Here is a 127,649-nt window from a genome sequence, read left to right as displayed (position 1 = left end):
CACCACTAGATGGTAAACCCCACAGCGGGGTTTGCCATTTGTGTGTCTTCTTTGCAGAAATGTCTGTTCATGACTTTTGGTCATTAACATGTACTTAGGACCTCACACATAATAAGCAACCTATCTTAGTTGAATAAATGAACGCATGAGTAGAATTTAAAACTTAACTCATCATCTCTTTTTATACATTTTTTTTTAATTTTGGAATTAATTTTAAATTTACAGAAAAGTTGCAAAACTAGTACAGAACTCTACCAATTTCCCCATTGTTAACATTAAGATATCAGGGTATTTTTATCACTTGATGTAATGAGCACGGGGTGTTATACACAACTGATAAATCACTAAACTCTACTAGAAGTTAACTAATTCGCTTTTTAAAAAATCTTATTTTAAAAGCATTGTCGTATTTTTTAAACATTTTTTATTTAAATTCAATCAATTAACATAACATATTATTGCTTTCAGACATACAGGCCTGTGATTCATCAGTCTTACATAATACCCAGTGCTCATTACATCACATGCCCTCCTTAATGTCCGTCACTCAGTTACTCCATCCCTAACCCTCCTCCCCTCCAGCAACCCTCTTACGGTTTCTTAGGTTTCTTATGGTTAAGAGTCTCTCTTATGGTTTGTCTTCCTCTCTGGTTTCGTCTTGTTTCATTGTTTCCTCTCTTCCCCTATGATCCTCTACCTTGTTTCTCAAATTCCACATATCGGTGAGATCATGTGATAATTGTCTTTCTCTGATTGACTTATTTCGCTTAGCACAATACCCAAGATTTCTTTTTTTGATGGCTGAGTAGTATTCTAATATATATATATATATATATGTTAGATTATATATATATATGTTAGATTATATATATATATATGTTAGACTATATATATATATATATCACATCTTCTTTGTCCATTCATCTGTCGATGGACATCTGGGCTCTTTCCATAGTTTGGCTATTGTGGACATTGCTGCTATAAACATTGGGGTGCAGGTGCCCCTTCAGATCACTACATTTGTATCTTTGGGGTAAATACCCAGTAATGCAATTGCTGAGTCATAGGGTATCTCTATTTTCAATTTTTGAGGAACCTCCATACTGTTTTCCAGAGTGGCTGCACCAGTTTGCATTCCCACCAACAGTGTAGGAGGGTTCCCCTTTTTTCTCATCCTCAACAACATCTCTCGTTAGCAATTCTGACTGGTGTGAGGTGGTATCTCATTGTGGTTTTGATTTGTATTTCCCTTATGCCAAGTGAAGTTGAGCACTTTGCCATTTGCGTGTCTTCTTTGCAGAAATGTCTGTTCATGTCTTCTGCCCACTTCTTGATCGGATTATTTGTTCTTTGGGTGTTGAGTTTGATAAGTTCTTTATAGATTTTGGATACCTTTATCTGATATGTCATTTGCAAATATCTTCCTCCCATTCTGTCGGTTGTCTTTTGGTTTTGTCAACTGGTTCCTTTGCTGTGCAAAGCTTTTTATCTTGATTAAGTCCCAATAGTTCATTTTTGCCCCTGTTTCCCTTGCCTTTGGCGATGTGTCCAGGAAGAAGTTGCTGTGGCTGAGGTTGAAGAGGTTGCTGCCTGTGTTCTCCTCTGGGATTTGATGGATTCCTGTCTCACATTTAGGTCTTTTATCCATTTTGAGTCTATTTTTTTGTATGGTGTAAGGAAATGGTCCAGTTTCATTCTTCTGCATGTGGCTGTCCAATTTTCCCAGCACCATTTGTTGAAGAGACTGTCTTTTTTCCATTGGATATTCTTTCCTGCTTTGTCAAAGATTTTTCTCTTGAGTTCTCCCCTCATGATCCAGTAGTTGTTTCTCTCTCTTTTTCTCAGCTTTCTATTCTCCATCATTTTGTCTTCTATATCACATTCTCTTTTCTGCCTCATTTATCCCAGCAGTTAGAGCCTTCATTTTTTACCGCATCTCATTAATAGCCTTTTTGATATTGGCTTGGTTAGATTTTAGTTCTTTTTTCTCCAGAAAGCGATTCTCTAGTGTCTTCTATGCTTTTTTCAAGCCCAGCTAGTATCTTTATAATTGTTATTCTGAACTCTAGTCCCGACATCTTACGTATGTCTATACTGATTAGGTCCCTGGCAGTCAGTACTGCCTCTTGTTCTCGTTTTTGAGGTGAGTTTTTCTGTCTTGTCATTCTTGCAGAAGTCACTTTTCTAATCGTACACACTTGCTGCTATCCTTTTCTTAGATCTCTGGTTGAGTTCTCAGGTGTTCGGAATGATTTGATAGCTATCTCGCTGAGTTCTTGGGACCAGACAAAATTAAGTTCTCTTACTCCTTCACCATCTTGGACTCTTCAGCCTTAACTAATTAATTTTAAATTTTAAAAAAAGATCAGGGTATTTTTATAAAAACTAAGAAATTGGCATTGGCACCTTACTATTAACTCAGCTCCAGACTTTACCTGATTGTTTAATATGCTTTTGTTAAGTTTTTGTTTAAATTCCAGTTAGTTAACATAGTATAATATTACTTTCAGATGTACAATATAGTAATTCATCACTTCCATATATCACCCAGTGCTCATCACAGCAGGTGTCCTTCTTAATCCCCATCAGAGTCTGTTTCTTAACTGTCTCTCTTTTTTTCCCCCTTCGCTTGTTTGTTTTGTTTCTTAAATTCCACATATGAGGGAAATTATATGGTATTTGCCTTTCTCTGACTTACTTACTTTGCTTAACATAATACACACTAGCTCCATCCATATCATCGCAAATGGCAAGATTCCATTCTTTTTCGTGGCTGAGTAATATTCCATTGTGTATATCTACCACATCTTTATCCAGTCATCAGTCAATGGACACTTGAGCTGTTTCCATGATTTGGCTATTGCAGATAATGCTACTATAAACATCAGGGTGCATGTATCCCTTTGAATTAGTATTTTTGTATTCTTTGGGTAAATACCTAGTAGTACAACTGCTGATCATAGGGTAGTTCTGTTTTTAATGTCTTGAGGAAACTCCACACTTTTTTCCAGAGTGGCTGCACCAGTTTGCATTCCCAACAGTGTAGGAGGGTTCCTCTTTCTCCACATCCTCGCCAGCACCTGTTGTTTAGCATTTTTCACAGAGATAGAACAAACAATCCTAACATTTGTGTGGAACCACAAACACTCCAAACAGCCAAAGCAATCTTGAAAAGGAAAAGCAAAGCTGGAAGCATCACAATTCCAGATTCCAACCTATATTATGAAGCCGTAGTAATCAAAACAGTATGGTACTGGCACAAAAATAGACACACAGATCAACAGAACAGAACAGAAAACCCAGAAATAAACCCATAACTATATAGTCAGTTAATCTTCAACAAAACAGAAAAAAATATCCAATGGGAAAAGACAGTCTCTTCAACAGATGGTGTTGGGAAAACTGGACAGAAACATGTAGAAGAATGAAACTGGACCACTTTCTTACATCGTACACAAAGATAAATTCAAAATGGATGAAAGGCCTAAATGTAAGACAGGAAACTGCCAAAATCCTAGAGGAGAACACAGGCAGCAACCTCTTTGACACCAGCCATAGCAACTTCTTTCTAGATATGTCTCCTGAGGCAAGGGAAACAAAAGCAAAAATAAACTATTGAGACTACATCAAAATAAAAAAATTCTGTGCAGTGAAGGAAACAATCAACAAAACTAAAAGGCAACCTACAGAATGGGAGAAGATATTTGCAAGAGAGTTATCTGATAAAAGGTTAGTAGCCAAAATATCTAAAGAACTTATCAAACTCAACACCCCCAAAACAAATAATCCAATTAAAAATGGGCAGAAGACATGAATAGACATTTTTCCAAAGAAGACATCCAGATGTCCAACAGACACATGAAAAGATGCTCAACATCACTCATCATCAGGGAAATACAAATCAGAACTACAATAAGATACCACCTCACACCTGTCAGAATGGCTAAAGTTGATATGCTTTTTAAATTGCATACCTTCTTCCTATTCTGACAAGCTCTTCCTTCTCTCATCTAGAACAGCCTCTTCATTATATGCAAGCACATTTTCAGGCTCCTTGAGGTAGAGGATTTGTCCAATGACCCAGAGCAAAAGAAAAATTTGAACTCACTTCTCCTGAAGCTAATCCCACAGTGGGATGAGAGATGCCCATGTGGCTATACTCCTTGGTGGCTGTGTGGGTGGTAGATAGGGGAACTGGAAGCCAGTGCTAGTCTGCCCTGGAACCTCATTGGGAAATAGGAAGGGGGCTGCACTGACTCCCTTGCAGCATCATTCTTTCTCCATCTTTGCACCTGCCAAGGCCCTTCAACCCCTTTACCCACTTCCTCCCCACTCCAGTCTCTGAACCTCAGGCACACTCCTTCACACAAGCCCTATTGATCTTGGACATCAAAGGTTAATGCTCCCAGCCATCTTGGAGGATCTCTCAGTGAGCTGGCACATTCCTTGTGGATGAGAGTATTTGACCTCCATCTGAAGGGCTTTGGAGGAGATGCTGGAAAGCCACAGACACAGTGACTGGAAACAAAGACCATAACCAAGGTGGCAGGTGAAACTACAAGGACACTATCTTGTTCAGAGCACTTGCTCCACAGCAGGTGGACCCAGGCCTTTGTCCAGTGAGAGCCTAGGAAGGGGCCTTATCCTCTCTGGCCTTAGCTTCCTCATTTGGAAAACAAAACAAAGATTAAAATAATAATGATAATAATAATAAACAACTACTGTCAGTGCTAAACTATTTACTCATTCAACAAATACTTACAGATTTAAACTATAGAAAGATTTCAGCTATATAAAGGTCCTGCCCCCACTGTTATAATCCCACCCCCACCCCCAACGAAGTCCATTCCAGAAAGGCAGTCGGCAAGTAAGGACATAAACAAGATACTATCTAAGAGTAATTATACCGGAAGACAACAAATACCAAGTATGGCAGGCTGGACTTCTTGAGTCAGGTAGGAATTCTCTGCGGGGACAGTCTTTGATCATCCTTGGGAGAATTGAAAAACATCTGGGGTAAAAGCCAGTGGGAAACGTAAACATGGTCAAGACCATCAGGCAGGCTGTGCTTCCCAGCGGGGGCTGCACACCACCATCATCGAGGGAGCTTTTAAAAATCCCTACCCCCACGCCCACACTCCAGACCAGTTACATCTAAATATCTGGCCTCGGTACATTGTTTAATTCCAGACAATGCAAATATGTAGCCAAGAGTGACATCCGGTGATGAGAAGCACCTGGCCAATGAGAGTTGTACACATACATAAAAATGGCAATTATTAAAACAACGCTCCTGTCCTTAAAGAAATCACATCCTAGGAGTGACGGGTTGGAAAAGTGGAAATTGTTATCGCTCTAACGTTCTTGGTCATGGGCTTCCTAGAGGAGTGACTGGACCTGAGCCCTGGAATAACATGGCCCAGCATGACCTGCCAGCCGTGCCCCTGTGCAGTGAGTCAGTGTTGCTGGAGGCCCTGCATGTGCAGAGGCTGGAATGGTGAGTGCCCACAGTGCAATGAGGAGTGCTTACCACTTTAAATGCATATGAAGCAGGCACTGAGTCAGATCAGAAGTCACCAGACAGGCAACACCAGCCTCAAACTCACAATTTGTTTGTATGGTGTTTCTTAGAAATGTACGTAGTTGCCAATGTATAATAAAAACCAGTGATTCCTCCTTAAATTGTGGATTTCCAACTTTTTCTGAAAAAATCAGAGAATCTGGACACACCAGCCTGTGCTCCCATGGGCAGCAGTGCATTGAAACTGAGCTGTCTGTCATCGCCCCCTTCTGGGGGATCTGAGCTCCACAGTCTCCACAGCCCCGGTGGGTAGGTGGTTCTCAACTCTCATTTCTGCCCAGGTGCAGTCTGGACATCTGGTTTTAAATGTGGCTATGCTTGTTAGTAAAGGGTCATTGTCAAAAAGAAGGTAAAATCGTAGCTCTCATACAGATAGAAAATGAGCACACGTGAGAGATTTTATTTAACTTCTTCAGTGAGGGATACGGATGCTGCAACCCGTGCAAAGGAAAGTCTAAAGAATAAACCCATTTGTAGATCAGGAATATTGAGGTAAATGTGCAAATGGAGGCAAAGCTTCCTCTTCCACGGTAGATGAGAGAAGTCGATTTAACCTCCGCAGGACAAGCATTTACATGTCCCTAAGCAAGAGGATTTTCCAGTGTCATGCGTTATCTCCAACTTCAGAGGCAATGAAAGGGACAGGCCGCCACCCATAGATTCACAAGCACATATTGGAAGGGGATGCTCTAGGCAATGAACAGTTTCGCATTGAAGCCAAAAATTTTTCTCTAAATGGTAAGTGGTATTTCTGACTTTAGGCAATGCCTTCTAGTCTCCCGGGTCAGAGCCACACCGCTGGGCGGGATTGCGGAGCTCAGAGGAGCACCACCTCCTTCTCACCCCACCCGTCTGAAACCTGAACACCTGGTAGCCTGACAATGACCTGGGGGGCAGGGGTTGGCCTGGTCTGGCTGCTAGGGGAAGGTGCCTCTGAGCACCAGCCAGGCCGACCTGACCTCCCCCACCAGCCTGAGTCTGAGGGTCCAGGGTGGGAGGCCCCTGTACAAATTTGCATGGCTCTGACTCCGAAAGATTCTCATCGCCTTAGAGCCTTTGCCTAGAGCTGTGGTCTCAGTACTGGCACACACTGAGATCACCCGAGGAGCTTTAACAAATTACCTGAGAGCCCATGCCCAGGCTGCCCCCGAGGGTGGGACCCAGACACCAGCATTTAAAAAAAATTGATTGATTGATTGATTGATTTTGTGGGGGAGAGGCAGAGGGAGAAGGAGAGAATCTCAAGCAGACTCTCCACTGAGGGTGGAGCCCAATGGAGGGCTCAATCTCACGACCCTGAGATCATGACCTGAGCCGAAATCAAGAGTTGAATGCCTAACCAACTGAGCCACCCAGGCATCCCAGACATCAGCATTTTTAAAAGTCCCCCGAGGGGATTCTAAGGTGAAGCCAACACTGAGAACCACTGGTTTAAAGCTGCTTTTACCTAACGGTAAAATGCACGCAAAACACCTGGGATCTCGTTAAAATGGAGATTATGATTCCCCAGGTCTGAGGTGGAGCCCAAGAATGTGCATTTCTAACAAACTCCCCTTGAAGCCAACGCTGCTGGTCTGAGGACCACAATGAGAGTAGCAAGGGTCCAGACTGACTGACTTTCCTCCACCATTGAGTGGCAGAGATAGGATACAGAGTCACTGCTTCCTTCCAAGGAAGGCGTCGGGTGACTCCTCCTGGTTTACTGAGACAGAGCAGGAAAGACACAGCCTGGCGTTCCTGGGTTCTCTTCTCTGCACATTACGCTACTGCATGTTGAGGCGAGATGGCTTTCATGACGTCTGAGGGTCAGTCCAGAAGCAGCGTCCAGCTCCAGTGAGTTGGGTGAATCCAAGCAGGCTGACCAGAAGCCTGTTCTTTAAAAAGCTCTGCTCTACCTTTCCTACCCTTCGTCCCTCCTGCTGCTTTCTCTGCTCCCTGCACTTGTCTCCGAGGTAGCTCTGAAAGATTGAGTCTAACAGACCTTGGCTGTTTCTGTCAGTAATTTTCCAACCAAGGACAATCCCCCTGACTTCTCAGGAGGTCCAGGCAATGTCTTTAAAAGAACCTTAATTGTCTGGTAACTCCCAACAGGGTTGGGGGTTGTGGGTGGGAGTATAAGAATCTTGCCGCTTCTTAGTGATGTAGTTTTGGAATACAGGTGAGGTTGGTGGGGTCCAGACCCGAAGACCAAGAAAAAATTCTTGAGACTTCTTTGGTGCAAAAAGGTGGTTTTATTAAAGCACAGGGACAGGACCCACGGGCAGAAAGAGCGGCTGCCGCCCCAGGATTGTAAAGAGCAACGGATGATAAACTTTGGGGCTGAGGGAAATAAAGATAAGGGAAGTTCCAAAAGGATTTTCATATGCTAAAAGAAGATGCTGGAAACCTGAAGCCTTGTTATAGTCAAACCAAGGTTTTTTTCCCTCTAGCAAGGCTTTAAGACTGCTGGGAGCTTCCTGGAAGAAGGTTATACTCTGCCTGCCTCAAGTATTTGTCCATGCGCTGCAGGTTATAAGGACATTTAATTTTATCTACATTTCCTTCTGCCTTTGTTTCCCACATCATTAGAACCTGGGACCTGGACTCTGGGGCAGGGGCTAGCAAAGCCCTGGCTGGCACCAGACTTCTGCTAGCCAGGACCATCGTCCCAACCTCTACACGAGTCCTTTACAGTTTTCAAAGCATTCCATTAGCTGTCTCGCTCATTCATTCAACAAGTATTTACCGGGTAGAGCAATGAAAGGGTCTCGTGCCTGGCGAAGCAAAACTGAATGGGCCCGCGCTCTAAGTACTCACCGCCAGCGCTCCAGAGCTCCTCACACGGTCTTGCTGCTTGCAGGGCTGGGCGGAAACCTGGGTGAGCCTGTAGGCGGCCACCTGTAGTACATCCATCCAGCCGGCAGGGGGCGGCCGTTACCCAATTCGAGCTTTTGTTGGCCGACGAGCCAGCCCAGTGTGGACAGATCTGATTTTTCAAGGGAAGCTGGAAAGACAAAACTTTATGTGAATTCTTCAAATCGTTAAGTGTGGGCAGCTAATTCAGATCGTTATAAAATACCGCGTGAGCTAAAAATAAGTCTGCCAGACAGATGTACCCTAAAGAACCTCCGTGGACAAACTGAACTTTAACCCCAGAGTGTGGGATCCCGACTTCATTCAAAAATGCCAGGGTTTTATATCATTATTCCAATGCCCGCATTTTATCTGAGTGAAGACTGAGTTCAGAGAAAAGAGGGACTTGTCCAGGTTTGTTAGGGCAGAGCCAAGAGTAGGACTCAGGAATCCCGACGTGTAGGATCTCTCTTGCAGCAGGAAGAACACCCATCAGAACCCCAGGGTCCCCAGCGGAGCACGATTCTATAGCTCAGAGGGCGTGCTCCGGAGAGCTCGTCCTGCCCAGGGGAACCCTGACGGGGCTGGGGAGGTCGCCAGAGCCCAAGGGCAGGAGGGGGAGCAGGAGTTTATTTTTAGCTGCCTAGAATGTGCCTGTAAGCCTTATTTAGACATCAGGCGACAGAGTGAGCTGGAGGCAGCAGGGGCGGGGGAGGAGATAGCCCCCTCCCCCTCCTCGGGCTCCTTTTACAACTGCTTTCCCCTGCCTGCCCCCTTATCATCCTTTCTGGGGGCTCTGGGGCTGCTCTAAATAGCAGCCTTGCTGGCGTGGGCGCTGTCCTGCTCGGCTGGTTGCTTCTGTCCTCCACCTCCACCCTTTGTCCCCCATTCCCCACAGTCCTGCAAAGAAATAAAGCTCTTGGGGGTCTTAGAATGTTTTCTCTTGGCCTTCTGGGTCACATATTTCTTTGAGAAGCTGGAGTGATTCTTCACAGTGGTTTAGAGCTCAGGTTGGGAAGTCTGGCTGACAACTGTCTGATCCGGCATATGACCCTAAGCAACTCCTTAACACTCCTCGAACCTGGGTTTTCACTTTCATACAGTGGGTGGCTCTGATGATTACATGTGATAAAGGATGTAGACTTCAGCGTATCGTCATAAATCATCAATAAATGATAGTAATGGTGACTAAAGCGATTGACCGTATCCAGGAAAAAATGGGACCATTCATACATACACAATTGTGAATGAAATTTCAAGAGGTTCGCGTAACCTCTGAAGCCCATGGATCCCGATCCAACTTCAGACCCAATCCAATCAATTAATCCATTCATCATGTGTTCAACAAATCTTTGCTTGAGTTCACTCCATGCCAGGCACTCGGTCAAACATGGGGCAGGGATGTGAGGCCAGAGAAGTGAATGCATGTGAATTAATCCAGGGTCAAAATGCAAATCAGTAGCAAGCCAAGGATCAGAATGAAAGTCTCTTTAAAAAAAAAAAAAGAAAAAAACACAACTTTCTTGGGATGCCTGGGTGGCTCAGTCGGTTAAGCATCTGTCTTCAGCTCAGGTCATGATCCCAGGGTCCTGGGATTGAGTCCTCATTGGGCTCCTTGTTGCGGGGGGGGGGGGGGGGAGGGCTGGCTTCTCCCTCTGACTGATGTTTGTGCTCTCTCTCTAATAAATAAATAAAATCTTTAAATAAAATAAATAAAAACAACTTTCTTGAGGTATAATCCATGCAGAAAGAACTGCACATTTTTAATGTGTACAATTCCATGAGTTTGGGCATATGCACATACCCCTGAAACCATCACCACAGTCAAGGTGAGAAACATATCCATCACTTCCCTAAGTCTCCTTGTGCTCGTTTATTTTTCCTTTTGTTTTTGTGGTGAGAACACTTAGCGTAAGAGCCCCGCTGTTAACAAACGTTGACGTGCACCACTGAGAGTTGCTAACTCTAGGCACGGTGTTGCACCCCAGATCTCGAGAACCACCTCGCTACTCTCTGCTTCTGCGTTTGCCTAGCTGAGGCTCCACAGAGAAGCAGAATCCTGCAGGACCTGTCCCTCTGTGACTGGTTTATTTCACTCAGCGCGATGTCCTTCAGGGCCATCCGTGTTGGCACAAGCGGCAGAATGTCCTTCTTTCTCCAGGCTCGTAGTCCACTGTATGCACGTACCACATTTTCTTTACCTATTCTGTCGGTGGACATTTGGGTTGTTTCCATATCTTAACTATTGTGAATAATGTTGCAATAAACATGGGTGTGCAGACATCAGACACCTGATTTCAGTTCTTTTGGATATATATCCAGAAGTGAGATTACTGGATCATATTACCGTATTTTTAATTTTGAAAGGAAACTCCACACTGTTTTCCATAGTGATTGCACCATTTTACGTTCCCACCAACAGTGCACCAGAATGAAAGTGTCTTGAATCCCAGTATCGACTCGTTTGAGGAATAAGTTCTGTCTCTGAAAAGGGACCACAACAAAGATCTCTTCCCGTGATAATGAGAATGGATCGGAGCATCCCTTGTTTCAGGATCTCTACCCCAGCAGATCCTTGCATGCCTTCTCTAACATGCCCTACCAATGGGCGCTTCTGTTTGCATACCTCTTGCCATGGGGCACTCACTTCCTGTCAAACTAGACCCCTGAGGGGTGCCTGGGTGGCTCAGTTGTTAAGCGTCTGCCTTCGGCTCAGGGCGTGATCCTGGCATTATGGGATCGAGCCCCACATCAGGCTCCTCCACTGGGAGCCTGCGTCTTCCTCTCCCACTCCCCCTGCTTGTGTTCCCTCTCTATCTGGCCGTGTCTCTCTCTCTCTCTGTCAAATAAATAAATAAAATCTTAAAAAACAAAAACAAAAAAAAACTAGACCCCTGAATCTTGGACCAGTGGGAAGGTCTTTCCACCCAAAGAGATGGACTTTACATTCCTGGATGCCTCCACCCACTGCCTCTGGTTTTTCAAGACAGCTTGGGAGACCGATCATCTTCAAATGCCTTGTGGATGCAAAAGTGCCTTGAGGAAGGAAGAGGGGGAATGGGGTGAGCTGGAGATATGATCTGCTTCCAGGCTTGCCCCAGCTTCCAAGTCCTGCCTGGACTCAGGCTCTTCCAGAAATCCAGGCTCCTGAGGCTACCACCTCTGTGGCTGCTTCTTTAAGGAGTGCCAAGGGGCTGGTCCTTGCTACTGTCCTTGGATCCTGTCCAGGGCCCTGATTTAAAAGGTATTGCAACGTTTTTTTAAAAAAACAAACATGTGTTGTAACCCAAGGCCCTGGTAACCACAACACTGCTGGCTGCTGGCTGCTGGTTGCCACCTCCCAGGCTAAGAGGGGAGGAAACTGCTCTCCGCCTACCCGGGGCGCCCCATACTCTGCAGCGCCTGCCCACCGTAGTTACCATATTATATCAGGCTGGGAGCTCAGAGAGGGCAGGGCCTGAGCTGGACCTGGGGGCTGCTGTCCTCTTGGACTGAAGTGCCTGTTGGGTCAGCACCAGTTCTCTCCTGAACCATTCCGGTAGATATTTGACGGCTCTAGGCCAGAGCGCTCTGTCTACCCTCCTCCAGAGCCCCCAGTGACCATTTATAACACCAGTCTCATCATGCCGCTCCCACTGCCCACAGGGCAAGGTAAAAGCTGGGCCTTCAAGGTCTCTCCTACCTATCTGCACCTCCCTCGCTCCCCGCATTCGCCAGCCCTCCAGCCACACTGAGCCACTGAGCCCCCCTGAAAACCCACATAGCACGAGGCCTGAAAGCTCTTCCCTACTCTCTTTCTTTCTTTTTTTTAATTTTAATTTTATACATGTATATATCGCAAAATTACCACCACAGTAAGGTTAGCTACATCCATCACTTTCTTGACAAGAAGAACCCCTACTTAATCTGCCCAGCCCCCCTCAAACATCACACCCTTGGGGAAGCCAGTCCTGCGCTGCTCTCTCCCAGACAGAATTTGTTACTCCTCCTGCTTCATGGTATTTTTTCATACCCCTTGTTACATTACTTGTATACCGGGGGCAGGGTAACCTTTTTATTTTTTTTTAAGATTTTATTTATTTTATTTGAAAGAGAGAGAGAGAGCACAAGTGGGTGAGGAACAGAGAGAGAAGCAGGCTCTCTGCTGAGCAGGGAGCCTGACGCAGGGCTCGATCCCGGGACCCTGGGATCATGACCTGAGCCACCAGGCACCCCTGTAACGTAACCTTCTGCAAGTATTTTGTTTAGTTTGCATGATGGTTTGAGGGGGCAGATTTTACATTAAAAACCAAAATAAAACAAAGACAGATTTCTAGTTTCTCTGGAACAATTGGAAAGCCAGGCCAGCCTGGGCCTTCACAGCCTTCTAACCCCCATCCACGGCAGCACACCCACCAGTGCTCCTTTTAGATGGCTATCCCCAGTTTGCACCCCACCCCCATCTCCTGCTGGCCCCCTCCTCATTCATGTACCTATCCCGCCCTGTAGACATTTAGGTTTTAAGCCTTGGCCCTGCATCATTTCTCACATGTGTTCTGGGCCCCTCCCATTTACCAATATTTGATTTCCTTGTCCCTGTAAACTGTTTAGGTATCCCAGAAATTCCAATATATTGCTAAAGAGTAAATGAATGAATAGAATCCAGTCAATAAAAAATATATAAATGTCACAAATTCATTTGTCAAATCACGTGTTCCAGTTTTGGTCTTGGGAAGCCGAGTGTCGTCTTCACCATCTTCTGACTCTCATTCCAGTTACTTTCCCACAGGTAAGATGCTCTCGTTGGGATGGAGCAAGGAGGGTGGCATCAGGGCTAGGAGGACTGGGAGGCGGGGATGGGGCAGTCATCTGTTGCGAAAGGGTGGCTTAAGTTGTGAATACATAGCGACTGACGTAGGTGGACAAGTGCTCATTTTCCAAACTGAAGAATGAGGTGGGCTGTGAGAAACTGTGATCCCACCAACAAGGATATACAGTAAATATGTCTGAAATGGAATGGAATCAAGAACATGATATCGGGTAGAAACCTGCAGAAGGTACGAGCCATCCTCTGATAAGGGGGACAACGGGGCACGTGGGAGGGAATGTCCATTTCAGACTTAGGCGCGCCAGACATGTGAATATCCATCTCTGATCCGGAAAGCCCCCAGCTAGGGCTGCAGTCCTGCTCGTTTCAGTTACATTTAAATCAGCAAACTGGTCATCAGAGGACTCCCTCCAGAAGGACTCACTCTTAGTTCTAGAGGTGAAATGACTCAGGGCCTGGCTCAGAACCCACAGCACAGTCCCCTGAGTTTCACATGGAGGTTATAGGAAGGGGAGACCTAGACACCAGCCCAGCCAAGGATGTCCCAAACATGGAAAATGGGGCTCACACATAGACTCACTGAGCCCTGGACCTCCCTCTCTACCTCATCCCTCTACCCATTTTTTAAAAAATCACCATCAGTCATGAAGAGGACATAAAGGTCAAAGCTACTCAAACATAAGCCCACAGCCAACTGACCTGAAGGACTTGTACAACACAGATGCCTGCGCGCCGCACCCAGCGTTTCTGATTCAGCTGGTTGGGGGTGGGGACAAGAATTTCTAACAATTTCCCAGGAGATGGGGGTGCCGCCAATCCCTGAACCACATTTAAGAACCACTGATGTGAAGACATGTCCACTCCTGTTCATTACTAGTAGTTTGCAGACCCTAGAACCCACTTAAAGTGCTGGGCAGTTTTCCTTGGAGAAAATCCCTGCGGGATGTTACGCCTCTGCTAGTCTGTGTTACATCTAAGATCCTTGAGAACTTCCATCTGAACTTCATCCGACAGAGAGAGCACTAACCAGATTACTGATATGCATCAACTCTTGATAAAGAAATGGTAAAGTGACTCTTACCTGCCTGCTCTCCCAAGACAGCCCCAAATCCCAAGCCACAGAGCTCCTGGGAAAATGGGCAGAGGTGGCTTCTCGCTAATTAGCATTACTCAGGCTCCGTTCTCCTTTCCAAAAACTTCCCCATTAATTCAGTTCAACACAATCCAATATAATTAAGGTAGCAACTCGACTCCCTGGTGAGATGATGACCCACCACAACCACTGGAGCCATAAGGCTCAAACTTTAGTATGAAAATTCCTTAGACTCGATTCGCCAGTTCCTGATACATAAAAAGAGGGAGGAAAAGAGGGAGGACTCCAGAGGATTCCAAAGTGCATGAGCGTGCCCATGCCTTGAGAAATACTTCAGTAGAAGCGCAAAGACTCAGGGTGCCTGGTCGGCTCAGTCAGTAGAACATGCTACGCAGGACCCCAGAGTCATGAGTTCAAGCCCACCTTGGGGTAGAGCTTACTTAACAACAACAAAAAGCCTAAAGGCTCAAAAATTTATGTTTTCTCTCATTTTTTTTCTCTTATATATAATTTTAAGAGGAAGCTATCAAAACCAATATTTCCATCAAAGTTCTGGCAAACCTTCCTCAGCAGAGTCTCACTTCCTACCTTCAGAACTGAAGTTGGGGTCTCCAAAAGGAAAATATTCTAATTAAGTTCCATATAATAAACCTTAATTAGTGACCTATGAATTGGTTAGAAATTGCCTTCTGCTGCTAGTGACAGAATCTCAGTGGCAGTGGCTTAAACAAATTTGTTTTTTATTCTATTGTGCGAAAAAATTAGGAAGTAACTGATCAAGGCTGCTATGCGGGCTCGATAAATTCGTCAGAGATCCAGGCTCCTATCTTTTTGCTCTGGGTAATAACATGGCTGCTGGAAGTCAGCCATCATGTCTGTATTCCAGGCAGGAAAAAGGGGTGGGGTCAAGGAAAAGGGGGAGCCCTCTTCCCAGCTGAGTCATTTCCTTATTAGAAATTTTCCTGGAGGGGCGCCTGGGTGGCTCAGTGGGTTGAGCCTCTAACTCTTGATTTCAGCTCTGGTTGTGATCTTGGGATCCTGGGATCCGCCCCGTGTCGGGCTCTGTGCTGGGCATGGAGCCTGCTTGGGATTCTCTGTCTACCTCTACCTCTCCTTCTGCCTCTCCTCTCTCTCTCTCACTTAAAAAAAATAAGTTTTCCTGGAAGCCCCCGCCAGTAATTTCCCTTTACATATCACCAGCCACCCTAGACCCTAGATGCAAGGGAAGCTGGGCAAGTACCCCCGTTAGTCCACACATTGCTGCCCGGAGAATAGGATGGTTCTATAACTAAGGAAGAGGGAAGAATGGAAGTCTCTGCCACAATCTACTAAGTACCCGGGTGGGTAAGGAGGGAGGAGCTGTGTCACCCTTAGTCTACGAGGGAGGACACACAGAGTCCGCAAACAAGTATAACTTGGAGGAAAACCATGCGTGTGCCAAGAGACCTGTGGAACAGGTGCCACAGGCTTTCGGGAGGAGAGGGCATTTGAGCTGCTGCTTGGTGTTAAGTGGAACTATAACCACAGAGAAGGGTGGCACAGATCCCGCCCCATCCCCGACTTTTGTCCCCTTACACACAACCTAGCCACCAGCTCTAATTCCTCATCCCCCAGCTCCCCAGCCTCCACCCTCTACCCTGACTGGACTCATGCTCTTCCTTCCCCTTGTAATTGCTCCTTTCTGCTTCTCCTCTTCCCCTAGATATGGGAAGATGGGTAGTGATCTCCCCATTTCTGGTAAGACAAAAACATAGACTGCACAAACACCTAGAAGGGAAATTATTATAGAAATTTGTCTTAGTTACAAGCAACAGAAGCCAACCTGTGATTGTAGGATTCCTTTCAGCATGAACATCCTTTGGCACTGGTATTCCTCCAGGAAGTCCTCCTTCCCTAACCCTATCCACCATGGTTTCTTTTCTTCTTTTAATACTAATACTTACCATAACTTAACATTAGCTTTATAATCTGTTTTGTATTATTCCCCCTCTTTTTCTATGTATAGGTCTAATGTGGGGGGGGGGAGCAGATTATAACTAATTCAAGGGCAAGAACTGAGTCTCTTTCCCTTGTACTTTCACCATGCCTTGCCCAAAGGGTGACCAATCATCCCAGTGGACCCAGGACTGAGGAGACATGGGACTTTCAGAGCTAAAAGTGCAGAAATCCTGAGCAAACCAGGATGAGTCAGTCACCCTCCCTGCCCAAGAGATGGGCGCATTGTACCTGCTTGTTGATGGCTCACTATGGTAGACATTGCTGCTGTTCACCAGTGTTTCTCGTTCTCCTCTCCTTCTGGGTACACATTGTCCTTTCCCATCCCCCTTAAGTTGAGCATGACCATGTGACTTGCTTTGGCCAATAAATGTGAGTGGACTTAATGTGTGTCACCTCTGAGTGGACGCATTTTAGACCCTTTGCATCATTCTCTGTACACGCTCTTCTGGTGCCCTGGCAAAACTTGAAGGCCTAGTGCTGAGATGCGTGCTTCACAGGCTGGTGTAGAATGCCTGTGTGCAGCAGAGTCCCCTGCCTCCCCATGCTGGACATGTAGTGGGAGCAAAACTTAGCTTCACTCATGATAAGTCACTGCATATTTGATGTTACGTTACCTCAGCAAAACCTAACCTAACCTGACTGGTACATCAACCACTGAACATGTCATTAGCCACTTACTCAAACTCAAGTTACTTTTAAAAAAAAAACAAAAAACAAAAAAAAACCCCACCTCTTTAGAGTTTTTTCTTAGACAGGAGCTTTAAAGCATATCACCAAAAAGCCAGTTGTTGTATGAAAGTGGGAAATCTGAGCCCGGGTCTCCCAGGAAGCTCAAAGAAGCTGGAGGCAGGAGCTCTTGAGAACAGAGGCTCCAGGAATAGAATTTGCCTTCCTAGTTCCTACCCACCAGCCCAAGCCACCGATTTCAATTGTTGGCACTAAAATTTCAGATCCATTTTGGAAAGTGCAACTCTTCAGTGTTCAGATGGGAAACTCTCCAAAAGGGGAGGCAACTGGTTGAGGATCAAACAGGGCACTCGTGGTTATGATCTCCCCACACATTTTTGGCTGTTTTGCCCTTTATTTATTTTTTTTCTTTTCTACCTAGTTAATTTTACAACGTCCGTTGTCCCTTTCTTTGGGATTTCATATATTAACCAATGTAGTCACTTGGTGGTGAAAAACTAGTCTCAGTCTTATGAATGGATTTAGAGACATTTTTTTTAAACTTTTCTTCTCACAATAGTGATCTTACAACAATAGTCGTAAGTATATACTCATTTTTTAAAATATCTAAAATCTCACCTCTACAGAGGTAATCACTATTAATACTTTTTAAAAATAAGAGTGGATTTGTTATTTCTTTTAATTAAAAGAAAATTCATCCTCATCAGTATTTTTACTGGTTACATGACTTTGTGTTTTTATAGATATGCCCTAATTTATTTAAACAAGCTCCTTTTTCTTGGATATTTTGATTTTTTTGGGTTTTGCCTGTTAGTTCATTTAATTTGTTTTTAAATCCTGAGCACTGTTTCAATAAACATTGTAAATTGAAGGGGATACTCTTTCCTCATTATCTGTTTAGCACATTCTACGCAGTGGTTTTCAAACTTTAGCAGGGGTCAGAATCACCCGCCAGGCTTGTGAAACTAGATTCCTTAGCTCCATCCCGAGTCTGGGATCTGTAGATTTGGGTGGGGCCTGATAATCTGTATTTCGAACAGAGCTGTCCCCGTAGTGCAGATGCTGTTGATTTGGGGACCACACTTTGTAGCCTATATTTGTAGCCACACTTTGTCCTATATTATTCTTCCTTCCAAGGACCTCATATCATCTGTGTCCTTGGTTTCCTTCCTTAGAAAGTGCTACAATTGGTCTTACACTCTGTGGAGGAGGAAGTTCCCTTGTAGTCTCATACTCTTTCCTTATTCATGACTGTAAGTCCCTCTCGAATTTGCATACCTTCCCAAATGTCTCTGGCCTGGTATCATTTGCTAATAGACACACAGATACACATGCACACTGATTTTCAAAGATAGGTGTGTTTTTGCTGCATTGCCACTCTCAGAAACCTCAGCTAGTAAGAGAGTGAGGGTAAATAAAAGTTCTCTTCCCCAGGCAGTGACATGTCCCTTATTCCCAGGGCATCTGTTGTCTGCTTGGCAAGGTGTTGTAATGGGTAACAACTATCCAAGGTGGACAGAGTGTTACAGATGCTTGTGAGCTGGAAAGAACTACTCACCCAGAAGTGAAGAGGCATTACAATTAAACTAAGTATCATTATGTATTTGTAGGGAAGTGGTTCAAAGCTTCGTTTCTGGAGTGAGAATTGGAATTTATTTGGGCACTGGTTCTCACTAGCAATGCGAACTTAGGCAAATCATGTCTCTGAGCCTCATCTTCCTGACTTGTAATGTGGAAGGAATAATACCTTTGTTGCAAAGAGATGGAAAAAGATAAAGTAATATGTACAATGTAGCCGGCACAGAAACAGCTCTAAAGAAATGGTAGCTGTTGTGTTTTCCAAGTAACTGTTTTAATTTTTTTCCTGGCCTTTTCTCTGCCAAGGGCCTGGAAAAGCAGCCGTTGTTTCTAGGGATCTCTTCTGCCCCGGCCCAAGGTTGTTATCTTTTACAGAGATTCTGGTCACCTGCCTCGGGCGGCGGCACCGCGAACCCCGCGGGCTTCGCGGAGGCCCTGCTCTTCGGGTATTTACGGCGCGCGGCCGCCCCAGCTCCGGCTCAAGTCTGCGCTTCCAGGTTCAGTTTCAGGGTCTCGCCGGCAGCCCCGGCCGGCGGGCGGGCAGCGTTCAGCGGGGCCGCGACGGCTGGGTCCTCCGGGGGCGTCCCCGGAGTTGGGAGGCGGCGTCCGGGAGTCCCCGGAGGAGGATGGGCTGCAGACACAGCCGGCTGAGCTGCTGCAAAGCCCCCAAAAAGGTAAAGGGCTCGGGCGGCGAAGTTTGCCTCGGGAGGGGAGGAGGGTGCGGAACCGCTCCGCCGCAGGGACTCTGGGCGCCGCGGGCCCCCTCCGGTCGTCCCGGGGTGCCGCGCGGAGGACGGCGAGAGGCCGGCGCGGAGGGAGGCGGGGAAAGCTCGGCCGGGCGGCGCTCTTAGCCCCGGCCCCGGGCTGAGCGGTGCGGGGCAGCCGAGTTTACCGACACGGCCCCGGGGCCGGGGGAGCGCAGCTCATTCCGGCTGCCCGAATGGGGAAATGTCTAGTGCTATGGCAGGTGCCCTTTTCCTTCCGTCTGGGGCTGCTCGCTGTGTGGCCACGGATGAGTGACTTGACCTCTCTGGGCCTTCCGCTTTTCCCACCGCTCTGAGGCACACAATCTCTGAGGCGGCTGCTCGCAGAATGGTCCACGGATTTACGGCAGCGGCACCACCCGGGACCTGTTTGCAATGCAGAATCTCAGGCTCTGCCCCGGACATGCTAAAATAAAACCTGCCTTTTAACGAGATGTCCAGGTGATTACAACAGGCTCTAAAGTTTGCGACGCGCGGGTCTCGAGCCTCTTCAGGCCCCAGAGCCGGTGCCTGTGGGCTGTCCTGGGGGTAGCTGGGAGGGGCCAAAGAGGGAGGAGATCTACCGCCTGCTGCTGCCCTTCCTTTCCTTCCTGCCCCTCCCCCGAGGGGCCTCGGAGCTGGGTTAGGGCCCAGGGGACTCTACTCGGGTTTCTGACAGTGGGACCAGGTGCCCCTTGGGTTCTGACCAGCACAGAAGGTCAGATCCTGGAGCCAGAGGACAGCTTCCTCGGGGGACACCCGAGGCGCAGAGAGGGAAGGGAGGACCCTCCACTTCTAACCCTTCTTCCTACTACTCCCTGCTTTTCAGCCAGGTGGGAGTAGGTGGTCCCATAAACTTGATGAGCAGTCCTCTAGAGACCCCGAGAGGTGCCACACTGCAACCAAATGTAGTTATTTTTCATAAAACTTGAATCTCTCTCTCTCTCTCTCTCTCTCTCTCTCTCTCTCTCTCTCCCTCCCTCCCTCTCCCTCTCCTTCTCCCTCTCCCTCTCCCTCTCCTTCTCCCTCTCCCTCTCCCTCTCCCTTTCTCTCTCTTGCTTTACTGGGGCCAAGGCAAGCTTTCCCCGCCCTGTGCCAGTTCAGGGAGCGTTTTCACCCCAAGTACAATGCCTCTTGCTCCTCCTTTATTCCTAGTTCCAAAAACCTCACCAAGCTCTGACCAGGAAACCCTCCTGTCTTCCCTTACTCCAACAGGGAAACTGAGCCTTGCCTGCAGCAGTGGGAGCAGGGGGCTGGCTGACAGGGATGGTGAGCAGAGAAAGCTGAGCCTGGCTTGAGACCCAGAATGGAGCCAGTGATGATTTCTAAGGGTCTGAGAGTCTGTGTTCTCTGTCCCTGTGTCAACGTCTCTTTCTGCAAAGTGGGCCAAGAGTGAATTCCAGGCCTGACCGTTCCACAGTGAGCATGGGTTCCCCTGCCTCCTTGCCCTTCCACGAGCCTTACCAGCTGTCCCTGTCTGTTCTTGGCACAGCCTGAACTGGACGACCCCCCCCCCCCCCACCGCCAAGCTGTGAAAGGCCAGTAAAGCCCACACAGACTCTCCCAGTGGGAAAGGGCCCTGGGTACCACCTGGGCTGATGCACAGATCAGAGGGTAAGGCCTGGAGATGGGAAGGGTTTTGACTGAGGTCACAAAGTAACTTAGAGTGGAACCCAGGTATCCAGCCCCCTGGTCCAGTGCTCTTTGTCTCTACCTCTACTCTGTGCTTCTAGTGGCTTCTTATTGATTCCAAAGCTCTTTGGCATTAAAGCCTTCAGTCTGTTGCCTCAGGGCAGTCTGGCATGTCTTCCCTGCCCCAGCAATGCCAGGCCCCTGCCCCTGTGTGGCAGGATTTATAAGCCAGTTCATTTAAAGTTCACGCCTGTTTCCATCCCTCCGGGCTGTGCTTCTGCCCAGTTTCTCATCCAGGTGCCAAACCCCGGAAGGCCTAAGCTCCCAAGGCCAACCCCGCCAGCTGTCAGTCCCCCAGGGGACACAGGGCTGTAAGGATGGGATGTACAGAAATGAGCTCACACCACGGAAGGATTAGGTCACGGCAATAGTGACTCACCCTGAGTGGCCGTGTACAGAGAGCTTTCACATCCCACGGGCCTTACAAAAGCCCTGGAAGCTAGGCTGGGCTGCCGAATCTTCGCCCCTCCACAGGTGAGGACACAGAGGTTCAGGGAGGAGTGACGTGCCCAAAGTCATAAAGCCAGTTGATGACAAAGCTGTTCAACGGAGCCTGGTTTTCTGCACCCCTGTCTGGTGCTCATCGCCTCCTACAGACCAGGTGTGCGGAACTATTTGAGTGAGCAAATGAGGGCCAAACAGCCAGGCTAGGGGTGAGCCCGGGGTGGGGTGAGACAGCAGTACCTCAGCCAGCCTCAAGAGATACAGGAAGACTCCTTGGACGGGGGAGGAGGGGCTGTGGGGATGTCTCGACTGCATGTTGAAGGTTTGGGAGGAGTTACAGTCGAGGCAGAGAGAAGAGCCCGAGGGGAGGCTGAGTCAGAGAAAGTGCGGGATTTGGGGGCTCATTGTGGAAAGGGGAGGTGGCAGGCAGCAAGGAATGAGCCCGGAGTTTTCAGCAGGGACTACCCTGGCTACGGACAGAGGCTTGACCAGTAGGACCTCTCAGTCCTTCCAAGTTCAAGGATTAGAGGGTTTGCTGAGTTCTGTAGTCTACTGTGCCTGGTGGCCTTAGCCAAGAGACCCAACCTGAGGCTAAGTCACCGCCTTATTGGGATCAGTTGAAATCCTGATGGGTGCTTGAGTGGGGTCCCTGGCAGGTGGGTGCTCAGGAAGCCATCCGCACTGTCTGGTCCTTCCTAAACCTGTATTGACTGAGACCATGGGTGATGTGCTCATGTCCCCAGGAGGACCTGGGAGGAGGATGGACAGAGAGGGGAGGGGCCGAGGAAACAAACTTGCCATGAATTTGCCTGCAGGAGTGACATGAGAGTCCAGAGGGGCCTTCCATCCCCAGTAGCTTACTAGGCTCCCCTGGGCAGGGGTGGGGAGGGGCACCTAGTGCCTCACCGTCAGCCCCCTGTGTGTGCGCCTGGTATGACGTCTGAACTCCCCAGTCCCCAGGACTTTGGCTCTGGCCACGACACCACAGCCCTGAGCAGAGAGTCAGAACCCACACAGCACTGCTCCCACAGCTGGCCTCAGGCAACGAGCTCTCAATGGGTCCGTCTTTCGGGGAGCCCTTCATGAGCACTTCCAGGTAGCAGGCCAGGGGAGAGAGAGGGAGGGATGCAGAAGTGAATGAGCCGGAAGAGCCCGGCATAGGCGTGCAGAATTCTGAAACAAGCCACGGACACTGAAGGTGTGGGCCTTAGAGCTGGGGTTCTGCATTCAGTTACTCACGGGGCACAGAGGGCTCGGTGCCGCTTCAGTCCTCGCTTGATCGCACTTCCGTTAAGTGACGGTGGAAAGAACTTGGCTTCTGCATGCTTCACTTTCCTCATCTGTGAGACAGGTGTGAGATTAGCTCCTGGGTCATAGGGTTGTTGTAGAGATTAGTTGAAAGAAGGCCTGCAGCATTGCCCCGATACACTGGCAATCGCCTGCCCTCGATAAAATGTAATGTGGGTAATGCCACGGAGACATAATTATACTTTCCAGACATCACTGCCTGGGTTGTACCCAAGGAAAGCAAACAGTGATGCGGGAGACAGGGGGACACTAATGTCCTCTGAAGGCTGTTGGGGTTAGGGACGTGAAGCCTGGAGCCTGGCCGTTGCCTCCAAACTTCTGAAGTGTTGCCAAGGGGACGTGGGAAGCAGCCTTGTTCTCTGTTGTCCAGAAGGCGGAACTGTGGCCTGTGAGGGGAGCTAGAGGAGGCCAGATTCCACTTCTCATGAGGAAGAAAGGTAGCAAGTTCCCCATCTCCGGAAGAGTTCAAGCAGAGGTCAGGTGACATTTTGGCAAGAATAGAAGAGGGGATGCAGCCCTAGGACTAGTAAATATTAGGATTCCACTTAAGAAATCTAATTCTGAAAAAAAAAAAAGAAATCTAATTCTGATTATTATAATGTTTGAGGCAAAATTTCAGAACTTGGAAAAATATAAAGAAGTTTATTTTTTTTTTAAGATTTTATTTATTTATTTGACAGACAGCCAGTGAGAGAGGGAACACAGCAGGGGGAGTGGGAGAGGAAGAAGCAGGCTCCTAGCGGAGGAGCCTGATGTGGGGCTCGATCCCAGAACGCCAGGATCACGCCCTGAGCCGAAGGCAGACGCTTAACGACTGCACCACCCAGGCGCCCCGGAAAAATATAAAGAAGTTTAAAAATCACCATTAAGACATAGCCTCCGTGCACATTTCAGTGTCCCCCTGTTTTTCCTACATATATAACATACATGAGGGTGACTATTTTTACGTGATTGGGACTATATTTTAAAGTGGTTATGTTCTAGTTAATCTTTTGCTAGGGGCATTCCTCTTCCGTAGTTCATGGAAACATGATTTTTAATGGCCACCTAGTATTCTGTGCATGCTCCATGGCTTATGGAACCAATTTGGACACTTGGTTGTTTGCATTCCCCACTCCTACCCTCATTTTTCATGAGCATCCTCATGTTTTCAGCCTAATGGGTGCGGGAGGGGTGGCTTTGAGCTCAGAGGGGAGCGGAGGGGCTGAGGGAAGGCCTCCAGAGAGATCTGGCCTCTTGGCTGGGTTTTGAAGGTTGGTGGGGTGGGGCTAGAAAGTTGTGTTGGGGGGAGTGGGATATAGGGACGTCCAGGCTCCTGACACCTGGGCCATAGGAACAGGGCAAATCTGACCTTTGAGCCTGGTTTGCCGAGGGTGGGATGGTTGCGGAACCTGAGAGGAAGCTGACTTTCTGGGCGCTGAGCCCTCTGCCCCAAGCACTGTGGAGACATGGGTGTGTATGCAGCCTCTGAGCTGGTGATTTTTGCCCAGCCCATAAAATCATCACAGCTAAAGCCAATCTTGTGAGGTTGAAAGCTAGATTTCTATTTTATGAAGGGACATCTGTACCCAGTGACCTAAGACCATTCGAAAACTTTCTAATAACCCTTGCCTTAGAGACACAATCTTTGGCCACACATTTTCTGCACATGTATGTGGTTTTAGTTCTGTTCTTTTCCTTTGTAGTTGAGCTCCCAGGCCGTTAGTGTAGATCCCTCAAGGGCAGGATATGCCCCCAGCCACCCGAAGACTTCCATCCTTGCCTCCATTGGGCGTTGCATTTGGGGCCCATGCTTCACGTCTTTTTTGTTGTAAAGAGGGCAGAAAAGATAGAACTTCAAATGAGTTGCCCGGAAGCAGGCTGCTATGTAAGCCAAGTTGGTGACGGTCCTGGGGGTGGGGGCGCTGCCACTTGTGCTCTCGGGCCGGATGGTTGGCCCGAGTTCTGGCTCTGACATCTCGAGGGCACTTGCGTTCCCATCTTTGTCCCCTCAGTGTCCTCCACCCTCAGAGCGCTGTGAGCCCTGCTGGACGATCAGGGAGAGCAGGACCCATAGGTGGGGGAGGAGGAGCGCCTGTGAGCCTGCCATGGGCAGAGACTAGGAGCAAGAAAAAAAATCCATCCATCTTTAGCACGTATAGATCTAAATCTGTCCATTACCTGAAGACAAGTCATCCTGCTTCTCTTGCCAGGTGAATTTTAATCCCTAAAAATCGTTTATCTTGTCACTTTATTTTCAAACCTGAATCTTCCAGAACATCTAGGCCAAACACCTTACAATACATAAAACATCCATCCTGTGTCCATGCCTTCCCCCAGATAAGTGATGTACAACCTGACCTACTTCCACTTCGCCCTCTCCCCAGTGGTGGAACTCTTCTTTCCCTGAGTATACGAGGGAACTTGAAGACCTGCTTGCCATTTCTCCACGGCTCCGCACAACCCTACCCGCTGCTCACTCCTTAAGGATGAAGCCCTGACATTAGATGAGGAAAGTGATCTGTACTGGGGTGAATAGTGCATGCACCCCCCCCCCAAACTCACATACAGCCAGAACCTATGAATGTGACCTTATTTGAAATAGGTTTTTTGGAGATGGAATCCAGTTAAGATGAGGTCCTACTGGATTAGGGTGGGCCTTAATCCAATGACTGTTGTCCTTATAAGAATAGGACACTTTGGACAGGGAGAAGGCCATGTGATAACAGAAGCAGAGATCGGTGGACTGCAGGTACATGAGCCAAAAAACACCAAGGATTGTGGCACCTGCCAGTAGCTAGGAGACAGGGATCGAACAGATTCTCCCTCAGAACCTCCAGAATGAGCCAACTCTCCCAACACCTTGATTTTGGACTTCTAGCCTCCAGAACTGTGAGAGAATACATTTCTGTTTGGGGGCTCCAACTCTATGGTAATTTGTTACGGCAGCCCTGGGAAACTTCTAGATCTTCAGGTTAATGACTCCCACCCCCGCTCTCATCCTCCACCATCAGTCAAGGTGGGCAGCAAGAACCCAAGGCCTCCCGTTTGGACCCATGGCTCCCCAGGACAGTAGGGAGCATGGCAAGCAAGGAGGCACGTGGACAAGGCCCAGAGGCTTTTGGCCACCAGCCTTGGCATCCGTGGAAGAAAGCACCACCCTGGGAGTCAACCATGGTCTGACTCCTGCCTCTTCCATTAACTTGTTGGGGGGTCTCTCCCTGGGCCTTGATGTCCCCATCTGTAGAATGACTGCCTTGGCTGCTTTTAGATTTCAAGAGAGGTATTTCTTCTTGCTGTTGTTAATTTCTTTGCACACAAGTAAAACTTGAGTACATCACTGTTTAAGAAATTCTGAGAATCCAGGTAACACTAAAGCTCTCCCTCCTTGGCTACAACGATCTCAGTCCTTTCTCTAAAAATGACAAGTGCCATCGGTCTGTGCTTTTCTACGTACTTTTCTCTGTTCGTTTGTGTGCATTTAAGTACCAAGAAAAATAGTTGATTTTGCATATTGGCCTCCTACCAAATGCCTTTCCCACTTTGCATGTAAAATGTACTTCATTTTTTATATGACGAGTGACCTTGCATGGTATTATGTCCCTTCGTGTATCGAGCCAGGCCCCAGTCAGACCTGAGGCTGGTTTCCGGTGTCTCGCTATTACAAACGACTCTGCCCTGAGCCCCCTGGGGAGGTGCCGCTGTCCTCACTAACGGGTGTCTCTCTGCTAGCGGTGCGACTGCGGGGTGGTGGGGCATGCTGCCTATAACCTGGGGGGGTAGCTACTGACTCCCTGTCACCCTCTGTTCCAGGCAACTACTGCCTCCCCTTAGGGGCCGCTCGAGAACAGAGGGTGGTGTGAAGGGCTCAGGACATCTACCCGGGGCCCTCCTGAGCAAGGGCGTGTCTTTTCTTCTCCTCTGAGAAGCCCTCTTCACGCAGGGGTTGACAGCTGAGTGTGTCAGATCACCCGCCCTGCTCTGCCCGGCACAAGCGAGCATGACAGGATTGATACAGGATGAGGGGGCCGGATGACCTCACTCTGCCTCTTCTACATCTGAAGCATTTCAACACTAGAAGGACTCTGATGTATGGCATTGCCCAACTCCAGGCCATAGAGAAGAGGAAACAGAAGCCCAGAGAGGGTCGGGTACTATCCCAAGGTCACACAGCAAGTGGCAAGCCGGGATTTTGACTCTAGACCCCCACTGGGGAGTTTGCCATTGGGGTGGGGAGACCGGTGGGTGTCTGGCATATTATCTGTGCCCTCAGCATATCTCTTCCTCTGCCCCAGCCACTGACCTCATTTTCTGTCCCACTGCTTCAGGGTCTCGGGCTGACCCAAATGCCGAGGTGGTGCTGAGTGCTTTTGCCAGCTCCAGGCCCTCGAAGTTGACCAGAACCGCGGACACCCTGGGAAGCTGGAAGGGGACGGGAAAACGTGGGTTCTGGGGAGAAAGACAAGGAATATTGTGCACTGGAAAGCCTTTCTCTAGGCCTCACCTCTCCGTCTGTGCACGAGGCCGGCCCGTGCTCAGGGCCTCCCTCAGGGGCTCCCCCACGGTCTGCCACGGCCCGGCTGGGAGGTGCTGAAGAGGGAAGTGGTCCTGTCCTCCTCTGAGATGTCATTCCTCAGTCGATCAGATAGCAGCCCTAGAGGCCACATCCGCCCCTGACTGTGGCGCTGGGTGGGGGTGGGGGGCATCGCTGGTGTTCTGAGAAGGGCCGCGCCCCCCAGCACAGCCCAGTGGTGCCGGCTGGCCCTCCCACCGTGAGGCCACACGGATCTCATAGCCACGCGGATCTTTCCCCGGGCAGGCAGTGGGCGATGCCCACGCCACACTCCGTAGTATGAATGAGATGAACTGAATCTTGAGGGTCCTTGGCACGGTGAAAATGCAGTCAAATTCAGGCATTACTTGGCCAGAATCCTTCTGTCCGTCCGTCGTGGAGCTAGGCCAGCGGAGCCCGGTGTTCGGCGCTCTTCCGTTGGAACCTCTGTGATTTGGGTGTGAACGCTCCGATTTCTCAACAGCCCTGAACATTGAGGCCCTGCCTTTCCTCCCCCTTCTGGAGGGGCCCTTTGGGCCTCCACCCCCACCTCCTTCCTGCCTCTACCGTCAGCCAATAGGCTCTGCCCGTGGTGGTTAAGATTCTGAAACTACTAGTACGGGGCCCCACCCGTGCCGAGTCCAGACACCGGAAAGGCAGCTCTGATACTGCAGAGGGGTGTGACCTGAGTCCTGGGAGGCCCAGAATCAGTGTCCCCTACACTTCGGCTACTGGGACCAATCTGGTGTATGCAGAAAGGAAAGGAAACGGAAGGGCCTCCAGGCGCCACCTTGCATCTGGATTCTCATTAGGGCGCTGCTCCCCTGCTGTCTGGCCTCTGACAAGTGTTGTCCATTCCACCTCTGGGCCTCAGTTTCTCCATCTGGAAATAGGAGGTGGGGATTGGAATAAACTGTCTCCAGGGGCCCTTCCAACCCTGCCTGCTGGGTCCCAGGAAGCATTCCTGAGCCAGAACGGGTATGACAGAACTCTGTGGCCAAGGGAAGCCAGGGAACAGGAAAGGAACTAGGTAACTTTTTTTTTTCTAAGATTGTATTTATTTATTATTTGAGAGAGAGAGAGATTCAGAGAATGAATAGGAGGAGGGGCAGAGGGAGAAGCACTCTCCCCACAGAGCAGGGAGCCCCACATGAGGCTCGATCCTAGGACCCCGGGATCATGACCTGAGCCAAAGGCAGATGCTTAACCAACTGAGCCACTTAGGTGCTCAGGAGCTAGGTGACTCTTAAGGGTCCTTTGATTACTAAATTCTCTAAGTGAAGCAGGAATAATGAGGACACAAATGATACCACTCGATCAGAAATACACAAAGCCCAAAGGCCGGAGGAAGGCATGGAGTGATGGCCCTACAGCGAGGTGAGACCAAGTGTGGTCAGGAAAGGCTGAGCCATCCTCAGGGCTGCTCTTGGCTCCCATCCTAGCGGGAGCCCCAGCATAAGGAAGAGCTGAGCACCTTCCGTCTGGGCTGCTTCTGCCTTACTCGCCCTTGCCTGATACGGCTCACAATTGAGGGAAATTGAGGAGTCTGCCCCAAAGGCTTTAGTACAGGACTACAGAAATTCACCCCATGGGGCGCCTGGGTGACTCAATCGTTAAGCATTGGCCTTCAGCCCAGGGCATGATCCCAGGGTCCTGGGATCGAGCCCCGCATCAGGCTCCCTGCTCCACTGGGAGCCTGTTTCTTCCTCTCCCACTCCCTCTGCTTGTGTTCCCTCTCCCGCTGTCTCTCTCTCTCTCTGTCAAATAAATAAATAAATAACCTTAAAAAAAAAAAAGAAAGAAATTCACCTTCAACCTGGGGAGTACTCAACAGAGCCCTCCAAGACCGTGTTCATGCTGGTGGCTTTCACAGACCTCCTGCACTTTAGGCTTACCAGAGGGCTTAACTTGCTGAACATCAAAGATACTTTATAGAATTATAGACTGTGGGAGTTGAAGGTCCTCTGTGATCCCTCCTGCGGAATGAAGTTTGCCTCTTCTTGCATGCTACCAGTGACAGAGAACTCACTACCACCACCAAGCCCCCACCTCTAGTAAGGCAGCTTATCTCTGGGACAGTTCTGAAATTCTTCTTCATGTTGAACTGAAACTTCATAAAACTTCTGGTCTTTAGACACAAGCCTGCCCTCGAAGGCTGTGGGCCACACACTAGCAGCTACTTCATGACAGTCCTGCGGGGGTTTGAAGGCAGTGGCCAGGTGTTCTTGCCTGTTCTTGAGGCTGACCAACTGTTGTTAACAGTACCTCCTATAATTTGGTTTGGGGTCTCCTTCGTGTCATCTCCTTTTGGTACCTTTTAGTTTGTCAATTTACCCTTCAAAATGCAAGCACGTTCTAGGGGGTCTCACTGGACCCGATGTGAGCTCATCGGGCTTCTGTCCTCCCTGCGGACAGTGTCCACAGGTCTGGCCACTGTCCTCCCACCAAACCCGGACTCTGCGCCTGTATTTGGAAGCCACATCCTGCCGCAGACCAGGCTTGTTTCAGGTTGAACCCAAAGTGGGGCTCCGGCCTGCTTGACAGCAAGGAGCTGGGCCCCAGAACTGTGTGTGCTACCAAGACACAAGGGCCCACTTTCCAGCCTCCATGGTAGAAGAGCTGTCCCGGAGTTCAGAAGAACTGAACAGAACACCTGTCCCAATCCTGACGCGTGGCAGATTGAAAAACTAAGGCCCAGCGGAGGCAAGGGGCTTGCCTCAAGTCTCATAGGAAAGCTGGAATCCAGGTCTCCTGGTGTCTCCCCCAGTCCTGGGTTCTCCCTACATCCTGCGCTGCCAGCTGCGCCCCTCGCTCTCTTCTCCCAGTTTCTGTTGACTCAGGAAACCCCACTGACCCTGCTATCCCTCTTCCAGAGCTCAATCCGGATGCCCCACCCCAGCCCTGGGTCCCCGCTCTGCTTTTGGAAGGGGAAATTCTTGTGTCCCCCTCCCAGCTCCCGTCCTCTGTCCCTGCAGCGTGAGCTCTGCTCCGTGGCCTCTGAGGAGGGGCTGCAACAGCCCCAACCTGGGGATTTTCCACGTAGTAGTTGCTTGTCGGTTCCTACTCAGCTCTGGGCTACGTGTCCTCAGGCTTTTGTGAGCATCAGAACCACCTGCAGGGATTGGCAGACTGGGGCTTCCAGGCACACCTACCACCCTCGGATTCTGTGGGTCTAGAACTGGGCCTGGGGGCTGTGTTAAGCAAGCATTCCAGGTGGTTCTAATACAGGAAACCCGAGACCACCTTCCTAGAAATAGTGCTCTGCGCATCATAACAGATGCTGGGACAAATCCAAAGCAGGTTTCAAACATGGTCCCTGTCCTCAAGGAGCCCCTTGGCCTAGCTGGAGAAACCCAGGTAACCAGCTAGGTACTCACATGGGTGTCCGAACAGGCACTGGGGCACAGAGCTGCCAGGGGCCAACTCAGCGCTGCGGGGAGACGGAGGGGAAACGTGACGTGAGCTCAGCCTGGAAGCTGGAGGACCTGCGGAGGGTGTGTCATGCTGGGACAAGCGCCTGGGGATGGTCTTGAACACGGGGATGCACCTGTTGGGGCCAGGATTGGGTTGGGCCTAGCCAATCTGCCAACTGTTTTTTAAAAAGTGATACTATTCCACGTTGGCAAGGTTGCCGCAAAGCTGGCCTTCTCGTGTGCCCATAGTGGGTGCGTTCGTCGGTAGACTCTTTCTGGAGGGTAGAGCCAGTAGCTTCGGGTGCATAAAAAAATCGTATAAATCAGTAAGTGATTAGTGAAAGCATAATTTGGAAACAAAGAAATGGAAATAATCGAAGTATTCATGCAGATTGTTAAATGACTGAATGCATTCACGAGGATGAAATATTTGAGTCGTTAAAATTAATATATCTACAGAGTATTTAATGCCACGTAGTAAATGCTTGTAACGTATTTGAAGAAGTAAAACATAGGGAAGTATGTGTAACGTTCCAATAAGGAATAAGTAGATGTATTATTACTGCTACTATAATTGGAGGAAGAGGGTTACAAATATTTATTAAGGAAACAGAGGAAGAGGAGGATGCTTGCCTGAGGACAGAAAGCGATGAGTCTTTTTTTTTTTTAAGTTTATTTATTTATTTATTTGACAGAGTGAGAGAGCACAAGCAGGGGGAGCAGCAGGCAGAGGGAGAGGGAGAAGCAGACGTCCCCTGCTGAGCAGGGACACACCACCCCCCCCCCCCCCCATTGCAGGGCTTGATCCCAGGATCCTGGGATCGTGACCTGAGCCGAAGGCAGACGCTTAACCGACTGAGACACCCTGGCGCCCCGGTGATAAGTCTAGCATGTCACTGGAGGCCGCGATCCTGGGAGTGGTTTTGTCAGGATCTGGGGACTCGAGCGCAGGGTCCTGTCCTGCCTGTGGTCTGGAAGCTGTTCGTGGAGGAGAGTTTTTCACCTTTCTGTGGTGGTTGTTTGGCAGAAGACAGTTTTTCATGAGCTTCATGATCTTACGCAGGGCCGGTCTGAGGGAGAGCTGCCACAGCCCTGCGGGCCTTTGTCCTTGCCCTGCTTTTCAAGCAGGAAGTAGTCAACTCAGGCAATGTTTGAGCTCTCAGAATATGCCAGACATTATAGGTGCATTATCCCATCTGATCCTTAAACAATCTCATGAGGAAACCAAGGCTTGGAGAGGCCATGCAGTCACACAGCATAAGCTTTAAGATTTGAATCCGGGTCTGGGTAATTCTAGAATCCCAGAGTTCTGTTTTGGTGTTTTGGTGTTTTTTTTTTTTTTTAAGATTTTATGTATGTATGTATGTATGTATGTATTTTAGAGATAGAGACTGGCAGGGTGGAGGGGCAGAGGGAGCGAAGCAGACTCCATGCTGAGCCCGGAGCCTGACGAGGGGCTTGATCCCACAACCCTGAGATCATGACCTGAGCTGAAACCAAGAGCTGGACACTAACTGACTGAGCCAGCCAGGCGCCCCTAGAATCCTGGCGTTCCTAAGCCACACTGCTCCAGTCTCTAATGTGCTGAGACCTGGTTCTACTGTTGAGTTTGCCATCAAGGCACAGTGTGACCGTGTCTTACCTCCCTGGGTTTCCTCGCTGTAATTACCTTGCCTGTGAGTGCTACTGAGAGGAGCCGAGGTCAGAGCTCAGAGTTGGAACACCACGGGAACCCACTAAGACCTTCTCGACTCTACTCTTAGCGAAGGAGGGAGCAGGAGCCCAGAGGAGGGAAGGGATGTGTCCAGGTTTGTAGCAGGGCCGGGACTGGAACTCAGGAATTCTCAGTCCCACAAAAACATCCCCAGATGAGCATAACCAGTGGTGGCAATGGGGATGAGACAACCATTGATCTCCCTCCTTCCTACAGCCCAGGGTAGAGAGGCTGGCTCCTGTCACTTCCCCAGATTCTTGCTTTGACAGCTTCCCTGCTTGTGCCTGGGCCGGGCCTCCCCTCTCCCCTGGGCAGGGAGAGCCGAGTCTTCGCGGGGTGGAAGAACTCAGTTGTCAGGCATGCCCAGCCACTGAGGGCCGGGGAGAGGCGCCATGTCTTGTTCAGTTTGCCAGGGGCTCACGCTGCCCCAGGCTCTGTCTGTGGGGCAGGAGCAGAAGGTTGTAGAGGCCCTCCCTTGACCTACCTTTCTTCCCCAACCAGAAGTATGCTTTCTAGCAGCATCTCAATCATTCCTGAGTTCAGGAAATTGTTAATAATTTGATGCCATAATTTACTTTTAAAATCTGTGACCATAGTAAAAAGTACAGTTAATCGAACATTTTTATAGCCTTTCCATAGGCTGACATTATTTAAGTGTCTCTCTCTTTTTTCTTTTTTTTTTTTCTTTTTTTAGAGAGGGTGAGAGGGAGGAGGGGCAGAGGGAGAGAGAGGATCTTAAGCAGACTCCACACCCAGCGTGGAGCCGGACGCAGGCTCCATCTCACCACCCTGAGATCATGACCTGAGCTGAAATCAAGAGTCAGATGCTTAACTGGCTGAGCCGTCCAGACACACCTCTTAAGCGTTTCTTAAAATGGGATCTAAATTTTTTTTCATTTTTTTAAGAGCATCTTTTTTTTCAAAGGGGTAGTTGACATATAGACATTATATTAGTTTCGGGTATACAGCAATGATTCAGTGTTTGCACATATTGTGAAATGATCACCACAATAAGTCTAGTTACATCCAAGAACATCTTAAAAAGTTACAGAATGGCTTAATTTATTTTTTCTACCACCAGATTCTGGTCCAGTGGCTTCTGCCAGGCCTTGGCTGACTTCCCACCTATCTGGGGTGAAATGAGAAAATTAAAGGTGTAAGTGTGTGTAAAACATTGAGTAAGGATGTCAGTTCCCCTTTCCTGGAAGAAGTGTCTTGAGCTTTCCTTACTATATTTTGGAAGGTTATAATATCCTCTATTTTATGAAATGATAGTGTTAGCCTGAAAATAATTTTTTCAGCATCCTTGCTTGTCAACCCATATCAACTCTCCTATTAGAAGATATTATTTACGAAACTTGAAAATCTGGGAGCCACTGACACTGCTTCGGGATTCAGCCTTTGGCATCTGTTCCCTCCTTTGATCAGATTCAACCAACACTGGCCAAGTATGGCTCAAATCCTTGACTCTGCCAATTATTCACTAATCTACCTTGATTGAGTCCTAACCTCACTCAGCCTCAGCCTCCTCTTCTGTAAATTCGGGATATTCAGATTTCCCAGGATCGTTCTGAAGATTAGCTAGGGTAGTGTAGATAAGACGTCATAGTGCCCAGCACACCCTGAGTGCGGCGTCTTACCCCATCTGTCCAGGTAAGTACCACTGCCTCCTTATCACTGGTGAAACACCCCCTCTAACAAAGAATAAGCCTGGTAAAACCATGGCTTGATGATGACGACTTCTTCTTTTTCTCCTCCTCCTCCGCCTCCTCCTTCTTCTTCTAGAATTTATTTATTTATTTGAGAGAGATGGAGAGCGCAAGCAGGCGGAAGAGCCGAGGGGGAGGGAGAGGGTCAAGCAGACTCTGCACTGAGCATGGAGCCCAACACAGACCCTGAGATCATGACCCCAGCCGAAACCAAGAGTCAGATGTTTAACCAACTGAGCCACCCAGGCGCCCCCCCAGGGCTCGGACTTCTGATGTTTTGCCCTGAATACAGGGAACTTGGAAGGAAGTTGTGGTGACCATAGGGTACCTGAGAGGAAAGGGTAATTGTCTCTGAACTAGCAGTTGGGAAGTTTCAGCCATAACCAGGGAGAGGGTAATAGCAAAAGGTCTGGCCAAGAGCTGGAAGAAGGAAAGGTGGGCAGGGAGGGCCTCATGGATGGTGGCACAAACCACAAGAATCTAAGGAGAGGTCAACCAGCATCAAACTCCCCACTGAGGGTTTCCCTGGCGATGATGAGAAACGCTGCTCTGGGAACCCCTTCCCCACAGAGCGAGTGCTGCCTTTGGCTAGTGAGGGAGGCAGCCTAAGTAACTGGATCCAGAGCCAGGTCTGGCATAACTGGACGTCAGTCGTGTCTGGGCTTTGGAAGGATCCTACTAGAGCACCCATCCTCACATTGACCTCCTACCCTCTACCTTCACCTCATTGTTGTCTCATTTCTTCCAGAGGCGCCAAAAACCAGATCAGCCACCCAGACCAGAGCCACAGGAACTAGGTCCCCTCAATGGGGACACAGGTAAGTAGCCAGCCCTATAAATGCCCTCCCCACCATCCATGATGTTTCCTACTTTATAATCAACAAAGCTGATATAGCTATTTAATTATCTCATGAGACCTTAGGTAGGTTTCATTAATAGGAGTATCATATCTAAAATCAGGGAGGTGATTCTCCTGACCTGTACTTGACTGTCCCTGGCTACTGATGCCATGCCTGGAGTGCTGAGTTTATTTCTGGAAAGTACATTTTCAGGGGAATCCAGAAAAATTGGAGGAAGTGCAGTAGAGACAGATCAGGCTGGTGAGGAATCTGGAAACCAAGTCCTGTAAGGAACAGTTAAAGGAGCAGAAGATATTCTCCCTGGAAAGAAGATGTTGCAATAAAACACAACAGTTCTCTCCAAGTGTCTGAAGTGCCCTCATAGAGAAGAAAGATAAGCCTTGTTCAGTGTGACCCAGAGGTCAGCACAAGGGCCTCAAGGTGGCAGAAACAGGCAGGCAGAATTCAGTTCAATCTCAAAGGATTTTTTGTGTGATTGTTGGTTTAAAACCATCAGAGCTACCTAGTACTGAAATGAGCTCTCCATCTCTGAAAGTGTTCCGTTACAGACTGGAGACTGGCAGGGCCATTGTAGACGACGTTTAGGTACCAGATAAGCAATTGGACCAGAACTCAGAGGTCCCGTAATCTGCCTGTGCACGGAATTACCTGGGGGAACTTCAAAGATACACATTCTGGGGCCCCACCGTGCAAGAGTCTCTGGGAACGGGGCCGAAGACCCGGTGTTGGTAGTTGATGTATCTTTTCTAAAAGCTTCTCCCTGGTCTGGGCTAGTCCGGGTACTGGTCTTGTGGACCATCGTTTGGGACTTTGAGCCAAGTGGTTTGGGAGAGTCTGGGGTTCTCTGAACTGGACCACTGCCGTCCCCCAGGACCCAGGGCACTGACTCACTCCCCCCAGCCCCCGTCCTGACAGGCAGCCCAGGGCAGGCGTCCTGGCTAGCAGCCCCACTCCTCGCCTTTCTCCTCATGCCCTTTGCTAAGCCTGTCTGTAGCGCTCTGTAATAATAATACCAGCAATAATAATGCCAACTACACCAGCAACGCCAGCCCCTCTAGTGCTTGTCAGGAGCAGTGATGACTCTCCAGAGAGCATTCAGTCACAGGAAAGCATATCCACGGAGCTGTCTCTAAATGCCCGGCACGGCGCTTACGGCTTCATGTGCGTCAGCAGGCAGAGTAAGGGGGCAGTTAGGAGGGCTCGCCATGGGATCAGACTGTGCAAGTTCATAGCCCTTCCCCCGACTGTGATCCTGGGCCCGTGGCGTAACTTCGCTGTCCCTCAGTTTCCTCATCTGTGAAGTGGGGATAAGCATAGTACCCATCACACTGGGTTGTTGTGAGGACTGTGCATTCCCCGTGAGGCACCTGGAACAGGGCTGACATGTTCCCGGGCACGGTCAGCTCTCAGTCCTCCTTACCTCGCTGGTATTATTTCTGTCACCGTCGTTTCCTGATTGAGTCATCTCCATAGCCCTGTGATCTGGGTATTATTATTATCCCGATTTCCCATATTGGGTAACTGAGGCACGGAGAGGGCGGGTCATGCCTTAGGTCCCACCCAGAGCCTGTTGGACTCAGAGTGGCATGGGCAGGGCCTGTTTCGGGGTTTCCTAAGCAGGGGCCAGACTTCCCGTGTGTGTCTCCTTCCCACTCACAGCAGCCCCTCTGCCTCCAGCTGGGGGGGAGGATGCTAAAGGTCAGGGGTCACACAGTCAGACACAGGCCCCAGCAGATAAAGCAGGTGGCAAATGGCAGAGCCACGTCCTGGAGGAAGTGGGAGACAGCTGTGCGTTGGCTTCAGCTCCTGGCTGGCCCGAAGGTACACGCTGCCAGTTCTGTGGCTTCGTCAAGAAAACTTGTTAATCTGTATATGAAGTAAAACTTGCCCAGTTATTAAATCTCAGCAACTTTTTTTTTACTTTTTTTTTTTTTTTAAGATTTTATTTGTTTATTTGAGAGAGAGAGAGAGAAAGCATGAGCGGGGCTGGGGGGCAAGGAGAAGCAGACTCCCTGCTGAGCAAGGAGCCCGATACGGGACTTGATCCCAGGACTCTGGGATCATGACCTGAGCTGAAGGCAGATGCTTAACTGACTGAGCCACCCAGGCGCCCCCCTTTTTTTCACCTTAGCTATTAGAGCAAATAGCACCACCTGTATGGGCTGAGTCCATCCTGTGAGCTACCAGCTTTGCTGTAGATCGTAGGGGGCAGAATGAGACCACTGGCTCCTAAGTGGTCTAAGGAGCGTCTCCAAAGCCGGAGCGATGTGAGGGGCTGCTGCCGGAGGTTGATCTCCTGACTGAAACCATTCTTGAGGTGGAGACTGGACTTCTCACCCCTTGACCCTGGCCTCCCACATCCTCTCCGCCAGGCCCTGGCCTCCCCTCTGCTCTGTGTGAATTTTGTGCTTCCTCGCCTGTAGCCACAGCTGTCCAGCTCTGTGCATCCGAGGAAGCTGAGCAGTGCCATAAGGAGATAACCAGAATTCTCCAGCAACACGAAGAGGACAGGAAGAAATGGGCAGAACAGGTAAGTCAGGGGACACACAGCCCTTCTCTTTTCCTGCTCAGCTAACCTTGCTCAACGCCAGAATGAGGACCACCTTTCAATTTTGGTGTTGTTTCTCTTACTCCTTTACCAAGAAGGAAGTCCTTCATCTTTTGAATGAATATTTGTAACTGCTTGCATGTAATTCATTATATTCATTGTATGCAGTGAAAGATCAGAAAACACTAACACAGTAGAAAGACTTCCTGCCTGGAGCGGGCATCAGGATTTGAAGACTTCTACAGCCCTTCCACCTAGACAAGTCTCTGGGAGCCCCCTTCTAAGATCTAAAGAAGGCAGAGTCATTCACACCTGCTGTGATTTGTGCCCACTCTGAGCTCAGGTCGTTCCCGTCACTCAGGCGATGGGGTGGGATTCTGATCACGAACCTCTGCAAGGCTCCAGGGTTTGGTGTTTGAGCAAGTGAGGCTGAGCTGCACTGACACTGCCCAATATCATACTGCTGGCCACCTCCCGCCCCCAGGTGGAGAAGGAGAGGGAGCTAGAGCTTCGAGAGAAACTGGATGAACAGCGAAGAGTCCTGGAGGGAGAGCATGAGGAGACCCTGCAAGGTAAGGATGGAGATGCTTCGCTAGCAAGGGTGTGGAAGCGTCCTTCTTTTGTCCCCACCTCGCAGTTCATAGGAGGACTCCCACTGGCCCCCACTTCCTGCCTCTGGCCCCTCCCTCCTACCACTGGCCCCTCCCCCTGCCTCTGGCCCCTCCCTCCTACCACTGGCCCCGCCCCCTGCCTCTGGCTGCCCCCTCCTGCTTCTTATTTATTTATTTATTTATTTGTTTATTTTTTTTTTTTATTGATTTTTTATTATATTATGTTAGTCACCATATAGTACATCCCCGGTTTCCGATGTAAGGCTCGATGATTCATTAGTTGTGTATAACACCCAGTGCACCATGCAATATGTGCCCTCCTTACTACCCATCACCAGTCTATCCCATTCCCCCACCCCCCTCCCCTCTGAAGTCCTCAGTTTGTTTCTCATAGTCCATAGTCTCTCATGTTTCATTCCCCCTTCTGATTACCCCCCCTTTCTTTATCCCTTTCTTCCCCTACCGATCATCCTAGTTCTTATGTTCCATAGATGAGAGAAATCATATGATAGTTGTCTTTCTCTGCTTGACTTATTTCACTTAGCATTATCTCCTCCAGTGCTGTCCATGTTGTAGCAAATGTTGAGAACTCGTTCTTTCTGATAGCTGAGTAATATTCCATTGTATATATGGACCACAACTTCTTAATCCAGTCATCTGTTGAAGGGCATCTCGGCTCCTTCCATGATTTAGCTATTGCAGACATTGCTGCTATGAACATTGGGGTGCATATGGCCCTTCTCTTCACTACGTCTGTATCTTTGGGGTAAATACCCAGTAGTGCAATGGCTGGATCATAGGGTAGTTCAATTTTTAACTTTTTAAGGGACCTCCACACTGTTTTCCAGAGTGGCTGTACCAACTTGCATTCCCACCAACAATGTAGGAGGGATCCCCTTTCTCCACATCCTCTCCAACAATTGCTGTTTCTTGCCTTGTCTATTTTTGCCATTCTAACTGGCGTAAGGTGGTATCTCAGTGTGGTTTTGATTTGAATTTCCTTGATGGCTAATGATTTTGAACATTTTTTCATGTGTCTGTTAGCCATTTGTATGTCTTCATTGGAAAAGTGTCTGTTCATATCTTCTGCCCATTTTTTGATTTGTTTATTTGTTTCTCGTGTATTGAGTTTGAGAAGTTCTTTGTAGATCTTGGATACCAGTCCTTTATCTGTAGTGTCATTTGCAAATATCTTCTCCCTTTCCGTGGGCTGCCTCTTAGTTTTTCTGACTGTTTCCTTGGATGTGCAGAAACTTTTAATCTTGATGAAGTCCCATAAGTTCATTTTATCTTTTGTTTCTCTTGCCTTTGGGGATGTGTCATGAAAAAGGTTGCTTTGGCCGATGTCGTAGAGGTTGTTGCCTATGTTCTCCTCTAGAATTTTGATGGATTCCTGTCTCACATCGAGGTCTTTCATCCATTTGGAGTTTATTTTTGTGTATGGTGTGAGATAGTGGTCAAGTTTCATTCTTTTGCATGTAGCTGTCCAATTTTCCCAGCACCATTTATTGAAGAGACTGTCTTTTTCCCACCGGATGTTTTTTCCTGCTTTATCAAATATTAGTTGCCCAAAGAGCCGAGGGTCCATTTCTGGGCTCTCTATTCTGTTCCATTGGTCTATGTGTCTGTTTTTGTGCCAGTACCATGCTGTCTTTGTGATCACAGCTTTGTAGTACAGCTCGAAATCCAGCATTGTGATGCCCCCAGCTTTGTTTTTCCTTTTCAACAGTTCCTTGGAGATTCGGGGCCTTTTCTGTTTCCATACAAATTTAAGGACTGTTTGTTCCAGTTCTTTGAAAAATGTCCTCGGTATTTTGATCGGGATAGCATTGAAAGTGTAGATTGCTCTGGGTAGCATGGACATTTTAACTATGTTAATTCTTCCGATCCATGAGCATGGAATATCTTTCCATCTTTTTATGTCTTCCTCAATGTCTTTCAAGAGTGATTTATAGTTTCTAGAATATAGGTCCTTTACGTCTCTGGTTAAGTTAATTCCAAGGTAACGTATGGTTTTTGGTGCTATTGTAAATGGGATGGATTCCCTAATTTCTCTTTCTTCGGTCTCGTTATTCGTGTATAGAAATGCAACTGATTTCTGAGCATTGATTTTGTATCCCGCCACGTTACTGAATTGCTCTATAACTTCTAATAGTTTGGGAGTGGATTCTTTTGGGTTTTCCATATAGAGTATCATGTCATCTGCAAAGAGAGACATTTTGACTTCTTCTTTGCCAATTTGAATACCTTTGATCCCTTTTTGTCGTCTGATTGCTGTTGCAAGGACTTCTAGTACTACGTTGAATAATAGTGGCGAGAGTGGGCATCCTTGTCGAGTTCCTGATCTTAAGGGAAAGGCTTCCAGCTTTTCCCCATTGAGAATAATATTTGCAGTAGGCTTTTCATAGATGGCTTTTATGAGATTGAGAAATGTACCTTCTATTCCTACACTCTGAAGGGTTTTAATCAGGAAAGGATGCTGTATTTTGTCAAATGCTTTTTCGGCATCGATTGAGAGGATCATATGGTTCCTGAGTCTTTTCTTGTTGATATGATGTATCACGCTGATTGATTTGCGAATATTGAACCACGCTTGCATCCCAGGTATGAATCCCACTTGATCGTGATGGATAATCCTTTTAATGTACTGTTGGATTCTATTAGCAAGTATCTTGTTGAGGATTTTGGTGTCCATATTCATTAGGGAAATCGGTCTGTAATTCTCCTTTTTGATGGGGTCTTTGCCTGGTTTGGGGATCAAGGTAATATTGGCCTCATAGAATGAGTTTGGTAGCTTTCCTTCTGTTTCTATTTTTTGAAATAGCTTTAGGAGAATAGGTATTATTTCTTCTTTTAATGTTTGGTAGAATTCCCCAGGAAAACCGTCCGGGCCTGGAGTTTTGTTATTTGGAAGGTTGTTTATCACTGACTCAATTTCTTCGTAATTAATTGGCCTGTTTAAGAAATCAATTTCTTCTGGTTTCAATCTTGATAGTTTATAGGTTTCCAGGAAGGATTCCATCTCTTCCAGATCGCTTAGTTTATTGGCATATAGCTGTTGATAAAAATTTCTAATAATCCTTCCAATTTCAATGGTGCTTGTCGTGACCTCTCCTTTTTCATTCATAATTTTAATAATCTGGGTCCTTTCTCTTTTCTTTTGGATAAGTCTTGCCAGTGGTCTGTCAATTTTATTGATTCTCTCCAAGAACCAGCTTCTAGTCCTGTTGATCTGCTCTACTGTACTTCTGGTTTCTGCTTGATTGATTTCAGCTCTAATTTTGGTCAACTGCTTCCTCGTGCGTGGATTAGGCCTGTCCCTCTGTTGCTGTTCCAGCTTCTTGAGGTGAGAATATAAAAACTGCATTTTAGATTTTTCTATTCTTTTGAGTGAGGCTTGGATGGCTATGTATTTCCCCCTTAGGACTGCCTTTGCAGTATCCCATAGGTTTTGAACTGTTGTATTTTCATTCTCATTGGTCTCCATAAATTGTTTAATTTGATTTTTGATTTCCTGGTTTATCGAGTCATTCCTGAGCAGGATGGTTCTTAGTCTCCAAGTGTTTGAGTTTCTTCCAAATTTTTCCTTGTGGTTGAGTTCCAATTTCAGAGCGTTGTGGTCTGAGAATATGCAGGGGATAATTTTAATCTTTTGGTATCGGTTGAGACCTGTTTTGTGTCCCAGAACATGGTCTATTCTTGAGAATGTTCCATGGGCATTAGAATAGAATGAGTATTCTTTGGTTCTGGGGTGTAGTGTTCTATATATATCTATGAGGTCCAACTCGTCGAGTATGGCATTCAAAGCCTTTGATTCTTTGCTTAGTTTTTGCCAGGGTGTTCTGTCTATTTCTGATAGTGGAGTGTTGAGGTCCCCTACTATTAATGTATTTTTATTTATATGTCTCTTTATTCTGGTTAAGAGTTGGCTTGTGTATCTTGCTGCTCCCCTGTTGGGGGCATATATATTTATAATTGTCATATCCACTTGTTGAATACTTCCCTTAAGAATAATATAGTGCCCTTCTGCATCTCTAACTATAGTCTGTAGTTTAAAATCCAATTTATCTGATATGAGAATTGCTACCCCAGCTTTCTTTTGAGGTCCATTTGCGTGAAAGATGGTACTCCATCCCCTTACTCTCAGTCTGAATGCATCTTTGGGTTTGAAATGAGTCTCTTGTAGACAGCAAATGGATGGGTCATTTCTTTTTATCCAATCTGCAACCCTGTGGCGTTTTATGGGATGGTTCAAACCATTTACATTAAGACTGATTACTGAGAGATATGATTTTAATGTTGCCATGTTGCCAGTAAAGTCTTTGTTTGTATTGGCTGTGACTTTCTGTTCTGTATCACTCTTGGGGCCTTTTTACTTTTATAGAACCCCCCGTAATATCTCCTGTAGGGCTGGTTTCGTGGTTACAAAATTGGTTAGTGACTGGCGATTCTGAAATGTCTTTATTTCTCCATCAATTCTGAATGACAGCCTTGCTGGATAAAGGATCCTTGGCTGCATGTTTTTCTCTGAAAGAGCTTTAAATATGCTCCCCCAACCCTTTCTCTCATTCCAGGTCTGTGTAGACAGGTCTGACGTAATTCTGATGCTTTTGCCTTGGTACGTGAGAAATTTCTTTGCCCTGGCCGCTTTCAATACTGTATCCTTGCATCTAATATTCGCGAATTGCACTATGACGTGACATGGCGTAGGTTTGTCGTGGTTGAGCTTGGGAGGGGTCCTCTCTGCCTCTTGGACACGAATGTTTGTTTCCCTTGCTAGATTAGGGAAGTTTTCAGCTACAATTTGTTCAAATATCTCTTCTAGACCTTTTGCCCCCTCCTGCTTCTGATCCACAAATAGTTGGCTGCTTTAGGGCGGGAGTCTTCGGGGTCCTTGGACTTGTCCTTTTGGACATGACTTTAAAACTGACACCATGCTTTGTGTAACCTTAGTTGAGAGGGTTTTTTCCCCCTTTCCACTTAAAAGCAATTCATATTCCTTAAAGGAAATTTGAAAAATCTAGACAAATAGGAGAATTTTTAAATATCCATATTCCTTCCCTACAACAATGACAGCTTTCTGGGCACCTGGGTGGCTCAGTCGGTTAAGCGGCTGCCTTCAGCTCAGGTCATGACCCCAGGGTCCTGGGATCAAGCCCCGTACCCAGCTCCCTGCTCAGCCAGGAGCCTGCTTCTCCCTCTGCCTCCTCCCCTGCTTGTGCTCTCTCTCTCTCTCTCTGTATCAAATAAACAAAAGCTTAAAAACAAAAACAATGAAAGCTTTTACAATTTATAGTTAGGTTATTTTTTTCAAATAACTTTTTTCCCTTTGATATGGTGACCATCATAAAAAATTAGAATCTATGGGTTAAACAAAATGATCTTATAGCATCGTTGTTAGGACCTCAGGCTCTGCAGCCACAGTCCCTGGGTTTGGATCCCAGCTTCACCTCTTCCTCTTACTGGCTGTGTAACCTTGAAGAATTGGGTTGACTTCATGTATAGGGTCTTTATGAGAATTAAATGATTTGATGTACAGATACATAAAATTTAGAACGGTGCCTAATATTTCACAAGATACTTAGCAAGCAATTATTAGTACTTATTATTTTCTTATTGAGAGAATTAAAGTTGTGTAATTCCACCCAGAACTAGTCACTGTTACCCCTTTGATATAGATCCCTTACATTCTGTGTGTGTGTGTGTGTGTGTGTGTGTGTGTGTGTGCGCGCCTCCCTGGGATATTCATCTATACACATAAACACACAGACTTTGGGGGAGGAGATAAATTGTTCTCACTCTGAATTCTATTAACATCTTGTCATTCAACTTCCGTAACGTAAGTTTTAGTAATTACACAGCATTCCAATGTCAGCCCTTGTTCATGTAACTGAGGCCCAGTGGTTAGGCGTGTAGGTGATCTCAAACTTCTGCCAGTGTTTATAATAGCAATGATACTTACACAGTGAACCGTTTTGTAAAATCTTGGCCACATTCATGATTTTATCTTTAGAATAACCTTCAGTAGAGTTGGTGTGACAAGATTTATGTATTTTTTTTCTGAAAATACACGTAAGACCATTACCATTAGTGACATTTCATACATTCAGGGTGTCCTGCAACCGCCACCCCATCCCGTTCCAGTACACGCTCATCACCCTGAGAGGAAGTCCCATCCCCACCATGCAGTCACTCCCTGCCCCTCCCCAACCTCCTAGCCCCTGGCAGCCACCAGCCCACTCTCGGGCCATGGTTCCGTCCATTGTGGACACTCAGTAATGGAATCATGCCATCTGTGACCCCACGTCTGGCTTCTTCACCAGCATGAGGTTTGCAGGGCGCATCCTTGCTTCACTGTACGTTTGCACTGTTGCTGTTTTTCTCTCCCATTTTAAAAGCTGCTCCATTCCTTTTTATGGCTGAACCCTATTCCATTATCACTGGCATGGACACACCACACTTTGTTACCCGTTCGTTAGTTGATGAACACCTGGGCTGCCTCCACCCTATGGCGACCGCGAACAGTGCCGCTCTACGAGCACCTGCTCGTCCGCCCACTTCCGGTTCCCCCACATGCACACCCAGCAGTAGCATTGTGGGGATCATACGGCCGAAAGGTCGGCCACAGCAGCTGCGCCTCTCTGCATCCCCAGCAGCGACGCCCAAGGGTTCCAATCGCACCACATCCCCGCCAACACTTCTCATTTTCCATTGTTGTTGTTGTTGCCATTGTTGCCATCCTGTGAAGTTGGAGGGGTATCTCATGGTGGTTTTGATTCGCATTTCCCTAATGCCTAATTGTGCTGAGCATCTTTTCATGTGCTTTTTGGCCATTTGTATATCTTCTTTGGAGAAGCTTATGTAGATTTTTAATGTTATTGAAACAGACCTAGAAAATGTTATACCAGTGTTTCCTTTAATCATTGGTACTTGCATGATCTTTTCTGAGAACTATCTTTTAAAATTACAGGTAGGATTACTTTTTTAAAGATAGATAGATAGTGGGGCGCCTGGGTGGCACAGTCGTTAAGCGGCTGCCTTGGGCTCAGGGCGTGATCCAGGTGTTCTGGGATCGAGCCCCACATCAGGCCCCTCCGCTGGGAGCCTGCTTCTTCCTCTCCCACCCCCCCCCCTGCTTGTGTTCCCTCTCTCGCTGGTTGTCTCTCTCTATCAAATAAATAAATAAAATCTTTAAAAAAAGATAGGTAGATAGATAGATAGATAGATAGATAGATAGATAGATTTGAGAGAGACAGCACAAGCAGGGGGAGGAGCAAGAAGGAGGGAGAGGGAAGGGGAAAGAATCTCAAGGAGACTCCTTGCGGAGCCCAACCAGGGCTCAATCTCATGACCCTGAGATCACGCCCTGAGCCGAAACCAAGAGTCAGATCCTTAACTCACTGAGCCACCCAGGCGCCCCCAGTTAGGATTATTTTAGATGTAAAATTTTAGATCCTGTTCTTTTCATTTAACATTGTTTCCAACATGTTTCCAAATAATTATGCTGCTTGTAAATGTTAGGTTAGACCATGGCATACATGGTTTTCCTTATATCCTGTGAGTCTAGACTTCCAGATTTTAACTGCTGTAAATAACACTGCACTAAACGTCTTTTGCATAAAGATGTGCCCACATTTCGCGATATGTCCTTAGATTCCCAGAAATGGAATAACTAGAACAGAGGTCTGAACAATTTTAAGATTCTTGAAACATATTGCAACATTAGCACAAAATGTTTTGGAATGGATTTGAAGCCCTCGCCCTGGGAATTTGAAGAGCTGTGTTTTAATTCTAACGTGCTGTGCAATGTTGGGCCTGTCACTCAACCTCAGCTCACTTTCTATAATTCTAGAATCTACCTTGACTCTCAGGTCACTTTCCATATCTCTAAAATCTACCTTCCACTTGTCAGGAGGCTCTTATAGGAAAACAGCTCTGTTCTCCTTGCATTGTTTTGATACTATTTTTAGGATTATAACTATATTGATAAGAAAATTTTCCTGTTGTAAAAACCCCAGAGGAGAAGGGACAGCCTATCTTGAGTTCTTCCCACCACTCAGAATTCCTTCATACTTATTTCTAAATCACTTGGCTTATATTAGGTGATACGTAAGTGTGTGTTAAATGAATGAATAAAAGCATAGTGGGAAGGAAAATATAAGATGTTATGTGTTTGGGGGACGGTACATAGATAACTGGGAGAAGCTAGGGGTGGTTTTTCACCTTTGATGACCCTTTGCTGTCTTTTATTTTCTCTTTTTGTTTTTATTTTTTAAATGATCATAAAAGTTGACTTTTTTGGTGTATAGTTCCATAAATTCTAACACAGGTGTACATTCACATAGTCATCACCCTAATCTGATACAAAACAGTTCCACTCCCCCCAAATTCTCTCAGGTATCCTTCCTTTTTTTTTTTTTAAGATTTTATTTTATTTCATTAGAAAGAGAAAGAAAGCACACGAGCAGGAGAAGGGACAGAGGGAGAGGAAGAGAGAGAAACCCAAGTAGATTCCACACTGAGCGAGAAGCCTGATGGGGCTCGATCCCACAAGGCCAAGGTCATGACCCCAGCGGAAAACAAGGGCCAGACGCTTAAGCGACTGAGCCACCCAGGCGCCCCTCAGGCTATATCCTTCTGTACTCGCCTGCACCCTACTCCAGTTCCTGGCACCCACTGATTTGTTCCCCATCACTATAGTTTTGTCTTTTCGAGGCTGTTTTATAAACAAAATAATACCTGATTTTTGGTAGTGGCCTCTTTCACTCATCATGGCATTTTTTTAAAGATTTTATTTATTTATTTATTTACTTACTTATTTACGAGGGGGAGAAAGAGAGAGAGAGAGAGAACAGGGGGAGGGGCAGAGGGAGAAACAGGCTCCCTGCTAAGCAGGGAGCCAGACGTGGGGCTCCATCGCAGGACCCTGAGATCATGACCGGAACCGAAGTCAGATGCTTAACTGACTGAGCCCCCCAGGCGCCCCTTGTCAGGACGTCTTTGAGATTCATCCAAGTTGTGTGTATTAATAGTTCAGGTTTTTTTTCATTGCTGAGTTGTATTCCATTATTTACTCATCTACTTGTTGTAGGACATTTGGGTTGTTTCCAGTTTGAGGCAAATATGAATAAACCTCTTCTGAACATTCATGTATGGATTTCTGTGTGTGCATAAATTTCCACTTCTCTTGGGTAAATAATGCAGGAGTATGTTTGGCTTTATGAGAAATGGGAAACTGGTTTCCTTAGGGGCCATCATTTTGCATTCCCATGAGTGAAATAGGAGTTCCACTGTTCCTTCTCACTAAACACTTGCCAATTTTTTTTAATTTTAGCTGTTCTGATTGGTGTGTGTCGATATCTCATCATGGGTTTGATTTGCATTTCAGTAATGACTCATGATGTTGGCCGTTTCTTCTTGTGCTTACTTGCTGTCTGTACATCACCTGGTCAAATGTCCATTCAAATCTCTTACCTGTTAACTAGCTTGCTTGTTCTTACTGTTCAGTTTTGAGAGATCTTTATATATTTTGGATACAAGTCCTTTGTATTTGCAAATATCTTCTGCTAGGCGATAGGGTTTCTTCTTTTTTTTTCTCATTCTCTTAACAGTGTATATTATAAAGCAAAGCTTTTAATTTTGATAAATTCCGATTTATTGTTTCTTTTATTCATTATACTTTTGGTGTCATATCTTAAAAATTCGATGCTGAACCCCAGGTAACAAAGATCTTCTGTGTTGTCTTCCAAAATCTGTATGGTTTTAAGTTTTACATTTACATCTATGATCCCTATAATTGTGTGATTTTTCTTCTGTGGACTGTTAATATTGTGGATTACATGGATTTGAGTTTCGAATTTTGAACTAGCCTTCTATTCCTGGGATAAACCCTACTCGATCACGTTATATTATTCTTTTTTATGTATTGCTGAACTTGACGTGCTAATATTTTACTGAAGATGTTTGTGTCTGTGTTCACGAGGGCTGTTCTGTACCGTCTGACTCGTTTTAGTTTCAAGGTATAGCTTGCCTCATGGAATGAGGTGAGACCTGTCCCTTCCTCTTTCATTTCTGGAAGAGATTGTGTAGAACTGGTATTGTGTCATTTTTTAAAATGTTCCGTAGAATTTGTGAATGAAACCATCTGTTCTCAAACATTTCTTGTCCAGAAAGTATTTAAGTACAAATTCGAATTCTTTAGTAGTTATAGGAATGCCCAGGTTATGTGTTTTACTTGGGTGAGTTTTAGTAGTCTGTGGTTTTTCAGGAATTGGTACATTTCATCTAAATTCCAGAGTTTATATGCATAGAATTGCTCGTAGTAATCTCTTACTATTGTTTTAAATATCTTCCGTGTCTGTGGTGATATTCCCTCTTAAATTCTTGATATTGGTAGTTTGTGCATTCTCTTTTTGCTGTGTTAGTCTTGCTTAAGGTTTTTCAACCTTATTAATCCTTTCCAAATCCTTTCTAACTTTTGGTTTCATTTATGATTTTCCTGATTTTTCCATTTTCTTTTTTTTTTAAAAGATTTTATTTATTTATTCGACAGATAGAGACAGCCAGCGAGAGAGGGAACACAGCAGGGGGAGTGGGGGAGGAAGAAGCAGGCTCATAGCGGAGGAGCCTGATGTGGGGCTCGATCCCATAGCACCAGGATCACACCCTGAGCCGAAGGCAGACGCTTAACCGCTGTGCCACCCAGGCGCCCCTGGATTTTTCCATTTTCAATCTTGTTGATTTCTGTTATTTTTATTTCCGTCTGCTTGCTTGCTTTATATTTAGTTAACTCTTCTTTCTTATTATTTCTTACACTGGGAGCTTAGATTACTGATTTGAGACCTTTCTCCTTTCCTAACAGAAACATTTAGTGTCATAAATTTCTCCCTGAGCACTGCATTATCTGCCTCCCACAGACTGATGTTTTGTATTTTCATTCTTGTTCAGTTCAAAATATTTTCTAGTTTCCCTTAAGACTTCTTCTTTGGCTCATTGAACACGTGTAAGTGTTTGGAGATTTATAGTTCTCTTTCTGTGACTGATTTCCAGTTCGATTTCATTATGGTCAGAGAACATAGTTTGAATTTTGCTCCTTTTATAATTTGTTAAGGCTTGTTTTATGATTCGGAATATGGTCTGTCCTGTGAATGTTTCATGTGCACTTGAAAAAAATGTGTATTCTGCTACTGTAAGATGTAGTTTATAAATCAGTTAAATCAGCGTGTTGACAGTGTTCAGTTCTTCTATATTCTTACTGATTTTATGCCTCCTTTTTCTACCAAATGCTGAAGAGTGTTGGAATCCCTACTATAGCTGTGTGTATTTATTTATTTTGCATTTTAGTTCTGTTAGTTTTTGCTTCATGTATTTCAAGGCTCCTTTGTTAGGTATATAAATATTTAGGATTGTTATGTTTTCTTAGAGAACTGACCTCTTCATCATTATATAATGTCAATGTCTTTATCCCTGATAATATTCCTTATTCTTAAGTGCACGTCATCTGAAATGAATATAGCCACTACAGCTTTCCTTTGATTCATGTTGCTTTTTCTACCTTTTTACTTTGAATCTACCTGTGACATATATTTAAAGTGGGTTTCTTGTAAATAGCATATAGTTGGGTATTTTTTTAAAGATCCATCCTGACAATCTCTGTCTTTTCCTTAGGATGTTTAGACCATATAGTTTAGTGTTCTTTTTTTTTTTTTAAGATTTTATTTATTCATTTGAGAGAGAGAGAGAGATACAGAGAGAGCACAAGCAGGGGGAGAGTCACAGCGAGAGGGAGAAGCAGACTCCCCGCCAAGCTGGGAGTCCAATGTGGGACTGAATCCCAGGACCCTGGGATCATGACCTGAGCCGAAGACAGATGCTTAACCGACTGAGCCCCCCCGGCGCCCGGTTTAGTGTTCTCATTGATATGGTTGGATGTAGGTCTGTCATTTTTGTGTTTGTTTTCTGGTTGTTGTTTTAACCTCTCCTTCCATGCTTTCTTTTGGAGTACTTGAACATTTTTTAATATTCCATTTCAACTTGTCTCTGGTCTCTTTTACTATATCTCTTTGTACAGTTTTTTGTTTTGGGGTGTTTTTTTTGTTTGTTTTGTTTTTAGTAATTGCTCTAAGAATTACAAAATATTTAAGCATCTGTTTAGAATTCACATTATGCCACAGGATGTAGCAAGCCTACCGTCATGTAGGTCCCTATCCTCTCTCCTTTTTGTTGTACTTGTCTTAGATAATACATCCACATACATTGAATGCCCCATCTGACAATGTTACACTATTTATAACATTGATTTACCATCAATATATTTTAAAGAGCACAAGGGGAGAAGAAGAAGAAGAAGAATAGTCCATTATATTACCCAGGCACTTCCCAGTTCTGTCACTCTTCCTACACTCCTGAAGTTCCGAGTTTCCCTCTGGTATCATTTGCTTTCTGCCTAAAGAATTTCCTTAAGCCATTCTTTTAGTAGGTCTGCAGATGAGGAATTATTTTAGTGTCTCTTCCTCTGAGAATGTCTTCGTTTCACCTTTCCTGAGGATATTTTCACGGGCTATAGGATTCTAGATTTACAGTTCTTTTATTTTGGCAGTTTTTATTCCTGGTTTATGTTCTTAGTTTCTCTAGTCTCCAAGGTTTCTAATAAGAAATCCACAGTCATTCAAACTGTTGTTTCCTCTAAGTAATGCACCGTTTTTCTCTGGGTCAGTTCCAGATTTTTTCTTTGTCATAAGTTTTCAAAACTGAAGTGTCTGGGTGTGGATTTCTTTGGGTTTCCCCTGTGTGGGGTGCAGTGAGTGTCTTCAGTCATAGGTTTATGTTTTGCCAGATTTGGGAAGCATTCAACCATTCTCTCTCCCAATACAGTTTCCGCACTGCACTCTCTCTCTTTTCTTTCTGAGACTCTGATGCACAAATGTTAGACATTTTTTGGATTGTTTTATAGGTCCCTGAGGCTTTCTTCATTTTTTCCCAATCATTTCTCTCTCAATTGTTCAGACTGGATCATCCCTATTGATCCGTATTCAAGTCCACTGGCTCTTTATCTGCGTCATCTCTGTTCAGTTACTGAGCCCACCTAGTGAGTTTTGAAAATTTCATGTATTACATTTTTTAGTTCTAAAATATCCTTTTGGTTCTTTTTAATAGCTTCTATATATTTTCTAAGGCTTTCTATTTTTCCATGCTTTTCAAGGGTACTCTCTTACTTCATGAGGCATTTTTATATCAGCTGTCTTAACGTCTCTGTTAATAATTCCGACATCTGTAGCATCTCAGTGTTGGCATCTGCCGAATGTCTTTCTCAGCCAAGTTAAGATTTTCCTGCTTCTTTGTACGCTGAGCCGTTTCGGATTTGTATGCTGAGCCATTTGGATTCATATGCTGAGCAATTTTGTATTATATCCTGAAATATTTGGAAACATGAGATTCTGAGTCTTGTTTAAAACTTTTGGTTTCATGGTACTTCAGATTCTGGTCTTCTTGCCCAGCCTCCCTGCTAACGTTTACTTTTCAGAGTCTGCAACTAACTATTCCACTCATTCTGTCTCGGTTTTATAGCCACGGTCAGTAGGACAGTCTGTATGGAGGGCACATCCTCTAGCTTACCTGGAATCAGAACCTGTCTTGAGAGGCAAATTAACGAATTTGGCCCATAATTGGAAAAAATCGGCCTGTAATTTTTATACAGCCGGTCTCTTGAATTTTTGACGGCTCTATCACATTTGTATTACTGAACGTTGTTTTGTCTGTGACACGGGCCCGCTGTATGCCTGGGCCTTTGGTCATATGAAACTTTTTTTTCCCCTATCCTCTCTGTCCTATTTCCCATCCTACCCATTGATTGGTCACTTCCCCGTTGTCTTCTTTCAGCTGAGACAAGGTTGGAATTTTCCACGAGGAGCTCTGAGGGGAGGCGGGATAAGAAATAGAACTCTATTGATTTGAGGGAATGCTAGCAAATCTGCAAGCACAGCCCAGTCTGGAAGGCCCTTGTGTGTCCTTTTCTCACGTCATTCATGGATCGTCCCTTAGCACAACTCATTTCACAATTGAGGCAGTAGAACATTTCAATATTTGAAGCGATCTTCTCAAGGTTCCTCTGTTGTGGAAGAAGCTGAACGAGGACAAGGTAGGTTTCCTGGCCTCAGATGGAACATACTGACTGCAGTTTTGTGCCATGGTTTGCGAAATAATGATTTAATGGTTTCGAAGTTTGGGTAAGCCAGCTTGCAAAACATTGGCCCTATGCATTTTCACGGCAGGTGAGCCAGACGAATGAGCTTGCTGCACGATCTTTGGGTCTTAGCCTCAGTGAGGCATGGGTGGCTCCCATAATCTGGTAGGGTTCACAGTTCCTCCCAGGATAGAATTTGTTTCCATTTCCATGAGCTTTTCTTAAATATCTACTATATTTCTGGCACAGCTGCAAGCCTACTAAATGAAAGATGAATAAGGCCATCCCTAGCCCCCCCCCCAGTCACCGTGGGCCCCAGCTGATTGCCCAGGTTCTCCAGGCCTCATGGGGCCTTCCAGAAGGCTTTAGGGTGAAGCGTGTGGGTGTCTGAGCTCACAGAGGTCTCCTTTCCCTACAGTCCTCCGGGTCTCACATGAGCAGGAGAAGGAAACCCTTACCCACTCCTTCCAGGAGGCCAAGGCAACCCTGCAGGTGAGAGGAGTGTCATGGCCGTCTCTGTGGGGGAGGGGAGGACCTGTGGGAAAGCCGCCTGGCCTCTACTTAGGTATGAGGGACAGAGGTGAGTGTCTTCTGTGTAGCCAGCCCCTCGATGTGGTGACTGGGCTATTAGCTCAAGAGGACTTGGTGTGAGATCAGGGTTGGCCTATTTCTCTGAGGACTGTGGCTGGAGGATCTTGGAGACCCCATGGGCCAGGTCCCACGGTGTGACCAGGCTGGCAGGTGGGTGCACGGGAGCTGCAGAAGCACTAAGGAAGGCATCTGAGCCAATTTATCAGGTCAGGGACTTCCCAGAGGGAGGAAACCTTAGCTGGAACTTGGAGGATGGGTTAGAATTCTTCCGATGAAGAAGGATAAGAGGGGTGTCCTAGGTAGAAAAAAAAACAACTGTACTTAAAGGCGTAGAGAAGAGGGGAAAATATGGATTACCTGTGGTACTGAAAGAAGTCCAAGATGCCCCGGGATGAAGAGTAGGAGTGAGAGGGAACTGAGGCTGGAGAGGAGATGAGGGCCCAGTGGTGGGCCCGTGAGCCATATGAAAGGTGTGCTCTATCCTGAAGGTATTGAGCAAGGTTTGGGTGGGGGAAGCTCTTGGCAGGAGAATGTAGGAAGCAAGAATGCACCTGGCAGTGGAAGGACTGAGAGGGAAGGCTGGGAAAGTGCAGAGACTGGCTTGGGTGGGCTTTGAATGCCAAGCTAGCACTGCCAGCCTTGAACACCCAAACATTGTCCCTGCGGGGATTGGGAGTCACTAAAAGCTTTATGACCAGAGATGGGGCTGGTATGTTTCAGGCGGTGGTTAAAGCTAATCAAAGCCGCATTGGTGAGTAGAGCAGAGCGAAGATAGATGCAAGAACCCAAACTGCCCCCTCTCTGGGATGAGCAGAAGTCCACCTCCAGCCTTTCTGAACCACGCTTTGACCATCTCTCTCCCACTCCCTTCTCCAGGAGACCATTGATGGACTGTCCTCGCAGCTGGAGGTCTTCCAGGCCAAGATGAAGAGGGTAGAAGAGTCCATTCTGAGCCGAGACTATAAGAAGCACATCCAGGCAGGTGGCAGGACACCTGGCAGCTTTTCGTTCTCGAATCTCCGGGGAGGTCAGGGTCTGGGCAACGGGAAAGGCCAGGCCCTCTTCAAGGCCAGGGCTCAGACCTGACACTCTTACTTTCACGAAGGCCTGGAAGAAACAGGGTCCCCGTGTCACTGAGGGGGAAAGTAAGGCTGAGAGAGAAGCATAGGGAATAGTAAAGTGCTTGGGCTCTGGATTTAGAAGAAACTAGATGCAAAGAGCTAACATACCACTTGGCATAAACAACTTAACCTCTCTGAACTACAGTTCCCCACCTATGGTGGTAATAGGGCTTGCCACAGAGGGATTATTAGGCTAGAAGGAGATCAAGCATATTAGGCACTTCCCGTGAGCCAAGGGAGGGAGGTGACTTATGAGAGGCAAACAGGGATTTGGAGGCAGAATGGGAAAGAGGCAGGTAGCCCGTGCCGCTCTCTCCCTGCCTGCTGGTCTGATGAGATCATTCTGTGTCCCTGTCTAGGATTACGGGAGCCCCAGCCAGTTCTGGGAGCAGGAGCTGGAGAGCCTACACTTTGTCATCGAGATGAAGAATGAGCGTATTCACGAGCTGGACAAGCGGCTGATCCTCATGGAAACAGTGGTCTGTGCTTGGAAGCAGCTGGGGGTGGGGGGGGACGTAGCCTCAGCCTTCTCCTTTCTGGTCATTTTCTCTGTAAAGCGTGTAGAGGAAAGGCGCTTTGAGGAGGCTCCGGCCTGGGCCACACCAGTGCTGGCCCTTGAGACAGCAGAGACTGGTCTGTGGCCAGTCTGGGTCAAGCAGGGGCCCCTTCCCATATGGGCCCTATGCTTTTCTTGGCTATTCCTGTGGCTCTAACTTGGGTGACACCAGTGTAGATACCCTGGCTGACCAGGAGGGATTAGCAGGTGTTTTATGTCAGGCAGGGGCTGGGGAAGAAGGCAAGGCTGAAAAATCAGACAGAAAGGAGGTCAGAATCATCAAGGACAGGCCTGGGGAGTGGTGGCCATTGAGCACACTGATGGCTTTGTCTCCAGGAGAAGGGAGGCCTTGGGAAACCAGGGTGGACTCCAAAAAGAGATTATGTTACTCCAGAAGAAATCTGCCACACAACCTATATTCTAATCAGACCATCTCAGATGCTCCCTGTGAATTTTGTTCAGCCATTTTTGTGGAATAGCCTAACAGACCCATGTAATTTTATTTATATAGATTATATCCTTCTGACTTTGGAGAACCAAAAATATCCTCTCCCTTACGCACTGATGGAGACGTTAGATGGGAGTGGCTGTATCCTTTTGCTGTGTCTCATGTGGCAAAATTAAAAATTGGCAGCCCTGTGTTCACTCCTTGGTTATGTTCTTTAAAGTAATCTTACTGCTTCACGAAATGTAACATCGAGTCCAGAATGAGTCAGTGTTTTCAGCGACCACAGATAAGAGGGAGGTGATGGCATACGTTGTGCCATGTGAGGTCAGTGGCTTTCTGAGCTCCTTCTGATTTGTTACAGAAAGAAAAAAATCTGATGTTGGAGGAAAAAATCAGCACCCTGCAGCAGGAGAATGAGGACCTCCATGTCCGGGCCCGCAACCAGATGGTTATGTCAAGGTAGCTGTCCCCCTGCCTCCTCTCCTCCCATCTCCACCATTTGGTCAACACCGCCAGTTGGGAGGGTCTCAGAGAACCAGGGGAATGGATTGGCAGGCGGGCCCAGGCCTTTCTGGGGAATGTGGCTCCCTCTCCTTGAGAGTCAAGAATCCCATTAGACCAGCTCTGCCCAGAAACCTAGGTCTCGGTGTTCTGACTGGTATCTGTCCCCATCCTGGCTGAGTAGGCTGCGTGGCAAAGCCCCATACAGGAAGAGGGGACAGGAAATTTCTAGCTGGGGTGACCTAATGAATGAATGAATGAATGTGAATGAATGAACCCGTTCTGAAGGCTTAGGAAATGAGAGCCAGGATCATGTGTTAGACATAATTCATTGAATTCTTTACATATTATCTCACCTAATCCTCCTACTTACTCTAAGAGCTGGTCCTCCTATTATCGCTCCCATTTTACAAATGCGGAAACTGAAATTTGGCAGGAGTAAAGAACTTGCTCAAGGTTACACAGCTAAGCGGTGGGGCAGATCTGAGCCCAGGGCTGTCTGCCTGTGAGGGCCGCGCTCCTCCAACATGGGATCGAATGACCTCTTGCATCCAGGCGGAGGACAGGGCGACAGGGCGGTGGGGGCCCTGACGCAGGCTGGTGGCCTGTCTGGGCAAGGCCTCCTGGAGGAACGGGTTGGTTCCTCCAGGAGGACAGGCCGCTGCCCACCGGCTATGGGGGCCCCTGTCTACATCCACAGGCAGCTCTCGGAGGACCTGCTTCTCGCCCGCGAGGCCCTGGAAAAGGAGTCCCAGCTGCGGCGACAGCTTCAGCAGGAGAAGGAGGAGCTGCTGTACCGGGTGCTCGGGACCGATGCCTCCCCTGCCTTCCCCCTGACCTCTGTCACCCCCACCGAGGTCTCTTTCCTCGCCAGCTAGGGCCCAGGGCCTGGGCCCGCCATGACGCCTGTGGCCACAGCTCCCTCTTGAGGACTTACCAGAGAAGACAGCAGGAGCCTCTCCTTTTCCCAGGAAGGGCGGAGGGCAGGCGTGAGATGGGAGCCAGGGTGTGTGCCCAGTGAGCCCTGGGGGCTTGGGCCATGCAGGATCACCCATGGGGCTTCCCTTGAGTTGGCCCAGGGAGCAAGCAAGAGGAGTCCTTCCGTCCCTCCCTGTTCTGTCTGTTCAAATCAGGGAAGTCCTGAGCTTTTCCCAGGGGCAGCCCGTGCGGCTGAGGCCATCTGACAAAGAGACAAACCCCCTGGTCCTGACTTGTTAGCTTCCCCCAGATGTTCTTCCCTCTGCTCAGACCATCCCTTAGCCTCAGTTTACCTCTCTAAAACAGCCAGGGGGACTGAACGAATGATTCTTGAGTCACTACAGTGTCCCATTCTAGGATTGTCTGAAGGTCAGACTAGGGGCTGGGGGACAAAAGAGAAAGTGGGCCAATCCCTGGGAATCAACAGGGAAAAGTAAGCAGCTGTAAAGGGGGTCACTAGAGGCCCTCGGGGCTGACAGTGCCATGGCCCAACCCAGCCGAGGCAGGGGCTGGGCAGGACCTGGGGCATGCCACTGCTCCTGGTCGCAGAGTCCAGTCAGCCCAGGGGCTAAGCCAGAGCTCCTCCTCCCTGACCAGGCCAGGCTCACTCCCTCAGCCCTCTGGGTCTCTCAGTCTCGGTGCATGGGCCACCTCGTGGGTCTGGACACACCTGACCGTCAGAGTTGGAACCTCACCCCTGCACAGATGAGGAAACCAAGGTGGGGAGTGGGACCCACAAAGCCAGGACTAGGACCTCATCTGTCATCCGGCTCTTTTTTCTCCACAGGCTCTGGAAAGATCAGATGTGGGACTTAGTCTTCCTCCTCCTTCCTCCAGCTGTCCCCACCCACTTCCAGGCTCTCTCTTCCTCCTGCTCCCTACCTTTACTCCTTCTACCACCCCTGATGCCAGGCGCCAGGACCCCAGAGCCTGGCCCTCAGCTTCCCCATCAGTGCAGAGGGGTGGCCATAGTCACCAACCTCAGCAGGCCTGTCCAGCCCAGACTGTCTGTGGATTCAATATTCTCAGGAAGCTTTGGGTCAGAGGGACACTGTAATGAGAACCCCTCCCCTGCACAGAGCATTTTAATTCAATGCTCTCACATACACCCCCCTCCTGTCAGCTACCTAAGATTCTCGAGGCCAGTTCTTAGCCCTCTTCAGCAGCAGAGCAAACTGAGATCACAGGAGCCAGAGGGCCTTGCCTGAGATTCCCCAGCTGCAGCCCCAGGCCCCAGACCAGCGGGTAAGAAAGGTCAATCCGGTAGAACTGAGGTTTGCTCCATCCTCCCAGACTGCCTTCTTCATTCCCCTGGATCTGGTCTTCAGCCATTTCTTATTCTAGGAGTTCAGACGTGACTCCATTTCTCCATTTCTCCCCTAGTAGGGCTAGGGGAGGTTATCTATCTGGGAGCCTTGGGAACAGCTCTGGAGTGAAGTACACACGTACTTCTTTATGCAACTTTTCCCAAAGTTTGTGTGGGATACACTAGTTCACTGCACATTAATAGGCGTGACCAAGAAAAGAATTGATAGCCAAGTAATTTGAGAAGCTCTAGATTCAGTCAAGTTAAACAGATCTGCAAAATGCTGGACTTCTCAGAACCTTTAATATATGCTGACGTGAACTGCAAATTTCCAAGAAGGAAGCAGAGTGTCCAGCATTTTCTAAACTCCTTTGACCAACTTCCTACCCCAACCTAAGCACTTCAGGCTGCAGAATGCACTTTAGAAAGCATCATTTTAATTGAGAGGGGCTGGGCTGGAGAAGGGGCAAATTGTGGGGAGCAGGGTTTCCCTCATGCAGCCTATGGCAAATATGAGGACATAAACTGTGGTCACGCCCTCACCCTGGGCAGACAAGCTGTGGGAACTATGGCGCTGTGTTTATTTGGCCCCTGTGTTTTCCTGGGAGAGGGAAGAGGTGGTTCCTCACCGAGGACCCCTGCTAGTGGCAGGGATCATTGAGGAATATGTCCCGGGCCTGAGTGACTTGCCAGGGGCTCTGGGCTCCCTCCTCGAGTGTTGGTGCCCCACTGACTCTGGCTTTGCCCAGCCTTGGAGTGGGGCCTGACGCTGGAGTCAAGGCTGGCCATCCGAACAGGTCAGGGCTTGGAGGGAAGCTGTGAGGTTGATGAAGGCATGGAAGCTGTGATGGGCGGGCAGAGTGCAAGGGGTGAGTGCAAAGGTTCTTTTTGCACTCTTTTGGGAGTGACAAGTCCTTGGCATCAAAAACACCGAGGTTCACACAGTTACCCACCCCGTTTCTGCCCATTGCTCCACACCAGGATACCTGCAGTGAGGGAGGGAGCTAGGAAGGGGCAGGGGAGACACGAGGGCCTCTAGTCACGCAGACATGGGTGGTGGCGGTCCCCGTAGCCTGAAGATTGGTGGCCCCACAGGTGTAGATGCCAGAGTCCCCAGGCCAGGCCTCTTCCACATACAGGGTGCTCCCTGCCTCCTGCTGTACCTGGCCCTCTAGGCGATCGACACTGGCCCACTTGCTGACATAGGGGGGTCAGCCCAACTGCAGGGACAAAAAAATAACTGTCCTCAGCCAGCCCAGGCGTCCTCTCTGACTCAGGCACCAGCAGGCAAGTGAGAGGCACTGTGTACTCCTTCAGGGATAGGGGCTCGTCCAAGGTCATACCTGCAGATCAGAGCACCTGGAAGGCCAGGTTCTTTGTGGCAAATGTGAGCTTCTCAAGACCCTGGGGAGAAGCTGGGGTCTCCTCCCTGACTCGAGGGGACGCAGGAAGTAACTTGGCTGGGAGCAGCACCCCGCGGTGCAGCACTCTGGTTTTGCGTGGCTGTCGATGGGTGCTACCTCCCCGGGGGGGGGGGGGGTTCTATTATGACAATTGTTTGGGAAACACTTGAGTCAAGCAAAATTAAATTGGAGAGACTCAGACCACTGAGTCTATCACGTGTCCGTGTGAGTTATGAATCTCCAAGGTGGGAGGAAAAAAAAAACCACGTCTTTTCAGGGTTTGGGGCTGGATTTGTTGGTATCCTACCATTCCAAGGAACATATTTGGGGAAAGGCTAGCACAGCAAAGCCATGTCTCCCAACCATCTGTGTGTTCTTTTCCCCTTATTGGGTTTCCATTTCCATTTTGGACAAGCGGGAGAATGATCCCCCACTCTTTCCCTCCTAAGGCCTCTGGGGAGCTCACCTTCACCATGTCTTTGCTGGTCCAGCCCTCCCGCCAAGGCTCCTGTCAAATTCCAGCTCTTCCAAGAAGCCCTTTTAAGAATTCCTGAAGTTGTCTTTGCTGGCGGATCTCCTGTGTGACCCAGCTGCTCTCCAGGTGTTTGAGGGCTCTGGGGCTAAGTTCCTTGAGAGGAAGGAACATCACTACCACCCGTCGAGAAACACCTTAGGAAGGTCTGGCCCACGCAGGTGCCCAGGAAACACTTGCTAATGGATTTCGCCCATCTGTTCTTACACACCAGCCGGAAGGCCTGAGCACTTGCCCCAGCCCCGTGTTTGTGAGATCCGGGCCGGTCTGGTCTCTGCTTGAATGTCACCTCAGAGAAGACTGACCGCTCTGTCTTAAGAAGATCCTATCAGGTTGCCCTGTTGTATGTACCCTCGATGTAGCGCTTCATATGCTCTCCATGATCATGTTCATTTCCCACGTCTTCCTCCCTGTTTAGATTGTGAGCTTGCAGACAGCAGAAGCCAGAGTTCTCTTTGCCTCATCCTTGTGGTCTCTGCACTAATTACGGCGTCTAGCACGTGGTGGGTGCTCAGTAACTATTATTGGACAAATTAACAAAGAATCACATTACACACTTTATACAGTAACTAAACAAGGAAACTGAGGCCCAGACAAGGGAAGTGACTTGCCCAAGTTCACTCAGAGCAGCAGTCCAGCAGTGGTTCCACTCTGCCACGATCGCTCCTGACCCTCATCCTAATTCCTCACTCCTGGGCTCTTGGCCAACACACTGTCACCACAGACACACACACACAGCCTTTTCTTCCCTTCTGCTTCCCTTCTGCCCTGGATATTCCCAGATAAAGTCCACAGCCATCTCCGACTCACCCAGAGCCGTACAAGTCACGCTGAAGTTCTCTCCCAGTTGGACTGGTGTGGCCGAAGCTTGGACGGTGGGTTTGAGGGAGGAAGATGGGTCTGCCATGGAGAAGATGGGAGAGAAATGGGGACAAACATGTTGAACTGATTGTTAGAACGATTGAATGAACAGCAGAATGGTTAAGTTCACAGAGGATGAATGGTTGGGTTGGTTGAATTGATAGAGGATGGGTAGTTGATGGAACAGGTGATCTGATGGAAGACGGGTGAATGGATTGGTGTGATATGATTGAGAATGACTGGATGGACTGAAAGGCTGCTGGATGCAACGTCGCTCAAGAGCTGGTTGGCTGGCTGTCTAGACAAGATAGTTGACTATATGGGGTGTTGTTGAAAGCTGGTTGGTTAGATAGAGTTCCATAATCCACAGAACCCAAATCTGAGGTCCCTGAAGGAGACATGTCTCCCCATTGCCCCGCCCACCCAGGCCCCAGGCCCACACACAGCTGACATGGATCAGCATGTACTTGGTGGAGATTTGTCTCCAGACGCCCAGGCTGGCCGAGCAGAAGAGGGAGCCAGGCAAGGAAGCCCAGGGCCAGCAGACGGTGAAGCCCTTCTTCACGTCGAAGGACATGGCGATCCCATCCACTGGGACTTCCTCCGGGGGGAACTCCCGAAGCAGTGTCACCTGGGCCAGAGGGTTGGTCACCTGGCAGGCAAGCAGGACCGGCTGATGGCTGCGCCACTGGACCACCTCATAATAATCCTCAGTGGGCCCAAAGAGCTCCTCTGGGTCTGGGAAGGAAGGAGGGAGAGAGAAGAACGAACGTGGCCTAGATTAGTTATTTCCTGCTGCTCTACCACCCACGGGCATGAGGTCCCTCATCAGGTCTTAAAATCCCACTTTCCCTGCCCTTCTCAGTCCTGGACTGAGAGCTGAAGGCCGGCCTGCTAGTTCCAGCTTCGTCATTTCGATTGACGTTCTTGGAGACCCGGACTTCAGGGCACCTGCGATGAAGATGAAGGTCTTCCGCTGGCGGGCCTCGCCGTCTGCGCACGCGCTGTCCTGGCAGTGCCGAGCCGGCAGCTGTATTCCCTGGTGTCCGCGCCCGTGGACTTGACCAGCTGCAGCTGGCCGTGCTGGCCGAAGTGCTTGATTCTGAAAGACAGTCGTGGGGCTGGACCAGGGTGAGGCGGGCAGGAGATGGGGGTGGCCTGAGACACCTGGTGAGCAGTGTTTAGCGGCCTGACCGTCCCCCTCCCCCGTGTTCAGTATGCTGCCCACCCAGTCTTCTCCCTTCCCCACTGACAGCAGGAGGATTCACAGTGGCCCCACCTGGTTTCTGATGGCTCACCTCTCACTGGCCCCATGCACATCTTCTACTGGGTCCATCTACTCGTCCCAGAGCTTGTCCTTACATTGCAAACGGCATCCCCCAAACGCCTCTGTGCTTCTTCCTCGGCTCCTTCCGTGTGTCCCTCTGTTCAGAACAGCAGTGCCCTCTAAGCAACTCCACCCCCTAACAGAGGTGGGGGCCCAGCGAATCTCACTTTGAGAGGCTGAACTGAGAGAGGGTAGACAAATCTCCTGGCCCAGTTTTATATCCCAGACTCTGCCTTCTTCTGGGGTGAGCAATGCTGGTGGGGTCAACTTTGCTTCTATTTCTGCCTTCCCAATGTTGGCGTCCCCGACGTAAGGGTACCTCGCCTGACATTCAGGCACAGACAGGCGGGACAGTCAGCCTCCTTCCCTTCCCATTGCCATCTTTCTCCCTACAGGCACTATTTGCTGCCTCCAGAGCTGACATCCCGCACCGTGGGAAGCCACGTCTCCCCTTCTGTTAAACCACTATGCATCTGATGGGTCTTGTGAGCCCATCTTACTGTTTCTTTTTTTTTTTTACATTTTTTTTTTAAAGATTGTATTTATTTGAGAGAGGGAGAGAAGGAGCAGGGAGAGGGTGTATGGGGGAGAGAGACAAGCAGACGCCACCAAGCCCGGAGCCCTTCACAGGGCTCGATCCCAGGACCCCTGGATCATGACCTGAGCCGAAGTCAGACGCTTAACTGACTGAGCCACCCAGGTGCTCCCTGTTTCTTTTAGACGCCTGTAGTTCTACCTAATAGAAGCCCATCGTGGGTTCTGGAACACTCAAATCAGCATCAAAACTGTCCTCAAATTGTGCACTGCTGCCACACTCCTGGACCCATTCATGCTGTCACAGGAGTTCCCCCAGCTCACACCTCAGGCATCCCTCGCCTTCCTCCTCCAGGTACGCAGGTACCCTCCAGCGAACTACCTTCCCCCAGCAGCGCAGCTCCAGGGCATCCCCAGCCCGCAGGCTCAGTGAGGCCCGCCTTCTGGAAGCAGCCCCTCCCCAACACCTGGGTCAGGATGGAGATGGCTGGGCAGCGCAGGGCTGCCCCCTCTGTGGGAGTCTTCACCCGCAGGGACTTCTGGCTCAGGTCTGATTTGGGTTTCCTCCTGCCTGTGGCTCCGGAGGCCTTCACCTCTCCAGGGATGGCGGCTTTGAGGCCTCTCTTTTTCAGAGCCTTCGGAGTTCTGGCCCGCTCCTGGACTTCAGCTGCAGGGAGACGGGTGGGTGTGGGGCCACAGCCTTCGCCATTCATCTCTCATGGGGTCCTCTCCTCCCCCCAGCAGCTGGCAGAACCTCAGAGCTCTGTAAAGAACCCTCAGTCTGTAAAGTTATAAAATACAGACAAGCCAAGACAAAGGATTAAATTTGCCCCCAAACTTACCATCCAGAGATAACCACCATGACTATTTGAAGCATACTTTTCCAAGGCTTTTTAATGCAAATATTTTAAAGACATTGTTAAAACAAAACAATAGAACACATATTTTTAACAATCTGCCTTTCACTTAGTAATATGCTGTGATTACTATTCCGTGTCAATAAACACACGTGCACCAAAACGTTCTGAACGGTTGGCATGGTATTTCATGGTAGGGCTCTATCATGATTTATTTCTTCACTGTTGGGTGTTTGGGTTTTTCCGAATTCTTTGCCAAAATAATCAACTGTGCCATCATCATCTCATGCATGCACCTTTGATCAGATTGCTTCCTTAGAATGCATTCCTTAGCAATGGAGCTGCTGGTGGGCTACGGAAGGGAACTTACACACTTTCTTATCCGAGTGGCCACCAGTATTTCAAACCTTCTAGAACATGCTCCAAAAGAGGTCACTTAACCTGCACTGAGATATGTCTAGCAATGGGGAGCTCAGTATTTAACGATACTAATAGTGACCATTGATGGTGCCTGCAGTGTTTCTGGAAGAGTACTAGCCCCTTTCTATGCATTTTCTTATTTCATCCTCCTAATGGCTGCAAAGTAAGTGTTATTCTTATTTTACAGATGAGGGTCTTGAGGTTTACAGAGGCTCAGCCTCCCCAGGCTCTGTGCCAGGGAGCAGGAGACCCTGAGCTCAGACCCAGGTCAGCCAGGCTCCAGAGCCCATAGCAGCTCCCCCAGGAGTGTATCTTCAGGCCAAATGGCTCTAACTGCTAGAAAGACCTTTCAGATGCGGACCCACTATCTTTACCTTTAACCACTGATCCATTTTTCTTCCCTGTGGAAGAGGACACAGCCATTCCACATGCCTGCCTGCCACCCCAGCCCCCAATTTTCTCTTCACGCAGAGAAGGTTGTGCAATTTGTACCAGCTTCTGAGACTCTTTTCTGTCCTGAGAGTTCCCGGCTACATCCTTCCCTCTTCGTCCCCACTGTTACCACAACTCGGTCCAAACCCTGGTCAGATCCCAATGGAGTTTAGCAATTATCTCTTGTTATGGCCCCAAACCACCAGCACCAACACACACAGGTGCCAATGGGCAAAAAACCAACAAAACAACAAAACAACGAAAGGACCCAAACCACCACTTTCAAGCCTGAGTCCTCTAATTTCTTGGAGTTGTTAAGAAAAAACTACACACCTTCTGTGTGTGTCATTTACTTGCACACAACTACCACTCACAACACTTCTGACACCAGATTAGTGGAGGGGGTGTTCCACACCAAGCAATTCTCTGAAACATCAGCGGGGTGTCCCACCGGTTAACTCAGTTCTGACACTATTTACCTGGAACAAGCATCAGACCCCACGGGTTAAGGGCTCCGTCTCACAGGGCTTCCCTCCCCCACTTCGGATGCCAATCCCAAGTCCCAGGTTGTCACCTGTGCTTCTGACCCACTGGCTATAAACTGGGGCTCCCATGACCCCCAAGCTGTGTTCGATAATTCGCTAGAATAGCTCGCACAACTCAGGGAAACACTTACCTTTACCTGGGAGAAAAGACAGAGGTGAGCATCCAGATGGAGGAGATTCGTAGGACAAGGGGTGTGGGAAGGGGCTCAGAGCTTCCAGGCCCCCTCCCGGCGCACCGCTCTCCCAGAACCTCCAGGGCTTCAGCAACCCGGAAGCTCTCCAGACCCCATCCTCTGGGGACCATTATGGAGGCTTCTTCACACAGACACGATCCGTCATTACCTCACTCTCCAGCCCCTGCCTCTCCCCCTCCTGGAGGATGGGAGGTGGGGCTGAAAGTTCCAAGCTTCTAATCATGGCTTGGTCTTGCTGGTGATCGCCCCCATCCTGAAGCCCTCCAGGAGCCCACCCAGAGCCGCCTCATTAGAACAAAAGACACTCTTATCACCCAGGAAATTCCAGGAGATTTAGAAACTCCACGTCAGGAACCAAATATTAGAACAAAAGATGCCCCTAGTACTCTTAACACTTAGGAAATCGCAAAGGTTTTAGGAGCCTGTGCCAGGAACTGGGCAGAGACCAATATATTTAGTTTCTATTATTTCACAACAATGTAAAAGGTCTCCCTAGTGGGAACAAGGCCTTGCCTGGCCTTGGAGGGATAGGGTACTCAATAGTTTGGGGAAGTTTTGGTAGTTTGGGAGCAGGTTTATTGTGAATTTCTTACATGGGAAGAGCACTTAGTTTCCAGAGAATTTTTCCAACACAGTCTGGTTTAATCCTTTCCATAGCCTGGAAAGAGCACCCAACAAGCAGTATTATTCCCTTTTTACAGGTTGAGAAACTAAGCATCAGAGAGAACAGCTGGGCTCAGCATATTAATGAGGTGACCTAGAACAGCACAGTCCAGCATCTAAAAACGAAGATTCTCTAAGGAGTTATCTAGGCCACTCCAGAGAAGGGGTGGCAAGCCCGGGTGAGCTGATGGAACGTGGACTTTAGAGCCAATGGTGCTAGACTCTGAATCTTTGCTCCACTCCACACAGCTAGCTGTGTGACCTTGGCCAAGTCATTTCATTTCTCTGAGGCCCATTTTCTTCATTTAGAAAATGGGAATGAAAACACCTGCCTTGCAGGACTGTTTTGTGTATTAAATGAGATAATACCCATGAAGCAGTGAGGGCAGTGCCTAGCTTATAACAGAAGCTCAATAAATCCTTGTCATCAAGAATACTGTATTCTTTTCCAACTGTCACTGTAACAATTACCAGACTTGGTGGCTTAAAACAACATAAATTTATAATCTTATGGTTCTGGGGGTCAGAAGTCTAAATTGTGTCTCACTGGGCTAAAATCAAAGTGTCAGCAGGGTTGCAATCCTTCTGGAGGCTCTTAGAAAACCCGTTCCCTTGTCTTTTCCAGCATCTGGAGGCTGCCCAGATACCTTGGTTATGGCCCCATTTATCCATCCTTGAAGCCACCACTGTTGGACACCACCACCTCCCGGGATCTGCCATCTGGCCCCTCTTCCGCTTTCAAGGACCCTGGTGATTACTTTGGGCCCACCTGAATGAATGAATAATCAAGACCACGTCCCCACTTTAAGGTCAATTGATTAGCAACCTCGATTCCATCTCCAGCCCTAATGCTTCTTTGCCATGTAAGGTTCTGGGGATTAGGACGTAGATATCTTTGGGAGACTGTTATTCTTCCTACCGCAAATAGTATGTTTTTTGAAATGCAAATATAAAGCTAATGCTTTCATAGCCAAACTTCCATAGATAGAGGCCTTCCATGAAGCAGAAGCAAGCCAATCACAGGGCAGGATAAGAGAGGGTTCGGGGTACCTGCTGGGTCTTTGATTGCCCGGACTGGGCAGCTGTTGTTACAGCCTCTGGCTGGAGGTATCTTTGGGTCCTGGGTCTGGAATCCTATTTGATCCGGAATTGAAATTCAACCGAGGACTGGGCTAGAGTGGCCACCAGAGTTGGGGCTGTGCTGGCTGGATTCTGACAGGGCCCACAAGGACTCTGTGTTGGGGGAGCGTGCTGTAAATACATCTTTCTGAGCAGAGGCTCCACTGCCCAGCACGAGGGCCGCTGGGCTCTGGGGGAAGTGACTCTGCGAGCCATCAGGCCCTCAGCTTCGGAGCCTCTGGGTTTGCCCAGCCAACAAGTCGCGTAGGAAAACTGACAGAAGATGTCAAGTCTGCTCTCTGGACCCGAGGCTGATGAGAATGATCTTAACTAAGACCTGGTGGGCACCCAGGCTCTGTGCAAAGTGCTTTGCATGCATTGTGTTATTAAACACTCACAAAGGGGTCTGGAAAGGGTTTCGAAGATCACGCAGTCCAACCCCGTCATTGTGCCGATGAGGAAGCTGAGCTCAGAGGGGGGACTCTGCCAAGATGGCGCAGACAATCCGTGGGAGAGCTGAGCTCACTCCCCCCGCATCCCTACCATGCCGTCCACAGGGTACTCCTAGGAAAGGCAGAAACAAGGGGTCTCAGGATACCCCAGGGGAGTAAAAGATTCGAGATAGATGTCCATACCTGAAATGACACAGAGGAGCAGGCAACAGGACAGCCAGCAGAGCGCTCGGGGTCATTGTGGAGGACCCGCAGCTCAGACCTCAGAAGGTGTGGCATTAGGGGCTGCAGGGGAGAGATGGATGGGGACGGAAGGGTGGGAGCAGGAAAGTGGCAAGGGACCCCTGGGAGTGGGAGGGGAGAGGGGAGGGGCTGCCCCAGTTCAAAGGCAAATCCAAATCCTGAGTCCTGGCTTCTCTAGGACTCCAAACAAAATGCTTTTCTCTGGGTTCCCCCTGCCAAGGTGAATGGAGCTGTTCAGAGCTCTCCCTGCTCAGGAAAAAACAGTCCTGCAGCCAGGAGAGGAGTGTCCCCCAGGGCAGACAGGCAGAGCTGGGATGCAGCTGGCCGGGCACGGAAGGTCACAGGAGGGTCGTGAGGGGGCCTGAAGGACAGGACTACTTGAGGACCGAGCAGGTGAGTGTGGCTGGGAGGGAGTGCGGCTTGAACTGGACTTCAAGCAGGAGGGTGGCTACAGCCACCAGCCGGGCCAAATCTGCAGGCGGCAGCCCACTTCTGCATAGCGCTGAGCTAAGAAAGGCTTCACATTTTTTAAAAAAAATACATGGAACCCTTCGTGAATGTCCTTGTCATCCCTGTGCCACACTAGACTTCTCTGTCTGGTTCCAATTTTAGTGGGTGTGCTGCCAAAGGGAGCACTTAACCATTTCTAAATGGTCAAAAAAATCTACATTTGGCGACACATGAAAATGATATAAAATTCAAATTTCGGTGTCCATAAATAAAGCAGAATTGGAGAACGGCCACACTCGTTGGAGTACGTACTGTCTAGGGCGGCTTTTACCCCCCAGCCGCAGGATGGAGCAGCTGCCAGAGTCCCAGAGTCGCGGGGCCCCCAGCGCCCAAAATATTTACCGTCTGGCCCTCTGCAGAAAGTGTTTGTCAACTCCTGCTTGAAAGCTTGGTATTTCTCTCTCTCTCTCTCTCTCTAAGATTTTATTTATTTGAGAGAGAGAACACGAGCCGGGGGGTGGGGAGCAGAGTCCACAGATCAGGAAGCCTGACATGGGGCTCGATTCCAAGACCCAGAGGTCATGACCTGAACCAAAGGCAAACGCTTGACTGACTGAGTCACCCAGGTGCCCCAAAGGTTGGTATTTCCAAAAAATAATTTTACTGAAGTAAATAATATGTAAATAAAATTCATGCTCAAAAAAGATAACAGATGAAGCATAAGTTCCCTTTGACTCCCCCTCCCTACCCCCTGCGCTTTCCAATTTCCTCCAAGGTCACAGCCTGGGTGTGCGTTCTAGACCTCCTCCTGCATTTCCATCAGCCTATGTACCTATCCCTAGAGAAGTAAAGGGTTGTTTTGTGAATTTTTCTTTCTGTAAATGCTTTTAGACTCTGCATAATTTCATTAAACTTGCTTTTTTTTTTAAGTCGGCCGTGTTCCTTGGCCCCCTCTGGAGACCCACCTTGATACATTTCGCTACATAATATTCCATGACTTGGCTCTACGGTTTATTATTCCCTCCCCGAAGGACACAGAGCATGTTTCCTTTCTGCTATTGGAAACAATGCTGCAAAGAGCAAGGAGCATTTCAAGGCTCAACTAGCTACGTGTCCTTGAAGATTTAACGCTTGTTAAATGAGGGAATGGTGTCCGTACAGACATGTGGGCAGATGTAGTCTCACTCATCTGTGTGACTCAGGACACACCACCAGGCAAGTCCCTCTCAGTGCAGCCGGAAGGCTCCTGCTCTCCTGCAGAGTTCTGTGTACCTGCCAACTATTTGGTGTAAGCAGGTAGAAAGCCTCCTGGCTTCCGGTTGAAACAGGATTCCCTCTGTACAAACACAATGGTTATTCTTGGAAGGTAGTGTGCGGGGGTGGGAAGTCGCAGAGAATGGGGAGCCTGGGAACTTGGGGCCTGTTCTCACCCGCCCACTTGCTGTGTGACCTTGAACAGCCCCTTTGGGCTTCAGTTTCCCCAGCTGTTTAAGGAGAGTATGGGACACTTAGAGCTCTGGCTTTTCAGAGCCCTAACATCCTCTTTTCAGTGACCCAGTCCTTCAAGGAGTGTAAGGGCTCTGAGAGGTGATGGTGTGGGTGCCAGCCACACAGGCACAGTGCTCCCAAGGGAGGTGCTGGGAGCTAGGCAGGGCACCACGCTGAATCCACGTTCTCACTGATCGTTCCCCAGGGGAGAGATTGCAGGAAGAGAGTATCCATGCAGCCCAGCCCAGCCCCAAGGCCCTGGAGAACGTCCATTGCAGCCTTGAGCCCAGGGTCCGGGATCTGGAGCACCCTGTCCCCCTCCATCCTACAGCACTTACCACAGTTTGTTGTTCATGGGAATTTGTGTGATTGTGTCATGAATGTCCATCTCCCACCCTCTAAGGTGTGAGTTCTGTGAAAGCGGGGCCTGGTTTATACTGCTCTACTCTTTATCCCAGTCTCCTGACACAGTGCCTAATATTCTGCGGGCACTAGACGAGCCTCTGCTGAATGAACAAATGAGCTGCTCCAGCCTGGTTTCAACAACAGAGACATAGCCTTCTCTCTAACCCAAGGGCTCCCAAAGAGACAAATAAGGAGGCGTGGAGAGCAGAGGGGGCGCGGTACAAACAGTCCAGACAACATCTCGCAATTAGAAAGGTCACTCCCTTCCTGGGTGTCAGCCCTCGGGTGGGAGTGTCTGGAATAGTAGACCTCGGTGGGAAAAAATACTCACTGAAGCTTTGAATTGTAGTATCCATTCATTTAGTCATTTATTTCATTCACCAAATATTTACAGACTCTACCAAGCAATGGAGACATGAAGACAGGTATTAGCCAAAATCACACAAATAAATATCGAATCACCAGCGAGGACAGTGTTATGATGGGAAAGAACAGGATCCTAGGAGAGGCGATGGGGAGGGGTGTATAAAGTGCACTGGAGAAAGGATTAGGAAGGAATTTCTGAAGAAGTGCTATTTAAGGAGAAACCCACAAGAATAGTTAAGCTTCTACCAGGCTTACAAGAAGAGCTTTCATTCCATGGAAATGGAATGTTTCAATAGAATTTTGAGTGAGTCATGGAATCTCAGAATCCCAGACAGAGAATCTCAGAGTTATAGAATCTTTTTTTTTTTAAGATTTTATTTATTTATTTGACAGAGAGACAGCCAGCCAGATAGGGAACACAAGCAGGGGGAGGGGGAGAGGAAGAAGCAGGCTTCCAGCGAGGAGCCTGATGTGGGACTCGATCCCATAACACCGGGATCACGCCCTGAGCTGAAGGCAGACGCTTAACGACTGCGCCACCCAGGCGCCCCCAGAGTTATAGAATCTTAACCCTGCAAAATCCTGAAACAAACCCTTAAAGACTCTTCAACAGCAAATGGAACCTTAGAATTGAATGTTAGAGATTCAGAGTCTTCACATGTGAGAGCAAAGGGAATCGTTAAGAGGAAACTGATTCCCATCCCTTTCTCTACTATTGTACAGACAGCAATAGAACAAAACAGAAGTGCACAGTCATAGGACCCAGCCAGAACTCTCACCTCTTATTATTCATAGATTAGGACTCTATCCATTTAATAAGTAATAATAATAGCAACAATGCTTATATTTATTATCTCATTACTAGGAGCTAATTGCTGCTAAGTGATTTATATCATGATATCAGTGAATTCCGACACCAAACTCGTGAGGCAGATGTTTTGTAATACCCATGTACTATAACTAAGAAAACAGAATCTCAAGGGGAATAAAAATGGTTAATGGTCACTCAGCTAGAATGTCATGGAACCAGAACGCTAGGGTTTTTTTTTTTTTTTTTTTTTTTTTTTTTTTGCTTATTTGCTTCTTAATTTAAACACTGTGCTCTAAAGCATGGTGTCACGCAGTTTGTCCTTATTACAGTGGCTTTCAGGCCTTTTCACAGGGACCCCAGCCTTCTTGTAACTCCCTCCTTAGGGGTCAAGGTAACTTCCTGGCCCGACTTTACTGGGGGACTTAATTGCACACTCTCACCGTCAAAGGAGACTTCTGAGACTTAAATGTGCTGTTAAACCCAAAAGAAGCGAGTCTGCTTCTGGGATCCAAGAAACAGCACCTTAGGGCAGGCACTAGATAGCTACGTTATGGCCGCTCAGTGAATGAGCCTCCCTGGGTCCCAGGTTCCACGTCTTTGAGGTGAGATGATTGTGCCTGCTCTGCTCACCTCGGTTGTGGAGAGATAATGCGTGCAAACTTGCTTCGTGATTTACGAAGTATACGTAAGCCTTCTAAGGTTCAGTGGTTTCTCTTCTACCTTGTGCCTGAGACTGTGGATGGATCTCCTCTCAATGCGGGGTGGAGGGGAGGGCAGTTTGGAAATATGAGGAGCCTCAAAACGTATTCATTACCCTTTTATCTGGAATTCAAGTTTTAGGAAACATCTCGAAGCCGTGCTGAAAAATTCAGAATCAACCTAAATGTCCAACAATGGGGGGTTAGTAGATAAATAAATTATATTACCATAGAAGGGAATTTGATAGAGTTATTTTCAATGTTTTGGAGAATATTTAATCACACAAAATAGTGTTCACAACAAATTAAGGTGTATCAAGGAAAATAATATTTACAGTAAGTTTCAGGTTTTTGCAAATAAAAGTATACATGTGTGGTACAGAAGTGCTCCAGCAGTGCTGTTGTTAAACTCATTGTTACTGTCGTTGTTGTATAGTAAAGGAATGATGTTAATCGTTGCATTGCTGTAGGCTATCTTTGGATTGTAGGATTATGGTTTTAAATTATTTTCCTCTTTTGATTATCTATAATGAGCACCCAATATTTTCACAATAAGAGAAACAGAAATCATTTAAAAAGCGGTTCTGTGATTTTTAAGCCTATTTTTTGTTTGCAGACTGTTTCTCCATCTCTCCACCGTCCAAGTGACCCACCTGTCCAAAACTAACTGTCCTCCCGTCCCTGAGACCCTATGGCTGAAAATAATCTGCTTCATGCCAAGTGGTTAGAAACTCCTTCTGTTCTTCCCCACAGAGGAGCAATCCCCAAGTCTTTCAGAGGAATACCAGGCACTGAGAATGTGGAAGAAGAGGGTCTTCCTGGTGGCCCTGTGAACGGTACCCCTGGGGGCGCCTTCCTTTAGTGAAGGTGAGAATGGGAATGCGCCAGGCCAGGCACAGTCCCCTGATGGAGGCCGGCAGAACTGGAATCTGCCAGCAGGTGGCAGTATCTGCCCACTTGCAGCTTCTCCAGGGAGCAACCCCGAGATCGCCAACATTTCTCCCCTGAAGACAGGGAAAATGCAGTCCAGAGAAAGCAGGGGAGAGAGTCTGCAATCACAATCCGTTGTTCTGCCCACATCTCCACACCACATTGTCTCTCTTACAAACACTTTAGAGAGGCCACTCTATGTAGGAAGGGGCTTGGAACAGCACCAAAAAGATGAAGTCATCTTAGCGTGCTTCCGTCCCACATTTGCCTCCTTCCAGGCTTTGTGTCCACCAGCCAGTGAGGTTATGTGACATATGCTTATTTGCTATTCCACAGTCCCTGGATGTTTACGTTGTCTCCTTTCTGTGGGTAAAAATACGATGTGGAACCTAAAAAGCTTTCTCTGTATCTCAAATTATTTTCTTAGAACTGATTCCCAGAAATGACATGATCAGTCAAAGGAAACAAGCAGTCTATTAACCCTTTTTTCTGCAGCTCAGGGGATAAGGCCCTGGGCTCAGCAGTCAAGGGGACCAGGCTTTCAATCCTGGTTCAGTCATTGGGGCTGACTGGGGGCAAACACCGTATTTTCTCTGAACGTCGGTCATCTTTACTGCAAATGAAGGATGCTAACAGCCCCTACACTTGTACGTTAGAGCCCGTTCTCTCTCCAGATATTGCTCCCTCTCTCTTCCATTTCTTCACTCGATCTGATCATTCCCATCAGTTCACAAATATGCTGTGATGTCACCAACCCTAAACAAATAAACCAAAACCCTCCTCTTGATCCCCACCCCCAACCAGGGACGCCCCATTTTCTTTGCTGGCCTTTGCAGCAAAACTCCTGAAACAAGCAGTTGGCACTTGTTTTCCTAAGCCCGTTCCCGTAAGGCCCTTGCCCCCAACACTCCACCGGGCCTGCTCTGCACAGGAAACGTCAACCTTCATATTGCTAAACACAATGACGGATTCTTGGGTCTTGTCCTACTGGACCTAAGAGCAGCATTGGCACAACGGACTGCTTCCTCCTCCTTCAAATGTTTTCTTCCACTTGCTTTCCAAAACACCACACGCTCCTGGGTTTCCTTACACTTCACTGCAAGCTCTTTCCCAGTCACCTTTGCTGAGTTCTTCTCTTTCTGATTCTTTTTTTTTTTTTAAGTTTTACACTTATTTAAGTAATTTCCACACCCAACATGGGACTTGAACTCACGACCAGATCAAGGGCTGCAGGTTCTTCCAACTGAATCAGCCGAACACCCCTTTTCTTTCTGATTTTTTTTTTTTTTTTTTAAGTAGGCTCCTTGCCCAGCACAGAGCCCAATGCGGGGCCTGAACTCATGATCCTGAGATCCAGACTCTGAGATCAAGACCTAAGCTGAGACCAAGAGTCGGATGCCTAAATGACTGAGCCACCCAGGTACCCCCTTTCTGATTCTTAATGTAGGAGTGACCCGTGGTTCTCTTCTCCTTTGACAAGCTCATCACTTTCTCTGGCCTTGAACAGTAGTCCTATGCATGTGACTTTCAAATCTGTATCCCCAGCCCTGACCTCTTTCTTGAATGCCAGATGTGTCTACACAACCGCCTCTTTGACATCTCCTCTTGGATATCTAATAGAAATCTTAAACAAACTGATCAAAAACAAGTCATTTTTCCCCCACTTCAACCACCCAAATTTCTCCTCCTGCAGTTTTGTTCATCGCAGTTCATAGTAACTCCATCCTTCTAGTGGGTCAGGCCAAGATCCTTGAAGTCATTCTTGGCTCCTCTCTCTGTCTCTCACCTTATATCCAATCCTTCAGGAAATCATGTTCATTCTGCCTTGAAGTCTATCCAGTCTCTAACCACTTCTCACCAACTCCATTTATGCCACTCTGGCTGAGGCACCAGTATCTCTGACCCAGATTACTCCAAAAGCCTCCTACCAGATCTCTAGCTCCTATTCTTGTCCCCCATTTAGTATTCAATATTCTTGACACAGAAATATATCATCTCCAGAATATATAAAGAGCTCTTACAACTCAACAACAAAAGCACAACCCAATTTAAAGAATGGCACAGGGAAAAAAACCAAAATGGGTGAAGGACTTGAATAATTTGAATGGGCAAAGGACATTTCTGCAGAGAGGATGTATGTACAAATGGCCAATAAACACATGAAAAGTTGTTCAACATCGTTAATCATTACCCGGAGACACCAAAAAGAGAAAAGAAAAGAAAACACTTAGCTATACTTCAGTTATAAAAACAGAACACAAAACCACAAAATACCATTTCACACCAACGAAGATGGCATTAAAAACAAAAAATAAAAAATGGAAAATAACAAGTGTTGTCAAGGACATGGAGAACGCCGTGTATTGCTGGTGGAAACAGCTCAGCAGTTCCTCAAGCAGTTAAATATAGAATTACCATTCAGACTAGCAATTCCACTCTCAGCAAATATGGAAGAGAATTGAAAACAAGCCCTCACACCAGTATTTGTACACAAATGTTGATAGCAGCTCTGTTCACAATGGCCAAAAAGAGGTAACAACCTAAATGCCCATCAGCTGATGAATGGATAAGCAAAAGGTGACATATGCGTTCGATAAAATATTATTCAGCCATAAAAAGAATGAAGTACAGACACACGCAGCAACACGGAGGAACTTCAAGACCATGGTCATGATGGTTAATCTTCCATGTCATCTTGACTAGGCTAAGGGACGCCCAGAGAGCTGATAAAACATCATTTCTGGGTGCTTCTGTGATGGTTACCATCTGATTCACTGAGAGATTAGCATTTGGTGCAGTAGACTAAGGACCTGCCCTCACCCATGTGGTCAGGCATCATGCAATCTATTGAGGGCCAAATGGAACAAATGGCAAAGAAAGGGTGAATTCAGCTCTCTCTCTTCTTGAGCTGGGATGTCTATCTTCCTGCTCTTAGACACACACACACACACACACACACACACACCCCGCCCCCGCCATTCTCCGGCCTGCTTATTCTAGCAGAATCACACCCCTGGCTCTCCTGATTCTCCAATTTGCAGACAGCAGATTATGGGACTTCTCGGTCTCCATAAACTGCCTGAGCCAATTCCCATAATAAATCTCCTCCTATATCTATTTCTATATACCCTGTTCGTTCTGTTTCTCCGGAGAACCCTAATACAATTATGCTAAGTGAAAGGAGCCAGACACGAAACCGCTTCATTTATATGACACATTCAGAATAGGCAGATCCATAGAGGCAGAACGCAGTTGGTGGTTTCCAGGGGCTGGGGGAGGGGAGAGTGGAGAATAATCACTTAATGGGTTCGGGTTTTCCTTTAGGGGGAGGAAACCGGTTTGGAACTATGCAGAGGTGGTGGTTAGATAAGAATGTGAATGTACTAAATGTCATTGAATTGTTCACATTAAAATGGTTAATTTTATGTTACGTGAATTTTACTCCCAAAGAAAGAAGAAAAAAAAATGTCATGTCCCTCCTCTACTCAGCACCCTGTAACAATTCCCCAAATGCCTCAGAGTAAAAGACTAAGTCCTTACAAGGACCCACAAGCCCTCTCCTCCACCCCCATTTGATTTGGTCCCTCCTTATCTCTGTTCTCCCGGTACTTTCCCTCCCCCTCACTCCACTCCAGCCACACTGGTCTTCTTGCTGTTTCTGGAACATTCCAGGCCTACTCCAGCCTCCAAGCATTTGCTCCAGCTGTTTCCTCTGGCTGAGACACTCTTCCTACAGCTTGGCTACCTTCCTTACCTCTTCCACATTGTTTTCAAATCTCCCCCTGTCATTGAACAAGAGGTCTTATCCTGCGGGGCGCCTGGGTGGCACAGCGGTTAAGCGTCTGCCTTCGGCTCAGGGCGTGATCCCGGCGTTATGGGATCGAGCCCCACATCAGGCTCCTCCGCCATGAGCCTGCTTCTTCCTCTCCCACTCCCCCTGCTTGTGTTCCCTCTCTCTCTGGCTGCCTCTATCTCTATCTCTATCGAATAAATAAATAAAATCTTTAAAAAAAAAAAAAAAAAGAGGCCTTATCCTGCAGATTACCTCATCTTTCTGTGGGGGTCCCAATGGCAGATTCATTGGCACTGATTGAAAAATCCCTGATTGACCAATTAAGACTACATTTCTGGAGGAGGTTGAAACAGATTAGGTATTAATCCCCAAGCCACGGTTTGTGAATTCAGTCTCAAAGACACTATTTTGGGCCAGTGGTTTTATTTTTAACAGATTTCATCATAAGGTAATTATGTTCATTTCTTCTTAGTCTCCTACTAGATTCCATTCACCTTTCTGGTCACAACTTAACATCACTCTCATTTGGATACCCAGGTTGGGCTTGGTTCATCTGCTGTGGGCCAGCATTGCACTTTAGAGATTACAGCTGTACAAACTTTATTGTAACAATGACCTAACCATCTGTCTTCCGTGAGAGTGAACACTCCATGTGGGTAGGTCAGGGCCCCACTTCCTATGTGTTCACTTCAGTCTCCAGGCTCAGTGCCTGGCATGCAACAGGGACTCAATACATTTTGTTGGGGGAATGAATATGTTGGGGAAGAAACAATTCCTCAGCCCTTCCAAGGTCCTCCTAGCTGGATTAAGAATCAAATAGACATGAGACAGATTAACAGGAGAAAATCAAATTTAGTTTCATACGTAAGGGGAATCCACACAGACATGGAAATCCCAAAGACACTGAGGCAACATTACACTTATACGAGCTAGGCAGAGGGGTAGGGGTCTGAGGAAGACCATTAGCAGGAAGGTGAGAGATGTCTGGAAAATAAAGTTTGCCCTGTTATGAAGATAAGTTTCTTAGGTAAATTGGAATGTCTTGTTAAAAATTCTCTTCTTGGCACCTGGGTGGCTCAGTTGGTTGAGTATCCAACTCTTTTTTTTTTAAATATTTTATTTATTTATTTGACAGAGAGAGGGAGAGAGCACACAAGCAGGGGGAGCAGCAGGATCATGACCTGAGCCGAAGGCAGACGCTTAACTGACTGAGCCACCCAGGTGCCCCTGAGCATCCAACTCTTGATTTTGGCTCAGATCATGATCTCGGGGTTCTTGGGGTTAGCCCCCTGTTGGTCTCCATGCTCAGTGGGGAATCTGCTAGAGTATTCTCTCCCTCTGCTTCTACTCTTCCCCCAACTCCTGCAAGTGCACTCGCTCTCTCCCCCTCGAATAAGTAAATAAATCTTTTTTAAAAAGTTCTCTTATTGGTACAGGCTCTTGCCAATGTAAATTTAGGCAGTCGAGGGGGAGGTAAAGAGCTTTTCCTGACTCTGGTTTTAACTCAAAATAATCTTCATGCCAAAGTGGTCCATCTTGGAGCAGCCTGCCCTTGGCCCCTATAAATAGATGAAAGGACATAGTTTCCAACCAGGTCTCCTTGTGGGAGACATAGAGGATTCTGAACTAGTGACAGATTGAGGACAGCCATTGGAAAAAGCTTTGGATATCACTATCTTTTGGATGAGCAAATTTATAATCAAAGCAGTTACGTGTCTTGCCCATGCGAACTCAGCAGGTGAGTGGCAGCCCAGGTTGCCATCCGTCTATCTTTTCACCAAAGCAGAACTTCTAAGGAGGTGTAGGGGATGGGAAATACTACTGACCTTTGCTGCAGGACCACCTCTTCCAGGAAGTCTTAACAAATATCCTGGAGGACAATCATTCTGTTTCTTCTGGATTCGCAAATAGTTGATCATTTTCTGTGTTCCAGCATTTGCCACACAGCCCTGGGTTTTAACTGCCTGTCTCTTTGCCTTTCCTCTGAACTATGCACTCCCCAGAGCCAAGCTCAAGTAAGTGTACCTCTGGAGTCACTAGACCCAGGTTCCCCCCGCAGCTCCACAACTTACTAACGTTGCCACATTGGTCAAATAACTGGACGTCTCTGGACTCTCCTACTCTGCAAAGTGGGTAAGTAATGTCACTAGCCTAGTGGGGCTATTGAGGAATGTTATCTAATCAGGCAGATAAGTGCTCGGCCTCAATTTTGTCAAGTCTCAATGTTCTGTTTCTCAACAAAGCTTTGGCGAGTGGTAGGAATTTGGGGGGAAATGTCCAGTTCAGGAAATCGGAAGCCCTGACTTCTGGTCCTGAGTGGCCCTGTGACCCTGGCCAAATCCCTCTACCTTCTCTAGGACTCGGTCGGGGTCTGAGCACTGACGTAGGTGCTGGCGGGGCCCTTCTCGGCCGGTGACATTCTAAGATTCCAGGAGCGAATGAACTTGGGGGGTGGGGATGGAGGAGGGAAGGTGGGGCGAGCCGGATTGGCCTCCGCGCGCCACGTGTCCGGCCCGCGAGCCTCCGGCTGTCCTCCCGGCCCGCCCCGCGCTGCGGCTGCTGCTACTGCTCGGCTAACGGGCTCCCACCCTGCGAGCTCTGTGTCCGTCCGCTCGTTCGCGACAGGAAGCCTCCGCCGCGCGGTGAGTGGGTTGAGGCCGGAGAGGGGATCGCATCAGGGGACCCTCCCCCCTCCCGGGGGCTTCAGAGACGTGGGGACAAGCGATAAACGCCCTGTCATCGCTGACCTGTGCCTCCCGCAGGGCTCCAGGGAGGGGCGCGGGCAGGGGGCGGGCGCGGGCAGGTGGGGGGCCGCGGGAGCGGGAACCCGAGGGCGCGGGAATCCGAGAGGGTCTCGGGCTCGATGTGTCTGGGGGAGCGCAGTGGAACAAATCTAGAACTGCGGGCGCAGAAGCGAAGGCTGGGGGATGGGAGGGGAACAGGGGAGGGGAGGGGGGGGCGGACTCTGCCGCGGGTGCGGTCCAGGGGCTGGGGGCACTCGGGAGGAGGCAGCGCTGGATGCTGGACGTGCTTTGGGAGGGGTAGGGGGGCTGGAGAGACTTAGAAGACCTGGGGTTGGGGGCAGCAGGACGGGGGGCGGGGGGGGCGGGCGGTCCTAAGTACCCACAGGGAAGGGTGTGGCTGAGGAGGCCAAAGACGGGCTGCAGGAAGAGGCAGACCCTCCAGCCGCTTGTGAAGTGGTTTCTGTGTGTTGTTGGGGGGAGGGCTCTCGGTGTGCAGACCCGTGGGGAACTGGCATGTTCACACCCCAGGGACCCTCCCGTCCCTTTGGACCACCGCTGGCCTGAAGGAGACTTGCAACTGGGCCCTAAGGCCAGATGCCCCACCCTTCTGCCTGCTCCCCGCTCTCCGGAAGCCTAGTTTAGGCCCTACCAAAGCTTAGGTCTTCAGATAACTCCCGAAATACCAGCATGGGACTGAAATACCCTGAATCCAATCCCAGCTCCATCATCGACTTGCAGTGTGACCTTGAATCAATAGCTTTCCCTCTTCGAGTCTCAAACCACTCCAAGTCCAGAGCTGATACAAACCCAGCCCCTCTCCGTGGAAATGATGGCTATTGTTAAAATTGATTAATTTGTCAGCTGCAAGGAATGATTACAAGTTTGGGAAGTCTTGATTCCAGGCTTGGGAAGCCTTGTAGGCCTTGTAGGCCCTGTAAGGGGAGGGGCGGGGTCCTTTGGGAAGAGAATCCAGCCTTTGCTTCCTTCCTACCCCTCCTTTTCTCTAAACCCCCTCGGGTCTTCTTTGACAATTCCAAATTTGGACATATGGCTCCGGGGTTGGCCAAAGGACTCTGGTTTCCTCAGTCTGCCCTTTTCACTCACTTCCCCCTCCCGCCCCACCCAAAGCACACCTGAAATTGCTGGCCCCACTGACCCAGAAGGGATATCCTGTCCTGCTTTGCCCTTCCAGGTGAATGACCGTTCCAGCTGCTGCTCCCACAGACCCTGCCCTTCTGGCTGGCAGGCCCAGTGCCACACAGAGGGCACTGGCCTGGGAGTCCGTGGAAAGCAGGGTTACAGTTCCCGGGCGCTGGAGGGCTCCTTGGGCAAGGTCCTTCCCCGCGTGGGCCTTCGTTAACTGGCTGTAGCAAAGGCCGCTGAACCGGCTGCCACTTCCCGCGCTGGTATTCTAGGATTCAACTGTTCTGAGTAGGATTCTGGGAGTTGGGTGGGGCTGGGGAGGGAGGCCCAGGCCTGCATCCCCCTCTGCAGCTGTGACAGTCACTCATCCATCTTCCTTTGCCTTCCACCCTTTGTTCCCAAGGCACTGGCTGCTTGGATTCAGAAAATATTTGTGGTTTCTGGGTAAGGGCCATAGCTCTTGCTGGGGCAGAATGTGGATACCAGTGTGTAGAGTAGGGGGCTGTCCTTGGGAAGTGTGGGACCTTGCCTATTGCAGCTGACCCTGGGAAGGGGTGGGGGACGCTCTGCAGTGTTGGGGAGCTGCCAGCGTCTGGAGCCCTGGAGCCACTGCACTGCAGCACCCAGCAGGAGCCCTGGGCCACCAGGCTCCCGCCCCAGCCGCTGCCCTGCCTCTGAGCAGCCAGGCCCTGGGCGCACCTAGCCCTCCAGGCCTTCGTTCCTTCCTCCCTAGAGGGGCAAGAGGTGTGCCCAGGGCACCCAGCTGGTAAAATGGGTTGGGGCTGCATGACTCTTCATGTTGCATTATTCTAGGATTTTCTGGGGAGGCCCGGGGGGTATCACTTAGCCTCACCCCACCCAGCTTCTCCAAGATACTTCCTGGGTGGGGACAACGTGCAGGATGTGGTCTGTACCCTGATTTCTGAGCATGCAAGTCCGGGGCTTATCCGCACCCCTGCCACCCCCACAACGGAGGAGAGGAAGTCTTGAGGGGGGGACCTTTATGCTTAGACACTTCTTGGCTTGGAACCCAGCCACACTGCATTTCCTTTCCTCCTGGGATCGAGAAGCTCCCGTTCTTTGAGCCTCAGATTCCCCATCTGTAAAAAGAGGATGCGGCTGGCACTCACCGCCTGAGATTATAAGACGGCAGAGGTGAGCGTGCCTGGTGAACCGTAGAGTGCGGCACACCGAGAAGCAAGGGCTCCCGTTGTAATCTCGGAAGGGTGTGGTGCTTGAGAAGGCAGGTGACCTGAGCCTCAGTTTCCTCATCTGTAAAACGGGTGTCTCGGTACCTCTTAAACCGTAATTAAATCATAACCTCCTTTACTTATTGAACCTTCCAACTTGCCAGGCCCTGGCTGAACCCTTGGTGTATTGGATGCTGCTTCCCTGCCCATTTTGCAGATGTGAAAAGTCAGCCCTCAGAAGTTTAGGGGAGAAATACTACTAAATGCACATGTGTTTCCTATGCGTCAAGGCCACTTCTAAGCTCTAGATGTGTCTTCGTTTCATCCTCACCACAACTCCTCTGAGATCGGCACTATTTTTATCCTGTTTTACATACGAGGCTAAGTACTTACCCAAGTCCACACAGCTCCTGAAGGGCAGGTCAGGCTTCAGTCTCGGGCAGTGTGGCTCCAGCCTCTGTCCTGTTGGACTCTACAATTCCTACTCTCACAAAAGTGACCTGAGCTGGGATTCAAACCCCGGCCCATCCATTTCCAAGCCTGGGGCAGCCTGATGATCTCCTGGGGCCTTGCCCAGCCCTGAGATCAATGGTTCTGGGTCAGGAGAGGGAAAGACACTGCTCTCTAAGAAACCTGAGTGTCTCGAGCTGGAGGGGGTTGTGCCCAGGCTCAGGGCCAGGAGTGGCATTTCCCCGGGCTTCGTCAGAGGCTAGCTCCTGGAGGACAGTGGGGCTGGTCCTGATGTCTTCCTGCAGCCTGGGGGAGGAGCCATCTGCAAAAGGGGAGGGGAAGGATCGTGATCTTACAGGCCTCGGGCCTCTGAAGTCCGGTGCACACATCCTGGGAGGTGCTAAGATGATTTTCTGTGGTACAGGAAGAAACTATGAGGCCTCTTACTACATATGCTTTTAATCTCATGCTTATAAAGTTTATTTTTATCATGGTAAATACTCAATTTTTGTTCCTTTGGTAGCTGAGGGTACATAGGATCAAAGCAATGATGGATGACAGCAGTAGGTTGCCGGCCATGAAACAATGACGGATGACAGCAGTAGGTTGCCGGCCGTGTGTGGGTGGGAGACTCCTCTGTCTCAGTTTTTGTTCTGTCCCCATCTCCTACCAAGGGTCATGCTCAGTAAATATTTTTTTGAAAAATGAGCTCCTCCTTAATCACTAATTTTCTTTATCACATTGGGCAAATTATACTTAACCCCTCAAGTTATTTCCTGTCCTGGCTATATGATGAGGAATCAAGCACAGTTCGAAGACCCCTAGGCTGGACGTCCTTTTATTGTGTGATTCCCCCCCCACCCCAATGGGGGTTCCTAAGGAAGCAGTAAAACAACTCAGTGCATTTCACCCAACAATCCTAATGAGCCACACCCTGTGGTAAGGGGTGCAGCAAAGAAGCAGACACAGTAATTTTTAAGAAACAGTAAAGTCATGATTCAAAAGATAGAGAAAGATCATGTGCCAAAGATTTTTTTCTACTCACTGACTAATGACTGGACAGGCAGATATTACGGCCAGCTTGAAAGAGACTCAGTAGACACTTTTATTAAAAGGAATGTATAAATGGAGGCAAACTGGTTTTTCTGGTCAAAGGGGAGAGAGATTAATTGGACCTTCACCAAATAGGACAGTATGAGCATGTCTGTTGAGAATTATTTTGCATTACTACCATTTACCTACAAATGACTGAGCTGTAAAATTGCTCAGACAGACTGGAATCATAACCTGGAGAGTTTGAAGTAGGGATTTTTTTCCTAGAATACCTTGGAGGCGGGCAGCCTCCATCTGCTTGAGGAATGGTAAATCCAGAATGGTTGAATCCAAGTCAGTCGAATGTAGATGGCTTCTGAGTACTGTGGGGGTTCAAAGGAGAGAGAAATCCATGTTGGCTTCCTGGAAGAGTTGGAAGAATCACCTAGGAAAATTTTTAAAAATTACCAAAGCCCAGGCCTCACCCCAGAACTGATGAATCAGAATCTCAGGGGGTTGACCTTAGGCTTTGGTAAATTGGAAAAACTCCCCAGGTGGGATTCATGAAGCTGGAATTGAAAAGCAATGGTTTTGATGCTCCTTGGCTAGATAGAAAAGGCTGGTGAAAGAGGTTCTTGGCTTGGGCGGGTGGGAGGCGGGGAAGGGGAGTGGTGGTGGGTGAAGAGGAAAGAGGGGATGGCAGATAAATCAGGAAGGATGTCGTGGGCCTTGAATGCTGAGCTGCGAGGGCCCGCATTGAAGGGGGTCACTGGGGCCACGTGGGCAAGCAGTGACACAGCTCAAGTCAGAGTCCCCCGGTCCCTCCTGGGGCACAGAGGTCTGGGTGAGTTTTTGCGTGACCTTCCACGTTACTTTTTGATTTTTCTCAAATTGCCTTCCCCCACACATATCTGGTTTCACCCCCTAAAACTCAGCATCTCCTCCCACCCTAAATCACGCTCTATTCCTCCAAAGCATGCAACGTACCTTTGGAAGACAGAAATGCTTTTTCTTAGGCCTGTGTTTCTGTTCTGTCTGACATCCCCTCTCTCCTCCGTCCGCTTCATTCCATGACATCCAGACTCCTGATTGTGCCCGAACCCCTAACCTGTGTCTTTAACTCGATATATACAACACACGTGCAACAGAAAAGGACAAGGTAAAAAAAAAAAAAAAAAAACCATTTAGAAAGTTGTAGTATTTTTGCTCATTGTGCCCGGTACCCCACAGATGGTGACTGGGATGACAGAAGCCACCACTTACTAAACATTTAATGTGTTGCTGGCCATGCTGAGCATTTTACCTGCCTTAGCCCATTGAATTTTCACAAAAAAACCTTATGAGGTTAGCATTTCCTAGATGAAGAAACTGAGTCAGAGAGAAATAACAGAACTTGCCCTAAGTCATGAACTAGGAATTTTCTGGAATGTCTGAATTTGAACTCAGGCTAGGACTGCAGAGCCTGTGTTCTTTATTATGAGGCCACACTGCCTCCGTTGTAAATGTTTGGGTATATCATAATAAAAGCTATCATTTCTTGAGCCTTTACTCTGTAATAGGCACTGGGCTTAGGGCTCTTCACCTGCTGTTTCATTTGTTTCTCAGTACTTGGAGATTATTTTTATGTGCATTTTGCAGATGTGGAAATTGAGATTCAATGAAGGTAATTTACCTAAATCACAAACCGGGGGCAGAGCTGTGACTCACAGCTAGGTCCGACCTCAAAGCCCATGCCTCTCTCATGAGTTGGACAAGCCCCATCCCCTGTCCAGTTCTTGGTTTCCCCAACTCTTGCACTTTGGGGCCAGCGGCAGCCCACGAATCCTGCCAGTTCTGGTGTGTTCTCTGCCCCAGAGCATTCCTGCTGGAATCATTCTGGAGCTCCCAAAGGGAGAGGAAGGAAACATGATTGCTTATGGGCTGAAGAACTAACGCAGGGGCTGGCCACAGTAGCACAAAGCCAGTAGGAGACTCTACCCTAGAATGAATTTCTGGAATGATCAGCCACAATGAGCCCTCCTGTATATCCAGGTCCTGGGAGGAGAGAGACACAGGTTTAGAGTGGCCACACCTGCCAGTCTTGAGAAGCTGTTTCAGCCAGGATGATAAAACTTGCATACTGGATAAGGGGGAGGTTTGGAGAAGAACCCTCCTGGGACTGATATTCTGAGATTCTACTGTGAAAATCTGTAATTGGAATCTATAAAAGCCTTTCTCATCCACTCTGGATTTTCCCAAAGAGAAAGTGATATAGCCCCATTTTATAGATGAAGAAACTGAGGTCCAGAGAGGGAACCTGACTTGTCTAAGGTTACAGATAGATTGGGAACCAGACCTAGGTCTTTTTCTTTGGCCCCTTCCTAATGTCCTGTTGCAGCCAGGGTCCACAGTTGTGTGGGGGTTTTGACCTGGGGTTTGGAGGCACAGATATTGGCCATGGTCTGGGCCTTGGCAAGTCACTTATCCTCCCTGAGATGTCTTCACTGCACCCAGAAGATGAAGGGCCTGAAGTAGTGGATGGTTAAGAGCCCTCTGGGATTCTGAAACTTTGTGCCTAAAACATTTATTCAGCCAAATGGAGAGGTAGGGTCTGCGTTGCTCTGGAAGGGAGCAGAGACCCTTGTAAAGCCAGGTTAATGGCACCGGTGTGATTAGCTCCAGAGCTCCCCTGAGCCCACAGAGGAGGGGCTGTTGGAGATGCCCTCCCTCCTCCCCCACCCCTGAACTGCAGTCTCCACATCTAGTTCTGGAAGAAGCTTGCTTTCTGTGTATACACAAGACCTACATTCGCATGAAGCACATATAAACTGCTCTCTGAGCTGAAAATATTTTCCCGAAGACTCAGAGGCCCTTCCTCTAAGCCATCTCTCCTTGGAAAGGGGCTCTTGTCCAGATGGGCCTGGGCTGCAGCCAGCAGCTGAAGTTTCCAGCAACAAGGCCAAAGGAAAATGCTTCCAGACTTGAGGTGCAGGTGATAGGCCTCAGCCCTCCCTGCCCAGAGGACTTTCCGGGACTCCTTTGGTCCCTATTGCTGTGCTGGCCTTGGGGGTCCCTCACCCTCTGCCCACACCATGCCCCTGGCTGGAAAAGCTAGAGCCGGCTCCTGGCCAGACCCTGGGGTAGATGTGGTTTCCCGTCCCCTGCCCACTTTCTGATGAAAGTTGCACATTTGTACAGAGGGGCCCCTGGTTGTCAGGCAAACAGCAGAGTTTCCTCCAGCTCTGCTGGGGTTGCAGACGGATCTGTCTCCTCTGCTGTTCACCCCCAGCCCCACCTCCTGTCTGTCTGCTGACTACAATTTGGGGGGTTCATGATCAGGCACTGGGGCTACAGGCAAACACAACAAAGCCCCGTCAGAACCCCCCACCAGTACAGTGAATGCCTGGCGTCCTGGGCTCTGCCCTTGACACAAGCTACGGTCTCATCCTCCAACAGCCCTACAAGGCAGGAAAGGGAAATCCCCAGCTTTGTACGTGAGGTGACCTTGAACTCAGAGGTGAGCAATGTGCCCAAGGTCACGGAGCTAATAAGTGACAACATGTATTTGAATCCAGTTCTGTCCGTCTGACTCCAAAACCTGTGTTTTCCCCACTGTGTCGCACCGTCTCCAGCGGGATTATGGGCTGAGGTCAAGAAGGGCCGATTTCCCCTAAGTCGTTGTGTGTTTTGTTGTTGTTTGGTGGTGGGGGACGTGGGGAACTGGAAAGCACTGAGCCAAAATGCCACCCCGATTTCTCCTCTTCTAGTTCAGCTCTGTGTAGGTCTTACTGAATAAGCCAGATAGAGTTTATTATTCTTACTTTTAAAAAGTAATACACAGACATGGCTTAAAAAGATCAAATGATACAGTCCTGACCGAAATGGAAAGCAGCGGCCCTTTCTCCTCTTGTCCCGGGAAAGTGACTTCACTTCCACCTTTGCCTTCCTGCTGGCAGGGCTCGCCGGCCCGTGCCCCCTTCTCTTCCCCTTTCCAAGCCGGGGACAGCCCTTTCTCCATTTCTTTTTTGGTATAAGACGTTTTTGTTTATTTCTTCCCTCTAGACCCTGTCTCCTACACCCCCTTTGATAAGATCTTGTGTCCTGTTTGTCCTGACGGGGAAGAATCTAGAGCCTTTACTGTGGCCTCAGGCCCTGGTCCCCCGCTGTGGCTTTAGCCACCCTGAGTCCCTTGACCGCACACCCCCACGTACCCACGTGGTTCGTGATCCTCTGACCACGCGGCCTGGGCTTCTACTCCTGACCAAGCGTTATCTTTTCTCCTTACTTTTTGCCATATGCTCTTGTTATTCTTCCCCATTATAGAGTGAGCTGCAGAAAAGCAGGGTTTTAAAAATCTCTTTTATTGATTGCTGTATCCACAGTGCCTAGAGCCATGCCTAATCAGAGCAGGTGCTCAAGAAATCCTCACTGACTTAACACGGGAACACTAGCCCTGCAGATATTTGGAGCAGGTGGCCCAGAGCCCTTTGAGCGTTCTCATCTGCAGAATGTTAAGCCATGGCTTCTGGAACCATGCTTGGTGACTTCAACATAGAGCGTGCGTGGTGCAGATAGCTTGGACTCTGGAATCTGGACTTTGTTGAATTCAGTTTTAAGCTGTGTGACTTTGGGTAAATGATGCAACCTCCCTGACTCCCCATCCTCCATTTTGTCCTCTGGGGGGAAGGGAGAATCGGATGGCTGTGAGGATTGAGTGGGACATGTGGGAAAGTGCCTGGCATGGCCCAGAGGCGGCGTGTGTTCAGGGGTCATGCCCTGTCTCCCGCTCAGTTCCAAGTCCCTCTCCCATCCTGGTGGGAGAGTCTGGACCCAGGCCAGTCTATCCATTGTCTTGAGGCAGGTCTGGGTGGACTTGAACCTAAAGGGCTGGAGGCAGCTGGAAAGCAGCAGGAGGAGCATAGCTTCCCTCAGGAGGCAAGAAGGCTGAGGAAACTGGGGGAAAGCATGGAGGGGACCACACTCATGGGTCTCTTTCTTCTCCACAGTGTTACCACTGCAGAACCTGAGACCATGGCCAAACCAGCACAGGTAAGGAGCCTCTCCCCTCCTGAAGGCTGTGCTCTGCCTTTCCTGGGCTCCTAGAGCCAGTAGGCCCGCTCTGCAGATCCCTGGTACCTTCATCTAGAAAGGAGCAGGAGAGGTTCTCAGGCTTTGCTTGCTCTCCTTACAAGTCACGTCCTGCTTCGTTGCAAGTGCCCATGACAGCACACCACATCCTAAGCAGAAGGGTTATGTATTGGCTTCTGTGACCGAACAGCCCAGGGCTTCAGGCTTGGCTGGTTCCAGGGACCCAAATGATGTTGTCAGGATTCTGCCTCTGTGAGTTGAACTTCTATGGGTGGCTTCACTCGTGGGCGTTTCTTCCCTGATTTGGCACTCTAGCCACCAGCGGGCCCAAGCTTCCGTTCTGCCTCCTGGGCGGCCTGGGGGAAGCAATATAATTTATTCGCAGTGATTCCAGGGAAAGGCCTAGGTTTGGTTCTTATTGGCTGGGCCAATGGTGATTTGGATTCAGGTGGTAGAGTTGGTCCGGCCTGAACTATGTGGCCCAGAAGTGGTTCCCCGGGAGAAGGCTGTCGAACAGGCAAAAGCATGAGAGGGTTCTCTCTGCCGTGGAGGTGGGAGTATCCCTTGTCGCATGCATCTGGGATTACGTTTCCCTGGCTTGGGAGGCCCCCGTCTTTCATGCTGTGCGACCATTTTGCTGGGCAGTGGCAGTTGAGGTGTGGCGGAGCTTCTACTCCTGGGTGTGGCCAGGATCGGGTTCTGTCCTTGGGCAGAGCGAGGTGTCCTTCTGTGCCAGCCTTCACCCGAGAGTGACCCCTGTTGGCTAGCATCAGAAAAGGAGATAGGGCCGCTGCAGTGATGAGATGGGGAAGGGAGAATGAAACCAAGGGACACCTGACTAGGCCCCTTTTGCTCCTCACTTCGGTCACAGAGCTACTGGCCACAGACATAACACAAGTGCTGTGTGATCCGGGGAGTTCTTTACCCTCTCTGGGCCTCAGTGTTCATGACTTGCCACCCAGTGAACGAGGGCCTGTTCACAATTTTTGAAGAGCATGGTGTGTTACACGATACAGGATCAGTATTCAAGAGAGTCCCAGCTGTGGCCTCCCTATCCGCCTCTGAGTAGCGTACTTTGCACAAGTGTCCTCTCTGACCAGGAGGAGAAAGTGTTAGTGGTTATGGGCAAAGGTCCAAGGTATAACTTGCTGTTCCCCATTTTCCGTATGTAGTCCTACCAGAGCTCCTTCCGGGGAGGCAGTCACATTGCAGGGTTCTGCATGACCAGAGTGCACAGAGCAGATCGTGGGAGGTCAGAGGGGCCAGGACCTCAGGCACAGATCTTTGGAATCCAGCTCCAGTGCTCCCAGGCCACGCTTCTGCCTGGCTGGCCCGTGGTTTCTTGTTGCCATAGACCAGGGGCCAGTAGACAGTCTGCAAGCAAGAGTCCCAGGGTGGCAGAGCTTGGGGGTCCCTTGTCCCATGAGAGGAGCTGGAACCCCCACGCACGGCACTCATGTCCGGTGGAGGCAATGAAGGAGCTTGGTGGGCACACAGGTTGAGGAAACTGGGAAAGGTGCCTGGAGAGAGCTCCTGGGGGAGTGAGGGGCTGATGTGCTGCAGGGGGCAGGCATGCTGGAACAGAAGGCCAGAGAGGAGAGGCTCAGTGGGGGTGGGGGTGGGGCAGCAAAGGTAATTTGGCACACGTGGAGTGCAAGGGTTTGGGTGAGGGAGGGGGTTGCAGAAGACAAAACCGGAGAGTTTGAGCAAGGTCTTCCTTCCATTCTTGAGCTGAAGTTCGATTCTCTTGCTTCCAGTGATTAACACCTCCATTCTGCATCTCATGCACCCCCTTCCCCACACACATACCCCCACGCACACACGCACAGAACAAGCCACTCTTTTCTCTGTTCCAGATCACCCCCAGTTATTTCTGCTGTGTTAATTGTGCTATTCTCTCTGTCTTTCCTCCTAGAAGAGGGGAGCTTGGGGCCCAAAGATGTGAAGAAATAGCGTGGTATCAGAAAGGTCCCAGACGCATGGCTCTGTGGTGTTCATTTCCCAGGGATGTTCTGGATTGGAACTTGCTGATGGGCATGAGAACACTGAGGACCGGGCAGGAGGGGCAGGCTGGTGCCTGGAACTCCAGCAGCTGCAGAGATGAGGCCCCGGTCAGGTGTGGTCACAGCAGCTCTGAGGTGGAGTCCTGGCCCGGCAGCCGTCTCTCTCTCGGGAGAGGCCGCAGGCTCCTATTCTAGCAGCAGCTGGGCTGGGTCCCAGGACCTCAGAGCCCCAGGGGCCAGGCGCTCACCAGCTGGCAGCAGGACCTGCTGAATATTTCAGGGTGGAAAGTCCCTTCTCTGCTCTCCCCTCCCCTGGGCCATGGGTGCCTGAGGCCAGGAGTCTGTCCGCCAGAGGAGCCACAGGCCGTCTAGGTGAGGAGAAGCAGAGATGCAGACTTCGTGAGGTTGGCATGAGGATGACCGATGGTGGGAAACCAGGCCTGGGTGATTGGAAGGACTGTCTCTGTGCCTCTAAAGGTGACCAGTGCTAGGATCCCCCCATGTCCGCCTCTTCTAGTGGCCGTGATCCCGAGGGCCCCTGGGAGAGTTTATTATCTTTATGCAAAGATGCACCTGGGAAACTGGCCTCACTTCTCACTGAACCGGTCTCCAAAGGAACATTTGGATCCAGCTCCCTGCCAGTCATTAGACTGCCCCTCCCCGGGAGGACATTGCCTCATCTTTCAGTTGCAGCCCTGTGCTCAGCCACGCTGTGGGAAGAGGGGCAGGCTGAGGTGGAGGAGACCTCTGCCCTTCCACCTTCTCCTCTTCTCGTTCCTTCCTGGCAACTTGGAGTCCCATGGTCTTGGCGACTTTCGTCGTCTGCACCGAGCGCTGAAGAATCTGGGCTGCCTCCCCGAATGTTCTCGCTTGCTCTTGCCTCCAGGACTTGACCATGCTGTTTCCTGCCTGAAGCCTTCCCCCCTCTGCTCTTCTGTCCCCCGCCCCCAGCCCTTGGGGCCCGCTGTCACTCATCCTTTGGGTCTCAGCAGTGAATTCCCCTCCAGGAAGTCTTTGATCTGCTCAGAATATATTCAGTCCTTCATCCACGCATGTGCCTGTCCATCCAGGAAACAGATATTCAGTGGGTGCTTGGTTGTGCCAAGCTGTGTGCTGGGTGCTGGGATGCATGGGGCGGGGGGGCCGGGGAAGACAGGCACTCCTAGGGCTTTCTCAAGGGACTGTCTCTTCTCTGGTCCGGGTATTTGGCATGTGTTTCTCCTTCTCTGCCCAGGGGTGTGATCAGGTTGCAGGGGACTCACGGATGGCGGGAAGAGGGCCGTGTCACCCGCCCTGTCAGAACTTTAAATAGCAACCCTGCGCCCACGCATGCATACCTCAGAGGAACAGAACTGCAAACATAAACCAAGGAGCATCCAGATGTCTGGCCAGGTCCTTCAGGGTGGGCACCGGGCGACGCAGGAGATGCTTGGAGGCTCATTTTTGCATTTGCTTCTTACTCCTTTAAGGCACGGTGTATGCGGGCCACCCCCAGTCCTTGCACAGAGCCTTTGCTGGTTCCCTCCCCCAGCTAGAATCGGCCTCCACTGTTTTCCCAAATTACCCAGCCTCTGTCTTAGGTATTTATGACGAGTTCTATGCTAATTTGTGTGTTCGTCTCTTTCCTCTGGGTCCGAAGCTCATGAAAGACAGGGGCAGGTCTTCCTTCTTCCTGAATCTTCAGCGCTTAGCATTGGGCCTGGCCCAGGCTAAGCACCCTTGCACCGTGCCGTGTGCTCATGGGCTCCAGCCCTCCCAGCTCTCGGCCACTCTCCTGGTGCCATACTTCTCTGGGACCATGTAGCTGACCCACATCTGACTTCTCTGTGAGGCAGCCCATTGTGCATTCAGATTCAGTGTCTAAGATCCTCTGGCTCGGCCTCTCCTCCCTTTTACCCCAAGGACCCAGCCAGCTTGTCCTCAGATGCCAGCTGCTAGCTCAGTTTACTGGGCCCAAAGGGCGGCATCTTGTCTTGGCATTGATTCCGAGGATAGCTCTGGGCTTCCCTTGGGCCACGACCTCACCCTCAGAAGCTGGAAGCTGCAAGGTTTCTGGAGCTGGAGAGCAGAGGGGAAGAGGCCAGAGATCTGGGCTCTGTGGGACCCTCTGCTGGAGGCTTTCCTTCTTTAGGCTCCGTTTCTTTGTTTCTGTGATACGGATCATCTTAGGGCTTCTACAAGTTGGAATCAGGTTAATGGAGGCCAAAGGGCTTTGTAAACTGTGAAGTGTCATAAAGGTATGAGGAGCTCTCGTTACTCTTACAGGCATCATTTCTACCCCTTGCACTCAGCCTGGCTTTTTCCTCTCTCCTGGGTCCTGGCAAGGTTGTACGGTGCTGTGGGCTGGACGGAGCCACCATCCTGCGGGGAAAGGGCACAGTCCTTGGGGCAGGCTCTGGCAGGCGGTACAGGGAGAGTCGTCCCTACCCTTGCCTGGGCTTTCTGTAGTCAGGGCTTGATTTTAGGGGAAGGGAATTCAGCCTAGACTCTGCCTATGGCCAGGGTTGAGAGTGTGATCTGGGGTTGGGGCTGGGAGCCCCGTTTAAGTTAAGGTCAGCAGTTTACCTTCTGTTTTTTCTCTCCACAGGGTGCCAAGTACCGTGGCTCCATTCATGACTTCCCAGGCTTTGACCCCAGCCAGGATGCCGAGGCCCTGTATACCGCCATGAAGGGCTTTGGTGGGTGCTCGGCCACCAGCAGTGGGGCCCCAGGAAAGAGCAGGGGAGTGGGGATATTCCCAGTGGGGGTGAGGTGTTGAGATGTGCTCACTCGTTCTTTTGTCTCCTCTTTTGATTATTTTTCATTATTTTATAATGAAATATTCCAGACCAACCAAAAGGTCTAAGGAATAATAGAAGCTTCACCCACAGACCTGCCACCCAACTTGAGAAACAGCACTTGCTTCCTCATAGAGTCGAAACGTCTTCGGTGGGTCCCCTCCTGAAGCATCACCGCTACCTTTCCTCTTGGGAGTCACTGCCACCCCGAACTTGTTGCTGCTTATTCTCTTTTATTTTTCTTGTTTTTGAAAGAACCCTGTCTTGGGTGTTAGGATACCTGTGTTTTTCTAAACCAGGTCTCAGTGTGAAAGCTTGGATGAGTCCTTGCTCCTCTCTGGGCCTCAGTTTCCTTATGTGTCTGATGAGGGGCTGGATCACAGGCCCTCCGACCTCAAATACTGTGGGTGCTAGGATCCTTCTCAGTGGGGGCTTGACAGTCCCCATAGATCCTCCCCCACCGACACCACCGCCTGATGAACAGAAGCCCCTGGTGGGCTTCCTGGAGGCAGATTGGGGGAGGGTCACCAGTGCCCTCCTATCTTCCAGGCAGTGACAAGGAGGCCATCCTGGAGCTCATCACTTCTCGGAGCAACAGGCAGAGGCAGGAGATCTGCCAGAGCTACAAGTCCCTCTATGGCAAGGTAACCATGGCAACCGCAGGGCCCATGGGGTGGGGCTGGGGAGCTGATCTCATTCACCTGGTCTCCTGTTGTATTCCGGCTCAGCCTCCGTGCTGACAGTTCTGCCCTCCTTTGTTCTCCCCTTCAGTCAGGCCCCATTCGGCCACAGATACATCTATGATACTTGCTATATGCTTGGGCCCCGGGCTAGGGGTTGGTGCACACAGGTGAACGAGACCTGTGAGGTGTCAGCCCTGTGGACCCACAGATAGTGGGAGAGACACCCAGTCAACAAGCGAACAAACAGTGCTGGGGGGAGAGGCACGGTGCCACGGGCTCGAATCCTGCACCGCCATTGCTCGCTGCGTGGCTTTGGGCAAGTTCCCTGATGTCTCTACGCCCATTTCTTAGGGTTGATGAGAGCCCATACCTCCCAGAGTGGCAGGTCCACGGGCTTACTGAGCCCGGTGCCTTACAGAGTAGGGGCTCATTACATGTAACTCTTACCATAAGCGCTCGTCCCCTTCCTCCTCCATCTCCTCCTCCCTCCCCGACCCCGACCCAGGACCTCATTGCTGACTTGAAGTATGAGCTGACGGGAAAGTTTGAACGACTGATTGTGGGTCTCATGAGGCCACTTGCCTATTGTGATGCCAAAGAAATTAAAGACGCCATCGCGGTAAGAAGCACGGGTCTGCGTGTGTGTTGCGAGTGGGGGTGTGCTGAATGGGAAGATTCTGGTCTCTGCCACGGGCACTCACTGGGCCCTGCGCCCACCAGCAGTGTGGCCTGCTGCGAGAGGTAGCTTGCGCAAACCCTGTCCCGGGGGGTGCCGCAGTCTCCTCCAGATGGCCAGATGTGGGACAGATGTTGGTGTGAGACAGATCTCATAAGGGGGGCCCTGGGCCCAGACCCCAACACAGCAGCTTACAGCCCTCAGGAAGCAGGATCCAGGGGCGTAAAGACAAGTTGTGCCCGACGCTCCAAGGCCAAGGGCGTAGTAAAGGAGGGCAGGCCCAGGGTGGCTTGAGAGGGCATCGCAGAAGATGAGGGATCAAGCTGGGCCCAGAAGCCCCGGGGAGGGTTTGGTTGATCAGAGTGGGAAGGTCATTCCAGGCTGGGTAAGATGTCAGGAGAGGGGGTGGAGGTGTGTGTCCAGGACAGGAAGTGCGGCTCGGTCTGGTTGAAGGAGAGGGTGGCTCGCTAGCAAGCAGGGAGGGATCAAAGCCCTTCAGTGTACCTGGCACAGGACAGTCTGTAAAGTGCTATGAGCTTTGCCTCAGATGAGGTGTTCAACATGAATTTACTTGATGTATTGGGAAGTTTAGCGATGGGAGAGATTGCCTTCTCGATGTCCTTGTGAGTTTGGCAGAGCCACTGGCATCATTTCCATTTTACAGATGAGAAAACAGGCCCAGAAAGACAACGTTTCTTAATGAGAGGTCACAAAGCGAGCTGCTGGCAGAGGCGGGACTAGAACCTATGTGTTTTGATTCTCAGGACAGTGGCTCCAGTCTGGCGCGTAAGAGCTATGGTAGGAGCTCCCTGAGTGTTGGGGGTTCCATAGCTCTGGCCACTCCAGGAGCCCAGCCCATGGCTGGTGGTGGCCTCCCATCCCAGCCTGACTCTGATGTCCCTTCTGTTCTCCCAGGGCATCGGCACTGATGAGAAGTGTCTCATTGAGATCTTGGCTTCTCGGACCAATGAGCAGATCCACCAGCTGGTGGCAGCGTACAAAGATGGTGAGATGGGCAGGAGGGGCCATCAGGACTTAGATATGAAAGGAGGGTAATTGCAAGGGTGGGGACCCTAAGACTGTCCATCCACTTTCTTTCCTCTTGCCCTCTGATCTATCCATCGTTTCTCCTTGTCAGAAATAGCTGCTCTGTGCAGCAGGGTTCTAGGTTCTCAGGATATGGTGGTGGGCAGAACCCATGTAGTCCCTGCCTTCTAGAATTTACAGACTAATGAGGTAACAAGGGATACAGGCAATACACAGGTAAACACGATGATGACACATTGTTATACAATGAAGTAACAAGAGTCCGACTTTAATTCGGAAGGACCTGGTCCAGACAAGTGGTCAGGGAAACCGTGTCTTGGGAGGGAATAAGAAGGAGCCAGTTGTGTAAGGGGTGGGGAGAAGATCCTGGCAGGCAGAGGGAATGGCAAACCCAAAGGCCCTGGGGCAGAAATGAGCCTGGTACTAGTGTGAGGTGAGAGTGGTAGAGGGCAGGGCAGGATCACACAGTGCCTTGCAGGCCAAGAGAAGAGGTGATGTTTGATTCCAAGTTCAGCAGGAAGCAGAGGAGCCCGTGATTGGAGAGGGCTTTAAGAGTCACCCTTGTTGCTGTGGATTGGAGAAGGAGGGGAGCGGAAGGAGGGGAAATAGTTAGAAGGCCGTAGCCATCATCCAGGTGGGCGACCACAGTACCTGGAGTAGGATAGCACAGGTGGGGATAGAGAACGTGGACAGATTCCGTCTCGGTGTGTCAGGGGTCAGTGCAGAAACCTGTGAAGATACACCCTGGGTCTTTCCATGACCAGCCCGGAGACTGGGTGCTGGGATCATATTGGAGGCAGCAGGGACCTTTATCCTGGATTCCCAAGATCTCCTGGGGATGGGACTAGAGCTTGCGTTCCTTCCCTGCAGCCTATGAGCGAGACCTAGAGGCCGACATCATCGGTGACACCTCTGGCCACTTCCAGAAGATGCTCGTGGTCCTGCTCCAGGTTGGTCCACACTGGGGTCCTCCCGGAAGCTCTCTACCAGAGTGCAGGCAGAGGGCTGTGGGCACCTTCCGCCTCTTGCCCCAGACGGGTGGCCTGTGAGGGGTTCCTTGGTGGCTCCTTAGGTGTAAAGTCCTCATAATCTGTGGCCATTCCCCAGTTGCCCATTTATCCTTGAACTTGAGATGTTCTCTCTCTCTCTCACCTGGGTATAGAATCCGAACACCCAGGGGTCTTCTGGGTCACCCCTGGTTTGCACAGGCAGTCACCCGCATTTCCCTTTGCACACATCCCTCCTCTTTTGTGCCCAGGAAAATTCCTCCCCTGTGACCTCCGTCCTCTCTTCACACCCACCCCTCCCCCTCCTCTCCAGGCCTCCCTCCTGCCATTGCTTCCCCAGCTGTGGCTGGCACGGCTGGCACGTCTGCAAGTCACCAGCAGGGATATGGCATTTCTGGGGCTGCCTGCACTGCGTCTCCCACAGCCAAGCCCTGCCGCTCCTGTCTCCCACCCCCAGAGACATAAAAAAGGACCATGAAGAGACTGTAGACTGGCTTTCATCTGCCAAGTTGTTTTTTTTCCCCCTTGGTTTTCCTACACAATGTGTTTTAAAAAAAAAATACTTTGAGTTAGTTGCTAACATTTAAAAGTGGGGAGTTTTGCTCAAAAGCCAGTTTCTAGGTTCTTCTGAATAATGGAAAGTTCTGGTACTGGCAGGCCTGCATTTTGTATGGCTACAGGGGGCTGGAAAACATGCCCCACCCCGCCGCTTCCCCTTCACCTGGCCGGCTCCCCGGAAATCTCCGGTATTGAGCTCAGGCATTGAGCAGTTTCAAGCCCCAGCTCCAAGGGCCACGCTTGTCGGAAGCTTTATATAGACATTAAGCCACTTCTTTGTTTCTTCACTTCCTTCCCTCCCATACACAATGTACCCCAGCTGCTCCCTGGTCTTTTTCTCCATTGCCATAGCAATCCCTGTCCCGTATTAAGCAGCTGGGGGATTACCAGAAACGTCAGGAATGGGAAAGTGTGACCTTTGCCCCCATGTTCAAAGCCATTTGTTCTGGAGAGTTCCAGCTCCTTCTCAACATCTAGCACCAGGTGGGCAGTGCCGCAGCATGCATTGTCAATGTGCGGGCTCTGTCTGTTGAAGCTCAGTCCCCAGGAGAACCAGGGGCTGTGAGATCCTGAGATGCACACTCCAGGGAGAGGAGGAGAGAAGCATAGGCCTGACCCGTGCCCGTGGAAGCACGATGCCTGCTCGGGCTGGCCCCGTCCCCTACGAGTTCCATCCTTTGTCACGTGGGGCACAGGGTGTGGGTGGAGCAGCAGAAACACCAGTAGGATTTGGAGCTTTCCCTGCTCGTGAGCTCGGATCGCAGGGCCCACGTCTCAGATCCTCCCTGATGAGTTGTCTGGTTAGGGTCTGGGAGCCCCCCGTAGAAGGCAGATGTGCAGACCCTAGCCCTGCACTGTCATTGTTGGTAGGCATCGTGAGCCCTACCGGGACTTGAGCAGGGTCCTGTTCTCAGGACAGGCTCTGGCTTGCCCTGGGATGGGGCACCTGGTGGGATCTGGGTCATTCCCAGGACTCCCCTCTTTGGTCCCAACTCCGAGGATGAGAGGAAAAGCCAATAGGAGGGACCCTATGATTCCCCGCAAAATAGATGCTTCGGTCTTGATGTAGGGGCAGCTGGGGTCACTGCTCCAGGGCACATCTGGGCCACTACGCTTTCTCTACCCTCCCGGTCTCCACCCCTGGTATCCACGCCTCTGCCCCAACCCCCACCCCAGCTCTGGTATTTGAACCCTGTGTCCCTGTGTCTCTGCCCAGGGAACCAGGGAGAAGGACGATGTGGTGAGCGAGGACTTGGTACAACAGGACGTCCAGGTAAACCAGCACAGACCGAGGCTTCTTGGGGTACAGCAAGGGAGCCCCAAGAGCGGGGAGCTTGGGGATCCTGGGAAGGGCTGGGCGCCAAGTAATTTGCATCAAATATCAGAAATAACTGACTCACAGCCAGCATTTTATACAGTGCTTTGTTGAAGAAAGGACTTAAGTTGTCTTTCAAAGGTACACAACACATATAAAGTTGGTGAGATCTATTTGGGAGCTTTTATCATTTGTTCCTTTGTTTATTCAGTTAATTAATGTGTGTTGAACACCTGCTATGTGCCAGGCACTCTGCCAAGCACTGGGGAATCACTAATGAATAAAATCAGACAGTGCTGGGAGAAATAGGCCTATATGGATCGTACAGACACCTCCTCTAGGGATATAGCATTACATTCCAGGTGTTTTGGGCCCCACTATGCACGAGACACTGCAGGGTAGATACAGAGACTGCTAAGACATAATCTCTGTCTTTGAGGAGCCCATGCCATAGTGGGGAGACAGGCATATAAAGAAGTCATTATAATATACAGTAGAGCAAAGCAGTAAAGAAGCAAAAAACTATAGGAGCTGAGAAGAGGGAAGGAGAGGAAGAAAGAGAATTCTGCCTTGGGGACATCAGAAAGTGCTTTGAGAACAAATGGGACATTTAATCTGGGCCTTGAAGGTTGAGTAGGAGTTTCCCCAGAAAGAAAGGAAGGTATACGGGTGTGTGCAAAGGTCCTGAGGCTACCAATTACTGGTATGTTCAGGGATCCAGCAGCAGTTGATAAGTGTGGCCAGCGAGTTCTGTCTTCTTTCAGTGAAGTCCTTCCTCTTCCCCTTCAGGACCTGTACGAGGCAGGGGAACTGAAATGGGGAACAGATGAAGCCCAGTTCATTTACATTTTGGGAAATCGCAGCAAGCAGCATCTTCGGTTGGGTAAGTTCCAGAGAAGAAAGACCTACAGCTGCTCCCTTGGGGTTGTGCCAAGAACTCCATTCTTTTATCCTTTTCTGCTCATGGAGCAGGATAGTTACTTCATCTACAATGCAAGTACTAGCCCTGATTTTATTGGATGGTGGTTTGTGTAGTCCCTCGGCAAAGTCATTAACAGGGTGCTCAACCTTCCCATCTGAGTGCCAGTCCTGTTTTCATGTTGGAGTGCGAGGTACACACGGTCCCTCACGTCATACGTGGCATGACGGCACGGTGGCTCGTGGTGTGTGTGACCTCGCTGCCAGCTAGCCCCTCAAATACCGGCTCTACCTTCACTGGGGGCGCTCAGGTCCTGGCCTCCCCTTCTGAGGTCCTGGTTTCTTCTGCGTGCTGGGGCACTCTCCACATCCCTGTCTCTCCGACCCAGTGTTTGATGAGTATCTGAAGACCACCGGGAAGCCGATCGAGGCCAGCATCCGAGGGGAGCTGTCCGGGGACTTTGAGAAGCTGATGCTGGCCGTGGGTACGTGCTCACCTTGCATTCCCAGGGGCTTCGAGGGATTCTGGGTTTCTGGCCCAGGAACAAGAGGCCAAGAGTGGAAAAGGGGGATTATATAGTCTGGAGGCAGGAAGGAGAAAAATCAGACGGGCAGTGAATTCTGTGGGTTGGCCAGGGCAGCATGAAGTCAGGGAGGCAGGGAATGGAGCCTCAGGCACTGACTTCCTGCCGCTCCCTCCCCCGGTGTGTGTGGCGGGGCTGGGTAGAGCCGAGGGCCCGGGCTCGGGAAAGAACCGGCAGGAGAGCAGACTGGTGTGGAGCGTGTACTGTGTGCCGGGTGCTGTGCGGGGTGTTTGATCTCTAAAAACACACCCGGGGGTGGACATGAGCTCCATTTCACAGATGAGGAAACCACATCTCACAGAGGCTGGGCCACTTGCCAAGGGGTAGTTTGGTCATGACTTGGGGGTCTTCCAGGAACGGGGCATGCCAGGAGCAGAGTAGTCAGTGGTGGAGTCAAGATTCAAACCCAGGGCTTCTCCCAAATCTGCTGTTGACGTGGAGCAGTCCCCGTCCTCGCTGGGCTTCAGTTCCCTCATCTGATAAACGGGGGCGGGGGGAGGGACTGCCTGACCCAGAGGCCCTTACAAGCTGGACATTGTGAGAGTCGGTGTGTCCGAGACTGGGCTGGGTTGTATGCGTGTTGTCTGGGGGAGAGCTCGATCCCCAGCCTCATCCTCCTGCCCAGAGCCGGCCCTTCCCAACTTGGTTTCAAGCAGTCAGGTTCTGGCCTGCTCTGCTGGCAGGATCCAAAGTGATGTTGCTGCCCGTACCTTTCTGCTACAGCAGGATCTAAAGAAACACCTCTCCCAGCTTCACCCCCAGCACTACCCCCACCAGGCCCGGTTCCCTGCAAACCCCCCAGAGGACTAGAAAGATGAAGTGGATCTTTAAGATACACAGTCCACATTTCAGCAGCCCAGTTCCTGATTTCTTCATGCTCTGGGTGTGCCTTACAAGCTGGGGGGGGCAGGGGGGGCGGCAGCCTCAGGGTATCGGGAACCTGGGTTCTTCCTGGGTTTGCATTTGGTGGTCCCCAAGGGGTTAAAAAAAAAAAAGAAGGGGTCAGGCCAGCCCAAGCCATTCTGAGGCAGCCAGAATAACTCTACCTCTTCTTCCCTCTCCTCAGTGAAGTGTATCCGGAGTACCCCAGAGTATTTTGCAGAAAGGCTCTTCAAAGCCATGAAGGTGTGTGGTGGGGTCGCTGGGAATGAGCTTGTGGGAGGGGCTCTCTGCCCATCCCCAGGGGACTGTAGAGACTCTCCGACCAGTCTGTAGGGCCCCCTGGCCAAAGAGAGCCCTCAGGGGATTGGCCGCAGGAGAGAGTGATGGCCTTTTTCCCAGGTGAGCTCCCCCGAGCCTGGGACGCTGTCCAGTCGCACACCCATCCACCCCCACCCAAATACCTGCCCCGACCTCATGATTGGTCACAGGGAGTTAGGACAGCCTGCACTTGATTCATCCATCCAGATGGGCTGGAAACCCATACATTTCAAACGTAGTAATTGACCAGAATGGTTCTGTACGGTGCACTTTGGAAGATATTTATCATTGTCTCCTAAGGCTCGTGCTATTTATCCCTGTGACCCAGCGACCCTGCTCCGAATGTGTATGTGAGAACTGTGATTCCCACTATGTCGCACACAGGACGCACGGAGCCTGACGGTCATTCCATAGCACAACGGGTACATGAATACGGGGGCCACAGACCCAAAGCCCGGGAGCTCAGGCCTTCCCGGCCCTGGCTGACCATCTCACAAGGGCAAGGGAACTGTGGCCCATTCACTGTCCTTCCGAGCGAGGTCGGGCAGCTCAGCCTGGGAGAGAGGGTGCCTGTGTACGTGCGTTCATACGAATGTGGCAGTATTGTCTGTGTTAGGAAAAAATGAAAAACAACCCGATGTCCGTCAGGAGTAGCAAGAGAAATAAATGCGAAGTGGTATAGTTACAGCGTTCCAAGATATGCACACGTACACAATCTGTGCTTAGAGTCACAACGTTATGATAAAATTATAAGGGAAACCAAGGACGGGCCTGATGTATGAGGGGAGGAAGGAAATCAAAGCAAGGGGGACACATAGGGAGCTTCTGGGGGAATGGCAATGTTTTGTTTCTTTTGTTCTTAATTTTAATGTTCTATCACAAAAATTGTATTTTCAACTCAGCTGGGGGCTCTCAGCACTCCGGCCTCCTCTCAAGTCCCTGTCCCCCAAACCCACTTGTCTTTCAGGGCCTGGGGACTCGGGACAACACCCTGATCCGCATCATGGTCTCCCGCAGTGAGCTGGATATGCTTGACATTCGGGAGATATTCCGGACCAAGTATGAGAAGTCGCTGTACAACATGATCAAGGTGAGCGGAGCTAACAGGCTACAGAGAGGAGCAGAGGGCTTGGGAACCACTCCCAGGGGAGAAGAACTGTCCCAGAAAGCTCGGAGTCTCTTGGGAATTCCAGGAGCCCCTGCTTCGTGGCACATTCAGGGAATGTGAGACAGTTCAACAGAGAAGCAAGTTGCCTGGTGGTGCTGGTGAGTCATGAAGCTCCAAAGGAAGGCAGGGCTGGGTCAGGAAGGGCATGCAGGCTGAAGTCAGGGTGAGGCCTCCATCCCAAGGGCAGTGAGAGGTCAGGCTGCAGAAGCGGGGAGAACTCTTGGCCCCGGGCCGGGTGATCTGTGGATGACTGGGGTGTCCAGCCCGTGACACTTGGCAAAGAGACAGATAGAGAATTGGGGTTTTTTCTCTTTTGGGGGGCAAGTGAGATAGAGCTTTATGAGTCCAGCCATGTTCCATACCCTGAAGTATGTTTCCAAAGAGGAATTTTGTAGGCATTACATGCAGAAATGTTTCATGGGAAATATTTGGGAAAAAACGAGTATAAGTAAAGACAAGCCAGTGTGTTTACTTCAGAACTTCTCACAGCCTTTAATATGTTAAATCCATCATGAAGCTCCAAGAGGGGTATAAATACACTACATCCATTTGTTTGGGTTTGGCATCTCCCGGTGTTTTTGCTCATGGAGCCCTATTTTCACGGACTGTTTCACGTGGGAGGGCCCGGCTGGGATTGTCCGGGGGTAGTGGTGTGCCGGGGCCGGCTCGCAGTGGCTCCCAGTTCGGTGCAATGTTGGTAGCTTGAAAGTACCCCTTGTTGGACGTATTTACAGCACAGAGATTGCTAGATGTGACAAATCAGGGCTTTTTCACTTGTGCCCCCCCCCAAGAGCCGGTTGTGAAGTGCTCACCAGCACACCAGCGTTTGGTGGTCTCAGCCACCCCCAGACCGGAGGGGAGTCCGGGCTGCTAGGCATATGTGCAGCCTTCTCCGGCCTTCCCTAGTTTGGGCTCTGCAGAACCTCCCCTCCTTGTCCGAGGGGAGCCCAGAGGTGAGTGAGACATCACCTTTCTCTCTCTCCCCCTGCAGAATGACACGTCTGGCGATTACAAGAAAGCTCTGTTGAAGCTGTGTGGGGGTGATGATGAGTAAGTGGCCCCCGGGCCCCAGGCTGGAGGGAGTGGCCCCCGGGGGTGGCAGGCCTGGGCCCTCGTGGCCTTCATCCTGACAGATGGATGGATTGGGTGAGCTTGGGGAGTCCTCGGTGCCAGGAGCTGCGCACAGGTGAACGTGTGTGTGTGTGTGTGTGTGTGTGTGTGTGTGTGTGTGTGTGACGGGAATGTGCACTCCCAGACGGAGGTGTGTGCTCCCGTGCACTTGGAAAGTCAGTCTAGGGGTGTGGACTGGGAATCAGAAGGGGGGTCCAGGCCCTGTTACCTCATAGCCGCTTCTCAGTGTCATCGTCTGCTCTACAGAAGAAATACGGGGCCTGCTCTGCCTGCTCCTTTATTCAGCGTGTTTGTCCCAGGCACGTGCTGCGAGCAGGCCTCATGGGGGAGTCCTGGTGGAGCCCCCAGCCCAGTGAGGCAGACGGACCAGGGCCCACCTGTGGGGCCGACCTGGGATGGGGAAATTGTGTGTGCCTGGGAACGCACAGATCAGGGCACTGTGCCAGACTGAGGGAGGCTCCTGGGCGTAAAGAAACAGAGGCCTGAGGAAGACGGTGAGGAAGGGGAGGAGGTGAAGACCCGGTCTGAAAGAGAGTGGTGGAGGAAAGGCCGAGAGATGGGCAGGTTTCAGCCTGGTTCATTTCTGTCCCTGACACCAGGGAATAGAGGAGGCTGAGAGGTGGGCAGGGCCTGGGGGCCTCCTGCTGGCAGAAGAACCTCTCCTGGGGGTAGTGGGGAACCGTGGAAGCGGTGACACTGGGCATGACTTGACCAGATTTGTGTGTGAGGAGGGGAGTGACGGGTCCTCTGATTTTCCCTCCCGGATCTTTTAAGGATCCAGTTAAGTCAGGGGTATGAGAGCCTCCTGCTAACCTTTGACAAGTGTCCTGGGGGCTGACTTCAGTTCACAGAAGTTTCCTCAGCATCCCGTACACCCGGGTGCTTTGCAGGAGGGGATATCAAGGTGACTTGGCCGTAAGCTGGTCACCGACTTGTTTGAGAGGGGAGATGTGGAGAGAAATCATTCAAATCATGAGGAAGAAAGGGGAGGTCAGAGGATTCGAGAGCTCCTATCCTGCATGGAACTTGGAGCCATGAGGGCTGCTGGGCAAAGCCAGCATGGCAGGGGGTCTCAAGAGACCGTAGAAGGTTCTCAGAAATGGAGGGGAGGGCTCTGAATGGATGAGGCTCGAGAGAAGGTAAAGCCAAATGGATTTACTTAAAGTGTGTGGCTGTGTGTTTATGTGTGTCCATGTGCATACGTGGCTCTGTGTGTGGCGTGCATGTGTATACGTGGCTGTGTGTGTCCGAGTGTGCGTGTGCTTATGTGGCTGTGTGTCCGTGTGTGTGTGCATACGTGCCTGTGTGTTGTGTGTGCGGAGTGTTGCCCATGATGACGTTCCCTCCTATCCTCTCCCTAACCCCCTCCATTCCAGTGCTGCTGGCCAGTTCTTCCCGGAGGCAGCGCAGGTGGCCTATCAGATGTGGGAGCTTAGTGCAGTGGCCCGAGTAGAGGTCAGACCCTCCCCACCTCCTGCTTGACCTCTTGACCACAAGCTTCCAGTCTTCTGCTCGCACCTTCCTGCTGCTCTGGTTGGCACCCAGCTGCCCCCTGGCGGCCAACCTGAGACGTTGGTTCTCACATCTGAAGCTTCCTTGTCTTCCAGGAGTGATGAGTTGGGGGGCCGGCACTCTGGTGTGGGCCTCTGATTCCGGCATTAACCTCTACCACGCGGGGAAGCGCTCTGGCCCACTAACTACTAACAGGGCTTGCTGAGTGGAGACATGTCTGGTTCTGGGGAGGGGCCTGTGTCGTCCTGGGTCAGTTGGCCTTTGGAGGCAGGAGAACGTGGAACAGAGGGGCCCTCCTCGGTGCACTGGATGACTCAAGGCTGTTCTGACCATTCTGAGACCCCAGGTCCACAGAAGTACTTGGGCCAAACCATTCCAGGAACTAGTAGCACTTGGTCCACGTGAAAATATTTGGAGCCTTGCGTTCTATCTGTTACTCACGGAGCCATTTTTGGCAGGTCCCTACCTCTCTGGGCCTCTGTCTCCATCTTTAGAATGAGGTGTTAGGCACAGCAAGCTCAGTGCCTTCCAAGGGCTCTTGAGCTCTGATGTTCTAGAACAGCATTTCCCAAATCACAAGGCAAGAACTCTCGTTGCACATGAGCTTAAACCGTGTAAGAAATGAATTCGTTTGGGTGGAGGGAGGCTCCATGGCCTTCAACAACGCGGAAGCTCACATAGTGAGGGGGCGACTCCTTTCCGATTGCATCCACCTTCCTCATTCTGTCAGAGAATCCGGTTTGCCGCCACACTCGCTGGCTTTCCTCTTTCACAAACAGCTGAGAGAGCTAGCTTCAAGTTCAGAGCTTTTGACAAGCAACAGCATCTTGTGAAATTGGGTGGTATTTGGCAACACGGTTTTTTCTCTGTATTACATGTATTTTTATGGCTTGTCATCTGTGGATGGCACATAATACCCATTGTGTCCTTATGATAGTGATACAACATTATTTTTATTCATTCATTCATTCATTTAGCAAATATTTTTTGGGTGCTTACTTCCATTGTAGGCACTTGGGATCTATCCAAGAACAAAATAAACAACACTCCTTGCCCTTTAGGAGTATTTAAATATGCTTAAAAATGAATGCATTTCAGTAAAACAGAAAAGAAGTTGCATTAAGTAAAAACATTAAGAAATAGCACAGGGTGTATGCAAATAGGGAAACACTGAGAACCCCACTTAGGAGTGACTGAAATTTGGGAGATTCTGTTCTGGTATTTCAGATATTTTGGTCGCCTTTTCAAGGGGAGGGGCTCCTGAAGAGGCAGGAGGGCCTTGGGGACAGGGCAGGATTCTGAGGAACTGGGGAGGCCCCAGTGCAGCTAGGACAGAGCTGACTCCTGGGGCAGGAGGCTGGCTTGACCAGCACTTGCCCTGCTCCCGGACCTGGGTCTGTCTCTTCTCCCTCTCCCCTTCTCAGCTCTAGGGCAGGGGTCTGTCTGCTGTGCCTTCACCCCTGCCTCTTTCCCCTGAAGCTGCTTGGTTTGGAGCTCGTGGGGAAAGCTTCCCCTCCCTTGCATGCTCCTCTCTTGGCTGGGCCCCCGGGGGGGCCTCCAGACACCTGCTGAGTCTCTTTCTGCTTCTCGCAGCTGAAGGGAACCGTGCGTCCTGTGGACAACTTCAACCCTGACGCTGATGCCAAGGCACTGCGGAAGGCCATGAAGGGACTTGGTAAGGGGACAGGAAAGGGGCGGGTCGGCTTCTGGGGCAGCAGGTGTGGCAGGTTGGCCAGTGGGCCAGGCAGGAGTGAGAGCTGAGGCCTCCAACTAGGGTCCACAGAACGAGGAGGGTCCTGGCTCCCTGAGTCTAGGGAAGGAGGAGTGAGGGGGGTTATGAGGAACTGGGCACAAGCCCTTCCTAGAGACCAGGGTGTCCCCAGCCTCTCAGGAGCAGTCTCCTGGTGTAGAAGAAAGTACTAGGTCTTAAGGCCTGGGTTCTCCCCCTGGGTTTGCCTTAGACTTACTGTGTGACTTTGGGCAGGTCCTTCAGTGCCTTCGCATGTCCATTTCCCCAACTGGAAAATAAGAGATACGGACTCAATTCTGGGATGGGAGCGCGCCCCCTGCTGGTTCCCCCTTCAGGGCCTCCATTTAGAATTAGTGGGAAGAACTACTCTATGGGCGGATGCCCTGTTCTCAGAAAGACCAGCAGGGACGGGGAGCCGAGGTTTGGCCTCCATCACTCCTCCCTGCCCACCCCCACCCCCATCTAATGAGGCCTTGGCTTAAATCCTCCCCCTTCTGGGCCTCATCTACATTTGTCACTTGGGAATGATAACATCCACTGAGCATATCTAGGACCGTGAGATGACAGGTCCTTTTGAAAGGTAGAGTCCTGTTCCGGGTCTGAGGTTGAGGGCATTAATCTGAGAGGCCAGAGGTGGTATCCTGATGTCTTCCAGAGTCAACCTACACCAGTCAGAAGGACTTGGGCTCTAGCTCCTCGGGAGTTGAAGAGAAAGGACACGGGTCCCTGTGGGATTTAGATTGCCAGTTTGGAAGGATCCCGTAGTAGCTACTTGGCCTCTTTGTGGTGTAGGTGTGGAAATGGAGCCTCAGGAAGGGGCAGGACTTGCTCCGCCACGACCAGAACCAGGGCTGGATCAGAGGCCCTGACTCTCACCGCAGGCAGGGCTCTCTGCTCCTCTGGGGGTCGTCTTCTCAGCAGTGACCTGACCGAAGGCAGTGCAGGGAGGAACCTGGGCAAAGTCGGTGGCGTGGGCCAGAGGCAGGGCTCCTGCAGGCCCTTGGAGCTCTAGCCGGCTTCTGCCCTGGCAAAGATTAGTGCAGCCCATGGCGGGGTGGGGGGCCGGGAACGTGGGGAAGCTGGGCCCCGGGCCTTCCTCTGAGCCATGCGGCTTTGGTGATTCAGGAACTGATGAGGACACCATCATCGACATCATCACGCACCGCAGCAACGCCCAGCGGCAGCAGATCCGCCAGACCTTCAAGTCCCACTTCGGCCGGGTGAGGCCTCAGCCGGGCCCCGCCCTCACCTTCCTCCCCAGGGCTTGGCCTGTCACAGCCAGCTCCGCGCAGCTGGGCGCCTGAGTCTTCGTGGCCCTGGGGCCCCCCGCGGTCACATGTGCTCCGAGGATCTCCCTCATTGGTTTTGAGCTGCCTGCAATGCATTCTCTCCGTCCCCCAGTTCCTTGGGATCAACACCTGTGGGAATGGCTCAGCATGGGGCTGAGATGAGGGGCATGAGTCGTTTTCATGCAGCATTTTCTGGATCTCGATGTTCCAGAGGCTTCAAGGCCCCAAGGGGGAGTGTCAGTGATTATTATGGCTTTGTGTTGAACTGGCGAGTTTCCCCAGGGTGGGAATGATGTCCTTCGGCCCTGTCCCCTTTCCTGTCCTGTCTCCTTGCCTCCAAGGAGAGCGGGTCTTCCCGCGGCTTGGGTTTTTTTTTTTCCTGCCTCCTTTGACATCTTCTAAATAGTAAACATCAGCAAAGACAGACACGGGCTCCCACTGTGCCCTGCATTCACATGGAGCCGTTTCCTCATTCCGCGTCTCCTCCCTGTCCTGGGTCACACGGGAGCACGTGCTGATGTTGGCGTGACCTCAGCCCTGTTCCTTGTAGGACTTGATGGCTGACCTGAAGTCTGAGATCTCCGGAGACCTGGCGAGGCTGATTCTAGGGCTCATGATGCCACCGGCCCATTACGATGCCAAGCAGTTGAAGAAGGCCATGGAGGTATGGTGGGGGCACCAAAGGGATGGGGTCCAGTCTGCAGGGGTTGGGGGGACATAGATGCTCCCCACAGGCCCAGATGTGGGTTGGCTGTAGCTCCTTGGCAGAGCCCTTCCCACGACCAATTCAAACCAGCATGAGCACCAAAGGGGATGTTGGTTCCTATAACTGAAAGGTATAGGACTCCATCTGGTTTTAGACGTGGCTGGATCCAGGGGTTCAAATAATGTTATACGGACTCTTGTCTCTCCCCTACCTTGGCTGTCTCTTTTCTGTGGTGGCCTCACTCTCAGAGAGCCTTTCTCCTCATGGTAGTAGGATGGCTTGTGTATGTCCTACCAGCGAGCACCTCTGTTCCTTCTTCCCAGGAGTTCCACCAAAGTCTTGGCTTCTGCTCTGGTTGATTCAAGTGAGGTCACACAGTAATGAGTGGTGTCAGAGGGATCTCAAGGAACAGCTAGGGGAAGCAAGATGGCTCTGGAAGGGAAGCAACGGCAGTCAGAGTCTGTATTCTAGTCAAGCTTGCCACTAGCTCACTGTGTGATGTTGGGCCCTTACACTTTCTAAACTTCCATGCCTTCAGCTGTGAAGTGGGGGACGATCGCCCCTGCCCTTCAGGCAAGGTCGCAGGTGAAGGGCACTGTTAACTTTGAAGACCAGCCCTTGTGATTGATTAGCAAGAAGGGACGTGATATCCCGGCCCAGCTATTGCTGGAACCGCTTTGCTTCCCAAGGCACCAGCTGTATGGGGCCCCTCTCCGTCATCAGAGCATAAGGTGACCCATCCTGGGCTCAGCTCCTTGTCTCATCAACCCACAAGGCAAGGCTATTATTTTGTCCCAGTTTTACAGAGGAGGAAAGTCAGGCTCAGAGCCTAAGTCACTCAATCAAAGTCACAGCATTATGAAGTTTAACGGCTGGGATTCAGACCAGCTCTGTCTGACTCTGGAGCCTAACTTGACAACCACATGGGACCACTAGGGCTTTGGGCCCCTGGAGGATTCTGAGAAGAACAGACATTCCCTGGGCAAAGCAAATTGAGGTTCTCATCCTTTTAAAATGCCTAGGCAAAAAAAAGCAAAGGATTTGAAAACACGGAGGTTAGACGTTGGAGGGCCCAGTGAGCTAACCTGACCCAACTGTTTCCATTCCCACAGTTTACAAATGGGAAACCGAGGGAGGCTCAGTGCACCTGTGAGCTAGGGGAAGGCTGGGGCTAGACCCTGGGTCTTAGGATGCTCTGGGGATCGGGCTCTCCTCCCCACGTGCCTGCTTTGAATAAAGCGCCTGCGAAGATCTCCGTCAGCCTCAGTCTCCGTCAGGTCAGGGCACCCACGGACTGGGCGCCCCGCAGGCAGTGACCTCTAAGGGCAGTGGACGTGCCTTACCTGTTTTTTACAGTTGTGGCTGCAGTGGCTTATGCAGCAACTGGCACATTGCAGGTGTTTAACAGACATTCAAATCCATCGATCTATCTCCTTCACCTCCCCCCCGCCCCAAAGTGAGGACCTTTGAGTAGCTGTTTCCCGGAGCTGTCTCAGTCCAGAGGATCTGACGTGTCTGTCCCTAGATCACTCCTCAAACGCAAATATCAACAAATACAGCATGTTTTTCCCTTAAAGCACAAAACCTTTTTTTCTTCTGACAAAATAATATGTGAGAAAATCTACACAGAGCAAAAAAGAAGAAACAAGAACTCACCTGTGATCCTTCGCCCACCCAGAGACCACAATCACTGTTATACTGTGATGCATGACCTCTGTTCTTTTTATATACTTACACATAAATATTTCTATTCGGATACATATGTGTGTATGCCTTTTAATATACACATGCCTATAGACCCTATATTCTTTTCTTTTTAATTTTTGGTCCAAAGCAATTCTCATGGGAGGTTCTGGAAATCTTGACAAACTGGCATGTTCCGCCCTGATTGTGCTGTCTCTGGTCTGGGGGTAGGGAGAAAGTCCAGGAAGGCTTGGTGGTCTGAGCGTTTGCCTCCTGGGTGGTTCCTTGAACAGGGGCCTTCTTGGCCAGGGCCCCTCAGGTCTCTGCATGGGGGTAAGGACTGTGGTTCAAGTCTTCTTGGTCTTGACATTCTAGGGAGCTGGCACAGATGAAAAGACTCTCATCGAAATCCTCGCTACTCGGACCAACGCAGAAATCCGGGCCATCTGTGAGGCCTATAAGGAAGGTAGGTATGGGACGCCCCGGGCCCAGTACCACTGGGAGGTGGTGAGAGAAGCACCACCTCACCCCACAGCTCTGCCCGTCTCCCCTCTCCCGGGCACGAGGCTTTGATAAGCCCCTGGGTATGCCCAGCCCTGTGTCCGAGGAAAGGGTACCCCAGGCAGAGAGTCCCGCCTGGAGGGGAAGAGTGAGAGGAAAGCGTGTCCAGGCTGCTGGCGAGCAAGAGGGTGGCCTCCTGGGTGGGCGGCCTCTGCAGTCACTCTGGGCCCTCAGTCAGAAGGCCTGTGTTTGGTCAGAATGTTGTTTTGAAGAATCTTAAGTACCAGTCAAAAACATTTAAACTTTTCCCCTTGTAAGCAGCTCTAAAATGGGAGAAATTTTGAGCGGGGGAGGGACATGGCCAGAGCTGTGGGCAGAGCTTATGGGTCTGGCACCTGTCCTACGGGAGGGAGGGTAGAAGATGGAACACAGGGTGGCCAGGAAGCAGGAGAGGAAGGATTCCAGGAGCCCTCAGCTGGGACGGATAGGGAGGTGATGGACTGGGGCGTCAGTGTGTCAAGACCCACTGTGGCATCACTGGGTGCTGACAAGAACCAGCTACAAACTCCTACATCCGCACCAGCCCTGCCAGCATGCTCTGGCTCAAGTCTTAAGCTTCTAGAAGCACCCCCCCATCCTTAGCCAGCAGCTACCCACACCCCCCTTTCTCTGTTTCAGACTATCACAAGTCCCTAGAGGATGCTCTGAGCTCAGACACGTCCGGCCACTTCAAGAGGATCCTTATTTCTCTGGCCACGGTGAGTGAGTTCATGGCCCCAGGCCCACCTGGCTCCCTGGGGGCCTGAGAGGAGGGCAGGGAGCTAGGAGCCCACTCCTGATGAGAAAAGGGTGTCCTCTCCATTTGCCTTCTCCGTCCCACTGCTGAAGCTGTGACTGGCTCATGTAAGGCCTTCTCCCGCTGTTTACTTTTCGAAGCTGGCTTGGTGCCACCTTCTCCAGGCAGCCCTCCTTGATGGCCCTCAGCCTGGGCTTTTTGGGCCCCCCGCTGACAGGACATGTGGGCGACCCACATGTTACCCGCAAATTTCCTTCACCATCGCTTGTATTCCTGCAGCCCAGACGCTAGGCCCTGAGCACAGTATTGAAGCTCCCTGTGTCTGAGTCACCTTGGGCTGAGTGCCTTCAAATGTAATATTCACCATGGCCTCCCCTGTGAGGGCAGGATCATCGTCCCCATGTTATAGCTCAGGAAGAGAGTTCAGAGAGGCAGAGTGGCTGAGCCAAGGTCCTGTGGCTGCTGAGGGACAAAGAGGGTAGATGTTTGGGGACTGACCTTTCTCGCTGGTCTTGCTGCAGGGGAACCGCGAGGAGGCAGGAGAAGACCGGGACCAGGCCCGGGAAGATGCTCAGGTGAGAACCGCCCCCTCACGTGGCTCCAGCTGGTGTCTGTCCATGCCAGGCCCTGGCTGTCCAGGAGTGGGGAAGGCTCCTGGCAGGGACATGGCTGATCTAATTGGTGACTCCTTAGATTCGTGGACCCCTTGCGCCTCTCTGTCCTTAGAAGCGAAACTTTGAGTATTTTCACAACTTTCAGGAAGATTCTCATGAGTGTGGTGCTGGTCTTACTGGCATTTCCTGTGTGAAGAGTAGGCTGAGAGCCCCCAGACCTTCAGAGCTGGAAGGGACTTACAGATCAGCCAGGTCAAACTCCTATGTTACAGTGGGAAAATGGAGGCCCAGAGAGGGGGAATAACTTCTGAAAGTCACACAGCAAATCAGTAGCCTAGGTAGAATTGAGCCAGAGGGAGCAGGTCTGGGAGCTTGCTGGAAAGGGGGCCTGGGTGCTAAAGGTCTCAGTTTATTACCTATAAAATGGGACCTAGATTGAAGGAAGTGTTCTGAGAGAGCCTAGAAAGTGAGTTCATCAAGGGCTGGGATCTTTGTTTTGCTCACTGATGTATATCCCAAGTGGTCACATGGTCAGAACTCAGTAAATACTTGTTATTAAATGAATAAGGGAGTCGGGGGTTCTCTTGGGTCCCTTGGCTGCTCTGTTCCTGATATGCTCCTTAGGCTGGGAAGCTTGAGGTCTGGAGATGGTTTCTCATGGAGGCTCAACAACCCCAAATCCCCTAAGGGTCCTTGTGGTTGGGCAGTCCCTCCTCAGGCCATGTGCACTGTCCCCACTCCCCTGTGCCTTGCTCCCCGCACCCTGTGGCCTGGCCCAGGTCCAGGTGTTGGGCACAGACACCGCCAAATGCGGATCTGGCCCCCTCCCTTTACAGTTGCTGGGTTGAAAAGAGCCCCGTTGGGTTGGGAGTGGAGGCACCAGCTCTGTGCCCTGCTCCACTGGTAGGAAAGTGTGGAGTGTTACAGCAGCATCTGAGCTGGAAGAATCCTGAGCTAGAAACCCAACAGTTACCTACTATAAAATGCGTACTAAGTACTAAGCATGATGCTAAGACTGTTTTATACTTTATTATTCCCCCTTTTTTACTGGAGGAAAATGAAACTCCTATCCAAGGGTATAGTTTCTAAGTGGCTGTGGTGTGATTTGAACCCAGGCCCGCCTGACTCCAAAGCCTGTGTTAATACTATTTGATGTCCTCCAGGACCCAGTACAGCAGTTTCCCTGCAGCGTCCAGACCAGGTGGCTGCTGCTTTCCAGTGTGCAGCCCCCGGTTTGGAATGCAGCTGTCCGAAGCTGCAGGGCTGCATTGAACTACGGTTTTCCAGCTGCCTGTGGGTGTGTTCATGAGGGCTAGCCTGGGAAGCCACCCTCGAGGGTGACCTGTTGAGGCCACGTTTCATTCACTTACTCAACGTATATGTATTAAGTACTACTATTAATATTTGCAGTAGTCTCATTGCACCCTTGAGGGTCTTTGAACCTGGCTTCCTCCCTAGAGCTCACCCCAAATCCATCCTCTACCCTGAAATTCATCCCCAGGGAATGCTTCCACCCTGGGCCTACCTATGAGGCTGTGCTTCTGGTCATTGCCAGCAGGGGGCAGTGGTGGGCTGCACGGGCAAACACTTGTAGGCGAGAAGGGGTGAGAGAGAACCTGGGCGGCAGAAACAAGGGAGCCCTGCCCAACTCAGCTGCCTGTCCAGATTCACAGATGCTGGACTCTGATTAGTCTTAGTATGGACTCATTTTCCTAGAGCCAGAATATTCGGTTTTGAAAGTAAGACATATTCTTTTGTAGAAAATCTAGAAAATAGAGACAAGCCTAAATCAATCAATCATTCAATCCATAACCTACCAGTGACAGCCATTGTTAATATTTTGGAATACATCACTCTAGTTGTCTTTTTATGTGTATATATAAAAGTGCATCCCTGATTTAGAACAATTTAGAATAATTAGAAAATAATATTCCATGAATACCGTTCATACTATTTTTAAAAACCAACGTCACTTAATGCCCATGTCCTATTCCACTTAAGAAGCTGCTACCAAGCTTTATTTCAGCAGCCCTCTTCCTGGTCACCAACTCTTCCATCATACGCAGGAGTGTTTTCCTTAAATGGGTTTCTCGAGGTGAAATGGGAACGCCAGAGGAGAATGTACACAGAAATGGGAGGCGGTTGACCTGCAGAGCCGGGTTCCTCCCGGGAGGATAATGCACCGCAGGACTTGGCACCGTCTGTGTCACGCTTCCTCCTTCCCACTCTCTACCCTGGGCGTCCAGCACACCCCCGAGCTCTGGGAGGTCCAGGTCTGCAACCACAGTGCGTACGGGTGTGCGGTGTTCGGCTACCATCCCACAGGGATCGCTGACTGCTTCCCTTCCGCCCTCCGTGCTCCAGTTTGAGCAACAAATAACATAGGCAGTCTAATCCAGACGGAAGTGGAGACCTGTGGCCAGTTTGGGATGATTTGATCCCCAGGCCGTTATTTTTTAATATAATAGTTTTGTTGAAATAGAATCCAGACATCTGTTACCAGCCCATGGAAAACACACACTCTAGTGCCTTGTAGCACCGTGACAGGCGCGTGCGGCCATCGCCACAATCAATTTCAGAACGTCTCATCACCCCCAAGGAAACCCTGTACACGTTCCTCATTTCCTCCCTGCTCTCCAGCCCTGGGTAACCACTAATCTACTTTCTGTCTCTGTAGGTTCACCTATTTCATATAAATGGCCACTGTAGTACGTGGCCCTTTGTGACTGGTTTCTTTCACTTAGTATTCCCAACATTCATATTTAGCCTGTATCGGTCCTTCTTTCCTTTCCGCCGCCATAATATTTCGTTGTATGTTTATATCACCTTTTGTTATCCATTCATCAGCTACTTGACTTTTGGGTGACTTCTCAAGAATAATGCTGCTTGCTATAAACATGCGTGTACATGTTTCGTGTGTACGTATTTTCTCATGTCTCTTGGGTAGATAGGAGTGCAACTGCCGGGTCATAGGATAACTCTGAGGTTAGCTTTTGGAGGAACTTCCCGGAGTAATTTTTGAGCGAAGTAGCTAGGCTAATAAGCAGAAGCCTTTGTGCTGAGTATTTGGAAAATTGTTTTAGTAGCCTACTGCATGTATCATATCACACATGTTACTGTCTTAAAGATGCTCTGACAGAACAATTATGTCTAGGGTTCTCTGACCCAAGTACATGAAGAATGGCACATTAGATTCTTTTCTGTCTGATTTTTTTTCAGACCAAGAGAGAAAAAAGGGGGCGGGGCACAGGGAGAGATTGAATCTCAAGCTGGCTCCACGCCCAGTGTGGAGCCCTTGCAGGGCTCAATCTCAGGACCCTGAGATGGTGACCTGAGCCGAAATCAAGAGTCAGAGGCACTTAACCGATGCAGCCACCCAAGTGCCCCTTTTGTTTGATTTTTAAAATCTCTCCCTCTCTTAAAAAAAAAAAAGGAAAGAACAGGTATTTTTTAGCATCGCTTTTTAAAAATTGTGGTAAAATGCACCTAACACATAATAAAGCATGACACACAGTAAAATTTGCCATCTCAACCATTTTTAGTGTACAGTTCAGTGACGTCAAGGACATCCACATCATTGTGCAACCATCACCACCATCCATCTCCAGAACTCTTTTTATCTTGTAAAACTGAAACTGTGTACTCATTAAACGGTAACTGCCCCTCCCCCAGCCCCTGGCAGCCACCAACCAGTTCGGCCTCTGTCTCTCTAAATCTGACTACGCTAGGGACCGTGTGTAATTGCAGTCCTACCCATTTAAAACTGGCTTATTTCACTTACCATAATGTCCTCAAGTTTCAACTGGTTTTTTAGGACAGAAAGGGATGAATGAAAACCCGAAGTATCCCATGATCCCAGTAACCCTGTTAACTCCTATTTGACATTAAAATAAAACATCAAAAGAACATATTTGCATGTTGAGAAAATATAAACATAAAATTTCAGGAAAAATCAAATGCAAAACTTTCCCAGTTCTTCTCCTCAAAGGTGACCACTTCCGTGGCATCTTGACCATGCCTCTAGCATGGCTTCCCAGCAAATATGTAAGAGTGTGCATTTATCTTTTCTTATCTAGGTAAAAGGAGCGCTGTTATAAACAATATGCTATACTTTACTTTTTTTGCTTAATTTAAGGGGAAACTCTCCTTATCAGCACTGTAGTCTCATTCTTTTTAACAGCTGCGTGGATTTCCATTGTTGGATAACCGTAGTCTGTTTAACAAATCATCTATTAGTAGTTTCCAGTTTTTCTCTATTACGAAGAATGCTGCAGTGAACCCCCTTGCATCATATCTTGAAAGGCTTTGGCCAATGTATCAGTAAAGGCACATTCCTAGTAATGTAATTGATCGAACATCACATGCATTTAAAATTTTGAGAGACTTTGCCCAGGTATGTAACGCAAAGAGCTTTCTAAAGCATAAGGCTGTTGGAATAGAATCAAGTGGTCGGCAGAGTTTCAGGGAGACAGGTAAGGGCAAAACCCAGTCTGGGGCACACGGGCCGGCTGATTTTGTTCCCAGGCACTGCAGGACACAGCTACTTAACGAAACAGCGTCCTCACGACTCAGCGTAGTGCAGCCGTCAAGTCACCCTTGTAAAATGCCTGCACAGCTGGCGTTTTCCCACCTGATTTTGGCTATGTGCCCCCCACAAGTCCCCCCCCACCCAGCCTCAGCTTCCCTGTCTCAGACCCCTTGCGATAAAGGGAGAGGGTGTGAGGGATTCAGCCCTTCTCTTGTTCTCACTTCTGGGCAGCTCTGTGGAGGCAAGCAGGCTGAGGGCTGGAGTCACCCTAGGTGGCTGGGAGTGACAGGCAGAGTGCCCTGTTCTGTGTCCTCCCTGGTCCCTCAGGCGAACACTTGAAAATTAATTCCCAGGCCTGTCCTCATCTGGGGCTCTAGCCCAAAGATCATAGAAAGGTGTTTTCCCTCCTCCCTTCCCCACCCCCCACCCAGCCAGACCCCTGCCCCAGCCCCCAGGGCCCCAGAGCCACCTCTCCCAGCCTCCTCCGGCTCCTCTGACGCAAGCCTTCCCTCTCTCCCTCCTCTCTCTCCTCCCTGCTCTCAGGTGGCTGCTGAGATCTTGGTGAGTGTCCTGTTCTTCACGGTGATTTTCGTGGCTTCTCGAGTGAGGGCTGAGCGGCTGTGCCTCTGGGCGGGCTGAGTGGCCAGGCAGGCAGTCGTCGGGGGGCTTGCCCGTAGGTTCTCTCTCTCCCTTTCACGGCCTCTTAGGAGCCCACGGTAAAAAATGAGCCAGGCAAGTGTTTCCCAAATTCCAACCACTTACCTCCCACATGATTTGTGCTACATCCCACCAGCTGTGAGTATTTTTCTTTAAATGGACCCTTTTTAATCTGAAATGAATTCTTTTAAAGGGAAATTTAATGTTGATATAAACAGAGCTAGTAGCTGGCTGGAAGATCCTTGTGGAAACATATATGTGCGGCGTGTTACAGTGTATTTGCCCGTTTGCCACACTTGGGGAAGCACTTGGCTAGGCCATTTTCCTTGCACACCAGCAGACCTGCTTCCCCCGGGGGCCTTTCAGAAGGGCTTGAGAACAGAAGAACTCCGAGTCCCCATGCCTAGTGCCTGTTGGCCTTCCCTTGGGCGCCAGTCTCGAGGTCCTGAGGCCAGATTAGAAGTGCCCCACGCTAGGCCCTCCTGTGTCCGTCCAGAGGGTTCCTGGGAACTGGAGGAGGGGACGCGGAGGCTGAGGAAGGGGCCAGTGTCAGCCTTCTTAGGTGGGCTGGCCCAGCTTCTGACCTCCCTTGGCCCAGGCAAAGACATGAAAGTGAATAATAACCAAGGCTTTCTGGTGTCTTCCCTCCCAAATCCTTGCCCCCACCCCCACCTGGGATCCGCAGGAAATAGCAGACACACCCAGTGGAGACAAAACTTCCCTGGAGACCCGTTTCATGACGATCCTGTGCACACGTAGCTATCCACACCTCCGGAGAGGTGAGGTCTCAATCCCTCCCCTTCCCGACGTAGCCGAAAGGTCCCCAAATCTGATGGGAGCTGCTCAGCTCTCTATGACAAAAAGGGCTGGGTGTCCAGCCACCCATTCCTTACCCCAGCCATGGAGTATTGTGGCTGGTGGGGAGTCTGTTCCTGGCTCTACTGCTAACACTCAGCTTTGGGCCAACTCTCTTCACCTCCTTAGAGAAGCAGGTGGGATGCCTGGGATATGGGATGGCAGGTGGCCATCACCTCCAAAGCCACTCCAGCAGATTGGTGGTGGCTCCCTCCAGTGCTGCACTGAGGACTCAGAGGTTCAGTGTCAGGACCCTTTGGGGATGTCTGCCAGGAACAAGGCAGTGAGGCACGCTAATGGTGCCAGGACCACCTACAGGCGGCCACATGCACAGGGCACAGCTGATAATAGGTGCTGGTGAAGTGCCCTGGTCACTAGGACATTTATATTTTGACATGGATTTGCCTGGCACTTTCCAGTAAAATACTGAAGGTGCTCTAGCATAGTGGCTGGAAGAATGGACTTGGGAGCCAGATTGCTTTGATTTGAATCTCCCACTTATCAGCTGTGTGACCTTGGGCAAGTTAGTGAATATCTGTGCCTTAATTCCCTTATCTGTCAATTGGGATTTGAGTTCTACCTCACATGATTGTTGTAAAGATACAAAAAATATAATGCATGGAGAGGACTTAGCATAATGCCTGGCACATGGTAACTTCGCCGGTGTCCTTCTTACGATTACTTACATTAATCTCTATCCCAACTTGACACAGAAGGAAGGGGAGGCCCAGAAGGGAGGAGGGGTTCTCCCGAGGGGTTCTCCCGAGCTTGAGCTTAGGGCAGAGCCTTTACTAGGACCCAAGCTCCTTTCGCTATCTGAGCCCGGGTTCCTAGAACTCGTCTAAGGCTCCGGGGCAGCGTGTGACTTGACACAGATTTGGCTCTGAGCCCAAGGCAGCCTTGAGGTCAGAATTTCCCTCCTACCACGATCCTGCCCTTAGGCCTGAGCTGCGGCCAAACCTGCTATCCCTTTCCCCTTTCTGGGGCACGGCCTGGGAGGGGAGCTGGGTGGACAGGGAAAGGGTGATCCCCCCCCTCCCTCTGAATTGAAGCTCACCACCCCCACCTGTGGGGCTTCTCTTGGGACCAGTCTTCCAGGAGTTTGTTAAGATGACCAACTATGACGTGGAGCACACCATCAAGAAGGAGATGTCCGGGGATGTCAGGGACGTGTTTGTGGCCATCGGTAACTGATGGGGACCAAGGGAAGGGGATGGATGTCCCGGGAAAGGGCTAGGGGCACTGGGAACGTGGCCAGATTCCCTGGACAAGTGTGGCCTTGGCAGCTTCCTGAGCTTCTAGTACTGGAGAATAAACCCCAGCACTGGGGGGTCCTGCCAGCATGTTCTTGGGGGGGAGGGGTTAGCATAAAAGCTTGTTCCAGGCTGCAGGGCGGGATGACGGAACAGCTCTCCTGGGGGAGGTCACAGGTCACGGGGAGGGCAATGGCAGCAAGGGGAGGGGCCCGGTGTTCTGCTGGACTAGGATGCACGCGCGCGTGCGCGCACACACACACACACACACACACACACACTATACATGAGGAGGCAGGAAGGTTGATATACGATGCAGCCTTTCCCATGGATTCCTGAGCCGGTACATGACACATATCCCGAGTGACTGTGTCCTTGGGGCGCGCAACTCCGGCCTCTTGCCCCCTGCCCTCCTCACACAGACACTTTTATATCCAGAGTCATGCTGGCTTTCTGGTGCTGGTATCTGATTCCTGCTCCTTAAGCTGCCTGAGACACCCCTGTGTGGGCCCTGGAGCCTTGAAATTCAGCAGCGGCAGGGCTAGAGCCCCCGAGGCCTTGAGAAGGGGCTGGGACTGGTATGGCTGCAGACTTTATCTGGGGTGGGCGTGCGTGGGGAGCAGGGGCTGCCGATGCAGCTGGAGTGTGCAGACTCTGGGGCGGCACAGCCCCAGGGATGGGCACAGTGCCTTAAATCATACCAACAGACAGTCATTCTTTTTTTTTTTTTTTTAAATTTTATTTATTTATTTGACAGAGAGAGACACAGTGAGAGAGGGAACACAAGCAGGGAGAGTGGGAGAGAGGAAGAAGCGGGCTTCCAGCGGAGCAGGGAGCCCAATGCAGGGCTCGATCCCAGAACCCTGGGATCGCGCCCTAGGCCAAAGGCAGACGCTTAACAACTGAGCCACTCAGGCGCCCCAACAGACAGTCATTCTTGGCATAATCTTTCTCTAAATCATTAGTCGCTCTCCAGCATGAGGCTGTACCAGAGCAGGGAGACAGACCGTTCTGGTTTGTACTAAAACCAGGAATGTCCGCGGCAGAGTGGGACAGGTTGGTCACCTCCCTTCAGAGTTGCAGTGTGAGCACATCTGGGGTGAGCCATGAGAATTTGCATTTCTACCAAGGTCCTAGATACTGCTGCTAGAGCCATCCAGGAACCACACTTTGCAAACTGCTGTGTAAAGTATTTCTTGGACCTGAGTCTATAGGGTGGCGCCTAAAATCCAAGTTTTAAACGTGTTCCCCAGTCATTCTGGAGGCCCTTAGAAGTTTGAGGCTCTGGGCCTTGGGTTAATGAAGGGTTTCTTCCCTTCGAGTTCTCGACTGACCTTGGTTAGCTGCAAGCCCTTCAGCAGGAAGGGAGTTGCAACCCAATGAGAGCCAAGTCGAGGGACAAGCCAGACGAGGTGGCATCGGGAAGGGGGAGTGAAGGTGTTGGGCCCTGAGTATGGCCCTGGGGTTGGCCATCACCTGCAGGCCCAGGCTGGAGGGAGAGGGGGTGGGAGAAGACAGCCCAGCCCATAGCGTGGGCACACCGCCTCTGATCAAGTTTCCTCATCTCTCTCTTCCTACCAGTTCAAAGTGTCAAGAACAAGCCTCTCTTCTTTGCCGACAAACTGTACAAATCTATGAAGGTAAACAAACGTGCTTGTTTGCTCCTTTCCCTTCAGGCCCTTCTGCTCACCCACAAACACAGATGTGTGCAGTCCCCCCCCCAATCAGGACTGGTGACCACTGTTTCCACCCCCTTGATGGTTATTAGCATCTGCCCTGTATCTGGCTCTCGGACAGTGATTTTGTCCCCTGGGGAACATTTGGCAATGTTCAGATGCGTTTTGGTCGCCACTGCTTGGGGGGTGTTGCTGCTGACATCTGGTGGGACAAGAGCAGGGGTGCTGTTAAATGTCCTACAATGCACAGGGGACAGATCCCTCAACAAAGAATGATGTGGCCCCAAAGGCCAAGGTTGAGAGACTTGCTCTGGGGACACGGGGCTGAGTAGGACTCAGTCTCTGCCCTCTTGGAGCTCACCATCGAGCAGGTGACACCGTGTCTCCTGTGACAAATGCTCACAAAGGTAACCAAGGCTGGACGCTGGGACTAGCCCTGGCTTCCTGGAACCCCAGGCCACTCTGGCCACCTTCTCGGCCCAGCGAGTAGAGTCTCAGCTGCTGACAGAGCCTGGGCAGGCTGTGTGGGGGAGCGAGCCAGAGACCCGTCTCCGCCTGCGGTCCCCAAACATGACGGCCCTCTATTGAGCACTCACCATTGCCAGCTTTGACTCCTAAGCTGGTGTTCCTGAGCTCCCTCGGGGCATAAGTGGGCCCTGGCTGCCCACATATCCCATATCCTGTGCCTGCTCCTTGGGCCCCCTATTAGTTTCCCAGGGCTTCTTTAACAAAGTACCACAGATGGAGTGATGATGGAAGTTTTATTTTCTCATGGTTCAAGAGGCCAGACATCAAAAATGAAGGTGTTAGGTTCCTTCTGGAGGCTCTGAGGGGAAAACTCTCCCACGCATCTCCTCCAGCTGCTCCTGGTGGCTGCCGGGAGTCCTGGTGTTTCCCGGCTTGTGGACGCGTCCCTCAGGCTCTGCCTTTATTTCCATATGGCCTTCTCTGTGTGGTTACCCGTGTGTCCTCTTCTTATAAGGACACCAGTTGTTGGCTTGGGGCCCACCCTAATCCAGTGTGCCCTCAACTCATTACATAGGCAAAGACCCTATTTCCAAATTAGGTCACGTTGTAAGGTTCCAGGAGGACATGAATTTTGGGGGCACACCATTCAACTCTTACAGATTGTTTTGCCTGTCCGTCCAGTCCTAGGCACAGGGGAATCTGGGTCAGGACTATTTGTGGAAGACAGAGGCAGAATATCGCACCCTGGTTTGGGAGGGAAAAGGAAGAGAAGCAGATGGACACCCATAAGTTCTTGCCTGACCTGACCCTATTTCCCCTCCTGCCCTGTGTCTCCCTCTCCCCTGGCCCCACCAGGGTGCTGGCACGGATGAGAAGACCCTCACCAGGATCATGGTCTCCCGGAGTGAGATCGACCTGCTCAACATCCGGCGGGAGTTCGTTGAGAAATACGACAAGTCTCTGCACCAAGCCATTGAGGTAAGGGGGCAGGGCTAGAGATCCGTGGGGCGGGGGGGGGGGGGCGTCACGTTCGTGACCATGGGATTACAAGTCCTTTATCCTCCCAGTCTTTTTCTCCATGAGCTCTCTCTGACAACAGCCAGCATGTTGATAAATGAAAGACCTACTTCATTGTATATGCAAAAATAAATTCCACATGGCTCCAAGGTTTATAATGAAGGACTTCTAAATGAAATAGCCCTTTGGGGGGCTTTTTAAAGACAACTTTATTGAAGCATAATGTATATCCCATGAAGTGCACCCGTTTTAAGGTGCGTTGAATATTTTTTAGTAAATTTCAGGAGTCATGCACCATGGCCACAGTGCAGTTTTGAAAACATTTCCGTCACCCCGCTCAGATCCCTTGTACCTGCTTACTTATTTCCACCCCTGCTGTAGGCACCCATCAGCTGACTTTCTATCTCTATAGATTTGCCTTTTCTGGGTATTTCATAGAAACAGAATCATGTGATATGTGATCTTTTGGGTCTGACTTCTTTCACTTACAGAGCCCCTTTTCAAAAGTCTTTGAGGTTGGCCAAGATCTTAAAGTTTGATACTGTGCTTGCTTGACAGCCCGTGGGAAATCTCACAGTGGCTTCTCGCAGACTCGTGCTACGCCGGTAGCACATCTCTGAAGGGTAGCTTGGCAGTTTTCAAAATTTTAAACGCATACACTTTGAACTTGGTGGTTCCGCATATGGGAATCGATCCTACAGACATAGTTACACGTGTGCTTGAAGATGTGACTATTTATGCCGGCACTGTCTACGGGAGCAAAAGCCTACAAGCCTTCCCTACAGAGCTGGTTAAAGAAAGCGTGGGACTTCCATAGGATAGGACACAACACATCCGTGAAAAAGCACGAGGAGGCTCTATCTGCTGATTTGGGATCTTCTCTAAGTCAGAAAAGTGTGGCCCAGAAGAGGGAGAATGCTGTGTGTCCGCGTGTGTAGAAAAAATACTTGCTAGCACACGCACAGACTGTTGCTGGAAACCCAGGCAAGAAAACAGTCACCGTGCCTCTCGATTTGGGGAAAAAGGAGTCAGGGATGGGAGATTTTTATTGTATAATCTTTCCTTTGACTCACCTTGTTTATAATAATGATTTTTGAAATCAAAAATTACAAAAGAGAAGAAAAACAGCATATATCATAAAAATGACAGGAGCCACTATAAAAAGAAGGAGAGTCTGGCCTCCCGTTGCTCTGCTGTAGGCCGGACATCATGATGTGTCATAAACACAATGATGTTCCCGTGAATTCCTGCAAGGGCCCGGTGCCCAGTAAGTGCTCCGTAGTGTTTGTTCGAATGAGGGGTCTCGTTCACACATGTGTGAATGGCTGTGGGAGGAGGAAGGCAAGACTCGAGGGCAGGGAGCAGAGAAGGGGGCATCGGAGGGCAGGCAGGATTTGGGGGTGGTGCGGAGGGCATGCTGGTCAGGGGCGTGGTAGGTATTAAAGTAGGAAGATGAACCAAGATGCTCCCAGGAGGGAGGGGGGACATGAAGCCAGACCACAAAAGGCCTCGAAGCCAAGCTGAGAGCTTGGACATTTGCCTGAGGGTAGTGGGGAGCCACAGAAGGGACACAGTCACATCGATGTGTGGGGATACATTGGGCTGACAGCAGCTGGGAGGAAGGGGCATTGAGGCCATCAGGATTGCTTTCACTCACTGCTCTCCCTCTGCTCCTGCCAGGGTGACACCTCTGGAGACTTCCTGAAGGCCTTGCTGGCTATCTGTGGAGGCGAGGACTAGGGCGACTGGCTTTTTGCCAAGAAATGGTCAGCACCAGCCGCCATGACCAAGCCTGATTGCTCCGGCTCCAGAGACTAAAGAAGGGACAGGGGTGGGGGGAGGGGCTCAGGGGTGGGCTCTTGTCTTCAACTGGGGTTTAGGGAAGGCTCCCACTCCCACAGGCCACTGAAGGCCCAGCACGGTCACTCCTGCTCCCATGTGAGCAGCTGAAGACCCGCGGCCACTAATCCCGTCCATCTCCACTCCCCATCTTCCTTCTCAGCCCTTCCCAGCTTCCGTCCCTTGCTATAGCCACTGCCCTGGTTTGGGCTTTGTCAAATCCGAAAACATACTGAGCCTCTGTCTGTGAATGAGTGGAGTGTGTGCTTTGAATTGTGGGGCGTGGTGGCCAGTGCCAGCTGAGTGTTCAAGGGGAGGGGAGGGGCGGTCAATGTCTTCCCACCAATTGCCGGGCCTCCCACAGTTTCACCACCCGCCCCCATCCGGGTTTTTGTGCAAGAGATAGAACCAGGAACCTGGATACCTGGGTTCAAATTTGCATCCGCCATGCATGTGCTTTCTAGCTTCTGGCCAATCTCTTTCCCTCCTTGAATCTCTACTTTCTTATCTACAGAATGAGAGAGTTGGACAAAAGGATGTTGACTTTCTCTTCTAACATTGACATTGTAGGATGTGCCCACAAATATTCCCTTTCCACTTCCCTCTTTAAATAAAAACAGACCTACAGACACACACACACACATTTCTAGTGGGGATCTGTGTTTTTGACTTAGACCTGCAGCCTGAGGCATTCACCTACCCAGGAGTGAAGTCCTCGCCTCATGTTCTTGCCTGGGAATCCCAAGTGAGAGTGTGAGCTAACATCCAGCCTGGGTAGGCTGGCCCAGCCCCCTCCAGGTCTCGGCTCCCCTCTCCTCCCTCTGCTGCCTGGAAGTTTCTCTGTGCGTTCTTCATCCAGTACAACCAAACCCAAACTTCCTCTTTTGAGCCCTTCAAAGGCACCAGATGTGATCGTGATGTGGGGAGGCCTCTGGAAAGTTTCTACTTTGTGAAGATCACTGATAAGCAGCAGGCCCAACTGCAGCTTCTGTGTCTCCCTGCCTTGAGTGGCGTTTCTGCTCTGAGACGTGGGTGTGAAGCTGGCCCGCGCCCATGGCGTGAGGGTTTGGCTGGCTGGAGGGCTCTGCTCCCTGTCCTGACTGGCCTGACCTATTTTGGCAGCTCAGAGCGTGTCTACGGTAGTGGCTGTGCAGGGAACCCGGGGTTTGGACCAGCCACTGCCCGCGCTGGGCATTTGTACAGTGAGGGGTTGGACTCCACAGTTTCAAAGGGCCTCGTCTTCATCCCTGCCATAATGAGGCTGAAAGCAGGACGGTTACCTTGTTCTGTCCTCCACTTCCTTCCCTCTACCAGGCCGTGAGCCCAAACACCAAGAGGGTCCACTGGGAGCTTTTTGGGGGGATTTACCTGACTTGATGCAACTGTTACCAAAAGACATAAATTAACAAAGTGGTTAAGAGCTGTGGAGTCAGATCTTTGCCGCTAACTGACTGTGAGCCGGGTGTTTCTGAGCCTCCAGTTCTACCCAGCTGCTAGCCTTCGGGGAGGATAGGAGGGGACACCTGCAAGCGCTCAGGGAGTCGGCTGTCAGCACCAGCAGCCCGGAGGCAGGCCCCATTGTAGGGGCTGATGAGTGGATCCCGAGATGTTTTCTGAGCTCTCTTGTCCGGAGCAGCAGATCGCTGAGGCATCCAAAGACACACACGAGAAAGTGCCTTAAAGATACGTGCCAAGGGAAAAACAGCTCTGGAGCGGAAAGGACAGAGTGATGGAATGTAAGGGGATAGAAGTGGGAGGCCCCCTGAGGCCAAGGGGGACACACAAGCAGAGAGACCAGGAATTTCTAGAATTCCCATAAAACGGCAACGAGGGGAGCTCAAATGGAGCGCTTGCAATGTCCAAGACTGTTCTAATTTCCCACCGTGTAATTTTCACTTCTCAGTTCAGGTGGGCTGCAGTCTGGGATTGGTCTCTAGTAGGAGGGAGACCCTCGGGGGTTGTGGGGAGGGAAAAGGACATTAGAAATGGAAGTTTGCATCCAATTACAGAGGCTGTCAGGATTTTCTCTTACAAAGCAGGGGGGGCCTTCGGAGGTGGTTCTTGAGAGGGAAGGTATGCGGCTTGCCATGCTTGAGAACAACGTGTGAAGGGGGGGGCATCTGGGAGGTGTTGTAACAATCCCACTTACGACCCAGGTGCGTGCAGAAGAGACCACATTTTTCCCTTGGAGCTGTGGCAGAGAGGGGAGTGGCCGCTATTCCGAACCCCAGGCACCTCCTTCGGTCATTCACGAGGGCAGCTTGTCCTTACTGAATGCCACCTCGGTGCCCTGCCTTGTGCCTGATCCTAAAGCCATAACACGTTAGACTGTTGTGTCCTGATCCCTAAGCGCTGACACGTGAGTGTCCCTCCCACCCAGCCTTCTCCAAAACACAGTGTTGAGTGACACTGGAGATCGTTTCTGTGGCCAAAGTTCAACGGAGACAAGTGGCGGGGACTAAATTAAAACTAAAAGGAAAGAGAAAGCAGAAGCCCAAACCACTGCTGTCTCAAAGCGGGAGAAAAGGAGGATGGTGGTGATGTTCTCAGTGTGGAAGGGGCCCTCACAAAATCTCACCTCCCTCTCCCACTTACAGACAACTGTCACTTCCACAGAGGAAGTAACTGGCCCCAGGGCACTTGGCATTTCAGCGGAGGACCGAGCTGGAACCCTGCAGTCCTGCCGTCCCAACCTTCATCCCACTGCCTTCCCTCTTGCCGGGGACCCTCGCTTCTCCCTCCCGCAGCCCTGCTCCCCTGCTCCGCCTCTAGCTCCCTGATCTGCCTCCTGCCTCCACCCCTGCATTTTCCCTTCGCAGGGAACAATTCTCAGGAGCTCTACACCAGGCTGCTCCAACCTCGGTCTCTGGGGGCACAAGGAAATGTCTCAAGTGACTGGCTGGGAGGGGGTTGCCAGGAACCACCGCGGCCACATTTCCAGCTGTTGGAGAGCAGCGTGGGGACAGCTGGCTGTTGGAAGCCCCCTGACACGTACTGTGCCCCAGCTTTGCTGAGCGACCAGTAATCCCGTGGGAGGAGCTTCTCGGCAGCCAAGACGGCCACTGCGGTAGCGGTAGCGCAGGGGTGAACACCCTGATTCTCCTAATGAGGAAACCAAGGGACCAAGTAGTGAAGCAAACTGCCTGAAAGGTACAGGCAACACATCATGGATTGAGCTGGAAATGGTCTGAGAGCTCATCCAAACCAACGCTCTTGTTTCACGAGTTTGGAAATTGAGGCCCAGGGACCATGGTATTGCTAAAGACCAGATCTGCGGTCAGCACCTGGGTCTCCCGCTCTGCTCACTGCTAACATGTCCTCCTCCTCCTCCTCTCGATTAACGGAAGCCAGACTGTGCTGAGGATGGGAGGGAGAAGTGTCAAGTTGCCCAACCCGAATTTCAGAACCCCAAAGCAGCAAATCGGTGTTTCTAGCAGGCCTCTGAGACCTCAGGTTT

The 127,649-nt window shown here is 49.8% G+C and overlaps 2 protein-coding genes and 1 pseudogene across 3 annotated transcripts; 2 read left to right on the top strand and 1 right to left on the bottom strand.

The window, feature by feature from the left end:
- The first annotated feature begins 15,529 nt into the window (after positions 1-15,529).
- CCDC69 (coiled-coil domain containing 69) lies at positions 15,530-59,448 on the top strand. Its single transcript, XM_057312392.1, has 10 exons — positions 15,530-15,557; positions 18,952-19,250; positions 34,879-34,948; positions 37,414-37,520; positions 38,023-38,110; positions 52,750-52,823; positions 53,799-53,900; positions 54,403-54,522; positions 55,409-55,506; positions 56,249-59,448. The coding sequence occupies exons 1-10, from the start codon at positions 15,530-15,532 to the stop codon at positions 56,424-56,426; spliced, it is 1,164 nt and encodes a 387-aa protein (XP_057168375.1). The 3' UTR covers positions 56,427-59,448.
- An 8,501-nt stretch (positions 59,449-67,949) lies between these two features.
- LOC113264170 (U6 spliceosomal RNA) lies at positions 67,950-68,050 on the bottom strand (annotated as a pseudogene).
- A 10,637-nt stretch (positions 68,051-78,687) lies between these two features.
- On the top strand, positions 78,688-124,833 carry ANXA6 (annexin A6). 2 transcript variants are annotated; one of them, XM_026510806.4, is made up of 26 exons: positions 78,688-78,997; positions 87,900-87,942; positions 92,572-92,662; positions 93,311-93,405; positions 93,950-94,063; positions 95,036-95,126; positions 96,038-96,117; positions 97,949-98,005; positions 98,837-98,930; positions 99,355-99,450; positions 100,616-100,674; positions 101,717-101,839; positions 102,909-102,967; positions 104,425-104,503; positions 106,154-106,235; positions 107,436-107,530; positions 108,150-108,263; positions 110,364-110,454; positions 111,168-111,247; positions 111,807-111,860; positions 116,971-116,988; positions 117,770-117,863; positions 119,030-119,125; positions 120,774-120,832; positions 122,192-122,314; positions 124,034-124,833. In XM_026510806.4, exons 2-26 carry the CDS (start codon positions 87,925-87,927, stop codon positions 124,091-124,093), a joined length of 2,022 nt encoding a protein of 673 aa, XP_026366591.1. In that variant the 5' UTR covers positions 78,688-78,997; positions 87,900-87,924; the 3' UTR covers positions 124,094-124,833. The 2 variants fall into 2 exon arrangements, with proteins under 2 accessions (XP_026366591.1, XP_026366592.1); XM_026510807.4 differs by lacking the exon at positions 116,971-116,988 and having other exon boundaries at positions 78,858-78,997.
- Positions 124,834-127,649: the final 2,816 nt, after the last annotated feature.

This window comes from Ursus arctos, unplaced genomic scaffold (genome assembly GCF_023065955.2).
Source record: "Ursus arctos isolate Adak ecotype North America unplaced genomic scaffold, UrsArc2.0 scaffold_15, whole genome shotgun sequence".
Lineage (NCBI taxonomy): Eukaryota > Metazoa > Chordata > Mammalia > Carnivora > Ursidae > Ursus > Ursus arctos.
The sequence above is the reverse complement of the archived record's forward strand: the minus strand, read 5'-3'. Positions and strand labels throughout refer to the sequence as shown.

Excerpts from the sequence above, each read along its gene's own strand:
- CCDC69 (XM_057312392.1), top strand. The coding sequence starts at position 15,530 with ATGCAAGGGAAGCTGGGCAAGTACCCCC. Across the intron at positions 15,558-18,951 it reads GAAGCTGGGCAAGTACCCCC|AGATTCTGGTCACCTGCCTC; the intron begins GTTAGTCCACAC and ends TATCTTTTACAG. Across the intron at positions 54,523-55,408 it reads TGATCCTCATGGAAACAGTG|AAAGAAAAAAATCTGATGTT; the intron begins GTCTGTGCTTGG and ends GATTTGTTACAG.
- ANXA6 (XM_026510806.4), top strand. Across the intron at positions 95,127-96,037 it reads GGTGGCAGCGTACAAAGATG|CCTATGAGCGAGACCTAGAG; the intron begins GTGAGATGGGCA and ends CCTTCCCTGCAG. Across the intron at positions 96,118-97,948 it reads TGCTCGTGGTCCTGCTCCAG|GGAACCAGGGAGAAGGACGA; the intron begins GTTGGTCCACAC and ends GTCTCTGCCCAG.